The following is a 141,897-nucleotide window of genomic DNA, read 5'->3' as shown; positions in this document are numbered from 1 at the left end:
ATAGATACTTATTTGGCAGCAATGTACTGTTTTGAAAGGATACTGCCAAGCGTCACTTCATGATTGAAGAGAAGCAAAACACGTGAAAGGAAAGCGATGTTATCAATAGATTACAGTGTCATGATCTTTAATATAACAATTTGTCGATCCCCATAGAGAAAATAATGACAGATTCTTGTTTAGCTGTATCATTCACAGTAACACACCTGTACTACACCGGTGCTGTACAAGGACAAGATAACGGTTCAATTGTTTCACATAGCACAACCACATTTCCCCCGGGGTCAGTAAAGTATTTCTGATTCTGATGCTTTACCTCATGTAAGCAGAACCTCGTTTCGAAAACCTTCATCTTCATGAGATCCCGCAGACCCTCTGGGAAGATTAACGGAGAAGAGGAAGAACGTGAAACATCGTTAGGAGTCCGGATCGAAGCAAAGGATCAGAATTCTAAAGTTTTTCTCACCTCCTGAATGAATAGGGGTGTGATTCAAAATGAAGTGGACAATCCTTATCCTGCAAAAAGCACAAGTATCAAATGCTGAAGAAAATTCAGCTTGCAGCAAATGACAGTGAACACTTCACTAACTCAGTCAGATTTAATGGAGCCTTTGAACATGTGTCAACTAGCTATGATAAAGAACAGCCTTTAAATTTAAAGTTCATATACACAGACGTACACAAGACGCTGTCTCCATGTATTGCCTAAATGTGCCGGCTTCCGGGATAATTTGTACAGGAACAAGTACATTTGTGACGATTGGATCGTGAGAAATACATAAACTATAATGGAGTCTCCAAATAGCACCCGTCATTGTTTGAATTGACCCAAAATAGTGACAGTTTGGTTTACCTGGTGCTGAGAGGCACGTTCTGATCCGAGCTCCAGTTACAGGCATCCGACACTTTGAGCAGATACCTGTACTTCTCAAACACCTCTTTTGGTGCTTGAATGCCATAGAAGACAAGATCATCGTCTATGATTTTCTAGCAAGAACCAAAGAAAAAGAAAAGAAGCCAAGATGATGAATGATGAAAATTGCAAGAGCGAAAGAGACACATTTTTTCTCAAGACTCACTGTGATTCTCATGTTCTTTTTTTTCAGTTCTTCAATGTATTCGGTTTGCTTCTTGAACGCCGCTCTCTCCTGCTTTTCCATAGTTTTGGCGACCAGGACGTAGTCATACGACAGTGGAGTGTGCTGAGAGACAAACAGGACAGGCCAAAGTCAGACTTTCACACATTTTACTGATCGATCTTCATCTACAAATCCAGAGCTGGTTGGCATAGTCCCACAGTGGACACATGAAATCATCTTACCACAGGAGGAAATGAAGTCTGTTCACTGCCATTCTCTCTCACCACTCCTATTAATTCCAGTAGTTCAATACTGGGCTGAACGACAAAATGAAACAATAATGTTAAAAACATAAACTGTACAAGGAGAAATCCCCCACACAATGCTCGAAAATGTATACATCATGACCAAAGGCTTTAGTTTCAAGTTGAAATAGAAAAGCTCGATTGGAATATGTATAAAATGATTATCATAAAAACAAAAATCATTAGGTTTCCCTGTTTTGTAATCGCACGCCCGTGAAAATGTGGTTAAAGGTCATCATCCACAAAAGAATCCCGTCCAACTATAACATGGGGGTGTGTCGATGAATGCCACAGTGCTGACAGAAAAAAACCCAAACCCCAACAACCGGTGGTGATCCTGACTCACTGTGTGGAGCGACTGCTGGCGGGGAGGTTTCATCTGAGCCTGAGTGAACAATGAGGCGTGCTATTCATTTACAGAAGAGTCCACACATTGTTACCTGTGTGGGCCCAAACAGTGAAGGTGTGGCAGGCGTGGAAGTACAGTCTGAGGATATTAACACTGAGGGAGGCTCACACATGCAACTCAGTCCCTACAGTTCTGGGATGGGGGGGGCTGGTCCCCTGGGACGGGCTGGGCCCCTGGGACGGGGGGGCTGGGCCCCTGGGACAGGCTGGTCCCCTGGGACGGGGGGGCTGGGCCCCTGGGACAGGCTGGTCCCCTGGGACGGGAATCGGACAAGTGATGTGGCAACTTGATCAAATCAGCTCTTAAGGAGGAGGCCGGCCAAGGAGAAGCTCCCTATACACATACATACACATATCCATTTGAGACGTGTATGGTGCAGGTACGAATGATGGGATCACTTACCTGCCTCTTGTGGCCGGGCATGATGAGCAGTGTGCTGGATGCAGACGCGATTTGTCGGGATTGGGGAACACACACAAAAAGAGAGGACGGAGCGCTCCGGTCCTCTGAAGTCACAGATCGCAGGGCCGCGCAGCCATCTCCCCGAGGTGCCCGACTACAGACCCGACGTGACGGCTCCGGGTGACTTCCGTACTTCCTCTGTAGAACGAGCGTGTTGTCGTCTCACGAGCCGAGGAATGTGAAAGCGACTCTACCTGTTGCTGGTGTCACATCGTGAGTCCCCCCCCCCCCCCGCCCCCCCCCCGCCTCCGGTCACTCGCCGTCAGAGATGCGGTCAAATATTCACAGTGAGTCTCTTGTGTCTCCGCAGCCGCAGATAGAAGGAGGCAACCTCGATGTGTCAGGTGCAATGGAATGGCATGTCGGAGGAAAAAAAACCACGGGAAGAAAAAAACCTGTCTCCTCCTCACTTGATGAACAATGGCACTTATCCACCACTAGATGGAGGCAAGCACACTGACTTCAAATCACTGCTCTGCGACTGCGCCGTCCCACACATGACCACAGCAACAATATTAATATTTAGTTCGTTTCTATAGCGCTCTTCTCACAACATTGCTTCACAACATACATAGGACTAAAACAGCACAGAATAAGACAACACCTAAATAAGAAAGACAACATAAGATGACTCAAAAATTCAGGCATTAAATGTCCTGTAGAAAAATGTTTTGAAGTAATTATTATTACTATTATTTATAGTGCTGGTGAAGTCTAATCTCCTCAGGCAAGGAGTTCCAGGGCCCCTGGGCCCAGATTGTAAAAAACCCGGTCACCCTTAGTTACCGGCCTTGACTTGGGAACCACCAGCACGGGTCGGCTGTCTTACGAGGTTACAGGGCTCGGAGCATAGGGAGTTATTGGCTCTGTGATATAACTGATGGCCAGACCAAGCCGTCTCAAAGCAATCGATCCTAAATCTAGGTGGCAGCCAATGAAAGGAGGGAAGATTTTGGGGCGATATGGGCTCAACGTCCAGTGTTGGTAACAAGGCCAGCAGCAGCATTCTGCACAAGCTGAAGCCGAGACACTGAGGATTCCTCTAATACGTGTAAACTTTGCATTGAAGTAGTTGACATTTGTTTTTTGTTTTTAAACTAAAAACAAGTCATGAGTGATTCAATTATGTTTTTATAAAAACACCTTGAGGTCTTATGAAAAGGTTGAGCACGTTCATTATTCACAGCAGGCTGGACATTAATGTCCACAAAGTGATTTTATAATTTCCCTTACAGCACTAAAAATACAAGCTTAGATAAGCACACATTGGTTTCTGATTTGTCAAATTTAACAGTCTGTCATTTGTCATTTTATAGTTTTTTCATAAAGACCCTCATGGAAACACAAGTCCTTTTAATTACATATTCAATGTGATATTCACATAATGATGAGAACAGAACGATTTCCAATGCACTTTTAAGGAGAGATTATGACAAATGTAACTCTGCGACCATGAATCTCCATGCATTTCAGTGGGGATTGTGTCTTTGGAGTCCCCCACAGGACAAGTCAAATCCAGAGCGATGGTTGATACATGTGTAGATACTGATGCCTGTGTCGTTACCACAGCAACCCATGCAGATAGGTTGTCTGGACACACAAATCCAATCGGATCACTTGCAAATAACAGCGCACAGAGTCTGTCCTAACGATCTGATTTGAGAAACAAAACTGATTTGCCACATTGTGAATGGTCCCTGAGGACTTCAGTTCAAAGGGCTGTTTGAGGGTAAAAGCTTTGTTTAAGAGTTCAGATTAGAATCAGGTTTAAGTTAGGGTAAGGTTTAAAATTTTAATAAAAATTTAAAAAATGTCTTGACAGTTTTCAAAGCAAACTTTTGTGTGAGATGTTCGCTCAACATGCTAAATTTTGCCAAACCAATATGAAAATAAATCATATCATATTAGGTTTAGCCTTGCAGCTATTAAGTTATCATCGCTTTAGATGCAAATAACCTAAAGTGACACAAGATATCTAAATTGATACTAAATTTCTTGAATTAGTTAACTCAGTGTTACATTACATTATTTCAGTTCTTCTAACAATTTCCTTTTTTAAACCAATAAACAAGTTCACTAACAATGATGTAGGTTACTCGTATAAAAATCTACGAGATTGACCAATTAATTAATCACATTTTTTCGAAATATTATTGCTTCTGCTCCACTCCATTCTGAGTAAACTTGCAGTAAGAGATGTCTCTGTAGGCCTACTTTATAGTTTTATAAACTTATGATTTAATTCTTACATTAACATGTGAACCCCATTGCACAGTCAAAGCAGACCTATTTCTGTTACTCATCCCTGCTCTTTGACATTAAAGAAAGAAAAACTAACACGTCAAACGGGTGGCCCTCCGTGCCCTGTTATTAAACATGACATTTACCATTAGTCTTGGAAACCTTGGAAAGGGGTGCACACCCAGGAAGACCCACATGTCGAGGAGAAGAGGCGATATGAGACTGAAGAAAAAAAGCGGTTGCGAAAATAAGCGCCTATATTTCTGTACTTGGCCACACCCCACAGAGGAGGACAACATAATTACACCATGTGCAGGACTGTGTAGACCACATGAAGGGCGACAGAGGGGGCCGCCACTGTGGCTAAATTTGACCTTAGTGGAAGCACAGTGTTGAGTATAGGTGGCTGGGAGGAGCAGAGGAAAGCTGCTGATAGACCCTTTCCTGGACTCCCTGTCAGGGAGAAACAGAGATGTGACAGATGTGTACACAAAGGAAAAGAAAAAGCTTAATAACAAGTTGCCTTCAACAAAACACAATACCCGTGTTACAACAGAGATCGCTGTTACAGCAGAGTCCACAGTCTAAAGTCAAAAAGTTGAACGTGTGTTTTTTTTTCAAAAGAAATTTACCGAGAGAATTCTAAATCACAAAATGGCCGGTAAAGGTTGGGAAAGGATGTTTCTCTTAAACTATAACAAACATTTCTCAGGTGGGAGACTGCATATGTTTCTTTTGGACTCCATGAAACAAAGTTCTGGAAAGGCACGAGTTAATATAGGCTGATGTGGTTGGTTGTAAAGGAGTTTCCTGGAAGCTCTCACTTGGGACATTTTTCCAAAGGAATAGAATTCATACATTAGCTAACGGCTTATAGAAGGGATCATATAGTGACAGAGCATCTGGGCTGAAAAAACCAAACCCTTGGTGGTCAATCCTTGCTTAATCTGATCTCTTTTGTATATTAACATTCAATGGCTCTGATCACTGATTTTACACATGGTGGTTATGTGTCACTGGGTTGTAGTCCTTCAGTCTGTGTTTACATTCCACCCATCTGGTTCACCAACCATCTGCAGCCATTTTCAGGAGATCTGGGAACAGCTCAGCGTTCTGTAAAATGCTTCATCATTTCAGAGGTTCGGTTGTCGCTCTTGAGCGTCTAAATGCTTGTGAATGACGTGGCTGGGATGGCGGTGGGGAGGTTTGACATTAAACTGAATTACTTTTCTGTTTTAATTTTGAAAATAAAATAAAAGTCTGAAGATTAAACGGGGGTCAGGGGTTAGGGTATGGAACAATGCCAATTTAAATTTAAAAATATGCAACTCTCTTTTTTGGTTTCAAGAAAATGGTTTGTAAGGCTATTTTTGAGGGGTTATAAATGAAAAATTCATTTCTTTGTTTCTTCACTTCAAGTCAAGTCAATTTAAGTCAAGTCTAGTCAAGTCAAGTCAACCTTATTGTCAATTCCTGCAATATTGTTCCAGATTTACAGAGGAATTGGAAAACCATTTATTTCGGACAAAACAAAAAAACAAAACAGAAAATAAGATAAGTAATATATACAATAAATAAATTCTAAATAGTGCAAAAGTAAGAGTAAGGCAAATCCACACAGGATAGAAAAGCTAAAGAAATTGAAAATGTGCAAAGAAAGGAAATACTGTACAGAATGTGTAATATACAGGAAACGAAATAAATTGAATAAATTGAAAATGTGCAATAGAAAGGATATGGAGTGCTGATTAAATGTAATACATGTAGAGGGCAGTGTTCCTCAGAGTCTATGTAAAGTGACCGGTGCAGTTCCTGATGGGGAACTTATTTTCTTTTTCTTTGAGCTGGGTAGATTTAATGGATAAGAAAATAGGATAGGGATATATAAGCTTTTGCTGCAGCCTAAGCCTTTTCAGTCATATATGTTTATAATTATTGTTTTTACGATGATGACTGAATAAACAAACAAACAAACAAACGAACAAGAGGGCGGGGGGGGGGGTCCTCTTGCCTGGGGCCCCCCAAATCCTTTGAAACGCTCCTGCCTGAGGTGTCGGGACAGTTTTCTCCTTCAGCCCTCAGACCATTGGTCCGCGGTGCGGGGCCACGCCCCTCCGCGCTGACACGGTGCGGCAGCAGCCAGCGGGCGGTGGGTGGAGGAGGAGGTCAGTCTGGAGAGGAGCCTGATGAACTGGAGCCGAGGAGGAGGACGACTGTGAACCGTGGGTCTGAGCTCAGGCGGTGTGTGGATGAAGACAAGTCGACTCGGCTTGTTCACACGAGAGACTCACCATGCGTCGAATAACGGGGAAAGCGGGAGGAGACAGTCTGATTGAAATGAGCCCCACGGAGTCTCTCAACGGTGAGTGGCTGAACGGCTCACAACTTCGAAATGTTGCTCTGAAATATAGATGTGATATGATTGATGTGTTGAGCTACCGGTGAATCAAGTAGCCTATATAAGCCTTCACTCAGGGTTGGCATTATCAAATGGCCATGAGAAGAACTTTATATTTAACTATATATTTAAAATATATATATAATTGCTCATTTGGAATACTCTCTAAACATTATGACATGATGTGAAACCTAACAACCATGACAGCAAACCCTAAACATAACCCTCAATCAAAAACTGAGATAAATAGGGGATTTTGAATTTGATTTATGTTGCTGATATGATTTGGCCTTCTTTTACAGTGCCAGCAACACTGAGCTGTACCAACTTCACCTTTACACTTTGAGTTTATAATTCATTTTGGGAACATTTTCTCAACTATTTAGTACAAAAACCTTTTTTTATAATCTTTCCACTCTGCACATTTCCTCTGTAACCATTCTGGCTTTTCTTTTCGGGGAGGCAGTGGTGACTAACAGCCAGCGAGCCCCCTGACAGCTGGCCTGCTCACTGGAAACACACTGTCACTGCAGGCAGCCATCATGCACCAGCACAAAACATAAACCCCTCTCCGCTCCTGCGGCTGAATTTGAATTTTAAACAAACCGCTGAGACACAGGTCTGAGGTTTTAGCCATGTATGGTGCTGCTGAACGGAGGGCGAATAGTCCCCGGTGCTCTCTTGTCAGGGTGAATCGATATAAAAGTGTAGGGTTTCATCTGCAGCATAGAGAGAATCATATTATAGTAGTGTAGCTAGAGACTGAACTGCGTGTGATCTCCTTACAGGATCAGGAACTGTAGTTACTTCTACCTCGGTGTTGTGTGTTTAATGCTTAGTTGAAGCATTGGTTTTCCACTCATCACACTTTCTTTGTCTGTTTGTATTTCGGTTCGGTTTGCTTGTTTTTCAGCAGGATTATGCAAGAACTTACTGTATGGATTTACTTGAAACTTGGTGGAAGGATGAAACATGGGCCTAGAAAGAATCCATTAAAGTTTGGTGCAGATCCAGGAATTTTTTTTTAGCACTTTCTTCAACGATGCAAAATATGGCGTTCGTTGTTTAAAAAAAACATTTTCTAAGGGAATAATGCATCTTGATGAAAAAAATCTGTCATATTGAGGGGACTGATAGCTATGAGTGTGAGCAATTTAGAGTGGCTCCATTGAATCTACTGTAAGGGGACGGCTGGGCCTCGGCGGTGGTATGCGTTCTACTGCTCCATTGAATATAGAGGTATACAGATTATATGATGGTGACCAGCTTCCCTGAGCCATTAGAACTGCATGTGCAATATTCCTATTGTACACTTCATATTCATTCAAAGCAAATATTTCAAGACGTACTCAAAAGGTCCCACCAATACTGTTATATATCTTCAGACTTCAACTACTACCAGACAATGAACAAAATACACCAAAAACAAAACATGTATATAAAATGAGCCTTAAGTCTAAGCATTAGGACAACTGAAGGTCTCACATTCTGCTTACATACTTCTCATGCTTTGTTTCAATACAGATTCAAATTATATTAAAGATACAGTAAGTGCAGATTTGCTTTTATTAGCGGTTGGTATCATCACACAGATTCAGACCAAGTTGAATTATGGTCTTTCAATGTGAACTGGTCCGTTAAAGCAGGTGAATGTGTTTATTTGTGCACCTGAAACTCTACAACTCGAAACATGAAAGGTGACTGATTGCTTCCTGTGTTTATATTCAAAATGCTTGCGGAGTGGCCACTGAATTTCATGTCAATTTGACAGCAGAAACATAGAAAAAAATGTATGGGTACAAAATCTAACACAGCTATACGAATACTAAAGAGCAGTAGTAGCTTTGACGTCATATCTTTTCTTTCAGTAAATTGACCGTATTTGTTTTCGTTATTTTCATCATATCATTGCCGTTTATTACCAGTACAGCTGAATAGTAAAATAATTTTCTTTGTAAATGAGGTTTGCTCTCTTGAGTCTGTTGGGTTGCTGTGGTAATAAAAAAAAGGAGACAGCAGCCGCCTTGTGGCATTTCCACTGTGATCAGCTGCTCTCTCTCTGGAACAAAGCCTTAACTGTTGAGGCAACTTAGTTAGGTGGGGAAACAACTCCTGGCATAGTTCAGTGGCTAATACTGGGTGTGCTCCAATACCGTGTCCAACTGTGCAAAGATATACTTGACTGTTTAAGAGGCATTCTCATATCCTCTGAAAGAAACATGGGGAACAATTTGGAGCAGTCCAAAACAAAGTCAGCCTCATAACTGGTTTTTAAGGAAGATGAAACAAGAAGTTGCTGTGAAAACCCCATAAAAGTCTGGCATAAAAGGGCAGATACATGTTCCATCTTTATATCTGAATCTGCAGTTAACTTTACCTTGTTCTACTTCCTGTCAATGATTCAACAGTGTCACACGTTTCACATCCTGCCACAACTCAAAAAATTTTGGTAAAAAGCAAGTTTGATATGCATATTCTAAAATAGAGCCTGACTGATACATTATATTGGCCGGTCGATTTCATCAGGCGTCGGTGTCGGTGTGGTGAATGTAAAAAATAGGAATAGATTAAAAGAATTGAATTAAAATTGCTCATTTTAATGTCAATAAAACTTTTAATTATTACATGCATTGGCCCCAAAAATTCCAATTATGACCATAGTTGCATTTCAACTGTGAGACATTATCAAGAGCTTAGTCATCTAAGTAAAGTTTAAGTTAAAGGAAAAACAGAGGTTTAGGGTTAAATCAAAATCAAATGTCTGTAGGAAAATATAGTGGCATCACAGGTTGTGCTATATTCGACTACTGGACTTCAGCATTTATGATAAATATATTTCACTTTTGTTTGAAGCTATACTGTGTTGACTTGGTCTGTAATAACATAGAGCCAGAAAAGGTTTACATATTACAAGGTCTGAATCCTTGTTTCAGGTCTGCTTAAGCACATTCTCTGTTTCGAGTCCAGACTAAATATAACCCCAGAGAGACCATCAATTAGGGCCGGAGCATTTCTATTTAAAAAACACAGACACAGGCTGAAACCAGCCTTTTGCTTTCTTTCTTTCTTTCCAGTGATAATGGTGCCAACAGCATTTGATTGTCTTGCTTTTGTATCTGTGCTAGCATTTGCCTATGCAAATCTTTTTCTCACAATCTACACAGGAAGGTTGCAAATGATTTGGACAGGCGTAGAAACGTCAAACTTTATCGTGGTTAAACCCATGTTTTTCGTCACACTGGCAGCTTTCACTTTCAAACACGCTGAAGGCGGCTCACTGGACTGCTCAGTCTCATTTCCTGTGGCGGTCGAATCGCAGCACAGCAACATGGCCGGGCGTATTTCTCTCATAGTGATCTTGTTAAGTCAGGCCTGTGGGAGCACTGACACAAAACACTGTACAAATATAGACCACAACATTGGCTGTCAGTGCCCATCTCCCAACTCAGGCAGCTGTTCATACTCCTGAAACCTACTTTGCCGGTTTGAGATTCACCATGCTATTTTGCTATTCTTATTTTACAGTAGTAGGATAATTCAATCATAAATTATGATTTTAATTTTGTATGTTCTTTATGTTACTGTCTTGCAGATGATATCAATGGCTACCACCAGCACGCCTCATCCAGCACAGGGTCCCTCCAGCAGGGACAGTCAGCGGTAAACGACAAACTCACCACATGCTTCCATTCACTCAGCACCTTCACGCAGACGTTTCTCTGAGGCACCGTCTTCTGCCACGGTGCCCGCGAGGGAGTTTCACTGCAGCCTGTGCCTCAGAATAGGCTGCATATCTTTAGATGATTTGAACATATATCAGCTACTAAATATGCGAGGACATGCCCTTCCTATACAGTATGTTAATTTTAGCTTTCCAAGACAGAGGCACAGAGTATTTCTGCTTTGCTGTATCGTATCTCCACTTCCATCTTACTTCCTCTGAGCAGGAAGTTAAAATGCTTTATTTATATTCTTCTTCCTGTCTTTCAAGTTGAATAAGCACACTTGTTTCTTTTTGAAAACCCACCCACCAAAGCAAGACGGGTTAGCGTGTTGATCTTAGTAGGGCCCACAATTAAAGCGAAGTCTCTTGAGTAAATGTCACAAGAGAGCCAGAGATAACCCTTATGCTCCTGTCTATTCTCCCCCTTTCCCACTTCACTTAAAGTCGTCTCTAACGCCAGATGTGTGTGTAGAGAACTGTGAGTCTCTCAACACCAGCCAAGCCTCCCTGGCTCCCTCTGACCACAGCGACAGTCCACAGCTCGAGGCTCCGACCTCAGAGCGAATCAGTTCTTTGACCGGGGTAAGACGCCAGTCAAAGAAAACAGATGCATGCTGCTGTGTCAGTGTCTGTGTTGTTGTCATCTCACATCCACCCTGAGCTCAAACCTGTAACTGAGCAAGGTAGTGACCAAGCCTGACTTTTACCATTTCCTGGTGTTGTGAAAGTGTTTGAGCGTAATCTGTAAGGATGTCTAAACATAGTGCAAGTGTGACATGTCTGACACTTTTAATCCATTTCATTTTGATCACCCCTGTAATTTATTCTGCTGTTGAACTTGTCCCGTTGTTAGGCTTTCCCTCACTGTCCGCTCGGTTCCTCCACAGCTCTCGAGAAAGCGGGCTCTATTCCTGAAGTATCGTTCCAGGGTATGGCATGGTAAAACAGGCTTGTGATGTGATGCAACTTTGTGCATATGTCTGTCTGCCATGCTTTATTCCTGTTTGTTCAGTGTTGAGTTTCTGCAGCAGAATTTTTTTCTTCAGAAAATAAGGCTTGGACATTAGAGCTGAAATCAATACTCATATCTTGGTAGAGAGCGTACAGTGGCTTCTGGGCAGCATGTTGTTTTCTGCAGAGAGTAATGGAAAAAATGCCGGCATGAGCTATATGTTGATGCATCCTGAGAGTTCATTAAAAAGGAAAAGGTCTTTCCACTTGCATTGATCTCACCTGTGATAATCGCCTGCTTCACTGAAGAGAAAGCAACAGACTGGTTGTGTTACCGTGTAATTAGAACACTCACACGTGTACACACACACACACACACACACACACACACACACACACACACACACACACACACACTGTATACCATATTTGTCATTTGCCTAGCAGTGTTTGTGTGCATTTATGTGTGTTTGCGTGTACGCGCACAGTATACAGTCTATACTGTAATCATGACCCTGCCCTGAGCTTATGACAGGACTGAACTTTGCAGTGGCTCACCACATACTGTACTGTAGCCTTCTCTTTTTGTCATCTATAACATGGTCTTACTCAAACAGTGCGTAACCCAGTTCAATGAAAAGTGGAATCATTACCCTTTAATGGTGGCTAATCTTTATAAAAAACCAACAACCTGCAATCAGTAAACTTCCAGTAATCTGGCTCCCTGAACTAAAGGCTACGACTGAGCTCAGTGGAAGATCACATCAAGGAGTTTTCGAGGCGAGGCGGCTGCACATCTATAAATTGTCTCTTTGATCAAGCTGACTGTTGAGTTCGCCTCTTAAAAGACATGGGAGTATACGTCTTTTCCTTACGGGTCACAAACTCTCAGTTGCAAGTAGCTTTTCAACAAGTTCTTCATGTGTACTTTAGAGAATTGCTTGAGCCAGATATGTATTTTTTTGTCTATTTTCCATTCAAGCTCTGCAGTAATGCACATCTTCCCTCTGTTTCAAACAATTGTGAGGATTGCAATGATTTATTGCAATTCAGTAAAGACCTATCGGGGTGATGCAGTCATCTATCATTTGGAGGAAAAAAAGACCATTTATTTTAGTTATTGCTGAAACAATATAGTACAACGCTGTAGAGGGAAGCATGCAATCTTGCCAGTAAATTTTAAGCACTGACAACACTGCAAATACTGTCGGGTGCATTTGAGACATAAGAGGATTTTGACTTAAACTAGACAATAGAGATGTTCTCAGAAGAAAACATGTTTAAGTAGTACATTATCAATTTAGCGACACTTTATCATCAACATCAAAAAACATCAAAATCAAATCAAAAGTTAGCAGTTTAATCCAAAACTCTGTGTCGAAATTCTTCACCTTTTCAAAAAGAAAATACCTTGAAAGATATATTTTACCAGAACCCCCTCCCTGCGACTGAAAGCATTCTTATGTTTCACCATGTTTACCCTCCTTATTTAAAATTAGACTTACATGTCTAAACACCCAGTAGTTATGGGTTGGTTGGTAAATGTATACCAGCTTTACTGAGCAGAGGCAGGTCCCAGCTGATGCACTGATTCCATATGGCTGATCTGTAATTACGGCAAATTAGAGAGTTTCTGCAGCAACGTCCCAGTTAAAGAAAACACCCAACCTGCCATGGTCAACATGGTCCAATCGTGACTGGGAGGTAATGCAGACCAGACCAGTTGTTTGAACATATGCATCATTTGGGATAAGAGAACCGTAAAGGTCGAACACGTGGACACGAGAGCTCGATGAGTTAGTAGGAACCAGGCTGGTAGATTCAGCTACACTGCTGCTGTGTGACCTGGCTGAGACATTTTACATGCAGTTTTCATTGATGCCACATTTTGCACTTTGTGCGCCATAGTGGCAACGTCTCCAGTGTAATTGATTCATTTCAAACAGTCAAGTCAGACTAGGGAGATTATGCCGGTCACTGGTTTTCTGTAGTTGGTGCTCGTCTTATCAGCGAATGTTTCCTATCACGGTCATTTGGCTTTTCAGCTTTCTGTGGTCATTTGATATCTGGAATATTAGACAACCTGTCTCAGGCAGTGTTGCTTTAATGCTCACGATGGTCAACGTTGTACAGTAGATATCGTCAGCCCCTCTCTGATGTTGCCCTCTTATTACATTAGCCAGCTTATGCAGCAGCAGCTGGCTGCAGCTGTGCTACCGCCACACTGATGTCATCTCTGCGAGTCTCCCCTGTACTCCCTCCTCCTGTCTCTCTCCCCCCTTCTTTTGTGAATGTCTGAGCAAGTGAGGGCTTGTGGTGGGAGGTGAGTGGACTGGCTGCAGCTCCTCTGGTCGGGGGATCAGTGGAGTGAGAGTGAAAGAAGCAGTGCCATCGAGGCTGGACTGTGATCCCCGGAGAACGGCAATTTTGGTCAGGCGGGCGGGCCCGTTCTCTGATGCATCATTACCATAAAGGGAATGGATAATGGAGGTAAAGTGCTCTTCCTTTCCCCCCTACCCCTCAGAGCATTTGGACTGACGAACAGGACAAACTGTCAGTACTGCAGCACAGTAGCTGTAGATGTGGCCGAGGGATGTAGTATTCTTGAGTTCACTGAAATTTCAGCAGTCCTGTGTAGGTATGGTTGATGTAGTGTTGTGATGACAGTTCTGCATGGCACATGGTTATTTTAAGCTTTCTGAGCAGCTGAAGCAGCACTAACAGCAGACAGTCATGCCTTCCTTTCCTGCCGTAAAGCATTTCTCTGCACTTCAGTTCTCCCTGGTGGCTGTTACCGTCAGCTGATACACGAGGTTGGAATTTCCTGAGTCACCAATCCAAGTGGTCTCATTTCTACGGATCCCAGGATTTGCAGGGGGGAAAAAAAAGATACTAGGCAAATCAAGTACAGTACATGTTGGCATGTTAAGCCTCATATGGCTACTGGTTGTCCCTGTCGTGTAGCGCATGGGGCTCATGAATTATTCCCTGATGTGAAAAAACAAAGCTTTAACAGGATTCTGGACATCTTTGTGGATTTCATCACAACATCATTTTTGTTAAAAGCTTATTGTGATCTTGTTCAGTAAATCCTATCAAGGGGACCGGAGCAACATGAAACATCTTAGTCATAGCAGATGCCCTGGCACACTTTGTGTTTGGAGTGAATCCCACCAGGGCGTTGAATCTTGAGCAACTGCACCTGGTGGTAGTTTCTTGAATACGTTTCACCTCTCATCCAAGAGGCTTCTTCAGTTCTAACTAGAGCTCGACCGATATATCGGCTGATATGAGGCTTTCAAGTACATATCGGTGTCAGCGCTTGTGTTTACCGATATGAAATATTTTTAAATTGTGGAGAATCCCAGGTATTAAACCTCTGTGAAGTGTGGGCAGTGTTTGTTCATGCTCCAGAAACTACAACCAAGTCCAGTCGCTCCTGATTCAACACTCTCGTGGACAACCATGAACTGGATGAATGAGATGAGAAGCTCCACCGACGTGCGGAGTGAAAACTATATAGGACAAACAGTGGAGCGTGATGTGGTGTGGAGGCCTTGTTCTTGGGGTTTTGCTGTGAACTACTCTCATGTTGTTTGGCTCTTTGGTCTGCTGTGGTAAATGCATCCAGGACCCCGTTGAGCTGCTACTGCACCAGGTTACACTCTAAATGTTGTCATCTTTCTTCCATCTGGGGTTTTTTAACAGATCGACAAACAACAGTACAGTAAAGACTCTGTGTTCTTTCGTGATGGGCTGCGCAGGATCGACTTTGTCCTGTCCTACGTCGATGACAAGGATGGTGAGAGAAAACAGGTGAGAAACAACTTTCCCCCCGTGCAATAGCCGAAAGGACAAACATGGTGCATATAATAATGTTTTTTTTAATTTTTGTATGCTTTTCAGTTTTGTTATTGTTGTATTTCACACAAATCAATTAATCAATCAACTTAAATTTAATTTGTATAGCCCATATTCACAGATCACAATTTGCCTCAGAGGACTTAACAATCTGTACATGTCGCAACATCCCCTGTCCTTAACCCCAACAGGGATAAAAGCCAGGAAGAATGACAGTGAATATTATTAATTGTGGTACAAAACTAAATATCTTAAAATATATCATCAATCATCTATCACACAAAAGAATTGCTAATGTCATATCCACATGTTGAATTAAACGCTAGGAACTTGCTCTTACAGGATATCCTCAGAGCTCACAGTGTGTGCCAGTGGCATACCCTGAATACCACAAGACAGATAACGCGAGATAAACTGTTTTCCGCAGCTTGTATCCGTGATCCTGGCAAGGAATATTTTGGAGGTCACTGCTGCATTTACATAGAGTCACAGGCCCATTTTCTTCGGTAAATCTTCTTGAAGTATTTCCATGTCGTGTTTGGTCACATGGTGTGTTGGCTGTGGCGAGTCTCTCAGCCATGGAGTGCTGAAAGACTTTTTGAGTTTGACACTGAGCTGTGAGCCTTCACACGTGGATGTGACAGGCTCTTGGGTATGAGGCAGTTTGTCACAGCCTCGTCAGTTAGTCAACACGTAGACCTCTGGCCTGGTCAGGAAGAACTCGCTCAGTTTTTCCACTGTAAGAGGAAAGGCAAATAGGAGGCCACTTCCTGTGTATTATCCATGCGGCAGTAAATCTTTTACAAGTAGGCTTTCACTCGGTCAATTTTTACTGTGATGATATGATATGGACAATTCCCCTTTATGAAAATATTAAACTTAACTCTTCAGTGGCAAATGGTAACTCATAGTAATACTGTAACTTTCACTTCCTGTTTGCGCTGCTGACTTGACTGATGCTATTGAATCAACTGACACTTTGGTTTTCACCCAATTGCCAGACGTTCACTCTTCGCATTTGAAGATGTGTTCAGTCTTCAAAACATTTTGAAATATTTACTTAATGAATGTAAATCGAAATACTTCATCAGTGTTTCACTCTGATTTCAATTGTATGTTGATATTTTAAATGAGCACATTTCTTCTCAGTATTGCATTGTGTTATGTGAGCATGGTTCATAATCTAAATGCTAAATATGCTACGCACTGTTAATGTGTACTTAAATACATTGAAAATGAACAGTCATTATTCTACAAAGGCAGAATTAAATTTCATCACCTAATGAATGTATGTATTACTCTATCTTTTTTTTTTCAAGGAGAGGAGGAAAGTGTACGAGGCCAATTTAGCAAATGTTGGTTTGGAGCTGGAGACAGAAGATAAATCAGTAAGAGCCGCTGGATTTTCCTGTTCATTCTGTCTAATCATGTAGAAATAAATGCAGTGGCCTGTCAACTGGGTGTAGATATCATGTCAAAAATACATTTGTGTTTAAACTTTCTTTGTGCTATTTAGTCATTGAACTCTTGTTCTCGTATTACTGAATCTGTGAATCAGAATCAGAATCGTGTTAAGTAGGTTCTCACATACAAGGAATTTGCTTTGGTGATCGGCGCATAACGAACATAGTATATAGAACAATAAGGAGCACTGTAAGTAGATGAAGAGCAATAACTGAAGCAAACTGTACAGTAAAAAAATGTAATGTAGCAGATGCCATTTACTCATTTTACTGTGACATCTATTTAATTAGGAGTCAGATGATGGAAAGACCTATTTTGTGAAGATCCATGCTCCGTGGGAAGTGTTGGCCACCTACGCAGACGTACTGAAGATCAAAGTTCCATTCAAGGTCAATGACATCCCAGAAAACAGAGAGATGCCCATGAACTGGCTGTCCACCCCCTTTCGTCTGCCGGAGCAGATCATGCAGCCTGAGCCAGACTTCTTCACAGCTCCTTTCGACAAGAGCAAGTCCGACTTCTTCCTTATCGACAACAAGGAGACATTCTTTCCCCCCTCCACTCGCAACAGGATAGTAAGGATGCTTTGACCGTGGCTCTCTTATCTTGTTTGTGACCTTGAAAATATAACATTCCCCCGACATCTGTAACTGGATTTGCTACAAATACTCCAGTAGTCTGTAGTTTGTTTTTGCAGGCCTGAAATAACATTTTGGAAAATGTTTATTAAGGTGACTAACTTTAGCAGGTCATGTTAATTGTGAATAATTGAAGGGCCATTATCTTAAAACAGTTGTGAACACAGAGGCAACCTCATTGTTTATTACATTTTTTATATTCTGTTTCTCTCTTCTGCTCAGGTCTACTATATTCTGTCCCGCTGTTCGTATTTAGGGGAGGAATGTGGAGATAAAGACAAGAAGGGAATCAAGAGGTTACTCAACAATGGCACCTACACCACTGCCTTTCCCCTGCATGACGTGAGTCGTATTTTTAGTGGACTTTTGGCACTTTGTTGTTGGAAAAAGACAAGTCATCGTTGATTTCCAACTGTAATATCCTATTGGAGGAAGGGTTGGATGTTGCAATGAAAGGATGAATGATGCAACACTATGCTCCTCTGCACATGCAGTGTAGATACTGGACAAGGTCGAAGGATTTGAACTGCGAAAGTGAGAGATACAATCTCTACAAGCACTGGGCCAGATTCCTCTTCTTCTTCAAGGAGCAGCCCCTGAACCTCATAAGGCAAGATCTGAAAACAACGCCATCATATCTGATATGTATAAAATCAACAATCGTCTGGAATGAGCAGAATAATTCCCAGTATGAATTGTTATTATTATTATTTTTTTGCCCTTCAACAGGAAGTACTATGGGGAGAAGATAGGTATTTATTTTGCGTGGCTGGGTTTCTACACCGAGATGTTGCTCTTTGCTGCAATAGTAGGGACAATTTGTTTCGTCTACGGAGTCCTCACCTACGATGATAATGAGTGGAGGTGAGATTCACAAAGAATACCATCCTGTTTTGAAATTGTATCAGTGGATGTTAGTTATTGTTCCTTTTAATGAAAACAACTCCTCATTTCCCAACAGTAAAGAAATATGTGGGGAAATTGGAGGCAAAATTGTCATGTGCCCGCTGTGTGACAAGAAATGTGGCTACTGGAAACTCAACACAACATGCAACTCCTCATGGGTGAGAAACCTTCAACTAACTGAGTTGTTTTCGTTCATGATTCATGTGCTACCCACATACAGTATGACATTTACAGGATAACAGAAACTAAATGTCAAGCAAAAACTGTTCCCACTATCCCACTATTTGTCAAACGTGCTCTCCTTTCAGCAATCGCACTTATTTGACAACGTGGGAACAGTGTTTTTTGCCATATTCATGGGGATTTGGGGTGAGTAAAAATGTCTCCTCTTTGCCTTTTGTATTTTCTTACCCAGTGCACCACCTAGTGGGAGCTGTTGAACTATGTGTAGTTATTTATAATAACTTTTGCTCGCACTATTTAAAGTTCATCCAATTACAAAAGAAAACACTGGTTTTCACTTCTCACATTTAGCTTTGGTTTAATTTGCTGAGGTCTTAAGACTTGAACTCTGCAACATGACTTTCAACACATGCAAACATGTTCATAGAGATTGAAAGAGTCTAATGAAACGCGGCCATTATTTCTTGATGATACATCTGATTTCTCTTCAGTGACGCTGTTCCTGGAGTTCTGGAAGCGGCGGCAAGCTCGTCTCGAGTATGAGTGGGATCTGGTCGACTTTGAGGAGGAGCAACAGCAGCTGCAGCTTCGGCCAGAGTATGAGACCAAGTGCACCAACCGCAAGCTCAACCGCATCACTCAGGTGTTTGTGTGCTCATGAAATACTAATAAACAATATAATACGGTTCTATGTAGCTCTGTGCAGCTTCCACAAGGCTTTCCACAGGACAGATATACTGTCCGTTAGGACTTTGAATGATTATCTGTTGTATCTATTGAGCACAGGTTATTCACACTGGGTTGGTTGCAGTCATTCATTGGGCCAGTGCCTGTACTAGGTAGCAGGTTCGAGTAGAGACATTTTAATTGAGAACAATAGCGCTCAAATGAATTGTTAATGAATGGTTTGTGAAAGTGGCAAACTCAGACTTGAAATGAATAGCAACAGGGTGCTATAATTTGCTGTGACCACATTCCACCCGTCTTTAGGAAGCAGAGTTGGTTCTTAACAGGACTGCTACAGATCTATTGGGGAAATTGTTTCTGTGCTGGGCCACCGTGATCCTCTGGGTAAGGGTGGCACTTAATGTGGAATGCCAGTGTTGGTAAGGGAGAGGTCTTGGTGTGATGTAGTTTTGTGTGGATAACAGACATTTCTGGAAAGACTTGGAGGCGCGGATTTCCTTCTCTACTGCATAACTGATTGTCTGGTAGATCAGCGTCTTGAAAGAGGTTTTTCGCAAAAGCATGACTTCAGCAGGAGTCTGCAAGATAAAAGAACTGGACATGCAAAGAACTCTGATTTGGGCGTCCTATCTCTTTCTCTCATCTGTGGGTAGTAGTAATATAAAGGAACCTGGCCTAGGGCTGTCTTTTCAGGATATAACAAATGGTTACTGACTGCTGTGTCCATGCTTTGCTTGGTCATGATGTAGGAAATGGAGCCATACTTACCCGTAACAAGCAAGTGTGCACGCTTATGTCTTTCTGGAGCCACTGTCGTTTTATGGGTGAGCATAGTATCTTTGGTACACTTTATCAATTAAAGATGGCTTTCTTCTTCTTTCTGTTCTTGCACCCTGTGTCATTTGCCTTTCACACCAGACTGTTCCTTATCACAACAGTGAACAGTATCATGTGACCAGAGCCAGTATGTGTAAAGCTTCTAAGAAACTTTCTTAATTCAAGTCACACTTAAAAAGGTTTATGAATTGCACTTACCTTTAATCATAACATTGATGTTAAAATGGTGTCATTCTTACGACTCATGTTTAAGACCATAGTTTTATACATACTAGCCCACAATTTGTTACTTTTGTTTATGCATGTTTGTGAGCACTGATAGAATGTAAATAAGCTAATGGGGAGATTATGGGATCTGTCTTTTCATGGGGCATGTGTGTGCATCCCAAGCTTCTAACATTTATGTTGGCTGTAACTCACCTTGTGTTTTTGGTGTGGCATTCTCACTGTACCTTTGTCTTGTGACTTGCTGTGTGATGCAGTTGTCTTTCATGTTGCCACTGTCGTCTCTGTCCTGAAGATCTCATTGATCATTGCCTGCATCATTGGGGTGATAGCGTACCGCCTGGCAGTGTACGCGGCCTTCGCCAGCATCATGAAGGACAGTCCCACCACCAATCTGCAGGTGGTTGGCCCCTACATCACGCCACAGCTGGCCACCTCCGTCACTGCCTCCTGCATCAACTTTGTCATCATCATGATCCTCAACCTCATGTATGAGCGAGTGGCTGTCTGGATCACTGATATGGGTGAGGGCCCGAGTGAGAGAACATACCCAAAACGGTTACACCAGTGCATATCATCACAGTCCTGGTAAAAGTGTTCTTTTTCTGTTTGATGTATTTAAAATTCATGTTTTATTACCTTTTACTGTGCAACAGAAATCCCAAAGACACACCTGGAGTATGAGAACAAATTGACGGTGAAGATGTTCCTCTTCCAGTTCGTCAACTACTACTCCTCCTGCTTCTACGTGGCTTTCTTCAAGGGCAAGTTTGTCGGCTATCCTGGGAATTATGCTTATATGTTTGGCAAGTGGAGCAAGCTGAGGAATGAAGAGGTACCAGATCTGAAAACTACATAATATTGAGTAAGGGTAGCGTTGGAAATTCAGCCTGAGCTCGAATCTGAGATCATCTTTCCCATCCTTCTCCTCTCTCAACCTGTCTGAATTCAGTGTGACCCTGGTGGCTGTCTGATTGAGTTGACCACCCAACTGGTGATAGTGATGACTGGTAAACAGGTTTGGGGCAACATCCAAGAGGCTCTGGTCCCGTGAGTACTCCACAATCATCTTAGCCATCAGTCTTTGTTAACAGTAAGAGGCAACAGACAACTTCCATGCCCCTAGTGGCAGATGGTGTTGTTTTTCTATCATCATCATAACATAACATTATAATGGCAAGTTAAGCCAAAAAGATGTCTAAAATACATCTGTATTATGACTAAAAGAGGTTGTGGTATGTTGTCAACCCCTGCGTCCTTCAGGTGGCTGATGAACTGGTGGGGCAGCAGGAAGGCACGAAAACATCCAGAGAGTCTTTACAGCCGCTGGGAGCAGGACCATGACCTGCAGGGCTTTGGACAGCTGGGCCTTTTCTATGAATACCTGGAAATGGGTAAACATCCATCACAAAATGGATCCATTAGATACAGGGAGAGATTCAGAGACATATAATTGAAAGTTGTGCTGCAGGCAAGAGTTGGATTGAGCTGAGCCCAAATCACTCGCAGGACCAGGTTGAGTTGAATTCGGGTCAGGACCAGGCCTAGAGCTGAACCAAGAAAAGAATCAGTGGTTGTCTAAAATCTAAAATGTTATCTTTATGTAAATGATATATCTTTAAATTATAAAAATTCAATAGATAGATAGATATAGGCAGATAGATGCAGTGTCCCCTGAGACCCTGCAGATGGTGCTCTTTCCATCTTACCGTCTCTCACTAACCTCTCTCTTCTCTGTGTCCCAGTGATCCAGTTTGGTTTCATCACACTGTTTGTTGCCTCCTTCCCCCTCGCACCCCTGCTGGCACTTATCAACAACATCATTGAGGTCAGAGTGGATGCCTGGAAGCTCACCACGCAGTTCAGACGTCCCGTGGCAGCCAAAGCCCACAGCATCGGAGCCTGGGAGGAAATCCTCAGCGGGATTGCCGTCCTGTCTGTTGTCACCAATGTACGTGCTGGGCTACTTCTTTACGCAGTGTCTCTGCACGTTATCTACCAATTTTACCTGTAGTTATTCCTCTGACCATTCTTTCCCTGCTTTCCAGGCGTTCATTGTGGCCTTCACCTCTGATATGATCCCTCGGCTCGTGTACATGTATGCCTACCACCCAGAGGGTGACATGAATATGAAAGGCTACATAAACAACAGCCTGTCTGTGTTCAACATATCTGAGATTCCACTGGCCAACAGCCCCGAGGAAGGGGAGAACCCTGCTTGGTTCAACAGCTCCATCACTACCTGCAGGTCGGATTGATTATGAATCTGGTCACTGTGTTGTGTTAATAAGACTCATGAGGGTCTATCATACTGACATGAATGGTAACATATATCCATTTTGTTTTTACTTAAACACTGACGCATAATGCCTGTCTGCATTGTGTCCTGCTGTTTAATCAGTATTCAACGGAATCTGAAGAAATACACACTTTCAATTAAGTACCTACACACTTTGAAATGACGAGTCCACGTGATATATGCATAGTGTGTGTGTATATATACAAAAAAATATTACATCATTCTCTTTTGCTGCGTGACTGAAGAATGACATTAATCAATCTTGAATCTTGAATCAAATAAGTATGAAAATCTGCAGGAAACTCAAAGCTCCGTTGGTCTTTCTTCCTAGATATCGTGACTACCGCTACCCATCTGGCCATGAGAAGCAATACTCCCACACCATGCAGTTTTGGCATATTTTGGCTGCCAAGCTTGCTTTCATCATTATCATGGAGGTAAAACCAGGCCTCAGAGCTTCCACCAACACTTGCTGATCACTGAACTCAGCCTCAGATTCTCACCGTGGGCTGCAAATGTTTGTTGCATAGTAACCCCTCTCCTCCTTCATGTTTTTTTCTATTTATAATACAAATCCTGAGTCTACACAGGATTTCTTCCACTTAGTTTTGAAGTATTTCTTAACATTATGCTCTGTTCTTCCACAGCATGTTGTCTTCTTGGTCAAGTTCTTTGTAGCCTGGATGATCCCGGATGTTCCCTCTGACGTGAGGGCTCGAGTAAAGAGAGAGCGCTACCTGGTCCAGGAGTATCTCCATAACTACGAAGTGGAGAAGCTGAAGATCCAGCTCAGCCAAAATAGCAACAGTGACTGTAATTGTGCGCCTATGATTTATCCCTCTTTACCTACACATGAGGTGCTGTCAGAGTGTCTCTAGCAAAGCGCGCTGCTGGTCAATCAGCCGGACGCGATGGGATGACATGGTGACGTAGATTATGTTCCTGACCGTCACTTTGCTGCAGTGCCTGCGTTGTTTGTGCAGTACACACAGACACGTTTTATGAAAGAGCTAGAGGTTTCCTTAATTCACAGCCATCCTGCTGATTGTAGAAGTGCACACAGGTGAAAGACCAAGTCTCCATGCATGCTGAAACATAATGCAATTGAATATGAATGCTGTCTTGTATTTATGACTTTACACTCTACGTTATAATTATAGTGATCAGGATAATTCAAATATTATACTGTGTCTAAACCAGATAACTTAGTGTGGTTTTAATGCTATTTATTTCATGACCACCATTGTAACCAAAGACTGGATGCCTTAAGATGTCACAAACTTACCACTGATATAATTTAGCTGCCATTAGAACAACAATATTATTTGGAAACTGAGATCTAGACAATTTTTCAGGTTTAAAAATGTGTTTGTTTGTATGTACGGTGATATGAAGGGTCCCAGTGTCGTGTATTGTAAGCTTATGTTTAATTTTTTATTTTTTTTATTAGTTTCTACTGTAACAAATGTGAGTGTTGTTTATTTGACATTATTGTGGTCACTACACAGATGTAATACAAATTACCAAATTATTTTCCTCACCCCACTGGCTTTTAAGCGGCCTGGTTATTTTTGCTTCGATCTCATAACAGCCCAGTGGTTGCTGCGGGACAAAACCTGACACGTGAAGTAGTTTTTTTATGAAGAAAGATAAAGCTGCTGTTATTACTGTGAGTAAGGGCCGATTTTGTCCTGCAATGGCCAGTTGTTGAGCAGCAGCAGCCGCAGCAGCTGTTGACTGTTGACAGTGAGCCATGTCCCTGGAGATGGAAAGCAAAAAGCCCTGAGAGGTTGAAGAGATCCCTTTTTAATGTGTTTCTGTTTACCAACACATTGGAGCTAATGAAAGCCTGCCCCACCTACTCAACTATGTTTGCTTCATTACACAAAGCACATCAGCCGTCGCCTAATCCTGTGCTACTGGTTTCCTCCGCTGTGTCTGTTTTTGTTTTTGCACAAAGCACTTAATGAAACCTCACTACCGAGAGACATAAACATGTTAATCTATTTGCTGTCCTCCTGACATGTGGTCATAATCAGTGTTTTAATTCAGCAATGTGCGATAGTCTTTGCTCGTTGAGTTCCTTGTTCTGATTTTGAGGTTTATAATGAGGGTAAATGCCAACAAAGAAAGAGAGAGAGATGAAGCCTTTTATTTTGAAATTAAATACTGGATATATTTAATGTTTATTAGGCTGCATATACATAAGTATGGAGACAACTGAAGTATTTTGAATTTAAAGTAGAATGGCTTACTGGCTGTCCTTCAAACTCAGGCAACCAAATCCAATGTTAGTTTGAGATATATTTACATGTGACCACTGAAGCTGAGAGCAATGTTGGAGAGTTCTTATTGGCCTTTTTCATGCCATGCGCCTTGCTAAGCTATGCCTGTTGATGCCTTAATAAATCAAATAACTTTGTTCTCTGTTTTATTTCTTTGAATTAACCTTTTACTTCTTCTTATGCCTGCCTCGTTTTGCCTTGATAATAGTTTATTTCATACTGTTATAATAAAAGAAAAGGGTGAACCAGTTTACTGTATGCTCAAAGTTATGATTTTGTATTTTCATTTATTTAGTTATGTATTTTTTGTAATTGTCCTATTTACGATTGTGTTATGTAACAGAGACAATTCTCCAAAATAAAGTACCTGTTGATCTTAAATGGTTTATTGATGTTTGGATCCTAAATACCGTAGACCTTGCAAAGGACATGGAACTTGCTGTTCAACTAACTAACAGATGGCATGAAAAACACTGATAACTCCTCTGTTTGTTCACACTGGTGGGTGTGCTTGACACCAAAATATGTCGGCATGATTGTTTCGTTTGGCTCAGCACCGAGCCACTGTGACAAAGACATGGACAACACTGAGGTTCAGGTAGGCTGTAACGGGTCAGAGTGCTTTTAAACATGTTTTCAGGCAAAAATAGATTTATTAAACAACAAAAAACTCTTTCTGTGGCAAATTGAGGATTGTGAGCTTGTAGTAATGTGAACAGTATAGTATGTAGAGGGCAGCTACATGTTTTTAATTTGTGTAGCAAAGCTCAATCAATTAGTTTATGATTGAATGAGGCTTAAGGTTAAGAAAACGATACAAAAATATGTACATGTGTCACGACATGAGCTGAACCCCTGTGTCCATGGATGTCCAGCCTCCAGAGGAAGCCTTCTGTGACCTGGACACACATCGGGGTTTCACGGTGGTCCAGCTCAGTGTGATGCCGTCCTTCTTCCTGGCGGTGCTGCTCCTCGGGCTCCCCCTCAACCTGCTCTCCCTCTGGGTCTTCTTCCACCGCCTGCGGCGCTGGACGCGCAGCACCGTGTTCCTCTTCAACCTGACCCTGGCGGACACCTCCTGGCTGCTGGCCCTGCCTCTCCTCGTCCACTACCACCTGGGCCGGCTGCACTGGAGGATGGGGCTGCCGCTGTGCACAGCGGTCAGGATGCTCTACCACAACTACTTCTACCTCAGCATCTTCTTCGTCACCTGCGTCAGTGTGGACCGGTACCTGGCCATCGTGCACCCGCTGCGCTCCCTGGTGCTGCTGGGCCGGAGGAAGACTTGCCTGCTGTGCGTGGCCGTCTGGGCGGCCGCCCTGGCCCTCAGCATACCGGTGGCCAGGATGACTCTAATCCAGACTTGCCCCGAGAGCAACCGCACTGTGTGCACCCTGTACATCCTGCTGAGTGACACGAGGGAGAGCCTCCCCTACTCCTTAGTCTGTTCTCTGCTCGGCTTTCTCTTCCCGCTGCTGTTCATCTGTTACTGCGGCCTGCGCAGTGTCCGAGAGCTGCGCCGCCGGCCCGTCCGGCCCGACCCTCACAACAGGCAGCGGCGGCTCCGCCGGGTGCTGAGCGCAGCGCTGGTCCTCTTCGCCTTGTTCTACTTGCCCTACCACTTGAGCCGCAACGCGGCCATCGTGATGCGGGCGGTCTACCCCGACGACCCCGCCTCCTGGCGAGCCCCGGACCTCGCCTTTGCCCTGGAGATGTGCTTCTGCAGCATCATCACGTGCGTCAACCCTCTGTTCAGCTGCTTCATAGGCCGCCAGTTCAGAGGAGAGATCCAGGGCACGTTGACCGTCGTGTTCTCCCAGTGTCCGGGCACACAGGTGGCCTCTCTGATGTCCAAGAGGACCCGGATGACGGTGAGGCGAAGGCACAACATGTCTACCGTCACACCTGTGTGCGCACTGCCCGCACCTGGATCCCAATGAACTGTGGAAATGTGCATAAATGATCTACCTTGTGAAATACGTTTGCATCATGATATTATGTAGGGCTATATAAGGGCTTTGTGTGTTCTTAGTTCAATCACAAGGTTTTTTTTTTTGTTATAGTGGAATCAAATTTAACATTGTAAATAGGCCAAATGATGTCCAGTCGGCACCTAACGTGGTTCCAACCAAAACACGCCCACTGTCGTATGAAGAACCCCCAGCTGAACAGCTGCACAGACGTTGCTCGGGACCGTTGCTACGTTACACAAATCATCTGGGCGATGATTCCTCTAAAGTGGGAATAATACAAGCTTCCAGTTTGGTTTATCTCCGGCACACATCGGCTTGGCATTGAGGCCATTAGGTTTGGCCAGCAACGTTGAATGAGAGTCGTGAAAACGGAAGTCCAAAATGTTTGCACGTCACGTGTCTCATGTAGACTTTCGATAGTTCCCGGAAGTTCTTGGCGCGCAATTCGAATCCATTATTCAGAGCGGCAGAAACGCGATTTTCGGTAATTAGTAGGCTATAAATGTATCGATTTACAATGAAGCAGAACGACATGCCTGTGTAGTTACTCTGTGTAGCTAGTCAATACGTTTTCTTAAATCATATATAAATCATAAATCATAATCCACTAACATAATTTAATGCGCATTTAGATTTGATTCAGATGTGCTGATAATATACAATCGGATTATTTAAACGTCTTACCCTTCATAAGTGCAACACAGACGGTCCATTGATCCATGCTGCTGCTGCTCACTTCTGGGAACTATTGAGAGACTCCATGATCCGCCATTGCTGAAAAAAACCCCAGGTCCTTTGGAGTGAACGGAGATGTCGCTACTCTCTCTCTCAAGGGCTCTGGGTTTGGCCTTTTACTTAGGCAATGCACACATCACTGCCTCAACGTGGTTGACTAGGTACATTACACGTTGGTTTCTTTTGTTCACAGTTCATCAAATTGAGTGCAAATAAAGTTTTTTTCTAAATGTGTCCCTGAAATGTTTAAATGTTTGCAGTATATATCTGGAGAATGAAGAGCTAAACATTACAAAGGTATAGCCTACCTGTGAAAGGACTTAATCAAAAAAGTAACATACAACCCAACAGACACTCATCGTTGACATTGATATTCAAAGGCCAACCGCATCAACCCCTGACGTTAATTACACTGGTTACAACAGCACCATCAACAGGACCTTATTATAGCTACATCAACCATAGACAAATCCATTGAATAGCCACAGAAGAGCCCAGTACCTCAGCAACATCAGAAAAACCAATCTCCACCAGAGTCCCCGAACACTCAGCAGCCACAGAAAAGCTGAGCACTGTCACATTACCCACAGAAACAGCTTAAGCTTGTAATGGTGACAGAAAAATGACACCATTTGGTGTTTGGCTTTCACCATGTTGTTCTTTTGGCCACCGGGAAGCAGTTTCGTCGAAAAAAATGACCAGTGGATTTATGGCACAAAGGAACTACATGGCATGGCAGATGGTGGAACAGCTGAACTGAGAAAGGAGAAAAAGAATCCTGTTGATGAAAAGACAAAAGAAAAAACCAAACGGAAATGAAATCTCACAGACATTCATTATAATGACACACCAAAGAACAATGATGAAGATTTTTCCCTCGTTCTTTGAAGCCTTGGCTATCAGGGAAAAACAATTCAATACATTCTTACTAATGCAAATCAAAAGTTATGTTCATATTTCTACAAATAATTCCTTTGATTTTTCAACCCAAAAAGTCACTTGTGCCATTCTGCAAAGCAGTTCCCGTCTGCAGTGACACAGAGGCTTGTCAGTGGTAGTAGTAGGAGTAAACAGGAGGAGTGAGAGGTCCTGTTTTCCGTGTAAAATCTGTTTTTTTCGACCTGTCGACAACAAAGCCTCTGATTGGTCAACGTGGATTTCAAATGGACGGCTAGAAGTCCGCTAACAACAACAGTAGCCTTTTACGTCTTGGAAAACGGGATTAAAATGATCTACGAACTGCTGGAGTTGGAGCATTTGGTAGGACCAAAGTTAAAAACTCCTCATAAATCATATTCCTCACTGTTTCTGGATCACACTCAACACCTATAATCCTAACATCTGATATCTGCCATATCAGAACATCTCATCTCATCTCATCTTCAACCGCTTATCCGTGGTCGGGTCGCGGGGGCAGCAGCTTCAGTAGGGGGCCCCAAACTTCCCTTTCCCGGGCCACATTAACCAGGTCTGACTGGGGGATCCCGAGGCGTTCCCAGGCCAGTGTGGAGATATAATCTCTCCACCTAGTCCTGGGTCTACCCCGAGGTCTCTTCCCAGCTGGACGTGCCTGGAACACCTCCCAGGGGAGGCGCCCAGGGGGCATCCTTACCAGATGCCCGAACCACCTTAACTGGCTCCTTTCTACGCAAAGGAGCAGCGGCTCTACTCCGAGCTCCTCACGGATGACTGAGCTTCTCACCCTATCTCTAAGGGAGACCCCAGCCACCTTTCTAAGGAAACCCATTTCGGCCGCTTGTACTCGCGATCTCGTTTTTTCGGTCACGACCCATCCTTCATGACCATAGGTGAGGGTAGGAACAAAGATTGACCGGTAGATCGAGAGCTTTGCCTTCCGGCTCAGCTCCCTTTTTGTCACAACGGTGCGGCAAAGCGAGTGCAATACCGCCCCCGCTGCTCCAATTCTACGGCCAATCTCACGCTCCATTGTCCCCTCACTCGCAAACAAGACCCCGAGGTACTTAAACTCCTTTACTTGAGGTAAGGGCTCATTCCCTACCCAGAGTAGACAATCCACCGGTTTCCTGCTGAGAACCATGGCCTCAGATTTTGAGGTGCTGATTCTCATCCCAACCGCTCCACACTCGGCTGCGAACTGATCCAGTGAGTGCTGAAGATCACAGACCGATGGTGCCATCAGGACCACATCATCTGCAAAAAGCAGTGATGAGATCCCCAGGCCACCGAGCTGCAACCCCACCCCACCACGACTACGCCTCGATATCCTGTCCATGAATATCACAAACAGGATTGGTGACAAAGCGCACCCCTGGCGGAGACCAACCCCCACCGGGAACGAATCCGACTTACTGCCGAGAACCCGGACACAGCTATTGCTTTGAGTATACAGGGATTGGATGGCCCCAAGAAGTGACCCCCTCACCCCATACTCCCTCAGCACCTCCCACAGTATCTCCCGGGGGACCCGGTCATACGCCTTCTCCAAATCCACAAAGCACATGTAGACTGGATGGGCATACTCCCAGGCCCCCTCCAGGATCCTTGCAAGGGTAAAGAGCTGGTCCGTTGTTCCACGTCCAGGACGGAATCCACATTGTTCCTCTTCAATCTGAGGTTCGACTATTGGCCGAACCCTCCTTTCCAGCACCTTGGAGTAGACTTTACCCGGGAGGCTGAGAAGTGTGATACCCCTGTAATTGGCACACACTCTCTGGTCCCCCTTTTTGAACAGGGGAACCACCACCCCGGTCTGCCACTCGTTTGGCACTGTACCCGACGTCCACGCAATGTTGCAGAGACGTGTCAACCAAGACAGCCCCTCCACACCCAAAGCTTTCAACATTTCTGGGCGGATCTCATCAACCCCTGGGGCTTTGCCACTGTGAAGTTGTTTGACTACCACAGTGACCTCCGCCAGGGAAATTGACGATGATCCTCCATCAGCCTCCAGCTCTGCCTCTACCATAGAGGGCGTGTTAGTCGGATTCAGGAGTTCCTCAAAATGCTCCTTCCACCGCCCGATTACCTCCTCAGTTGAGGTCAACAGTGTCCCATCCTTACTGTACACAGCTTGGATGGTTCCCCGTTTCCCCCTCCTGAGATGTCGCATGGTTTTCCAGAAGCATCTTGGTGCCGACCTAAAGTCCTTCTCCATGACTTCTCCGAACTTCTCCCACATCCGCTGTTTTGCCTTTAATATCAGAACATGTGAAGAGTAAATATTAAAACCACTATGAAGCCTGCATATACACTTTAAATGAAATACTCTTAAAATGTTCAATGTTCAATTAATGTAGAAAATTACTGCTGCAAATGGCTGCATTACATTTCTGGTATTAAAGCCAGTTGTGTAATGTTGTCCTCTGACAAACGATCTTGTTTAAAGTATAATTTCAGCCAGTCAAGTGTTGGATGTTAAACAGTATTATGTCATCATGTATTACAAGATCTTGATTAGTCCAAACTGCATTGAGGTAATTAGGCAAGAGTGATGCTCTTCCTGAATCCACACTGACAAGCTGTATGAAATGACTGAACACTTTCCTCATCATGCAGCTGTCCTCCTTTGGGAGTGGTCAGAAGCCGTGTTTGCACTTGGAGGAGCTACCACTGAATTCTAGGACTTGCAGGATACCTTCATATGTGTCTCCAGGATATTGCCAAAGATAAGCGAAATGGGCAAACAGCTTTTGGAAAAGATGATGGGGGGAAGACATGGGAAGTGAAAGATCAACTCACCAGCTGGAGCAATTAATAACATTCTAAACTGGGTAACTGGTTTAGGTTTCTGTGTCTCTGAAATACTTTCATGTGTTAAATGGGAATTTAACACATGGTCATCGAGGCACAACAAAAACTGACTTTGTCAGGTCTCATATACTGTATTGCCAAAGTGAGACTGCCTGTATAGAGGATGGCTGCAATAACAGATGTAGGCCTGGTACAGTCCATTACACATCCTGTGCTTTTAATGACCGGGGTGCAGTTAAGACAGTGCAAGTACTCTCTTACTACATTAAAACAAATATCAGCGCAATATTAAAGTCAAAATACATATTTAACTAACCCAACTAACAAAACAAACAAGTTCAACTTTATTAACCTAATCTTGTTTACTGATGTGAATAAAACATCTTGGGACAAAGATTTATATTTATATTTTATGTTGTCCTGTGTATATTTCGAACTCTTTTCTAATCACCTTATTTTACATCTAAAGGTTTAGATAATATCTGGGATCAGATGTACACAGAATTTATCAAACAAAACATTATGAAATGTGTTCGCTTTTTCTTGTCTTTTTTTCATGTTGAAATAATGAGAAATTTCCTTTTCCAGTGTTGTAATTTCAAAGGGTAACTTTAATTTACAATATTTAAGTTTACATTCCTAAAACACAGTTGGTGGGGGAAAAAATGGAACTAATGGATTACAATTAAGTTTCTTGTCTGGCAAGCATTTAATTAATTAATCCATAATCCCACATTTTTGTGTCATGATATACTACTGCCATGTTCATTTTATTCATCTTACATATAACACATTTTATTACATTATTAATACCATAGATTAGTCACAGCTATAAAAATAAAACTATAAAGTCTGATGTATATAAGTGCTACTGAGAATTTTGGCTCAGTGTATGAGGATAGATTCATTATGAGAAAATGGTCTTCAAAGACATGCATTGTATTTGAAATCTACAGACAAAAAAATTGTAGTAAAATAAACACCTGAATGAATATTTTGTATATTTTCTTTCCACTAATCTCGAAATTAAAGAACCCAAAAATTGACCAGTGCACCGAAATTATATATATATATATATTGTGTGTGGTGGATCTGCCTTGATAACATCCATGTTTGCCTGTAACAGCCTTCTCTACCTGCCTTTCGCTGGTGCTTGACGGTTATCAGGAATGTAAATCAGCTGCCTGCTCATGGGTGCCCTTGCTTATCGGCATCAGATACAAACAAAACACATCCTTCTAAAAACACTGCGCTAGTGGTTAAAAATCATTACAGGTTCTCTCTGGTGTGCTCCATGGTAGTTTCAAAAACATTGATGGACCCTGTAGCATTACGTGGCGTATATAGTAATCTGACACCGACTTCAATGATAATCCTGAAAATCAATATTGTTACAAAAGACATGCAAACGCATTTAGACTGAAACTGCTTTCACTTTGAAATTCATGAGGTTATATCTTTGATTTGAGCCAGTATTGCTAATCACATTCCAGCTCATTGATGTGCAACTTTGCCTACAAGGGGCAAATACTGGCAAAAAAAATATGAAAGGGACCACATTGGCTACCCAGGAAAAAATACAGTACAGTTAAATCTGTACTGTTAAACTATTTATTTCTATCAATATACAATATACAGCATAGTGATATTTGACCTGGCCCTCACTATAATTTGAAAAATTTTTGCTTTACATTTGTACATTATTTCAGTCTGATCAGCTTGCCCATCAAATGTGTAGCAGATGCCACATAGAGAAATACAGGCTTTGTTTCAAACACTGCGGTAGCATGCAGAGTCATTACTGGGTGATTCTGTGTTAACGCCACTCTCTCTCATCTCTAATTTCTGTTCAATTTTATAACTCTAATCCAAATGCCTAGGTTTATTTATTTAGTCCCATCAAAGTATCTATTTGTTATGGTTTTATTCATCTAGTCAATGTTTACATTGTTATAGTCATCTTCACCATCATTATTATAATAATCTTATCTAATCATTACATTCTCATCATTGCTACCTTAATGAAATTGACTTATTGGAAAATCCACCCAAGTGTATTATAAAGTATAAAACAGAGGATCACAGTGTCAAGAAAACTTATTTTTATCGGTGCCTATTTCTTGATTGACGTGCAAACATATTTGTTCATTTATATGGGACTTGTGAAAGGCGTTGGACATCCATTCAGCAAATGTTTGTCATGTATTGGCAATAACTTTTCAGTTCCTTTTAAGACAGAGGGTGTGAGCTAAGCATTGTGCAATATCTATATAAAGGGCTGCTGAGCACAGTCTGGCTGCTACCTGCTTTGGTGACAGCGAAAACCCACAGCGGCAACCATGAGGTGGAGCTGTGTGTGGTTGTGTGTCCTTACTTTGTCTGTTGTTGTCACTGATGTACAAGCCAGGTTTGGTAAGTCTCTTTTTCAGGAATTTGTGAATGGATTATTAGACTTGGTTTATACATACTGTACAAATGAACATTAAGTAAAGCCTTTCTACACTTTTATGTTTTTCTCAGTTCGCAACCACGTCAGCAGCATCTGCAGCACATGGGGCAGAGAGCACTTCAAGACGTTCGATGGTGACGTGTACCAGTTCCCCGCAATGTGTGAATACAATCTGGCCTCGGACTGCCACGAGTCCTACCAGGAGTTCTCTGTGCACATGAGGCGGAGAGAGCAAGATGGAAACCCTACAGTCAGTTATGTGGTGGTCACTATCAACGACCTCTCATTCATCCTCAGCAAGAGTCTGGTCACTGTGAATGACCTGCCGTGAGTATATTAAAAAAAAGAAGCTATGTAGCCTCTGAAAGAAGCGATACTTGTCTTTTCTGATGTTTGATAATAGACAAACACAATCACTTTTTTCCCCCAGTATCAAAATGCCATACTACAACGCAGGGGTACAAGTGGAAAGAAATGCTGTTTACATCAAACTCCACTCCAAAGTCGGCATAACAGTCATGTGGAACGGTGACGATGCAGTCATGGTAAAAGAAAAATATAAAACACTATTCTCACACACATACACGTCTGCTCAAAACAGTATCATGCAGAGAACATTAGAGCTCTTTTGGTATCATACAGCAGGTAAAGGTAGATTCACACAGCTCTCCTTCAAGTCTCTGTTATGATTCATACAGAATAAGTGGAACTGTGTTTATTAATGCTTTTCTTTTGTTAATGGGAACACAATGACAGTCAATTTTCAATTTAGTCACTTTGTGAAGTGATTTTTTTGAAATCACTGTTTGTTTGTGTGTGTTTCAGTATTTTATCAAGGTATACAATGTACCAAAATTGTTTTAAAAAGTTGTCATTACTTCTCGCTGTGCTGTTGTGGTGTAGGTGGAACTGGATCGTGAATATGCCAATCGAACTTGTGGACTTTGTGGAGACTTCAATGGTGTTTCAGTCTTGAATGAGTTCATTCATGATGGTATAAATAATATGGTTATTAACTCTATATTTTTATTAACTTCATCGGACTAATTTAGGTAACTTCTGTAAGTGACACAAATTATATAATTATATGCAGGTCGCAAAATCAGCCCAATTGAGTTTGGCAACAAACAAAAAGTCCATCGGCCAGACGAAGATTGTGAGGATCCCTATGAAGAGGACTACGAATCACTGGACGCTGGGAATGTGCCGGATTCATGCATGGAGTTTGTGAGTTTATTATCCACCTCATTTTATCAATAGTGATATGAAGTAACATGCGGTATTTTCAACACAGAATCTCCGCTTCTATCCCTTCTTCCCTTTTAGCAAACCACCTGCGACCAAATGTTCCGTTCAAAGTCCTGGAACTCCTGTGCCAAACTGATTGACCCTGAACCTTACATCCAGGCCTGTGTGCTGGACCTATGCGGCTGCACCAACAATACAAGCGACTTCTGTGTCTGCAGCACACTGTCAGAGTTCTCTCGTCAGTGTTCCCATGCAGGCGGGCAGCCTCCCAACTGGAGGAAACCTCAGTTCTGTGGTAATGTTTGGTGACTTGTCTCCTCTGCTTTTATTTGTGTTACTGTTTGGTGTGGAGAAAGTGTCAAACTACCTGCTCAGTGAAAAGCAACTCATTAAAATGGTTCTTTGAAAACTGTCACTCATTGATCACATTTGCTCTATAGAGAATGATCTGTATTCTATTCTTTTACAGATCTTTAAAAATGTAATTTCAGATATGTCTATATCTAAGTTAGATGTCCTTAAAATAAAACTTTAGGAGTGCTACTTAAGTGTTACACTAATATAACAAATAATTTGAAACATTAATTTAATGTGTCCATTATATATTCACAGCTAAACAGTGCCCGTTCAACATGGTTTATGAAGAGAGTGGTTCCCCATGCATGGATACCTGCACACATCGTGACACAAGTTCACTGTGTGAGGATCACAAAATGGATGGCTGCTTCTGTCCTCATGGTTAGTGCTCTTCACATGGTTCTTACTAAATATCCAGTTTAACTTCAACTGTTTCATTTATACTTATGCTTTAATTTAACTGTCTGCTTCAGGAACCGTGTTAGATGATATCTCCAAGAGAGGGTGCATTGTTCAATCTGAATGTCAGTGCAAACATGTCAAAGTCTATAACTCTGGTGATGTTTACCGACAGGACCGAGCTGAATGGTATGTTGAATATTTCATAGTGTGAAGTATTTTGCGGTGTGTTTGTGTCTTTAGTTATCTGAAATGAGTTGGGTTCTTTCAGTACATGTTTGGAGGGTAGATGGGCTTGTAAGAGCCTCAATACGCCTGCTACGTGTTCAATTGAAGAGGGTTCACATGTAACGACCTTTGATGGGAAAAGCTTCACCTTCCATGGAGATTGTTATTACACCCTCGCCAAGGTGGAAAGCAAGGTGACTGGCTGCTTTGTACAATTAAATGCCAGAAAAAAATATAATAAATGGATGTATGATGATGATAATAATAATAACAACAACAACAACAACAATTTTTTGTTTATTTAATTGCATTTCCACTGTTGTTTTCAGGATGCTGCCAGTCCAAAGTTCACCCTCCTGGTCCAGCTGGCGCCATGTGCAAACCAAGAGTTTGACACTTGTCTTAAAACCCTTAAGATCCTACTGAACAATGACAGAAACAATGTGAGTTAGAGCCTTTCAGTTCAAAAGACTGTCGTCATTTATTAGTTCACACTGATATCAGCAAAACACTGTAATGATCAATTCTGTTTTTTTTATCAGGTATTAACATTCACTTCAGATGGCAAAGTACAGCAGAACACCCAGACCATCAGTTTGCCATACCAGGCACAAGGTGGGTCAGCCAATATGAAACTCTCATTAAAACAATATTATTATCGTCTTTCATCGATGCAGTAACATTGGCAAATTGGTTTACTGTTTTCTGTTTTTTTTATTCAAAGGCAACATCCACATATTCCATGCGTCATCCTTTCACATCTTGCTCCAGACCAGTTTTGGGCTGCAAATTCAAGTCCAACATGTGCCTGTCATGCAAGTATACGTCAGCCTGGAGCAGAGCTACAGAGCAAAGACACGTGGTAAGTTTGACATCAGTTTTCTTAAAATTAAGCATTGTCATCATCAAAACATGGTGGCGCTGCTGGCGCAGACTGCATCACTTTCCATTTTTATCAACTCCTTGATCATAACAGAATATAATGATATTCACCACTGCATAATAAAACATGTTCTATGTATAGATTTGCAAATGGACAATGAATCCTAATTGTTTATTTGTGGCTACTAGTGGCCGATATGTCATCGACCCTTTACCTATTTTTTGCAATCAACATTTACTTAATAATGATAAGTTAAAGCATAACACTTGTGTGGGTTAACGCTTAGATTGACTTATTTAATGATTACAGAAAACCACCTACCAATTTCATATTATTGCTGCTGATATTTCTGATTTGATTTCTAAATGATTGGGTTTCATCAGGTTTATGTGGGAACTACAACATGGTCCTGTCTGATGATATGAAGACACCTCAGGGGATAGTGGAGGGAACAGCAGTCCCTTTTAGTAACTCCTGGAAGGCAAACCTCATGTGTCGAGACAGAGCGGAAAGACTTGATGACCCCTGTTCCCTCAGTGTGGAGAATGGTAAAAAAGTAGTAGTTATTTTATTTCATTTTATTTAAAGTGTGTGTTATTTAGATTGATTTGCAGCTTCCAGCTTCAGACTTTAAATGACATTAAATGAAACACATTAAGGTTAAGAGTTGCTGTTCCCTCATTCTCAGAGAGGTACGCCAAACACTGGTGCACCTTGTTGCTGAGCTCAAATAATACCTTCGCACAGTGTCGTTCAGTGGTGGATCCTGAGATGTACTACAAGGTACAGCAACATCTTTCGGTTTGTCTTTTACTGAATTAAATTTTGATGGGACTGTAGTTCTCTAAAATAGTTTTGTTTTATCCTCCGAAGAGATGCATTTATGCAAGCTGTAACTGTGAGAAGAGTGAAGCCTGCCTGTGTGCCGTCTTCTCCTCTTATGCACGGGCTTGTGCGTCAAAGGGAGTGTTCTTGACAAACTGGAGAGATAATGTGTGCGGTAAGAATTCCTTTCATTATGTTGAGGTAAAGAGAGGTGATGCTTTCCGGAGTTTAATCAACACTATTCCTTTCATTAGCTGGTCATAAACTAACCATCTTCTCATTGTACACGAAACAGAGAAATACACAAGGAGCTGTCCAGCTTCTCAGACCTTCTCTTACAAACACCAGCGGTGCCAGTTGACCTGCAGATCTCTGGGTTCAAAGCAGCAGAGCTGCACCTCTGACTTCCTGCCCATGGATGGCTGCTCCTGCTCTGAGGGTCTGTACCTAAATGAAAAAGGCATCTGCGTCTCCATGGCAAAGTGTCCCTGCTACCATAACGACATGTACATTAAGCCAGGAAAGTCCATCAACATCAAGGATGAGCATTGGTGAGTTACTGTAGTTGTTTAAATTTTGTTGACATTTGACTTCAAATCAATTATAGCTTACTTTACAATTATACTAGTTGATATAATTGTAAATTGTATTATAAGGTTCATACAGACTGAATGGTCCATTTTTAAGTGTCCTTGTGTTGCATCTTCTATTTTGTGTGTTTTTCTAGTGTTTGTACTAATGGAATACTCCATTGTCATTCTTGGAGAGTCCGCACATCAAGTATGTCTTTTTTTTTTCCCTCACCTTAGCTTCGACACACGTTTGTTTGATGTGCATATTTTAAATCAGTGTCCTTATCTGTTACAGCGTGCCCTTCTCCAAAAGAATTCTTCAACTGCTCTGCTCAGGCCACAGGAGAGCTTGGAAATCAGTGTGCTCGGACTTGTTTAAATCTGGACAACGATGATTGTGTGAGTTGCCTATGCTATTGTATTGAAGTTAACCTCAAAGTTTCAAATAAAATGTTTAATATTAATTTCCTGAATTTAATGCTGGAAAGTATTTTACACTTTAGTTTTCTCTTCTTATATCACTGTGGTGTTTATGTTTTTCCAGGACCTCACAGATTGCGAATCTGGCTGTCGGTGTCCCAAGGGCCTCATCGAAGATGGCAAAGATTCTTGTGTGAAAGAAAATGAATGTCCATGTCAGCATAATGGCCGTCTATACGCCCCAGGAGCACAAATTACTAACCAGTGTAACAACTGGTATGACCTTGTTTTTATTAGACATATATTATATAATTTTAAACAAATATGAAGTTATTTGTCTGTGTTTCACATGAATGCAGTATTATAACGCTGTATTATATTTAACCATTTGTCATACCTCTAGTACCTGCAAAGGTGGAACTTGGGAGTGCACAGAGATAAAATGTCAAGGAACTTGCATTATTTATGGGAGCGGTCACTACAGTACATTTGATCAGCAGACATATGAATTTCAAGGAGATTGTGCCTACATTGCTGTCAAGGTAAACAATGCTTCTAAACATCTTACAAATGACTGTGTTCAAAATCACTCCCTTGTTGATTCATTAGTACTCACTGTGTAGTGTCCACTGCAGAGGGATCTACAATTTATTTAAACTCCAGACACTAACCCATGATATACCCTATAAAATGCAGTGCAATGTAGTGTGGTATTGTTAGCTGAAGGTACTGTTTATACCTCAGATGCTATTCCACGGTGTATATTTTTGAAAGCACAACACAGCGGACACATACAGTATACACAATTCAGATAAAAAGGTTGACAGTAAATGTTGTGCACAATATAGCAAACTGAGTGATTTTGGACCGAGGCAACATGCTTAACTCATTCTACAATGTCAGCCCTTGTCTCAGAAATTCATAGTATTTTTACCACCATTCACTTTAAGATGACTATCATAAAGACTAATCTGGATGAAAACTGCAGATGATTATATGATCTTGCTCTCCTGAGGATTTTTTTTTTTTCTTTTACCACCTAACCTTCCATTAACAAACTAAGTGGTCAAGTAACAGTTTGATTTAACCAGAGGTGTCTGCATGAAACAACATATTTCAGAATGTTTAATGAATCTCTCTCTTTTAAGAACAACTGTGGCAATAAAACAGTAGAGAACAACTTTGGAGTTACCACAGAAAATGTGAAATGTGGATCCACAGGCACCACATGCTCCAAATCTGTCAGGATCCAACTTGGGGTAAGATAACACCTGTTCTGTTATCTGGTCTTGACATTTTAATACAATTCCATATGAAACTGCAATTTTTGCATGACAATAAAGCAACAGAAGTCTCCTTAACATTACAGCGAATCGAAGTCAAACTTGCAAAGGGTAAATATGAAGTGGAGGACCTAGGACATGGCCCTGAGATTTTGTACCAAATAAGAACGGTTGGCTTGTATCTGGTGGTAGAATCTGCCATTGGTCTGGCAGTGATTTGGGATCGCAAAACAACTGTTCGCATCATGCTGGAACCACAGCATAGCGTGAGTCACAGTAATTGTTTTAGTGATAATGACTGAAAACTGATGTCATCAACTAAAATTGAGTACTTTCTTTTCTCATCAGTAGTATTGCTATTTTTGTAGATCCTCCTCTTTAAAAAAATGCTTGTTAGTGTTAGAGTATTAAGACTCTTCATATGCAATATTGTCACTGACTCATTGTGTCTGTACAGGGAGATGTATGTGGCCTGTGTGGAGATTTTGATGGTGACGGCCAGAATGATTTCACCACCCAGGGTCAGCTGGTAGTGAGCAATCCTATAGAATTTTCAAACAGCTGGAAAGTGTCCAGCAGCTGTCCAGATGTGGAATCAAACGTTGACCCTTGTAAAGTATCACCCAGTCGACATCACTGGGCAAAAATGATGTGTAGCATTATTACTGGAGAAAAGTTCAAAGACTGCCACAATAAGGTAATAACAGAGTTGTTTCTAATTTATCATTATCTAAAGTTCCATTGATGGAAATATTAAATGTATTCATTTTCAATTACTGAGCAGGTAGACTCCCTTCCATTTTATGACAACTGTGTGAGAGACGCATGTGCCTGTGACACTGGAGGAGACTGTGAGTGTTTGTGCACAGCTGTTGCAGCCTATGCTCAAGCTTGTAATGAGGCTGATGTCTGTGTTGCGTGGAGGACTCCAGATATCTGTCGTAAGTAAAGTACTTATCGCCCTGGCAGTTAGAGAGTTGTCATTTTGGTAAAACTAATTGCAATGCTCAGGCCTAAAAGACATATGCTGTGAGGATACACTATTTGGTTGACTTCAGGTTTGAGTTCTATTCAAGTTAGTGACACTTATTGTAGTTATTTGATTAACATTATATCTATTTACTCTGAATAATAACATACCCTGTAACTTTTCTTCCTAGCTGTCTTTTGTGATTATTACAACAGTCCAGGTGAATGCAAGTGGCATTACAACCCTTGTCACACACCCTGCTACAAGACCTGTTTGAATCCAGAGGGAATTTGTTATAACCCTTTACCAAATCTGGAAGGTAAGATCACAGCTCACAGTGTCACCTTAACTATACGTACTGGTTAAATGTTTTTTTTTATTTCATATGACAAAATAACAAGTAATTCAGAAATCATCTGGCCACTTTCATTGTCCAAGATTTCTTTTTAAAAACCAATGTAAATCCAAAGCTTACATGTGATACTTAATTTTGTGATCTCTACAGGCTGTTACCCTGTATGCCCGGAAGATAAGCCCATATTTGATGAGGAAAACCAAATATGTGTGGAGGAATGTAAAGGTTGCTTTTACAATGGGACAAAATATGAAGAAAATGACATTATTTACAATGTGACTGACAACTACGGAATGTGCTACTATGCAATCTGCAAAAACACAACAGTGATATTTGGAAATTATACCTGCTCTCCCACAACTCCTACCACAACCCTGCCAACCGAACCTCCTACTACAACTGCAGGGCCGACCACGACCACGAAATCTACAACTCTGCCAACCGAACCTCCTACCACAACTGCAGGGCCAAACATGACCACAAAAGCTACAACCCTGCCAACCGAACCTCCTACCACCACTACAGGGCCGACCACGACCACAAAATCTACAACCCTGCCAACCGAACCTCCTACCACCACTGCAGGACCGACCACGACCACAAAATCTACAACCCTGCCAACCGAATCTCCTACCACCACTGCAGGACCGACCACGACCACAAAATCTACAACCCTGCCAACCGAACCTCCTACCACCACTGCAAGGCCGACCACGACCACAAAATCTACAACCCTGCCAACCCCACCTCCTACCACCACTGCAGCGCCGACCACGACCAGAAAATCGACAACCCTGCCAACCGAACCTCCTACCACCACTGCAGGACCGACCACGACCACAAAATCTACAACCCTGCCAACCGAACCTCCTACCACCACTGCAGGGCCGACCACGACCACAAAAGCTACAACCCTGCCAACCGAACGTCCTACCTCCACTGCAGGGCCGACCACGACCAGAAAATCTACAACCCTGCCAACCCAACCTCCTACCACAACTGCAGGGCCGACCACGACCACAAAATCTACAACCCTGCCAACCGAACCTCCTACTACAACTGCAGGGCCAACTATGACTACACAATCTACAACCCTGCCAACCAAACCTCCTACTACAACTGCAGGGCCAACCACAACTACAAAATCTACAACCAAACCTCCTACTACAACTGAAGAGCAATCAACCACGAAATCTACAACACCACAAACAACGTTGACCTCTGCCAGTACTACATGTAATCCAATGTGTGAGTGGTCAGAATGGTATGATGTGCATGATGCAACAGTGGATAATAGCGACTGGGAAACATATAAGAATATCACAGACAGTGGTCTTACAATATGCAAAACACCCAAAGAAATTGAATGCAGAGCAACACTATATCCTGAAATAGACTTTGATCAATTTGTAGAGGAAACTGGCCAAGTTGTCACTTGTAATGTGGGAATTGGTTTGATATGTAGAAAAGAGGACCAGCGGAGGAGAAAGTGCTTAAACTATGAGATCAGAGTATGTTGTGAGGTTGACTCATGTCCAACTACATCACATTCAACTCCATCAACTACACCTCGTACTACAAAAGGGACAACGACAACAACTACAACAAAACCAACAGAACCTCCTACTACCACGTCAGGGCCAACCACAACCACACCAACCAAACCTCCTACAACAACCAAAGAGCCAAACACTCAATCGACAACCCTGCCAACCGAACCTCCTACTACAACTGCAGGGCCGACCACGACCACGAAATCTACAACTCTGCCAACCGAACCTCCTACCACCACTGCAGGGCCGACCACGACCACAAAATCTACAACCCTGCCAACCGAACCTCCTACCACAACTGCAGGGCCTACCACGATCACAAAATCTACAACCCTGCCAACCAAACCTCCTACTACAACTGGAGGGCCGACCACGACCACAAAATCGACAACCCTGCCAACCCAACCTCCTACCACCACTGCAGGGACAACCACAACCGAAAAATCGACAACCCTGCCGACCGAACCTCCTACCACAACTGCAGGGCCGACTACAACGGAAAAAACTACAACCCTGCCAACCGAACCTCCTACCACAACTGCAGGGCCGACCACGACCACAAAATCGACAACCCTGCCGACCGAACCTCCTACCACAACTGCAGGGCCGACCACAACAGAAAAAACTACAACCCTGCCAACCGAACCTCCTACCACCACTGCAGGGCCGACCACAACAGAAAAATCCACAACCACGCCAAGTAAACCTCCTACTAAAACTGCAGGGCCGACCACGACCACAAAATCTACAACCCTGCCAACCGAACCTCCTACCACAACTGCAGGGCCTACCACGATCACAAAATCTACAACCCTGCCAACCAAACCTCCGACTACAACTGCAGGGCCAACCATAACAGAAAAATCCACAACCACGCCAACTAAGCCTCCTACTACAACGGCAGGGCCGACCACGACCACAAAATCTACAACCCTGCCAACCGAACCTCCTACGACAACTGCAGGGCCTACCACGATCACAAAATCTACAACCCTGCCAACCAAACCTCCGACTACAACTGCAGGGCCAACCACAACAGAAAAATCCACAACCACGCCAAGTAAACCTCCTACTGCAACTGCAGGGCCGACCACAACCACAAAATCTACAACCCTGTCGACCGAACCTCCTACCACCACTGCAGGGCCGACCACGACCACAAAATCAACCACCCTGCCGACCGAACCTCCTACTACAACTGCAGGGCCGACCACGACGACAAAATCTACAACCCTGCCAACCGAACCTCCTACCACCACTGCAGGGACAACCACAACCGAAAAATCCACAACCACGCCAAGTAAACCTCCTACTACAACTGCAGGGCCGACCACGACCCCAAAATCGACAACCCTGCCAACCGAACCTCCGACTACAACTGCAGGGCCAACCACAACAGAAAAATCCACAACCACGCCAAGTAAACCTCCTACTACAACTGCAGGGCCGACCACGACCACAAAATCTACAACCCTGCCAACCGAACCTCCTACCACCACTGCAGGGCCGACCACGACCACAAAATCTACAACCCGGCAAACCGAACCTCCTACTACCACTGCAGGGCCGACCACAACCACAAAATCTACAACCCCGCCAACCAAACCTCCGACTACAACTGCAGGGCCAACCACAACAGAAAAATCCACAACCACGCCAAGTAAACCTCCTACTACAACTGCAGGGCCGACCACGACCACAAAATCTACAACCCTGCCGACCAAACCTCCTACCACCACTGCAGGGCCGACCACGACCACAAAATCGACAACCCTGCCGACCGAACCTCCTACCACAACTGCAGGGCCGACCACAACAGAAAAATCTACAACCCTGCCGACCGAACCTCCTACCACAACTGCAGGGCCAACCACGACCACAAAATCTACAACCCTGCCAACCAAACCTCCTACCACCACTGCAGGGCCGACCACAACAGAAAAATCCACAACCACGCCAAGTAAACCTCCTACTACAACTGCAGGGCCGACCACGACGACAAAATCTACAACCCTGCCAACCGAACCTCCTACCACCACTGCAGGGCCGACCACGACCACAAAATCGACAACCCTGCCGACCGAACCTCCTACCACCACTGCAGGGCCGACCACGACCACAAAATCGACAACCCTGCCGACGGAACCTCCTACCACCACTGCAGGGCCAACCACGACCACAAAATATACAACCCTGCCAACCCCACCACCTACCACCACTGCAGGGCCGACCACAACAGAAAAATCTACAACCCTGCCGACCGAACCTCCTACCACAACTGCAGGGCCAACCACAACCACAAAATCTACAACCCTGCCGACCGAACCTCCTACCACAACTGCAGGGCCAACCACGACCACAAAATCTACAACCCTGCCAACCGAACCTCCTACCACCACTGCAGGGCCGACCACAACAGAAAAATCCACAACCACGCCAAGTAAACCTCCTACTACAACTGCAGGGCCGACCACGACGACAAAATCTACAACCCTGCCAACCGAACCTCTTACCACAACTGCAGGGCCGACCACGACCACAAAATCGACAACCCTGCCGACCGAACCTCCTACCACCACTGCAGGGCCGACCACGACCACAAAATCGACCACCCTGCCGACCGAACCTCCTACCACAACTGCAGGGCCGACCACAACAGAAAAATCTACAACCCTGCCGACCGAACGTCCTACCACAACTGCAGGGCCAACCACAACCACAAAATCTACAACCCTGCCGACCGAACCTCCTACCACCACTGCAGGGCCGACCACAACAGAAAAATCCACAACCACGCCAAGTAAACCTCCTACTACAACTGCAGGGCCGACCACGACCACAAAATCTACAACCCTGCCAACCGAACCTCCGACTACAACTGCAGGGCCAACCACAACAGAAAAATCCACAACCACGCCAAGTAAACCTCCTACTACAACTGCAGGGCCGACCACGACCACAAAATCTACAACCCTGCCAACCGAACCTCCTACCACCACTGCAGGGCCGACCACGACCACAAAATCTACAACCCGGCAAACCGAACCTCCTACTACAACTGCAGGGCCGACCACAACCACAAAATCTACAACCCCGCCAACCAAACCTCCGACTACAACTGCAGGGCCAACCACAACAGAAAAATCCACAACCACGCCAAGTAAACCTCCTACTACAACTGCAGGGCCGACCACGACGACAAAATCTACAACCCTGCCAACCGAACCTCTTACCACAACTGCAGGGCCGACCACGACCACAAAATCGACAACCCTGCCGACCGAACCTCCTACCACCACTGCAGGGCCGACCACGACCACAAAATCGACCACCCTGCCGACCGAACCTCCTACCACAACTGCAGGGCCGACCACAACAGAAAAATCTACAACCCTGCCGACCGAACGTCCTACCACAACTGCAGGGCCAACCACAACCACAAAATCTACAACCCTGCCGACCGAACCTCCTACCACCACTGCAGGGCCGACCACAACAGAAAAATCCACAACCACGCCGAGTAAACCTCCTACTACAACTGCAGGGCCGACCACGACCACAAAATCTACAACCCTGCCAACCGAACCTCCGACTACAACTGCAGGGCCAACCACAACAGAAAAATCCACAACCACGCCAAGTAAACCTCCTACTACAACTGCAGGGCCGACCACGACCACAAAATCTACAACCCTGCCAACCGAACCTCCTACCACCACTGCAGGGCCGACCACGACCACAAAATCTACAACCCGGCAAACCGAACCTCCTACTACAACTGCAGGGCCGACCACAACCACAAAATCTACAACCCCGCCAACCAAACCTCCGACTACAACTGCAGGGCCAACCACAACAGAAAAATCCACAACCACGCCAAGTAAACCTCCTACTACAACTGCAGGGCCGACCACGACCACAAAATCTACAACCCTGCCGACCAAACCTCCTACCACCACTGCAGGGCCGACCACGACCACAAAATCGACAACCCTGCCGACCGAACCTCCTACCACAACTGCAGGGCCGACCACAACAGAAAAATCTACAACCCTGCCGACCGAACCTCCTACCACAACTGCAGGGCCAACCACGACCACAAAATCTACAACCCTGCCAACCGAACCTCCTACCACCACTGCAGGGCCGACCATGACCACAAAATATACAACCCTGCCAACCCCACCTCCTACCACCACTGCAGGGCCGACCACGACCACAAAATCTACAACCCTGCCAACCGAACCTCCTACCACCACTGCAGGGCCGACCACAACAGAAAAATCCACAACCACGCCAAGTAAACCTCCTACTACAACTGCAGGGCTGACCACGACGACAAAATCTACAACCCTGCCGACCGAACCTCCTACCACCACTGCAGGGCCGACCACGACCACAAAGTCGACAACCCTGCCGACCGAACCTCCTACCAGAACTGCAGGGCCGACCACAACAGAAAAATCGACAACCCTGCCGACCGAACCTCCTACCACAACTGCAGGGCCAACCACGACCACAAAATCTACAACCCTGCCAACCGAACCTCCTACCACCACTGCAGGGCCGACCACGACCACAAAATCTACAACCCTGCCAACCCCACCTCCTACCACCACTGCAGGGCCGACCACAACGGAAAAAACTACAACCCTGCCAACCGAACCTCCTACCACAACTGCAGGGCCGACCACGACCACAAAATCGACAACCCTGCCGACCGAACCTCCTACCACAACTGCAGGGCCGACCACAACAGAAAAAACTACAACCCTGCCAACCGAACCTCCTACCACCACTGCAGGGCCGACCACAACAGAAAAATCCACAACCACGCCAAGTAAACCTCCTACTACAACTGCAGGGCCGACCACGACCACAAAATCTACAACCCTGCCAACCGAACCTCCTACCACAACTGCAGGGCCGACCACGACCACAAAATCTACAACCCTGCCAACCAAACGTCCGACTACAACTGCAGGGCCAACCACAACAGAAAAATCCACCACCACGCCAACTAAGCCTCCTACTACAATGGCAGGGCCGACCACGACCACAAAATCGACAACCCTGCCAACCGAACCTCCTACGACAACTGCAGGGCCTACCACGATCACAAAATCTACAACCCTGCCAACCAAACCTCCGACTACAACTCCAGGGCCAACCACAACAGAAAAATCCACAACCACGCCAAGTAAACCTCCTACTACAACTGCAGGGCCGACCACAACCACAAAATCTACAACCCTGCCGACCGAACCTCCTACCACCACTGCAGGGCCGACCACGACCACAAAATCGACCACCCTGCCGACCGAACCTCCTACCACAACTGCAGGGCCGACCACAACAGAAAAATCTACAACCCTGCCAACCCCACCTCCTACCACCACTGCAGGGCCGACCACGACCACAAAATCTACAACCCTGCCAACCGAACCTCCTACCACCACTGCAGGGCCGACCACAACAGAAAAATCCACAACCACGCCAAGTAAACCTCCTACTACAACTGCAGGGCTGACCACGACGACAAAATCTACAACCCTGCCAACCGAACCTCCTACCACCACTGCAGGGCCGACCACGACCACAAAATCGACGACCCTGCCGACCGAACCTCCTACCACCACTGCAGGGCCGACCACGACCACAAAATCGACAACCCTGCCGACCGAACCTCCTACCACCACTGCAGGGCCGACCACGACCACAAAGTCGACAACCCTGCCGACCGAACCTCCTACCAGAACTGCAGGGCCAACCACAACAGAAAAATCGACAACCCTGCCGACCGAACCTCCTACCACAACTGCAGGGCCAACCACGACCACAAAATCTACAACCCTGCCAACCGAACCTCCTACCACCACTGCAGGGCCGACCACGACCACAAAATCTACAACCCTGCCAACCCCACCTCCTACCACCACTGCAGGGCCGACCACAACGGAAAAAACTACAACCCTGCCAACCGAACCTCCTACCACAACTGCAGGGCCCACCACGACCACAAAATCGACAACCCTGCCGACCGAACCTCCTACCACAACTGCAGGGCCGACCACAACAGAAAAAACTACAACCCTGCCAACCGAACCTCCTACCACCACTGCAGGGCCGACCACAACAGAAAAATCCACAACCACGCCAAGTAAACCTCCCACTACAACGGCAGGGCCGACCACGACCACAAAATCTACAACCCTGCCAACCGAACCTCCTACGACAACTGCAGGGCCTACCACGATCACAAAATCTACAACCCTGCCAACCAAACCTCCGACTACAACTGCAGGGCCAACCACAACAGAAAAATCCACAACCACGCCAAGTAAACCTCCTACTACAACTGCAGGGCCGACCACAACCACAAAATCTACAACCCTGCCGACCGAACCTCCTACCACCACTGCAGGGCCGACCACGACCACAAAATCGACCACCCTGCCGACCGAACCTCCTACCACAACTGCAGGGCCGACCACAACAGAAAAATCTACAACCCTGCCGACCGAACCTCCTACCACAACTGCAGGGCCAACCACAACCACAAAATCTACAACCCTGCCGACCGAACCTCCTACCACAACTGCAGGGCCAACCACGACCACAAAATCTACAACCCTGCCAACCGAACCTCCTACCACCACTGCAGGGCCGACCACAACAGAAAAATACACAACCACGCCAAGTAAACCTCCTACTACAACTGCAGGGCCGACCACGACGACAAAATCTACAACCCTGCCAACCGAACCTCCTACCACCACTGCAGGGCCGACCACGACCACAAAATCGACAACCCTGCCGACCGAACCTCCTACCACCACTGCAGGGCCGACCACGACCACAAAATCGACAACCCTGCCGACCGAACCTCCTACCACAACTGCAGGGCCGACCACAACAGAAAAATCTACAACCCTGCCGACCGAACCTCCTACCACAACTGCAGGGCCAACCACGACCACAAAATCTACAACCCTGCCAACCGAACCTCCTACCACCACTGCAGGGCCGACCACAACAGAAAAATCCACAACCACGCCAAGTAAACCTCCTACTACAACTGCAGGGCCGACCACGACGACAAAATCTACAACCCTGCCAACCGAACCTCCTACCACCACTGCAGGGCCGACCACAACCACAAAATCGACAACCCTGCCGACCGAACCTCCTACCACCACTGCAGGGCCGACCACGACCACAAAATCGACAACCCTGCCGACGGAACCTCCTACCACCACTGCAGGGCCAACCACGACCACAAAATCGACAACCCTGCCGACCGAACCTCCTACCACAACTGCAGGGCCGACCACAACAGAAAAATCTACAACCCTGCCGACTGAACCTCCTACCACAGCTGCGGGGCCAACCACGACCACAAAATCTACAACCCTGCCAACCAAACCTCATACCACCACTGCAGGGCCGACCACAACTGAAAAATCCACAACCACGCCAAGTAAACCTCCTTCTACAACTGCAGGGCCGACCACAACCACAAAATCTACAACCACACCAAGTATACCTACTACTACAACTGCAGGGCCGACCACGACCACAAAATCGACAACCCTGCCGACCGAACCTCCTACCACAACTGCAGGGCCGACCACAACAGAAAAATCTACAACCCTGCCGACCGAACCTCCTACCACCACTGCAAGGACAACCACAACCGAAAAATCCACAACCACACCAAGTAAACCTACTACTACAACTGCAGGGCCGACCACGACCACAAAATCTACAACCCTGCCAACCGAACCTCCTACTACAACTGCAGGGCCGACCACGATCACAAAATCTACAACCTTGCCAACCCAACCTCCTACTACAACTGCAGGGCCTACCACGATCACAAAATCTACAACCCTGCCAACCAAACCTCCAACTACAACTGCAGAGCCAACCACAACAGAAAAATCCACAACCACACCAAGTAAACCTCCTACTACAACTGCAGGGCCGACCACGACCACAAAATCTACAACCCTGCTGACCGAACCGCCTACCACAACTGCAGGGCCGACCACGACCACAAAATCGACAACCCTGCCGACCGAACCTCCTACCACCACTGCAGGGCCGACCACAACCACAAAATCTACAACTCTGCAAACCAAACCTCCTACTACCACTGCAGGGCCAACCACAACCACAAAACCTACAACCAAACCTCCTACTACAAGTACAGGGCCGACCACAACCCCACTCACCAAATCTCCGACTACAACTGAGGGGCCAACTACTGTTTCCACAACACCTTTTGAATCAGCAGTCACTAGTCCTACAATCCTAACCTCAACATTACATCCCTCAACGGCCCCATTGGTCCCTGAACATACTACACCAACAACATTAACCACATTAAGTTCCACTACTGAATGCTTTTGCATCTTTAATGGCAACCATTATAAACCAGGTAAGTAAAGAAATACCAATTATATTTACATTATAATACATGACAGAATTTCCTTCATCATTGTTTAATATATTATTAATCTTTATTCACACCATTAGGGGAGGTAATATTTGACATGAAACACCTTGGATCAGGTGTATGTCTCACAATGATATGTTCTGACATTTGTGAGATTCAAAACAAGACCGAAATTTGCACCACGCCTATGCCTACTCCTACCCCTACACCTACACCCTATAGACCTACCTGCCCTGAATGGGATGTCGCAGTAAGAACCTTCGTATTCTATTTCTAGTCATACAGTATAATGTGTTTGTATACTTTGAATATTTTTAATAATACAGCACATTGTAAAAATAAAACAAGCTCTCCTACATTTTTAAGAAAATATTTCAAAAATATTGCTTGTTTGACCCAATTCTTTTTCTCTACATTAGCAAAATGAGACCTTCTTTCTGTGCAACTGCACCATGGCCAAATGTATTGAAAACAACACAATTGAAATCGTCCCATATGAATGTCCACCCCTTGAGATCATCACTTGTACCAATGGAAAGAAACCAGTTCTTGTTTACGATGAGTACCACTGCTGCCAACATTATGTTTGTGACTGTAAGTCTTTGTGTGGTTTAAGTATGACCTATTATTGTTTTTATTGACTCTAAATAATTTTTAGATTTTAAACTTTGTCTTGTTTCTATTTAGGTGTATGTGAAGGCTGGGGAGATCCTCATTACATCACATTTGATGGATTATTCTACAGTTACCAAGGAAACTGTACTTATGTTTTGATGGAGGAGATTTTACCAAAACATAACCTGAAGATTTATATTGACAATGTCTTTTGTGACCCAACTGAAGATGTTTCTTGTCCGCGATCGTTAATTATAACATATAATTCACAAGCTGTCGCACTCATAAACCATAACCTCATAGGAAAAGCGCAGTTGGAGGTAAAACAATATATGCCAATGTCTGCGTTTTATTTCATGTCCTGAAAATCTTACCAGGCTACCCTCAAGTAGATTATTATTGTCAATGAATTTGCAATGATGTTTATTGTCATAGAATAATACATTTTTTCTTGCAATATAATGGATTTTTCCCTCCCCTCTAGGCTCTGAAAAATGGAAAACGTCTAAAACTACCATATTCACAAGATGGTGTTAAGATCATAGATTCTGGTATTAATTTGGTTTTGGAGATCCCTCGTTTCAACGTGGTCATTATGTTTGGAATAACCGGCTTCACCGTTACACTTCCATATCAATACTTTGGCAAAAATACACAGGGCCATTGTGGTAAGAGCACCTCACTCTCCAGTAGCCATTTTAGTAAGTCATTAGTATGAGGTCTGAGATTGTAATTGTAACTTGTTTGTAACTCTAATGTCAGGTACATGCACCAACAACACATCTGATGACTGCATGTTGCCTGGCGGCCAGCTGATTGAAAGTTGTGCCGTAATGGCTGACTATTGGCCTGCAAAAGACATTTACCAACCCAGCTGTGAGAAACCAGCTCTACTACCCACCGAAAAACCGGAAATTATAAACCCTGAACCATGCAATCCAGATAGCATATGCAACATGCTTAAAAGCAGGTAGACATTCAATGATGCATTGTAGTTGTTCACATACATCCCCATAACTTTGGCATATTGCGATCAATATTCAATTTTAATTTGTGTTCTTGTTTGTTTTTCTTTCACAGTGTCTTTGCAGAATGCCATCCCTATGTCTCCCCTGACAATTTCTACCGAGGTTGTGTTTTTGATAGCTGTCATGTTTCCAATCCAGCAGTAGATTGCACAAGTTTGCAAACCTATGCTTCTGCCTGTGCCCAGGCAGGCATTTGCCTTCAGTGGAGGAACCACACCACACTGTGTAGTAAGCACACCCTCATTATTTTACTATAAATGTTGGGATCAATGGAATCACAATAAGTAACTTGATCAATTTTGTTGCATTCAACACAGACTAAACAGGCAACTGTGCTATACTGAACATTTTAGTAGTGAGAGTCAACATGCAGTGTGTACTCTAAAAATAACCAATTGAGTTATTTTATTCACCAACAGAGAGTGATTGCCCATCAAACAAAGTTTACAAACCTTGTGGTCCTGTACAACAGCCAACTTGTGAAGACAAGTAAGTTTTGACAAAATGGTTTGTAGTCTTTTTATGGTTTACTGTGCGCAGATGCATTTCCTGAGAGTAAAATCATAATGTGACATGGCAATCAGTAAAATTAAATTTATTATTATTATTATTATTTTTTATTAGCTGCAGTAGACAACAGTGTGTTGAATCAACTGTGTTTTTTCAAACTGAAAGAAATAATGTAACCTACCCATTCCTCTTTGATTATCCAATATTATAGTTCTAATGAAGAAATTATGAACATCACTACTGAGGGCTGCTTTTGTCCAGATGGAATGAAGCGCTTCAACAAGGAATCTGGCGTATGTGTTGAAAAGTGTGGTAAGTGTGATGCATTTTGAAGTTTGCTTTTAGCAATGAAAAGTGTTCTATGAATGAAATTTATTATTATTATTATTATTATTATTATTTCTTCAAGTCTTATTGATGAGTGAATAAATTGTATCAATCATGAAGTCCTACAAGATTACTCATTTTCCAACAGGGTGTCTTGATCCTGAGGGCATTCCTCGTGAGGTGAGCCTTGTCTTCTTTTTCACTCTCAGTTTAAATCCAAACGTGTTTTTATTTGCAAGAGACAAATAAATCACTGCTGTGGTGCATTCTTTCAGGTTAATGAGAAGTTTGACTACAGATGCCAAAACTGCATCTGTGAAGAGTCCACCAGGACTGTGAATTGCGAGCCCAAGGTGTGTCCAGAACCACCTAAAGCAAACTGCACTGGTCCAGGGTTTGTCCTTGTCAGCCAAACAAATCCCTCAGACAGTTGTTGTCTTGCCTACACTTGCCGTAAGACATTTAGCATCAGTGCACATTTTTCTTCCAGAGTGTTCACAATGTTATAAATATATAATGGCTCTTGAGGATTGGCTCTTAACTATTGACTATCGTTGTTTTATCATCTCCACAGAATGTCAAAGCAGCAATTGCCCAGTTAAAAACTTCAACTGTCTAGTTGGATATATGCCATTTGTCTTTGTCCCTGAGGGAGAATGCTGTCTGGAACATAAATGTGGTGAGCTCATTATTACGATTTGAATTGGTATAAAACCAAATGACCGCAGGAACACTTTCCAATTACAATTTTCCATTGTCTTTCTATTTTCTAGACCCTAAAAAAGTTTGTGTCCACAATCAGACTGAATACCACGTAAGTAAGAAATTGGAATGTGAGGATGATGTGTCTGATAATTTCTCAAAATATCACTTTTACCTTTTAAAGAATTGCATTGCTCTTTATTATTTCTCGAGTATGAACACATGTCCTCTTTATTTGCAAGCTTGGCTCTCCAATGCCTGCAAAGCCAGGATCATGTGAAAAATGCGCCTGTAGCAATGTGATGGAACCCCGTTCTGGTCTATTCCTAAAAAAGTGTGAGGTTCAGCAATGTCAAGAAAAATGTGACGTGGTAAGAGAAATGTTTCTCCAGATCCAGTGTAAACTTGTAACCACAGGACTCGACAACTAAACTCTGCTCTTTCTCTCAGGGATATGAATATGTGGAATTGGCTTCAGATGAATGTTGTGGAAAGTGTGTTCAGACACACTGTGCCCTCAGTGTCAATGGAACCGAGCAACTGTTGGAGGTCAGTTGGATCACTTTTGTTCTGCTGTGACTCTGCCTGAGGAAGTTTAGTAGCCTAAAGTACCGCAGTGTTTTGATGAATGTCTGCGTCCATCTCACTGCTCTCCAGCAAGGAGAAACCTGGTCACCACCTGAGGACAAGTGTGAGCATTTCACCTGTGTTAAGAGGGGTGAGATTTTAACAGCCATCAGCTCACATATTCTGTGCCCGCCTTTTGAGCAGAGCAACTGCCAACCTGTAAGTATCACTTTCAACTAATGAATTAGAATTGACTGTGTCTGCAAGCACATAATAAAAACAAAAGAAATGTTGTTGATGCAGTGTATCTTCCTCCTTAGGAGACAATCCAGACTGCGGCCAATGGCTGTTGTAAAATATGTAAGTTGGACTGTTTCTTGATTTTTTGGGGGGGATAGAATGTGTTTATTTGAAAACAAGTTCATTGTGTGTCTTTTTTGAAAAGGTGTCGAGAGGGAGAAAGCCTGCAAGTTAATATCCATGAAAACCCTTGTTAGTTACAAGGGCTGTCAGTCTTACAATCTGATCGACATACCATACTGTGAAGGATCCTGCAACACTGTCGCCAGGTAAGTCTGAGGACGGGGATAACTCGCTCACGAGCCCACTTAAGTTTGGAAAGTTAAAAATGTTCAGGTGAAGTTTGTGGCGATTTTTAGTTTAGTGCTCCCTCCTCTTTCTTTCTGCAGGTACTCTGAAGCAGCAGCTTCTATGCAGCACAAATGCTCCTGCTGTAAGGAGATGCGCTACACCATTCGCAGTATTGACTTGCACTGCCTGAATGGAGACGTGGTTCCCTACAACTACATACATGTGGAGGAGTGTGCCTGTGACAATACGGACTGCACCAAAGCTGCTGGGAAATCTCCTCGCAGGAGGCGAAGCTTCACACTAGTGTAATAAAAAAAATGTTTTGGGGTGGGATGTAAAAAGTTACTCCCATATTGTTCTAACAATCATCAAACATCTTACAAAGTTATTGTCCCTGTCGTAAGACTATTCATCAATTGATTGAATAAAAAAAATGCAGCTTCATTCTCTTGTTTCTTCTCTTGTTTTGTTCTCGTACTGGCATTAATAACATTACAGTTGGTTGTTTCTGAGTTAATCTAATTTTCAAGATATAATGTAATGTTGCTATCATGCTATTGTAACTGCACATACACTAATTTGAGGTTTGTACGTGTGTGTTTGTGTGGGTGGGTGTGGGGGGGGGGGGTGATGATTGTCAGAAGGAAAACTATTTTGAAAAAAGGTGAGTTAATGTGATTATAATGTCATTTTTAAGGAAATTAAAGTGTCTTCAGGTGGTGGGTGTTGATTGGGGTATAAAGTAAATCATGCTATTTTCCCCAAGTCCATCAGATTGTGTGACACTGCTCTCATACATCATCTCACATCTGATGTCCCTGAAGAAATGAGTGGAACAAAGGAATTTGTCTGGCAAAACCTATTCAGTCTCTGTCTGGTAACTAGTTGATATTCATCGCTTTGCTTTAAGCACAACCGCAATAGACCAATCCCTTTGAATTTCAAGGACTGCCGTTGTATATAGTGGACCAGAAAAATATTATTACATTGAAGGTATCGTGTGCAGTCACTGATTTCATGGTATCTCAGGAACATGGACCAACGGACTGGATTTGGGTCAAAAGTTCAAGCTCGCCATCAAAAAAGGTCGAAACATTCTTAAGGATTAATTATTATTGTAATTCTTATTGAGTTCACGTGAGGCTGAAGTGCACCGACACTTCAGTAGGACTAAAAACATTCATGTTTTCATTCAGGTGATTTTAATTTTTTTTCCATGCAATCTAAACACAAAGCACTGACAGTGTACTAGTGTGTTAACATTATACTGTTATGTCTTTATCGTGGGTAGAAATCTGCAAAAGCTTTCTGCCAGGAGGGCTTCAAGACGCCAGAAGTACACACAGGAAGTGATGTGGTATCACAACATGGGTCTGTGTCATTACCACCAAACTTGAGCCACTTTGCCAGGCCACACTGAAGTCTGTACAAAAAGCAGTGCATATCGGCAACTAGGTGGCGCTTTTACACAAAGATGAAAGATCATGCCAAACCTATATTCTTCACACTCACCTCGTTTGATGTCCTGTTTGAATACATTGTTGCATGTTGCATCTAAAGGATCCGAACAATTGTGTCATCCTTTACCCCAAGACCCTCCCCAAGTTTTGGGGTAAAGGATTTATGCCAGGCGGTGTTGACCATGCTGAATGTACAATGGAATTTTATTTTTGTTGTACAGAACATCCTATATAAATAAGAATTAATTATGTTATTGCACATGTTATATACGTTGTTATTTGGGCTATTATCGGTAATATTGTGATTGAAAAAGAAATGCAGCCATTGAAAGAATTTTAAGAATGTCAAGGCACAAGGTTTATATCAATAACATTGTGAAGAACAATTTCACCACAAAACATTTGTATAATGTTTCAAATCCCACTGTCCTAATATGAAATATGAACATCCTTGGCACAGTAAAACCTGCCACTGGACAAAACGCTTTTAGAAGGATCTGACAAAATGTCCTGACAATGGCGTCGCTAAACATTTGGAGAATATTTTGGAGAAAGTTCGTCTTACCTTCTGAAAAGGCCGACACCAATTGAAGAAGAGACAGGAGACGCCTTGCAGGGCGATCGAATTAGAGGAGCGCAGCGGGGGGGGCGGGGCCGTGCGGAGGGGGCGGGGCCGTGCGCCGGAGCCGGCTGACAGGTAGATGAGCGCTGTCCGCGGTGCTGAAGCCGGAGATCCCCGCCTCAGATGAGATCCGAGCTCCGCCAGCATCCGATTCCTTTTTTTCAAAAAACACAACATATATTTTTTTTACTTTTTTACTTCCAGCTCGAGGGTTTTTTCTCTCTGATCGCTGACTGGATCTTAAGATGGCACTGCATGGATTTACACTGCGCAAGGCAAAAGCGGACTTCTTGGACTGCTGTTTAGTGACTGTGGAACCAGCCCTTTCACACTGAACGTGCTGCTCTTCTTTCTCCATTTTTCCCCCTCCGGCTCGTCTTTTTCAGGACCTTTTTTTCCTTCCTGTTTCATAGGAAAGAGGCTTGTTACTTGGATCAATATCGTCAGACTATGCTCATTGTTGCTGCTCAATTTGTTGTAGTGTTGTAGAATTCTTTTACGATTATTTGGATATGGAGCCGGCCAAGGAGAAAGCTCTGCCTACCTCCAAAGAGGGACTCAAACAAATCGCAGGAAAGGCCCTGGGGAATCTGCACAGGTAAGGAGGAAGGGATGCGCACATTCTGCACGTCTTGTAATCACACAGCTCGATCTGCCGCAGATGAATTTGAACAGAGAAAAGATCCAGATGTTCAGAGCACACGCATCACATGCAGTGTGCTCGAACGTGTATCATTCCCGAATTACATTTGTCCTTTTTTTCCTTTTTTAAATCAAGAGGCGAACCTCGTCTTTGTGAGATGGATCACGATTCAGGCTTCCTGAGTCGTGTGGCCCGAATATTTAAGCCGCCGATATTTCCCTGGAGGACGAGCCCCTCCACCAGCAGCTGTGGGTGTTTTTTAATAATTAATGTAACAGAACGAGTCGTGACACAAGGTCGGAGGATATCTATCAGCCCGTGTGGCCACCTGTTCTGATTCAAGATCGATCCACTTCACATCAGTTGTCTTCGTTTTTTCTTCACAGTGTCACAGGGACATTAATAAATGAAACATGAGAAGGGACCGCAAAACAAACACATCTTTCATCCCAGTGAGTGAGGCTGGGTGTAAAGATAGATTTTTTTTTCCCATTCTTATTGGGCGTACACATGAAATGACCAGTGGTTGAATATTAAATTGAAAACACCAAACATTTCATACACACATTTTAGATGGCGATTTTCTGCAGGTACACGTTTTCGATGTGTTTCTTGGTCCTGAGGTGTCTTCCAGTCGTTGAACGTGATTCCACGCTGCAACACAGAAACGTGACCATGAAGCTGACCGGGAAAAAAAAAACAAAAACCTGTCGGTTTCATCGAAGCTGTGACAGGCCTGGGAATTTACCGGGTGAGGCCTCCGCTCATAGCTTTTTAAATCAACCTCAAATTGATGTGGTAAAATCCCGAGTGTGAGCCAAAGCAAGAAAAAATAAAAGAGTCAACGCCACAGTCACGAGAGAAAATTAAAAAAAAAATTAAAAAGAGCAAAATCAACATCTCTAAACAACGACGGCGGTGATGTTGCTGCAATGCGGTATGAAGGTCATTTTCTCCTCGTTTGCCAGACAGCCTTTTGTTTTACAGAAACGTGGGCAATTTCAACAGAGAACGAAGGAGAACAAAGAAAAAAATCTGTTTGACTGGAAACAAAACGGTGCAGGCTTTTAAGGGTCTGTGTCAAATTAAAAGACCCGAATATCCCCAGACATTGATAAGGCCACAGAGTGGAGATGGGAGCAAATTTTTCTATGAAGCAGAAGCTGAAAATAGCCCTAAGGATGTGGGCTATGTGAATAAATACATAATAAAGAGGAGACACGTTTTTACAGAAAACTTACGAAATCTATATGAGGTTATGTTTTTGTTTTTTCCCACTGACGGTTCTTTAAAAGCAGCTCAACATGCCGTGATGTTTAACTGCAATTAATCCGATTCTCGACAATTACAATTTCACCAAAAAGAAGAAGAAAAAAAAAACCAATAATCTTATTATCGGCTTGTGGTGGCAGGAGGCTGGAAAAGCGGCAGCAGACAGGTGAGGCCATCGAGCTGACGGAGGATGGGAGACCCCGGGAGGACCAGGAGCGGAAGACGCCCCTGTGCGACTGCACGTGCTTCGGGCTCCCGCGCAGATACATCATCGCGATGCTGAGCGGGCTCGGCTTCTGCATCTCCTTCGGCATCCGATGCAACTTGGGCGTGGCCATCGTCAGCATGGTCAATAACAGCACGATCCATCAGGACGGCAAGATCATCATAACAGAGGTGCCTCTAACAGCACATACACACACACACACACACACGTGGGACTGGGGGGGCCTGAGCCAATAGACTGACCGATATGGTTTCATTGCTTAAAAACTGAACTGAGAATATATTTAATTGTAAAAGGTATCTGACGTGATGGGCCAATAGTGGGCAGAAGTTAAAAAAATTAAAAAAATAAAAAAAAAAAATAAAAATGTTAAAATGAATAATTGTCCTGAAAAACTGTTTTTATTTCTTTCGTGTTTTATTTCATCGATCAGCTCATTCAAGTGCAGCTGCAAATTATGCACCATCAAAATAAACGGCAGTCCACAAATGGGGACACATACATCAGTATATATTTCAATATGTATTTCATCTCCTTTAAAATTGTACCAGAGACAATTGTCGATGTAAATGCTGCTTTTTGTGTGTGTGTGTGTGTGTATGTGTGTGTGTCTGAAAGAAAGCGAAATTCAACTGGGACCCAGAGATTGTGGGCATGATTCACGGATCCTTCTTCTGGGGCTACATCGTCACCCAGATTCCAGGAGGGTATATCTCCTCACGATTGGCCGCAAACAGGTAAAAGCATCGACCTGCTAACAAAAAAAATTCTTGTTGTGATCTATAAAAATGGAAGTGCGAGTTTCATATTTGTGCTGCAGTCGGTCGGGCCTGGAGAGAGGAGTCTGACCTCACAGCAGATGAAGCGGGGACTGGGCCGATGCCCGCCGGCCGTGCCTCCTCATGTTAATGAGCTCCCACGGGACGACCGTGTCTAATCCTTTATGTTCACAGGCATGGCAACCCACACCAGCCAAGGGCCGTGTTCTAACGATTGTCCTTATGATTTCGATATAGCCACAGCGCATCTACAGCGCACTACTTCAATATCAACTGATTAGTCGGCTGCAGTTGGACAAAAGGAAGAGAGAGGAAATCTGTCCGTTCGAAATTGGAGAAGAAAAACAAATTGTTAAAAAAGAAATTCACTTGTGAGTGTGACGGTGGTACACAAGATGAAATAGTACAGGGTCACATTATAAATGCCTGTGTGTTAAACTCATAGGATTGCCGTTAAGAGATTTTACATGAAGCAAACGGAGCCTAAATAAGATGCAAGAAGAAGAGCTTCCTCGTGCCAAGTCAGCTGAGCCCACTGACGCCTTCTGCTGCAAACACCTCCCGTCCTCACTCCCCTGGAAACTGAAGAACTGCCTCTTGTGCATCCAATTAGCACTGATTTATCTTCCCCATCACTGTTCAGTATGCTTGTATGTAGTCAAGAGTTACACCACATCCATCCTGCCATTTCATATTTAATCTTGTCAAGGCACTTGAAGTCGATATTTTTCTTGTTGAATAAGGCAACGGCCTTGTCTCAGTAAGATTCTGACAAATAACCACAATGCACTGTCTATCCAGAGTGTTTGGGGCTGCCATCGTGTTGACATCCATCCTGAACATGTTCATCCCCTCCGCTGCTCGGACGCACTATGGATGTGTCATCTTTGTGAGGATATTACAAGGGTTGGTGGAGGTACAGTACTTCTGCACACTTTGCACATCAGATCTTGACCTTTAAAAGACTGGAAGAAAAAAAATCATCATGCCACATTATCAAGCCGAGAGCTGAACTCAACCCCAAATGAAATTGTCCTAACATTCAATATTTAACCACGTTCTACAGAGAACGACAGTTCATTCTGAACACGCTGGCTTTCTATTCTGAATTTGCACGGGAAACCGGAGACCCATAATTCATTGCACTGTATACAATTGTCAGATTAGTCCACAGACATCAAACAACGGTGAACTTCGTGAAACCCTGAATAGCAGGGACATTGTATGTTGGTTTGCCTGGACAAAACCACTCCATGTTCGCATAGAAACACATGGAACAAAAGGCATAAAAAACACTTCATACAGGGCGGCTCCCACAGCTCAAGAGAAGGAACGTGGATTCAGAGAGAGGCGGTATTATCCGAGCGAAGGTCATCCTCTTTTGTGATTTTGTTAGGCTGCATTCTGTCTCTTCAATAGCAGATCGTGACCATGTAGAGAGAGAGAGAGAGAGAGAGAGAGAGAGAGAGGGAGCGCGTTGCCTGTGCTCAGCAACGGTCGACTTATTACTGCAAATTAAACATTAGCATTTCATGGTGTCTCCGACTGCAAGCCTTAGCAATTTGTGTCTATCAGTTGTTGATTGTATGCCACTTAGTGTGTAATGAAGATTTAATGGGAGCAGCTCAGTTTTTTTTCTTCTTCCATGAAGCAGGTAGTCAGCTTGAATTTGCACTGGCTCACACCTAACCCATTAGTCTCGATTAGAAAGGTCAGCTACACCGAATATCCGCTCGTCTGTTATTAACTACAATTTGTCTTGTGTGTCGCTGGCAAATGAGGACAGGCCATGTCAATCAGGCAGAATATCTTCACATTATGTAAATTCTATTGAATGAAAGTGGAAAAGTAGATGTGAATTGTATCGAGGAATTTAGATAATCAAATAGCATGTGCAATGACAGGACAATCGTCAGCGATAAAGCTGAGAAATGAAAAATGTGTCACAGTTGGTGAAAAAACACTGTTGATGTGTTGTTCAGATGGAGTGATCAGATCATAGTCTGACTGTCATCTGTCACCGTGCAGGGAGTGACTTATCCAGCCTGCCATGGGATCTGGAGCAAATGGGCCCCACCGCTGGAAAGAAGTCGTCTGGCAACCATTTCCTTCTGTGGTAAAAAAAAATCTACACACACATAATCATCTATCTCTGAAAATGTAAGATCGGCTTATGAGTGTCATATAGAATTTATCATCACATTACTTACGTACACTGAAACCAGTTTAGAAGGACAAAATATTTCTCCTAAAATCTGAACTGAACACATTTGGCACCAAACACTGGGACCAAACTGCTCTCTGAATAAGCAGCCAGGATCAAATTCAGCGTGGTCATGATATTTTGTCTTGTTCAGGATCCTATGCTGGCGCAGTCATAGCCATGCCTCTGGCCGGGATCATGGTCCAGTACACAGGGTGGTCCTCTGTCTTCTATGTGTACGGTGAGTGTCTCCTACTTGAATTGATTTTACTGTAAAACCTCAAAGAGACTTTAACAACCTAGAAACTTTAGGATATCTGAGCAACATGCGGCTGCACAGTACAAGTTTGTAATGACTGACGTGTTTGATACTTGACATCATCATTCCTGTGATCGGTTCAGGATGCTTTGGGATTGTTTGGTACATGTTCTGGGTCTTGGTGTCCTATGAGAGCCCGGCAGAGCACCCGACCATCACCGATGAAGAACGGCGTTACATCGAGGAGAGCATCGGTGAAAGTGCCCAGCTTATGGGTGCAATGGAAGTGAGTGTTCCAAATCCGTATCCATGTATTTGCAACGTCGAGCCAATGACATCCAGCTGATCAGCTGATTGTCTTGTTTGCTTTAACAGAAATACAAAACCCCCTGGAGGAAGTTTTTCACCTCCATGCCAGTCTATGCAATCATCGTGGCCAACTTCTGCAGGAGCTGGACATTTTATCTGCTCCTCATCAGCCAGCCTGCATATTTTGAAGAGGTGTTTGGTTTTGAAATCAGCAAGGTAAACAAATCCCTAATGATGTCTGGTGTCAGCACTAGAAATATCTTATGTATGAAATATCTTCTGTGTTTCTGTTTTGTTACTGGTGCTATTGAAACCCTGTCTCCTAGAAATTATATTTTTAAGGAACTATACTGCCACAGTGAAAGGACATTTGATGGTGAAAATTCTATTACCATATAGATATGTTTTTAAAAATACATTGACGGACATCATTAAAACTTTGGAGATATCAGAGGAGAAGATAGAAGTTTGTACACTGAAGCTCCTACTGGCTCACAGCTTTAACAAGCGGCAGCATTAGCATAATAGATAAATAGCTGTCGAGTTGTAATTTATCCAATTGGGGCAGTTGCTTTTAGAAAGTGCTGTGGTTTGGGGATTTTATCGTCCCTCATGAGTGAACGTGTGTGTTTGAATGTGCAGAATCTGGTTGATCTCAAAATGTCATAATCTTTGCCCTTCCACGAGAGTGTGGAGCATAAATCAAGACGGGTTGGCAGCTGTAATTCAGCTTCAGGATGAGCCTGTTGGCACACTTTGATTACTTCGGTTGAATTATTGCTCGTGTGATACAGGAGTCAGAGGTAGAAGCACAGACAAAGATTTGTTCTGAGACTGAGAGATCACTTGCTGTGTTTGATGGTTTCTCAGGTTGGAATGCTGTCTGCTCTCCCCCACTTGGTCATGACCATCATCGTGCCCCTTGGCGGCCAGTTAGCGGACTATCTGAGGACCCACAACATCATGTCCACCACTACGGTCCGCAAAATCATGAATTGTGGGGGTGAGGCTCTGACCATTAGGTCTTTGTTATCATGATGTAGTTGAAATATTCGTCATCAGTGCATGAGTTAATTCTTTGTCCTCTTGTTTTCAGGGTTTGGTATGGAGGCCACTCTCTTATTAGTGGTTGGTTATTCTCACAGTAAGGGGGTAGCCATCTCATTCTTGGTTCTGGCCGTGGGTTTTAGTGGTTTTGCAATATCAGGTGAGTCTTGTAACAGTGTGTTAGAGCGCAAATTCTGTCTGTGTTCAAGTAAACACCAAACACAGAATTCTCACTCTTTTCGCTCTAGGTTTCAATGTCAACCATTTAGACATCGCTCCTCGCTATGCCAGCATCCTCATGGGCATATCCAATGGTGTGGGTACCCTGTCTGGGATGGTCTGCCCTCTGATAGTGGGCACAATGACAAAAAACAAGGTGAGTCATTTCTATTCCACGTGAAAACATGGTTTAACATTTTTAACATTACTCATTAACATTGAATATTTCTCACAAGGCACGCCCAACGGCTAGTCTGGTACACCACCAACAAAGCCAGGCAAAGCGAGAGTGGAGGCTAACACTTAGAACATGCACTGGAAGCTGTTGACCAATCACAACAAAGTGGGGCAAACTGGCCAATCAGAGAGCAGATTGGGCTTCATTGGGAGGGGGAGGGGGGGAGCTAAAACCAAGCTAAAACGAAGCGTTTCAGTGAGGAACTGGAAAGAGGAGCAGCAGGAATGTACGAAGAAACGTGTGATTTTTGACCATTAACACATGTAAAGCGATTAGATTTAATTGACAGTGAGAGGGCAACATAAGCAAACAGCCTCACAACTGTCATCAGACTTTCATTCGGATTCATCACCTCTTTCTGCCCATATCAAACCAGTGAGAGGAGTGAAAAAGACAAAAACACAATTACTCTGATTGAGAAAACAGTTTTTTAGGAAAGTGACTCATCCTGGCTTCAACTCTTTTCTGTCCCTAGACCCGGGAGGAGTGGCAGTATGTGTTCCTCATTGCTTCCCTTGTGCATTACGGGGGTGTGGTGTTTTATGGGATCTTTGCATCTGGGGAGAAACAGCCATGGGCTGACCCTGAAGAAACCAGTGATGAGAAGTGCGGCTTTATTGATGAGGATGAGCTGGCAGAGGAGACAGGAGATATCACACAGGGTTACGGCGCAATGGGTGGTCCGGCCAAAAGCTACGGGGCCACCTCACAGCTCAACGGAGGTTGGGTGCAGGACTGGGATAAGACGGAAGAATATGTACAGGAACCGGCAGGGAAGGTGTATGCTGAGCGTGGCTACTCTTAGGCCAGACAGCTCTGGTGAGTCTGCCTACAGAACCAGACTCGCGATCACAGATTGCACAAATAAGCGTTATTTTAGATATTTAAATTCATTCCGTGTATTCAAGTAAAATGGTTCCTTCTAGTGTCAAGAAACCAATGTAGAGAAATAATTAATTGCAATGCAGAACAATCCTCATTAGATTCTCATGTTGTACCTACTGTAGAGCTTCATTATACAGATAGGAGTAGAGAAAAGAACTGCAGGCCTATGTTGTACGTCTTAGGCACCCAAACCTCATCGAATCTACTTGAACAACGTGATGACACTGCAGTTGACCATCATAGAGGGTCTTTCTCTGAAATACCACTCTGATTGCACTGAAACAATAAGTATTCTAAAAACCAGATTCTATTCTGTTTCTCAAATGTGTTTTATGTACTGTATATACCTGTATACTGTTTCTGTGAGACTATTGTGGATTTTTGGGTCGTTGATCTATGTTAACATTAATATAAAAAGGCCATATTTTTCATGGACAGTACCTTTTCAGGGAGATGTCTGCTTGCAAAAAAGGTCTTCTCGAGCAAAGCCTATAATATATTATAAGACAAAAATAGAGTGAGTGGAGTTGAACTGTAGAGTTTTAGTGTGTTTGTTGCATGAATTTGCTCATCAATGTTTCAGATGCAGAGGCCACAGAGTCACTGATAGTCCTCATTCCGCCTACTGCATTGTTCTTAAGTGTCTTCTGCCATTATAAATGATGAAATGAACTTTCATTATCAGGTTCTGGTCGAGATGTGAGACCAGTCAAAAAAGTTTTGATGGCGATTGCTCAGAAGACATTGTTTATTGATGTTTGGTGTGCACTGCAATAAATTCTGTGTACCAGCCGCCACCCATCACATTCTGTTTTGTAATGTAACGCTGGCTTGCTGTATCTAACTGTAATTGTTTTGAAGTCATGTGATGATCAACACTAAGGTGTGTGTTTTAACTAATTACTAGTGTCTGGAGAATCCAGCTATAGCGCTCATGATGTGGGACATGTTGTTGCATTTTGACAGCGAGGAATGCAGTACTGCACATGAACAACCAGGTTTTGTGATCTCTTGGTGTTTCTTGGTTGTTCTCATTGTCACCAGAAGTACTTTATTGACACTTTGATATTGTCACGTTTGAGTGGACCGCATTAATTTAATAGATGGCTCTTCCAGCTGACTTTATTTGCCATTTGAACACTTTTCTTTGTGTGCTGTGTGGATTCTGCAAGGATGTTTAAAATATATGAATATTTAAGAATGTTTAAGATGACCAAAAGATGCTATTACGGCTCTGTGCCTGAAGTTTATGTAAACAGAAACATGTGATTTTATGGCTTCTAATATTGTGTTCAATGAAGAGGTAAGTTGATGTCAAAAAGTGTTATAAAAATACTCATATCATTTTATATATATAAAAAAACCCAACAACCATTGTTTCATCTTGTGTGCTGATATGTTAAAATGTACTACATGAGGAAGTCTTTTCTTCAGCTATTTTTTTTGAATGTTAGAGGTCCTTAGAGACTGGAAGCAAACTACCTAACCAGTTACTCACCTTCTCCAATCAGTGTCCTGCATCTCCTATTCTCCATGTTTCTCATTAGTAAATCAATGGCAGAGGTCTCTGGAGTCCAGAAGAGGGTATTGGATATTGGAGCTTGGTAATTGGTAGAAGGAGAGAGGTACACAAGTGTTAACGCTTTTACTGGGGCTTAAATCCCTACAAACCAGGATCATTGTCTGCCTTCCCATACAGTCCTGACTTTAATATGTCATGTTAAATCTGCCACTGAGGTGCCATGAAGGTGCAGAAAAAAAGAGTAATGAACCTATTAAAATCTCTTAGTGGCATCTCACAACTCTGACATGTACAGGAGAAAGAAATGTCAGAGGCTTAACTGCAAAAGAAACACAGCTTGTAAAGTGTGTAATGTGTTGTTTTATACTACACCCAGTTTTCCCTGAGTGTGACCTTCTCTGTTTTTCATACCTGAGGTCAACAGCCTAATATATGGTGCGATCCTGCATTAATTCTAATCACATGAAAAATCAATAATGTTTAACTCCAGAGTGCATCAGAGTTTTAAATGCTGCCTTCATAGTTATCACTGTATCTGTTAGTTATTAGTATTTCATGTTCACTAGAAGAAGACTGAAAACTGAATCAAAACATATCATATAAGACATTAAAAGATCATTTGACGGACTCCAAGTTTTAATGAAATACCTGGAGTAACTTTTCATGACAGTAAAAAAAGATTTGATTTTTAAATGATCAATAATGATTGCATGACTGATAACAAAAAATATTAGAACTTATAATGGAAAGAAAGACTTAAAACAAAAGTATATGGGCATACCTGCCAATGTTTCTTGATAACAAGGTCAATAACATGAGACTGTGACAAGGGAAAACAAAAAAGTATTCACGTGTCATGTGAACAATAATTAAACACAAATGTGACTTCTTAGAAGCTAAATTAATGGATTTCTTAGACTCCTGTGATAATAAACTGAATACCTTTAGGTTTTTGCACTATTTTTTGGACAAAACAAGCAGTTTGAATATTTCAGCTTGGGTCTATCCAGATTATCTTCTTAATAGACGTTTTGTAGACCAAAAGGTTGAGGATCAGATTGATCGATAATAAATGATGATAATCATTAGTTGGCGCTCTAGTTAGCACACAATCATGCTAGGCTCAAGATATGACAGAGAGCACTGATTGTTGTCAATTTACTAAACTCCAAACATACGAAGAAACTGTACAAATCACTATGTCCAGCACGCTGCTCTGGAAGGCGAGAAAAGTGCAGCCCATTAGTGAGCTGGTAAATTATTTAGGAAAACATGGCGTCCATCCATTCACATGCATCACTCTGAATCTCTCCCTGGAGCAGAAGAGGCTCAATGGGGTTTAAGACTCTGGATAAATCAAATTGTCTTCTTCCTCCTCCCGCTGACAGTATGTGCAGGATGCCTTTGCAACTACCACCTCTATGGTGGCCCTGAGAGCTCAACACACTCAGCATAAAGAGGGGAAAATGTCAATGCCCGTAGTGGTTCCAGGTGGTACTATTTTGTTGGTCAGTGTCGTAAAAACGCAACAGTAGCAAGACGCCGGTGAGGATGCAGGCACTTTTCCTCAGAGCTCAGGAGGAGGTTGTCAGCACCACTTTGGAGATAATGGAGGAGAAGATGAAATATGTTCACTGATGCTCCTACTTGGTTTTCTGGCTCCTAGCGTTAACTAGCGGCAGCATTAACATCATGGCTAACTCAATGCGAGCAACCTAGCGACCGACAAAGCAGAAAATAACCTTAAAAAAAGAGGAACAACGTGGTGAAAGCAAGACTCGCCCGAGTTTGGCCGCAGGATCCTTAAGTGCTTATTTGTGCTTATTCGTGTCATTCTCACGAATAACGCATTTTGTCTACTCGCGTCTTTGCATTGACTTTATGTAATCTACTCATGTCAACACAACCACACACAGAAACGCACTGCAAGTAGTGAACACAAAAAGAGTGATGAACCTTGTTGAGCCATGCTTGTCTTTCAATCTTTCACTATTGAAGTGGAACACTATTGGAGTACCTGAACTCGGGTGTTGGAAAATGAGCGGGAATGTAGGTAACCACAACTGGGTGAATCAATTTTATGTGTTCCTTGGACACAATTCTGTTCTTACTTTAAGAGCACATCTTTGGTTGTGTTTTATTTGCTGTATGTGATGTCAATCCAGTGATGGTGTTTTTCTTAACTCACCTGGGTTTTGTCTAGCTGCAGTGTGTTGATCTCTCAGGGCCCCTGTACAGCTCACCTGGGAAGAAATGATAGACTGGTGTGAAGATTGTGGGGTGGGGTTTTCAGGTGTTTAACACATGATGGACAGGGCTGTGGGAGCGTCTTCTACAGTGCTGACTGATGCTTCGATCACAGGACGCAGCCACACGTCTGAAACACTTCCAATTGCAGCAGTGGCAGCAATTACAATAAATCTAAGTTTCTCCTCCGATTATCTGAGCTGAGAAGGGAAACCATTACCTCTCACCGCTGCCTGCTCCACGCTGAGCATGTTAATTTGACAGAAAACACAATTGTGTCACCAGCCACGTGGAACATGTTTTCTCATGCCTAACCAGGCGGGGCGGTCATGGCTGTTGCACTGGTGATGGCCTGTCCTGTTCGGGTGCACACTGATTGGACAAAACCTGCTGTCAACATTTCCTTATAGGTGGAAATTCTCCCAGCATTCACCTGCCTGTTAACCGCAACCCTGTTTTTGAAGCCTTAGTCATTGTGGTACTGTTGGTGTCGTTTGCCTGGTTGCTTCATCGTGAGCGAGAGAGTCAGTGAAAGGAGATTGAGTAGTTGTCAGTCGGTGGGGCAGGTGCAGTTTGGCTCCTGGGGGACTGTAATGGGATGAGGCCCAGCCAGAATGAGTGTTTGATGACAGGGTTGCACTCGTCCCCTGGGACTCTGCCTGCATGCAATTATCCTCCTGATCCCTGCTTTTCCTCCCTCGCCCTCGACCCAGAGTGTACACAAGCAATCTCTCCACAACGCTGCCTGAATATCCTTTAATTTACAATCTAGAAAACAACTCCATCAGCATGCTAAAAGATCTATTTATAAGCCCAAAATTCTAAGCAGCATTGAAGTAATTACTCTTTTAGGACACCACACTACCTCGGGGCAATTGGATTAACACACACCTCCCTCTCCTGCCCTGCTAATTGCTTTATTAATGGAGAGCTTGCTCCCCCAAATCAGCTTGTCTCACATGGAATAACATGTTATATGTCTCTACACTCCACCCACTTCAACACATTGAAGATAATACTTTAGACAGGATTTTTACATTTGTAACTGTTTTCTGAATCGCCTTTACTACTACTACTTTTTGCAGCGCTTTTGCTCCACATGAACGCAGAACAGAAATAGCTTGTGTTGTGCAAAAGGCAGCAACAAGAGCTTAGTTTTATCTGTGCTTAGCATCCACGTGTTAGTATCAAACTAAATTTCATACCAACCACATATAAAAATTTGTGCCCACCGGGGTTCCTAATGAGGCGAGGAACCCTGGTGCATTTTCAGAGATGCCTCCTCTGGAGTGAGAGTTGCATCTTCCCTGATCAGAAGAAGGAGATTGCTACATCCAATTGTTTTCCCTCCACACAGAACTGGATTTCCTACAGTTGCAATCGAGGTGATCTATCACAGGTCCTTCCAGTTCCCCTCCCCCACATCACATTATGTTGACAGCTTCATACCCTCCTCTCACCAACATGCTCATATACTATCACACCCAGACAAAGGATGAGAGGCTGATAAGATTTCATGATACTCTTGAAATCTTGATAGAATAAGCAGATACCCTTCTGCACATCTTCTTTTTTTATATATGAAATTGACATTTCCAGGATCACAAAATATTTTCTTTCAGGGCTGCATCTAAATATTATTTTAATAATTGAATAACTTGCTGGTTATTATCTCAATTAATGTAAATTTGGTCTAAAAAAATAAAAATAAATGATCAGTTTCCTATAAACCAAGATGTCTTGTTTTGTTCATCCAAAGTCCAAAACCCTGACATTTTTAATTTAATAAAATGTTAAGATGAGGGAAAGCAGCACATTTTCCCAATAAAGAATCTTGGATTTTTTTTAACTAAAAATACAAGCTTCAATTATCAACCATCACTAATCGTTCCAGCTCTACTTTCTTTTACCAACATTCAGTTGCTGTCTCATGAGCCCCTCCTCATGTGAAGGCTTGTCAGGCAGAGGAAGAAGTGAATATCTTCCATCTCTTTTTCACAAGCTACACCCACACATTATATTACGCCAACAAAAAAAAGAAGGAAATTCACACATTACAGACGTCTTTCCCTTACGGCTTCTCTGCAACGCACCAAATCAAATTACATTTCCTGTGTCTCGTGCATGTCTGGCCATGGTGGCTGCTGATCATCAGCCCCCTCTGAGCGGGACACAGGTGTGTGGAGGGGCCCACCCGCCTCCTGTGATCCGTCACCGAGGCCAGACGAGGGCCAGGCTTGATCGGCTTAGGCACGTGCCGAGGGAGGGCTCCACCGCCCCCTCCACGCTCCTCCACCCCGCCCCTCTGAGGGCTCCCTTTTCACACCACCAGATGGGGGCTGGATCTGAGTTTTAATGAATGCTATCCTTCAGGACCCTTTAAAGGCTGCAGAACAACAGTCGCCCTCAGCACATCCCGCTGCAGCTTGTTTGCCAGCGTATTGCACTGGATGGAACAAATGAACAAGCGAGGGATGAGGAGAGAGGAGGAAATACAAGATGGTTCCCATCCAAATGCATTTCTATCAGAAAAAAAGAAAATGATTCAGAAGAATAACGTGTTGTCTATGTTTTGTAATGTAGCCTTTAATTAAGTGTGAGCGATTTCACACGTTTAAATGGGCTGGTTCCATAGATGTTGATAAGGGGCGTTGTCGACCTCCTGCTGGTTGAAGTGACACAATAACAAAACATGTAATTTTACCTGGGGGTTAAGAGCAGAGGGCCAGGCGGGTTTTAGTTCTTTATCAGCGCTCCACACTTGGGGGTATTAATCATTAGAAAAAAATCGCTAAAAACACATTTTCAGTAAACACAGGTAAAAGAAGAAGCTAAATCGCGTTATTGCTCTTGTTCTATATTGCTTTTCATTTGGTGTCAGACATCTGGATCATGGCTGCTCATCGCTCTGCCGGTGCAAGGCTGTGAAAAAAGACCTAAAAATAAAATTAAAAAAATAGCTGTCAGTGTTTAAACCCAAATGCTTAATGATAATGTGCTGCTTGGTATACCACATGTAGATTTTCATGAGTCTGATGATGTATGAATATAGCTTAATTGTCTTTGTATAACAGCACTGAATTATTTTCTTCTCACATTCTTCTGGCTCAAATCCAATCATGGTGGAAAAAAAATTGTTATTGAATGAATTTGCAGGCGAGAATTTGCTGCATATGTTCTTGCACTGGTTGGAAATAAATTGGTTGTGTACATGCTGCCCTTTACTCAGTGACCCTTGTCTGTCTCTACGTGAACTGTTTTCATTGTGTGTTAAATGAGCTGTGGCCGTGTTGGTGTTTCCCTCCACACACCAGCGGCCGGGGCTCTAATCCGCTGTCTGCCACGGTTACGTCACACACCAGCTATTGTGGAGGGTGTGATTGAAGACGCCTGATTTGACTAATTGATCCCTCGCCACAGAGGTGCTCCGAAACATGGGCCAGGGCTGAGATGTGCGAATTGGCAGTCATGTCACATGACTGGCATTAGGCCAATCAAAATTATTAGATTCAGACCGAGCGGAAGCGAAAGTAACAGATGGTGTGTGAGAAACTGAAAATGATTTTAAGGTGTAAATTGGATGACACAATGTCTTTGGTTCCTTATTGACAGTTTTATATCCTTTAAAACATTTTATCAAACTAATCGGTCTCCACACGTCTGCACCATATAGTCTTGTACACATGGGGAGAGCAACAAACAGAATGATTTTAAAACACATCCACAATTGATAGCAAGGTGGAATTTCTGATGCCAAATGTAGCCTTGACTCTCCAGAGACCAATAAATAAAGTGCAAACTAGTCACTGCCTGACAATTACTCTCAATTTTATTCAGTCAGGCCACGTGCTGCTGCTGATTACAAGGCAGCATGGGATGCTACCATCTGTACAAACACTCAAATTTAACAAATCTCCAATTGTATTGACTAAAAGACTTGATTATAAAATTTCATAAAAGAATTTCCACTGAGAAATAATGCAATGTACTTTGAGGCCCACAAGATTTTTTTCCCCATACTGTATTTTTTTGCTAATATGTTGTGTTTATGTTTCTGTTAGTCTGTTTAAAATTATATTTCAACAAGTTTAAAAAAGCCGCCGATAGAATTTACCTTGAACAGAAACTGCCTGTGAAAAACCCCCCCAGGTCATATAACATGGTGATCGATACCATTTGATATATTCAGTAGAGATGCTGATGACATCAGAGAGTAAGTACTGTTACCAAAATTTCTGCAGCCTTCTGTTGGAATATAAACATTATTTTTTTCAAAAAATATTTTTTCAATCCAAAAACAAGACTCTTTGCCTTAGACATTGTAACTCAAACTGACAAAATTATAGAGATGCGCCAGTATCTGCGAAGCCTCCAATACTGCCTCAAATGACTGATTGGGGATCGGCAAGAACGCAAATCTATGTACCGGTACGATACTGCGTCTTTAAAGTGGTTACACTGAGAGAATATAGCTGCAACTGGTTTTGACTCTGAAGCACTCCAAGACAATAGTTGCGCTGTACTGACATGGCAAGTATTGTTTACAGAGTGGCAAAGAGGTGATTTCCAGTAGTGTAACATAAGCCAGAGGTAGCAAAAATGTCAGCATGATGACAATATTGTACCAAATTGCTGTTTTATACTGTTACTGTCAAAGACAAAGAATTTTTTATAATCTAAAGTAGCATGTTAGGTTTTTAAATTGTTATTTATCCCTAGATTTATATAGTTTTATACCGTTACTGTACTATACTTGTGATCTTTTTCAGCTAGGACAGTAAAACTAGATAATAAAAGAAATTCTATGGCATTCATTCTCTGGATGTATCTGTTTTTCCAAAGGTTTTAACCGGAGCCAGGTCAAACAACAATGAGAGCAATCATCACTTCCATACATGGTTAATAGCATACAGATGTTAAAATATGTGATATAAGTTGTTATTTTTCTTAATGCACAGATGTCAGTTCGGTACTCAAAGTCCACGTACTGGAATTGGGAAGGAAAAAGTGGCTTTCGGAACATCACGACAAAATTATGATGGCAACGGTCTGATCAGAAATAAAGAACAAGCAAGTTTTTGATAGCAGCTTCCAATAATCAGTGCTATTGACACTGAGGTTTAATACCCGGCCCTAATAAAACACCACACCAGGACATAAATAAACATCTACATTTAGGCCATTTTTTTCTACAGCTGTAAAGAGACGACAGACAGTTATGTGTTTAATGCTGAGAGGAGGTCCCCCCACACACTCAGACCTCTGACGTCAAAGTCTCCATCAGAAAGCTTCAAAGCGTTGAGCTCTCTTTCCACATCGTCCCTCTGAGGAGGACACTTCTCAAACAAGGCCAGGAAGTGCTCAGTCAGTTTCTGAAAGGTCACCATGCACGTTTTTGTGCTGGTTTGAACCCATTCACCCTCGTGTACGCTGTACTCCATGTCAGAGGCCCACGTTTTCAAAACACCGCAGTACGCCTCTCTGAATTTCCGGTGTTCTTTGGCCAGGCCCGCGAGAAGTGAGGCAGACAGTGCAGAGCACGTGAGTTTTAGCACGCCGGGGGTTTTCTGCAGCCAGTCCTGCAGAACATCCTGCGCGGCCCCTTCTGCTGCCGAGTTTTTCGCCGTCAGCAGAGCTGCAGCGATGACCAGACAGAAATGTTCTGATGCTCCATCACATCCCTGCAGGAGAGAGTCTAGAAAGTGCTCCGCCCGGCGGGCTTCCCTGCCTCGGCCCATCAAAGCCCCCAGCCTCTCCATCAGCATCGCCCCCTGCACCTCAGCATCAGCACCAACAGCCGACGAGTCGGCGAGGGGACTCAGGACTTTACACGCAGACTTGCACTGGATGATGTGGCTGCAGAGGCCGGTGACGTCCACATACTCACTGTGCTCGGTGTCTGCGGGACTCCCGCTGCCAAACAGTATTCTCATGATGGAGACGGGCAGCTCGGGGTTGTTCAAAAGCCCAACGAGCAACAGGTGCTGGCACCGGGAGAGGTCGCAGAAGGAGACGTCGGTGTAGCCGGGGAGGGCAGCGCGCAAACTTTGATTCGTGAGCTGGAGCTGCTTCTCCATGGCTGTCCTCACCGCGGGGTCACTGTGGAACCTGCGGAAGAGGTGTTCGCCATACCTGGCCCAGTGAAACGCTCTGGACAGGGCGTGTCCGTCCCACTGCTCCAGCGCGCCGCTCCGCGCCGACACCGCCAGCAGCTCCGCAGTGCTCGACACGTTTTTCAGCAGCGTCTCCATGTGGCGCTTCTCCGCCTCCGGGGGCTCAGCCGCTGGACACTGGAGCCGCTGTGGAGAGCAGACGAGCTGAACTCGGACCATGCCCCGGCCGCCGACACACGGACGCAACTGACTCGGCTAACACACCGGAGCTAACGGCGGCGAAGTTAGTTCTTGTTAGCTAACGTTAACCGGAAACAAAACCCGGCGACCAGCTCGTGTGACACACAGAAGTGAATGTGACTCTACTACAAATAGCAATTTAGTCGAGAAAAACAAATGAGACATTCTTCACATAAACTCACTTGATATATTCTGGTTTTTCTCTTGTCCGTCTGTCTTTGCCGCTTCGCCAGTGCGCATGCGTTCAAAGCTTTTTCGATCGACGGATTCCTTCAAAATAAAAGCCGACGGGTAATTAATTGCAGAACTGAGGTATGAAGCCAAAACCAAGTACCTTATGTTCTAATCAGTTTCATATGTAGTTTATTTCCTTTATCGGAATTAAGTCATATACATTATATCGGCAATAATATTGGTTGTTTTTTTAATCTAACTTCCAGGATTGTTAAAAAACATCCATTTGTGTTTTTCTGTTAACAGAGAACTTCAATATTTGTGTATGTATGTGCGAATGTCTACTACTTACATTATAAAAGATAAATTCGGTGCTCACAGCACCTAGAAATGTACCAGATTTGGCGCAGTCGTGTCTGCCAGTCGGATCAGATTACATGTGCAGACATTGTGACTTCAATAATCAATGTGAATTTCCCGGGATGACCTGCTGATGTCAATCCAGAACTGTGTTATTGACACAGCACAATATACGAAGAAGAGGGGAGGGAGACACTACAAACTCCCCTCCCATCAACAGCAGCAACAACGTGCTGTGTGTGTGCACGCGCGCGCGTGTGCGCGTGTGTGTGTGCGGTCAGACGCCTGTGCAAACGCGCAGTCAGAGAGACCTCCCCAGTCCACACTGGTTCGGTGTTTGGAGCTAACCTGTGGGTCGACGCGCCGCTGTGCAAAGCATGAGAAGTTGGATCCCGCAGTTCAGAGGACGAGTGAGAGGAAGGTGCGCACCAGCGAGCTGATCCCTCAGGGTGAGCACACACACACACACACACACACATACACATACACGCACACACACATATATGAAGCTTTTTTTATGGCGTCTTTCTTATAGCATATACTGCCAAATGAATGCCAGACTTTGGAATGCCTTCATGCATTTGCTGCTTTAGGTTTGGGGGAGTAACTTTTAGTAAGATTAACATTTAACATCAAGAGGGAATCTTTAACAGCCCTTTGCTTTTGTACCAATAGGGTGTTCAGAATAATTCCCTCTCCTGTTGAGGCTCAGTGAATTCATACTTAATGATTGAAAGCTGTCATTTCTTTTATTTCTTCTTCTCTCAAAATGAATCCAAGGTATCAGATTCTGGTGTATTTTCTTCACTTGCAGCTGACAGCCATTTCATTTGGTTTTAATTAGTGTTTGCTATAGGCTGGATTTCAGTCATAACTCATCAGGCATCCTCCCTTGATCCTATTTCCAGAGTGGTGAACTGTCTGTTGTGGCTTTTCTTTTTTTTTTATTAGTGGCAGTTATAAAGGAGGAGACAGCTTTAAAAACTTGCAGCGGCTGTAAATGTATTGCTGAGTGTTTTCAGAGGCCAATTGCAAAGTTATCACAGTGAGTCTGTATACCTGTGGTCCTGACGTGCTGTCAGACTGAAATGCTGCTTGTTGATGGGGCAAATGCTTAGAGCACAGGGATCTTTACTTTGTGGCCTGAGGCAGCCTGTTAGATTTGGAAATGATTAAATCTAGACTCAATCAGAATCACAGCTAAGTATTTATGAGACGATGTGGAGCAGCGATAAACAAAAGAGCACGGCTATTTGGAATGTGTGATATGAGAATATGGTATGTAAAATGTGATATGCCGATTAATTCCTTCTCTCACACACACACACACACCTCGCTTACTTTATTGTCGGTTTTGACATTTTTGTCTGTGAGATCATACAGGAGAATGTGCTCACTTTGTTGACATGTAAAACTGCAGATACCTGAATGCAACACTCAATCACAGCACACAGTAGAAATACGCTAAGTCCTCATGTTTAAATGGACAAATCCGCCTCCAGATCAGTTTACTGTCATGCAGGAGAAAGACATGAAGGTCTGCGAGGATTAAGGGGACAGAGCCACTCTTGTTTTTTTTTGTAATTGATGTGAATCAGCAGCGAGAATTCCCATCCATATGCCTTTCCTGGAGCAATCTGCAGCCAACTGTGGCACGTTATGCCTGCTCTGCGGAAGTCATGAGGCCTCTCTGACAGAGAAAATATATATCTGAATGTGCTTGAGTGAGAACGGGTATCTGTCTCTGATTCCTGACTCTAAAGTCATATTCTGAGCCTGATTCTGAAAACAACAGAAATAGATGAAGCTGCAAGTTCAGCAGATGGTAAGTGCAACATAAATCATATATAGGAGAGTGGTGGCGCTGGCTGTGGTTTTGGGCTGAAGTTGAAGAGGTCAGGCTACAGTGTGGTGATAGGAACCAAGTATGTTTAATAACAGCTGGTTGTTTCTTCTGAGACTCTGCACTTGGGAAAAATATAGGGGAATCCCAGCAGGATGTGCATTCTTGGTCCAGAAGAATACAATCTTTTTTAACCAAGACCAACGTTTACATGAAGATAAATGATCAAGTCCCTTGAGTCAGATGAGCCGAAAATACGAATGTTGTAAAATCTTTATCATAACAATGAATGGAAATCTGGCTAATGTATTTAAATTGGGTTGTTTTTTTGCCTCAGACTAGGAGAGTTGTCTCAAGCCAAAGGAGTACTTCAGCTTATCTGAAAAACAAAATAACAATTAAAAAATAAACATGTTTTTCATCCGACAGTGACTATATGTTTACAATATACAGTGTAATATAAAACTAGTAGTCAAAACATAAAAAATATCATCTTCATGGTGCAAGAAAATCAAATTATTTTTGCAATATATCCCATCAGCAAATACGTCAAACACACCATGTATTATCGTATTGATCCGCGATACCAGTGAATTGGCTCTGTATGAATGGGTCTTGTGCTTGGAGACATGAGAATTTGTCCCATCTCCCTTGTTCTGTCTGTCAGCCTGCACCACAGAAGGCATGGGAATGTAGCACCTGTGTGGGAGTGCTGAGCTCCAGAGATTAGTGTTTGTACACAACCAGGAGCTCTTGTCTTCAGGAAGATAAGACGACCTTGGTCGGACATCAAGGTCCTCCTGTACAGTGTTGCACCACTGTGTGATTTGGTTACAGCCAGCTCCAGAGGGACCTTGAAATGTTACACAGCTTTAAAGGTCAGATTCCTCACATTGTGTTACACTCCCTCGGTATTCACAGGGAATTTTCAGACATCACACTATGAACTAATTGTTCGTGACAGCTTTGGTTCCTTGTTTGAATCAGCTCTTCTTGTAATTTACATCAAATATCCTGTTGCCATTTGCCTGCCATGGGGAATTTAAGATGTTCATACATCTGTCCAGGCTGGAGCTAAATTTTTTTAAGGATAAAATCATCAGTAGCTATTTAAAAAAAACATTTTTTTTTATGTTTGCCCTCTTTATGTTATTTTCCTAAATTCTTTTTAATAAAACTCATTGATCACACACAGCAGACTTTGAAAAATCCTCAGTATCTGCAGCCAGTCCTGCAGATACTGACCCTTGAATTTGTCACTTCTCTATGCATCACAAGTCGTAACATATCAGATTTTACTTTGGAGACACAGGAATAAAAGCACACATGCTTTTACACCATAAAAAACAAACAGATGACCTGTTGATGTGTGTCGGCTCAGGTCTTACATGTGCTGCCCAGTTGTTTTTGTTGTTGTTGTTTTTTCCATCTCAGCAGCAAATCCATTTATGGAGTGACATTGGATTTTCACATGAAAGCTCTCACAGGGAACACTTGGCATGCTGCAGCATGATATTGGAAAAGACTTTGAGAAATGTGTCAGTTACTCAATGACTTCATTTTACAGGCAGTAGGTAGCTGTTAAATATTGCTCTTAATATTAATGTCAATTGCAGGCCTGCTGCAGTGTTGAATGTATTGGATTTGGACTATATGAGAGTGTGTCTCATAGATGGCTGAGTTCTGTGAAGGAGCTCTTTGTTTGTGTCCGGTATTTATTGAATAAGAGTCCATCTTATATGAGTCTGGCTCGTATAAAAGGTTTCTCTTGTCCAGTGCAGATGCGGACAGGAACTGTGCTGTCAGGGTCCGTGCGAACGTTTCATATCATCAGGTGGACTGTAAACCACACCGTGATTTGGCCAAGAGGACAAAAGCACTCACTCCCTTCAATTATATTAATTTGCTCCACTTCTACTGCTTGTGAAGCCAATGGGGAAGTCCCTGAAACCTGTATTCTCTCAAATGACTGGTTGCAAAAGGAAGTTTATTTCTCACTTTTTATAACGTCAATAAACTAAGTAAGTAGATGTTCCTGAGGAGTTTATGTTAAGTCTTTTTCAAAACAGCATGATGATCATTTCGTAAATTATCGTCCCATTTTGAGTCAAATAGAAGACAAGCACTGTATGTATTGGGGCATGGATATGGCTTGATTGACAGCTAGTACTGTCCACTGGTTGCAGGTGGACGTGCAGTGGATGAGCTCTCAGTCAGGCCCACCCCATCACCTCCAAATATGGTTACTTCTGGTTTAAAAAAAACCAAGATGGCGCTGGTCAAAATACTAAACGTGAGGCTCGAAAACGGCAGTTCACAAACCGACTTGTGACATCACGGTGGGTTTCCACTAGGGGTGGACACAAGGTTGTCAAATCCTGTAAAGCAATTTAAACCAACATGACAACAAGATCTGCCCCCACCAAAAAAAAAATCCATGGAGTTGAAGCAACTCCTCCGAGTCCCAGCCACTGTACACTGTTACGCCAATATAGATTTACATGAACTCACATTGAAAGTTTGAACTGTGCAACTGTCTGAGCAGACTCCGTGTGCCTCGTCTTCCTCTTCTCCTTCCTCAGGCTGTCCGTAGGGAACCATGTGCAGCTCCCTGAGCCCCAAACAGCCCTGTGGCCCCGGCCTCACAGACATGCAGCAGTACCACCAGTGGCTGGCCAGTCGACATGAAGCCAGCCTGCTGCCTATGAAGGACGACCTGGCCCTATGGCTCACTAACATTCTTGGTAAGCAACGCTCACTCTAGCACATAATAGCCAACGTGGTGTTATTATATTTCTGACAGGTCGTTATCAGTGGTAGTTTATATGGCTTTTTTTCAAGGCATTGTCAAATTACTCATATTTAGCTAATCACCACAGCCGTAACTTGTCTACAGCTTGTTGAAATGTTAACTTTGATCTGTTGATATTTGTTATAGTTACAAACAGTCAGTGTCAGCTGAAGAAATTCACGTACAAATCAAATAGTTCAGTTCATATTTTGCACTGTACGTCCTTGTGGCAGCAAAATTTGTAGTCGATTGTTAACTTTGCTGTTATAGCTTGGCTTTGAAAAACCCTGCATATTTCAATCTCTTTTACAGTAATTGAACTGGTATTGCAGATGCAAACACCTCTGCAGGGCCCTTGAATCAATCTGAACCTCATTACAAACTATTTTTAAAGCAGCAGAATGTGTGAACCTGTTTCCATGTTCGCACACTCTCCCATGGATTTGTCTAATTGAATAATGGGGGTCATTAACAGCTCTTGTATACTGCACAGCCAGTGGTGGAGACTTAACAGAAGAGGGAGCATCAGTAGGAAAGCTTTGTGCAACGTTGTTATTATATAATATATCAGCCTGTGTAGTGTAATTTTTCCTGTTGTGTAGTCACAAGACATGAAGCAGTCTTTGGTTCTGATCTGAATTTAGGTACTTAACTTAAAACAACTCTAAGGATGATATGATTTGATTGAAACTGCTCTTAAAGATGCCATGTGTCAGGTTTAACTGTGGCATCACAGACCTGTCAACAAAAATTCATGAAATCCCTCAAGCAGAGTACGTTATAATGTGACAGATAAGTCATTGCTCATTGAATTTCCAAAAGGTAAACTGTGTATTAACCAATATCTTGTCCGCCTTTTAAGATTTGTCAAAGATCAAAGAAGAACGCACTTGACTACCACATTTTTTTGTTTTTCTCTAAAATTAGCTTTTTGAACCATATGTGCTTTCTTTTAAAATTGTTTACCTAAAGGATTGAGAGTTATTAGACATTCTGCAGACTGTATACGCTCCAGCAGACATTTGTCAAACTGACTCAAAGCCAATTAACTTCCCGGGACAGGCTCCTGCCTATTTGGGAAACAACTTAAAACAACTTCATTATCTTCCCTGTTGTCTCTGGCAGTCAGAGTGTTTGCACTGGAACCAGCTGAGCTGGAAACCTCAGGTTTTGCTGTGATGAGGAATCAATAATATAAAGGTGCCAGATGTACAAACATCCGTTTGTTACCACTAACTACAGTATTGGACCAGTTAGTTGGTTTATGCCATATTCAGTAAGATCAGTACCTCAACATTCTAGGAAAAACTTTCAATATGCAGATCAGGATTTACAGTTTCAGGTAGGAGGAGTGGCATAAGAGTGGTATAAAGGATGATAAGAACTGATTGAGTGGGAGGTAGATGCTAAGATACTGATGAGTCATACTGCTGATGCAAAGTGACGTTGAAGAAACTGTGCAATTTATAGAGCTGAGTACATGGGTTTGAATATTTCCTTGAGAGCCCTCTGGAATATATTTTCCTCAAACAGGGGAGCGAGTATGCGCATATATACGACGGGAACTCACTGAGTATTTCTCAAGATTTCAATCTCTTTTTTTCTGGGCTCATTTACAACATTTGGAACTCATTAAATGTTGAACCCCCAGACCCCCTCCTCCTATAAGAAACAGAAAAATCTCTCTCCAGTTTCTTTCCACAGACACCCCCCTGCCACCACCTCCTATTTCACAATGATCTAAGTAAGAAAGAATGGTCCTCTGGAAGTCAGTCAACTGGACACCACATGTTGATCACCAATCTATTTCTGCAACTGCGCAGGATAATAAAGCATTACTTTGTACGATCAGATGCTAGGTCTTCATATGTAGTTGTCATTGCCACCTCATGGTGTTTTCACAGAAATTCCCCCCAGATTCCCCCGAATCATGTTGTAAAAATTTAACACTTCTGCAGAGCTGCCTAAACCCAGCAGCGCAAGCCAAGCTCAATCACCCAAGCAGTTTGTGAGAGTCATCGACATTGCATCAGGTTCAGCTTCAATTGGGACTGGAGATTAGATTTTATTCCTTATACAGTATTTTAACTTGAGACATTTAATGATGAATTCACGGTGCTGGACTCTGCTTTCTTTATGTTTTCCCTGCTCAGGTCTGGAAATCACCGCCGAGAGCTTCATGGATCGCTTAGACAATGGCTTCCTGTTGTGCCAGCTGGCTGAGACACTACAGGAGAAGTTCAGGCAAAGTAATGGAGACCTACCCGCCCTTGGCAACACCAAGGTATTAAGACACCTGAGGATAACAGTAGTCTGGCATGATAATAGATACAGTGAAAACGGCTGAAAGTGTTCCTAGACTAACTCTCAGCTTGAGTGATTTGACAGAAAATTGTTCTGAGGCAAGGAAACATCAGTCAGGTTGTATTGAAAGGATGGATCAGACTGACTGACAGTCTCTTTAGTCTCAGCCTTTTTTAAACAACTCTCCTTCCTGATTATAAAAAAAAGTGTGAAATCCAGACGGAGCAATACAGTTTTTGTGAATGATTGTTAACTCAAATCCTTGTTTAGATTTTTAGATCAACTGTTTTATTTTTATTGGGACCAGATGGCTTGAAGGCAACAGTATTACAGTTTAATGGACCATCACTGAGACAGCTATTTCAGTCAGTCTCCCTCAACAAGAGCAAAAGAAGCCACTGTGCACTCATCTCAATGAAATGTCAATATCATAACCTCTGAAAAGCATTTGTTTTTTAACCCTGTGTGGCACATTGGTTTTTTTTGGGGCTTAGTAGCATCCATTGAATCCCTACTTTGCAAAGACATTCCCAAATTTCAGAAAGTAGTGCACAAAGGTGGGATGGGGGATGGGGTGGGCCGGCAGCGGAGAGAAAAAAAAGTAAGCCTGGCAAGGACACATTAACTGATGGGGCCCCACATCCCCTGTGAGAATTGGCAGAACTACTACGTTTAATGTTGATTTCTTTGAGTGAGAGTTTATTGAAGTGGGAAGATTAAAGGATAAATTTTCAACTGGTTATCTGCAAATTAACACAAGCAATCAGTGAAATTTTTGCTGGGTCAGTGCTCACGAAAAGAAAAAAAGGGGGCAAATCTTCAGACTATCAGATTTCCGGCTTCAAGACAAGTTCAAGGTCTGCAGTATTACTGACCAATCAAAGGAATGATTGCAAAAATATAAGTCTATGCATCCTGTTGAGAGTTTTTGCACTGAGGAACTTTGTAAAACTTGTGTGTTATAGAACTTATAGCCTCCAGGACAAAAAGGGCTTCATGAGAGTTTATTAAAAAAGAGTCTCTGTTGATAAATATGACAAAGTCATTGCAGACATGACGTCTGTTGCGTTTTTTTTCCAACATTTCTATAGATACTTTATCTGCTTACTTTACACACTGACCTGATGTCTGGTGCTCGGTGGGATTGATGAAGTCATGTTGCTGTTCAGACAGAGCAAAAGAAGAGAAGGAGTCTTTTTTTTTTGGGCTGTTCAGTGAGAGTTGTTGATGTTTGCACTGAGGCATGACTGCGCTGATGACATCGGGTCTCCTGATCTCAGTGTGAGTGAAGCAGCACAGATGTGAGGAAATACTTGAGGTCAATGACCGTGGGACGACAGAGGAGCTACTGAAATAGAGGAGCCTATTGATCGCGGAGGCCAACAGAGAACAGAGGAGTCCTGCGAAAGAACCTGGGGCTTTAAAAAATAGTGAGGGTGATCATTGTTTTTTTTTGTTGGTTTTTTTGCATGCATGCTTTTGCTTTTAATGCCCAACACACTGAAGCCCATCTTACGACACGTCACAACTTGGGTCAAATGATTGTTCCTTTATCGACTCATCGTGGCCCTTGCTGGCTGTAGCTGTCGGCTTTTGCTTTGCACCACTTTAAAGAGAACTTCCATCTGTGTTCAAGTCCCATTATGAGTTGATGTGTTGTGTGGAGTGCAACTAAGTGCTCCCAGCAGAGAGCAACAGTGCATCGCGCTTTGTAGATGCTGTCTCTCACACATCTCTCTCACATCATCCCACGTGTTTACATCAATCAAGATCAACTACAGATGAACGAAGTTGATATATCTTTCCTGTCATATTACTGCCATGTGCTTGAATACAACCCTCTCATCAGCTGTTCCAATTATTACCATATTCTATTATTATTATTATTATTATAAGAGCTTCATAACACTCATTTGCCGAACTACATGGGAAGATTGAAACCACTCTCCAATCTTAAGCTACAGTTAAGCTGGAAACAAAGGAAAAGCTAACCCAGCTCTGTCCAGTGGTTTTGAAATCCCCCTAATATGTAATAATAAAATGTTGAACATTCTGTGTGCAGGTACAGCTGGGAAGTAAGAGGTGTTGAGAAAGTCTTCCTCTATGAAAATGATGTGATTTTCAAGCCAAGCGCTTCCTTATCCTTATTATTAGTTCCTATCCTTTTATAATGTCTTCCAAAGGTTCTGTGCCACTATAAGACATGCAGGGGTGCTGATAATTCAGTGAGGCACCCCAGAAATAATAACATGTCATTATGATTGTTAGTGATCATTTCTCCAGGAATGCAAAGAAATTCAACAACAGAAAGGATCCCAGAAAAAAAATCAAAAGGAGAGCCTGGAAAGAAAAGAAAAATACCCTCAAAAGCCTGCATATTTCCAACATGAGCTCATTGCACCTTTCTCATAGCACAGACGCACATATCCTGTATAAAACCACAGGAAGGAGCATAAATCTCTCCAAACAGACCGTGTGGGGGCCGAAACCCGTAAGCTTGTCATTTGATCCCAAATCACAGGAGGCCTGGTAAAGTGGAACTGCCATCTCCCATATTGATCTGTTTGAAAAAATGGTCCTTGATCCTGATCTGAAACCAGAGCCACAGCAGATGGACAAGAAATCAGTGTCGATAAAGAGTTTGTGGATCTGTGTTTTGATGGAAACTCGGGGGGTTGGGCTGGACCAGTCACCCGGGTGGACTTGTTTTCTCTTTGTCAAACACAAAGTTATACTCTCCATCTTAGGTTCCTGTTTGACTTTCGTACATAAGGACATCTACTAACCGTCTAATGTCTGTGGCAGAGTATTCCCTCTCGGAGGATACCATGTCGGCAGAGTGCTCCCTCTGGCTCTTTCTTCGCACGGGACAACACAGCGAATTTCTTGGCCTGGTGTCGTGAGGTTGGAGTTGGAGAAACATGTTTGTTTGAGTCAGAGGATTTAGGTGAGTCGGTTTTTTTCCCCCCTGCCATAAACATCACAATGCTAGACAATCAGTACGTAGGACGAACAGGAATCACAAACAGACTTTAGTTCTCACTCAACACTGTCTGTCTTTGGCTGTCACTGGCACTGCCAGGGTATTGGACTCAGATTACTACCTCCTGTGAAAGACCCCATTGTGAAGGTGGAGTATCACACGGACTGAACTGGTTCCCTCTCCTCCCTTCTGTGACTCAGACGACTCACATCTCCTGGCTCTGCTTCAGCTCCTTCCGCTCAGTTGACATCCACACAAAGCCCACAAGGGCAGCAGTCTGCTGGGAGCTCTACCTGGTGATAAGGACATGTGGGTCTTGAATATGGTGGTCTTGCACAAAATGTCTTGAGTAAAACGAAGGCAGCACAGACAGAAGGGTGTGAGTTAGTGGGAAAGTAGGCCAACGCTATGCAAATGTTTTCCTCGGCTTATGGGCCACTTTGCTCTCTTCCTCGTTCATGCTCTCAGTATGTAATGTTATCTATGTCTCTCCATTGCAAGGATTTCTTGCACGTTATGTCACTGAAAAATGTTTGCAGCTGAGTCTGGACTGAGAAATCACACTAACAGTATGTGACCCTGCCCGAAAATGAAACACATAGAATATTCAATTTCTGACTAATGGCTGTTCTGCCATCATTAGGCAATTCAAACTATGTAAATAATTTCTGAAGGCCACGTTACTCACACAGTAAGCTCCCAACACTGCTCTTGCAAATGCAGTGGACGTGTAATTTTGATTAAAAAAAAGGAAATGTTGTGAAAACACTGATAGCTGATGTCAGTCTTCTCTCTCTCTCTCTCTCTCTCTCTCTCTCTCTCTCTCTCTCTCTCTCTCTCTCTCTCTCTCTCTTTCTCTCTCTCTCTCTCTCACTCTCTTCCTTCCTTTCTTTGTCTGGATGGATTTTATCAATTCAGCAGTAGATGTGACAACACCAGGTTTGCTATCATGCAGTGGATATTCTGTCTATAATGCATGGTGTGGTGTGTCACATGTGTCATACATCCTGTATCCACTCTCACTGTCTGGTATAATAGTCAGTGATGTTCAGATATTAATCTCAAGCCTATGTGTTCATCTTATGTTGGAGCAACACTTATTTACAGTACATTGGATATGTAATAAACATGAGGAACTAAATGCATGAAGTTTATGAGCTTCTTATACCATTGTCTTTTCCATCATGCACCGCTCATTCTCATTCACTGCCTTGTTACAGATACCATACAATGTGTTAATAATGATAAATACCTAATGCTGAAAATTATCTGTTATTGTAGTTCTTCACAAGCAGCCACGAGAGGTGTGCCTCTGCCTTTTAGAGTTGGGACGGATTGCATCACGGTATGGTCGTGCTGTATCATACTTTCTCTTTATTTATTTCAGTTTGCCTGTGAATATTTCCTCAATATTCTGTGTTGGGTTATTTTGTAAATATTGTATTCTGCACTTATGGAATAACATCGCCCTTCATTTTTTCCTTGGTCCAGGTACAATGTGGAACCTCCTGGCCTTATAAAGCTGGAGAAAGAGATTGAACAAGAAGAGAAGGCGCCTCTGCCTCCTCAATCAGCCCTATCTCCAGTTCAGCCCCTCCCTCCATCTCCTGCTTCATCTCCTTCCCCATCTCCTTCCCCATCCCCGACTCCTCCCAAAGTGACTTCCAGCAAGAAAAGTACAGGAAAGCTGTTGGATGATGCTGTAAGTCAGCGTAGCTTTCGGGTTTTGTTTCTGTTTTTAATCTTGGAGAAGAAACATCTGTGATAAGTTCATCTTTTTATTTGTTACAGGTAAGAAATATCGCGGATGATCCCCCCTGCAGGTGTCCAAATAAATTCTGTGTGGAAAGACAGTCACAAGGTCGATACCGTGTTGGAGAGAAGATGCTCTTTATCCGAGTGAGTCATTTTGTAACATCACACAAATATGGCCTCATGTTTAGATGTTTTCAGGATCAGCTGTTAGGAAATGACTTGTTATTTGACCCGATAATGCTAAAGTTTTCAAATCCTTTACCTCATTAAACATAAAAACGTTTATACAATCACAAAATAAGTTGCAGCGAGAGCCAAACAACCAAAAGTCTAGAGCATCCTGATATCATACATCTTCATCACTATGACAACAACATATTTCAGGAGCTAAATAACTGCTCATCTGTGCAAACCAAATCTCCAATATTGAGTTGAAAATGTGTTACTGAAATAACAATGAAAACAGTGAACAACCTGAGGAATTGTGTTTTGACTACTTGGATTTTATGCTCATAAGTGGTAACTGAGTGAATTTGCTCATCTACTGTACTTACATTTAATTTTGAGTTCCTCAGTTTTATGCTACTCGTACTTGACAACATTTCAGAGGCAAGTGCTCTTTACTCCACTTCGTTTATTTAACTGTAATAGTTACTCATGATACTCAATTTAACTTTTCAAATGTATAGATGAATAATTAAATATATAGTTTAATATATAAGTAAAATATTATTGACAGGAGTCTTCATGTACTGTTTGGTAGGATATAGAAGGATATAGAACTATGCACCACATTGTTACCGCATCAAAGATGTATGATGCTAATGTTTTGCCCAACAACAAATCCAGCATAAAATACTTAAGTATATAAGTATAAATATTAATATACATTTTAACAAAAATGATCACTATCTATTCTGCTAATAGATTCTAAAGCACAAAATAGAGACACAGAAAAGCTTAAATTTGAGTGTGTATTTTTGCGAATCCGATTTCGTTCATTCCAATAGTTTTCTAATCCGTTTAGGGCTGACGACAATAAGATCTCACACTGGAGGGCAAACTCCTCTCCATTCACACAGCATATGGCAGTAAGTTGACACGTGGGGCCAGCTTTGCAATGAATCATCCATTGTGTCTGAAGAACCCGTCAATGCTGTGAGGTCTCATTTACCGGTGATGGTATTCCGACAATGTCCATCTTCAGCCAGACATAATGTGGCTGACTGGCTATGAAAGGAAAATATAAGCCACACACTTCCATATGATCTGATCAAGATGAAGTTATTACTTGGGAACATTTTTTTGCAAAGCTTTATCACCCAATACTGGCCGCCGCAATTACATCTCAATAATCGTACTGAATCTATGAGCCCAGGAAATGTTATTCGACTTTGGAGTGGAGGGATATAAAGGGTATTGGAGAGAGATAAATGGCGGCTAACACAGATTAGAGAAGTAGCATTGGTCCCCTTGGGATCTTGGTTACTTGGCAACCCACAACCAGGATTCACACCTCAAAGAATGTGATTCATGCCAATGGTATGTTTAGGATGCACCAGAGAGTTTACTCTTGGAGGTCCTCTGCTGTCAGCACATCATATTGCAACTAGTAATGTTAAATAAAACTATTGTAAGGTTTGTATGAATAAGGGTGTTTTAATGTAATAGTGAGAATATTAATTATCTGATTTGCAACATCATTATTTGTGTCGTTATGCATTTTCAGTATCTGCGTGCCTCAGTCTTAATTGTGTCCCTGAGCAACTGGGGACAAATTGTGAGAAGCTCACAGTGCTGGTTAAGTGAAAGTTGTTGTAAATAATACTTATAATCAAAAAGGACAAACCTCAGGAACAGCAACAGAGGAAGGATTCCTCTTCTAGGACAGTGATGGTCGGAGTTAATTCTCGAGATGAGGGCGGATGATTGTCCTAATGAGGAAGATTGAATTCAGACACGTGAAACAGATGAATCACAGATCAAACACTGTTCGTTACAGCGCCGGATCAATGCCGCCTCTTCATGCTACGAGGAGGATCGACCGTGAGCAGAGCAACACAGGAGTTTATACACCACACCATGGACTAACACAACTTTAGGTTTGACTAGTTTATTATTAGGACATGAACACCACGGATGTTAAATTCTCCCAGCATAGTCAGGTGACCCTGACCTGTACACTTAAATCTTATTGCTTAAAGAAAGGAAATGTCATCTATGACGTATGTGAACCTAAACATGCCCAAACTGGGATCATGCTATTCATAGTCAATGCCAAATCTTAATAACATGTGTGTGCACAGAATTACAAAAGAGTATTTGTATTAGCACGTGTTATCATGTGTATTAGTCACGGTTACAGTATGTGAGATACAAAATTTGATCAAGCCAAAACAAAGTGCTCCGCCTCTATCCCTCTGTCTCTCAGCCTGAACTCTTCACGGAGGAGATTCTTTCATTAAAATTCCTAAGATAGTTTTACCCCCCGGTAACTGTTTCCACTGAAAAGGCACGATGAATACACAAAGGCCAGTCACTGACCTTCTCGGCTGCTGGAATAAATGAGGTGGTTGTAGCTTCAGCAAGGGAGCAGAGGGACGTCGCAGTGTTTCTGAGAAGTGCTGTCCCAGCCCAGCCCCGGGCCTCTGCCCTGCTCTGGGTTACTGAGGAGAGACTCGGCTCCGGCAAGGGTCTCGCCAACACTGCAGCGTGATAGAAAGCGCTCGGCGTCACACAGGTCCATTAAATCCACAAAGTCATAAAGCCTGAAGGCCTGGTGCTGGTGATTGGAAGCAGTGCCCCGCCACTGCCCTCTAGATTGATTCTTTTAAGAGGCTTATAAATGTTGCATGTTGTGGTGCTGGAGGGCGAGAAGCCTCATATCTGGCCAGACTGAGGTGACAGTCTCATGAGGTAGTTTACCCTTTTTATCAAATGATTTAGTTTGGTATTTGTCCTACTCATGATTCCACTGGTTGTGCCGTTAAAGACTAACACAGCATCTTAGAGTGCTTTGTGTATAATATATAATGACCTGTTTACTGTGCTTCTGAGAAAGTCATGCGGTAAACAAGCTTGTTTTAGTAGAGGTGTAATGATGTCTTAATGAAGTAGCAGGGTGATAAGGCTCCACAGTGAGGCAGGCATGTTTTATGTGTGCGTCCTCTGGGGAATGCAAGTGTGTGAGCGTCCAGTATACCAGAGCCTTTCATTTCTTCCTCTCTTTATTATAATGGCTAATGTTGCCATGGCAGCCAACCTTGAGAATGTGCCCTCGTGCGGCAGGAGGCGTTATTTGTAAGGTGGCAGATTTTAATGATGAAAGAAAATACTGCTTTTAATTCCTTGGTTAAGCTGAGCATACAGTTTTTAGGTTTGGTCTGTTTTGATGATGAAATGGCCGATGGAATTTTTTCTATCCATGCCGGTGGTACGCCTGTCGTCATGACAATGTCTGTCCACTTCTTTGGTCCCGCTGAAATATCTCACAATCTACTGGTTTGACTATCATGACATTTTGTGGAGGTCAATTTCAATGTGTTCAATGCTTTTGTTTATGACCAAATACCTGCGAACGGAGTGCCATTCAATGCTTTTGCTGTTATTGTTAGGTGGTTATTACACTTAAATGATTGCATGCAGTCATACTGGCACATGGTAAACAATATACCTGCTTAGCATTAGCATCTCGGTCATGTTTATTATGCAACGAACAGGGAGATGTCTCTATCGGTCTGGTGCTTCTCAGAAGCCTGCTCAACAAGGCATTAGGCTGATTGGAGATGGAGAAAGCTTCCATTCAGTGACATCAACCAGTTCAAAGCAGCCGCATCGGTCAGCAGGCTCGGACTTCAAAGCCCACACTTTAACGGTTCATTCAACTCCAACCCACTGTGTCAATCAGGGAAATTAAATTGGTAGAGGGGAGAGCTCAGCAGCCCACCTAAAGCTCCCCTTAGACACACGCCGACATCAGAAGAGACACCATAATCCTATTTGTCTCTGCAGATGCTGCACAACAAGCACGTGATGGTGCGCGTCGGTGGAGGCTGGGAGACCTTCGAGAGCTACCTGCTGAAACACGACCCGTGCCGCATGCTCCAGATTTCCCGAGTGGAGGGCAAGACGTCCCCTTTCAGCAGCAAGTCCCCCAACATCAAGGACCTGACCCCTGACAGCTACCTGGTGGTGGCAGCACACTACCGCAGCAAAAAGTGAAGACGCGAGACGGACAAGTGCCAATGACCGAAGGACACGGAAGACGACTTCTTTCTGTTGTCTCCTCCACACTAAATGGACATGGTTGTCCAACATGTGCCTGGTTTTTATAGATCATGGAAAGCTCACTCGTGTAATAGTGATGCCTGGTTTTCTCGGTTAAAAAGAAATCAACCAGATGGATGTTTGTGATCAGGTAAGGCCTGCAGTCAAACAAGGCCATATTTGAATTACAATATGATGAGTTAACTGGGTACAAGTGAAGCTGTACAATTATGTTGAGAGTTGTTGTTTTTTTTCCATTGTATTATAAGCAATATACAGTATCGCTTTTTGTAGGTAGAATATTTTTTATTTTTAGTGCCAATGCTCTTTCAATGCAGCCATCCGTGCCTATAGTACCTGTCTGCATTTGTACATCTGAGGTTTCAGGACCTTGAGGAAGCCAGTGTTCCTGGGCAACCTGGAGGGAATTCCTTCATTTGTGTGTATGTTATAGCAGACAGGAAGAAGACATTTTCTACCAAGGCATTGTATTTCATTTTTTTTCTTTTTCTCTTTTAAAAAAAAATTGTCATTTGGCATGTATTGCTGTCCTAAATGCCTTACAGTACACTGAATAGATGAAAGGTTCCAGTGGACACCACACCACGCTTCAAATTGAACTGGCATTAGCAGAGCAACTCTTACAATCCAAAGCTGTGCAATGAACCACATATTTACATGCCAGTCAAATGCATAGTATTAAACTTATCACATCTCAACTACAAACCAAACATTGGTCCTAAAATGTAATGGCTTTTACTTGTTTACATGTGTATAACTATTTTATGCAAAGCATTTATATACTTATACTTATAATTTCTTAGTAATTATTCATTGTTAGGATAGCTCCTGTTTTATGTCATTTTTGTTGTAAGAACATAGACAATCACCTGCACAAGTTGCAGTATGTCATTGAACAGAACCTCAATGGTAATAAAACAGCACATATACTCATTTGAGGTGCTGCAGTTTTGATTTGTTATATGCTATTGACCCCTAGAGGCAGTGGAACAGTGGAGTCTCTTTTCCTAGGTTTAGATTATTGCAATTAATTCACCATTCAGTTCAGTGTGTTCATTTCTCTAACTTCCTTCTTGGAAAATAAATGTGGGGTTGTTAAAGAGAGGTCAGCGGCTATGTAACTCACAGGCTTTTATGTGCGGTCCAGTCCCGGTTCTGCTTTTAGATGTAAAACTTTAATAAATTCTCAAAACTTGAATCTCTTAAATTTTAAATATCCTTTTCTTTGATGATATTCAAAACATTACTGGGACTGCTTTTTATCGTTACCACAGATTAAGACACCAAAAGCATGACATATGACTTAAAAGTGTCGCATGTGCTTTAGTCCTGTTTTATATACATAACATGAAAGAACTGAAGGCTCATACATTATACAACTAAGAGTAAATATTTATCAGCACGCAGAAGTCTCAAATGCAGTATCAGAATGTTATCTGAACTTGGATCATCGCTCTGTTAACTGTAATTCCACACATGACGTTTACACAAGAGTAGCAGAAATGTGATTTATTGTAGCAAATACCATTGGCTTTCCTGTTCTACAAAACGGAGAGAGCACCAGAAGCATTTAGGATCAAGTGAATGTTTTAAGAAATGTTAAGCAAAGTCAGAGTAAAAAACAAAACAATATACACAATTCACTTGTTCTTTCCTTCAGTTTCATCTTGAATGTAAGCAAGCATATTCGCCGTTTACCTAATATTGTCAAGCTGTGTGCAAGTAGATATCTAACTAAGGCTTCTGTTTGTCATATGGCAATTCATAAACAAATTTCGGATCTTTAAAGAAAGCAGGTGACAGATCTGTGTTTTGCATTCAATCTAATTCAATAAAACAAACTGAAATTGTGCAGAGAAAAAACAAAAAAAGGCTCCATTAAAAAACAAGCTCTATTAAAGAGGGATCCCAATAGGTCATGTTCACAATAGGTCATTAGAGTATTTACTATTTTTCACTTGAGAATGTGTTGTTTTACATTTTTCATTCTGTTGCTGCTGCACCTTTTGTATGAGAGGTATGTAGTTTGTGCTTACTGACTGAATCAGACCTGGTTGTCAAACTGATTTTCAGCACTATGTTGAAGACACACCTAGCATTGCCTTCTGCACCGAATGACTCAGTCAGACGCATAACTCAGAGACCAGCAGAGTGAATTACAAGTTCAGTAATTACCAACAAGTTGCGGCCCTGTTTGCACCAGCGTTTGTGTTACCGACACATAGAGCCTCGAGCAAGGTGAAATGAGTGGTAAATGGATGCTTGTTGCTGTACACTAAAGCCATAATAAGCACACTTAAGTTTCTTTGTAAACATAAACATTTGTGTCCAACTTGTGAAATGTGTCATTTGCATAATGGATTTTTAGAGAAGTTGTACAAAAAGTAATGTGGCCATTAACAGACATACAGTGAATACTGATCCGTGACTATGAAAACCAACAGGAGAAGTGCGGTGATGAAGCTCATGTTATAGGTGAGTCGAGGACAGCTCGTCTTGACACGACAACAGTCACCGAAGATACATGGTTTTAGAATTATATTAATGAGGAAGACTGTCTAATCAACTGCCAAATAAGACTAATGCAATAGTATGTTTTTACTATTACTGTGTATCATCCATGGTTTGTCCAAAGGTCCAAGCTGGCCTTGGTGAATTGGCAACAAGGGGGCCTGTGCTGCTGTCATCTCTTCACCTCAGATTGCTTCGCACGACTCTTGACAACTGTGGCCGTTAGTCTCGTAACCATTGAAAAATGGACAGCAGTTCGGACGTCTCCCAAGTCATCTCGCCGCGACACTCCATGTTGTTTTGGACTTCAGATTCAAGAGTTCAGATTCTACCATCGGCGTGTTCATCCTACCTGCCACTACCGGAAAAACAGAGGAGATAACAACAACCATGAGTTTTCAACACACATGCATATAGATATATCAAAGTATATACTTTGATCGTACCTTACTACCTTGATATAGCTTACTTGGTTTAGGGTAAATAACATTAAGATATACCAGTAACTATTTCCAATAATTCCAGCACCAGGGGTCACCACTAAGATGCACAATGATACTCCTGTTGTTCAAAAAAATTACTTAGCTTGAAGATAAACACAAAACTTACCTTTAACCCACCGCCTCCAGACACAGAGGTGGTCATCGCCTGCTTCTCAGTCTCTTCCTGTTTTTTCCTTTTCCTCTCGACCGCTTCTGGATTTTTAACACCCCTGTATGTTGTCTGAAAAACACAGTGGACAATGGGGCCCGAGGTCTAAAAGGTGACAGCTCTATTAATAAACGTGTTTGTCTCTTGTTTTGATGTTAGAATGGCATACAAGCAGTCTTAAAAAATAAAAACATGCATGTGGTTTGAAAGCATTGGTTCATACATTGTATTATCGCAAGCTTTTCAGAAGGCACAAAGCAAAGGGGGCATTCAACTGCCAAATAAGGCAATTCAGCTAAAGCTTGGATAGTGCAGTACTGCTGATGTGACTGTGGATTAGGGCTCGGGATTTAATCTGTGGTAGTTTACAGAGTGAACTGAAAGGATAAAGAAGAGTGAGTTAGAGCAGAGAGACGTGGCAGTTATAATCGATAGCCAATCCAAAAGACTTTAAACTGGCCAAGAAGAGGATTCATTCTGATCCATGTCTACTTACCTTGTAACAACTTTTGTATGGGTCTTACGGGTTTGCAAGAAGCTTTTCTGTACAATAGAAAATGACTCACCACACTGTCAAGTGCATCTACCTCGAGTTGGGTTTGTGTATTTAACAGAAGGTCACACTCGCTAACCAGATCATTAGGTACATTCAGTTAAAACTAACGCAGTCGGAAACAACAAGCATGCAACGAATGCTAACTGCAAAGGTCACGATGATGAATCGGTATTACATGAGAGTTACATTTTAGTCGGATGAAATGTGTTTTGCTTGGAGGCAGACTACACGTTAGAAACACATCTCCCTTTAACAACCAAAACAGTACAGTTCAAACACGTCACAGGCTGCAGCCGTTAATAACTCCTGCAGCATCTGGTTGTACTCGAGTGCGTTCGTCTGAACAACATGGACGTGGGTCGAGTCATCCACTCACCTCCTTCTGTCTCTTCTCAGCGGCCTCAGCCAACTGTCGTCTCCTCGTGTCCTGTTCGCACACACACACACACACACACACACACACACACACAGAGAGAGACAACTTCAGCTGACAACACTGTCCGTGTCGGGCCTAGAGAGCCCTTCTCACCCCGCCAGAGAGGCTGCACACGGCCGCACCTCCTGCACGGTACCGAGTAGGGCCCACGGTCGTCGATCAGAGTTTTGAAAACATGTTTTGATTCGGGGGAATGCGAAGTGAGACGTCAGAGCCGGCGACACCGCGGGCGGCGGGGGCTTGTAGTCGGTCAACTCACGGGATCTGGAGTGACGACGACGTCGTCCGCGGCTCCGCCGAGGCACGGCAGGCACATCCCCATGCTGGGCTTTTTTCCCCCACGGCAGCAAAAAAAAAAGAAAAAAAAGAAAATGACGGCGGTGAAAAGGCAGAGTTCGCGCAGCTACCCGAGCAGGCGGCCCGCCCGTGTCAACGCGCCGGGCTCACACTGAGGGCAACGGAAGAAGCGCGCTCCACTCCTGTCTGCGGCGGTTGGCTCGTCGAGCATCACGTTGCCGTTAGCTAACGGTAGCTTCTGTCAGCTAACGCTAACGCTAGCTAACGGTAGCTTCTGTCAGCTAACGCTAACACTAGCTAACGGTAGCTTCTGTCAGCTAACGCTAACGCTAGCTAACGGTAGCTTCTGTCAGCTAACGCTAACGTTAGCTAACGGTAGCTTCTGTCAGCTAACGCTAACGCTAGCTAACGGTAGCTTCTGTCAGCTAACGCTAACGTTAGCGCTCTAGCTAGTCGCCGGCCGGCGCTACTCCACCAGCCCGCTCTCCGTCGCCTGCCGCCTGATGGGCACTCTCTCCCCGCACCTCTTGTTCAACCGTCTCGGCATTTGGAAATCAGCTGTTTGAAAGTCAGATGTCTGAGTCCAATGGTTTTTGTTTTTCTTTTGTTTTTTTCCCCTCACTGTTTTGGCCAGAGGTTCTACGGGCTGTCTGACGAACCTGCCCGGGTATGTTCAACAGCCGTACATTAATAAACACAGTCAACGATTTCTATTCGCTTTGTCCGGACACACATGTCACACAACTGTCGTGTCAGCGACCAGGACGCACACCGCTTATCACTGATTTACAAAGTTAATGGATGTCTTTAGTTGTCTAACTCACTTTATTGTGGTGAAACTAGTTTGTCGAACATCTGGTCTATGTTAGGTGATTTGAACGTAGCTCAGTGTGACACAGTCCATGGGCGGATACACGTCTGATAGTTGGCTCAACAGCGCCACCTTCTGTCCCGGTACGGGATAATACAAATATTATAATAATAAATACAATCTGTTTGTAGAGAACTGTTCAAGCAAATGACCACAAAGTACTTTCTAGTGTCAAAAGACAAAAACATTAAAAAAAACAATAAAAACATTAAAAGCTCAATATTAAGCATATGCAACATGAAAAGATTACTAGAGGTGTAAACAATGACACACACACACACAAAGATACACACACACACACACACACACACACACACACACAAATATAAAAGATATAAATTCTCATTTAAAGCAAAAAATAAACCAACAGCTCCAAAGACCTCCAATCCTCATCTTTGTTTTCTTAACTTTTTTATTTTGTAATTTATATTAATTCCCCTGAAATGTAGACCTGTCATACACAATTACACATAACACATCTAAACTCATTGAAGTGATGTCTCTGTATATATTATTTTACATGAGAGCAAGGGCTGCCCTGGAGGACTTTATGATAGTGTTAATGATTCTCATGATTTGTCAAATTGTTTATGAATGTTTTAATGGTATTGCTGCTTGCGCTGACATGCCGGTAGGTCTATGATATGTAATTTACGTTGCTGTTTTTCCTTGACTTAAAATGTCATCCACAGCCTATTTGTTGAATTGTAATATATTGAAAATCATAATGAAACAATATATTGTTTTCCAGTAGCACTTAATAAATAGACAGGGAATCAGAATATTACAGGTTTAACAAATGTTTGGTGCATTAAGTCTTATAAATAACTCTACAGCCCACTGAGCTATGGGACATGCTGGAAGAAACAGAATATTGACTACGACTAAATATATTTATTTTTAATTAATCTCAATTAGAGTTAATTAATATGTCACCAGTGGAATACACCTATACATGCTAACATATTACCCTGGTGAAACTTTCAGGTCTAACTTACCTTCAGGACAGTTGATCTCTTTTTTGTCAGTGGTGTAGTCTAATGAGGAAGCCCCCATGTGAGTGATGCTCCAATTCCGTTCAATCAATATTCTACAGTCAATAATCTGGGAGTTTAATGTTGTAGCCTGTAGCCCAACAGCACTTTAAACTCCGCCCATCCATCTTGGCTGCACCGCCCGGGCTGCTACTTCACAGCTCAAGGGTACTTCACTGTGGGACTGACAGGTTCATGAGGCTTCTCTCCCTTTGTAGTTGTACAAGTTGTCAACCAGAACATTATTAATGGGGAATTTATACTGAAGGCACGAGTACATGCCATGGAAGTCAAGGTGTCACAGGCTCTTGGCATCTCCTCAGGTAGGTTTGACTCATTTATGAAGGAGGAACACTGAGATGACCAAACTTAACCTATCTATAAAATTAACAGGGTGTAGTAGCTGCTTGAATACTGAATGTCATATCTCATTTATCTTTGTGTTTTGTTCTTTGTTATTCAGTGATCGTAAATTAAATGTATTTAGAAAATGTCATGTCGATGACGTCAGTGTAAAACAGTGTGTTTGTCTACTTGTTAAAAGCTGCTCATTTAGGATTGTTTTAGTCTTGAACTGAGCTGTGGACTGAATGGACGAACAGGGATGTTAGTGAAGGTTCATTACCCAATGATAGTTTTCTAAGTAGAGCATTCGTGGGTGTTTCCCTCATGTCATTTTCCCCTGAATGAGAAATACATTATGTTGTCATGCCTGTGTAATAAATAGAATAATGATTCTGTGGAACACTTTGTGTCTTCCTGGCGTATGATATTAATTTAATGAGTGACATGTTTGCACAGCACTCAGGAAAGCTCAGTGTGGTCTTGTGCTGGAACATCTCTGTGGTCAGCGGCCGCCTGAAGAAACGAGAGCGTGACTGTGACGGAAATCCAGCAAACATGTCCAGCGTCGTTCAGTTTAATGAGCCATTTAATGCATGAGTGCGGCGTCTTTTATTAGTTGTTCTAAATCATCATTGCCCCAGGCAAAAATGAAAAAGGCAAAACTCTTGGTTACGTCCTGATTTCGAATAGGGACAGTGTGTTGAGCCATGTAGATAGTGTTCAGTGGTGTGCAGAGACTCTGAGGGGGGCAGCGGGGCAAACTGGGACGTGGTGACTCTGCTGGAAGCTGGTTGGAGTGTTTGCCACACTATAAGTTATCAAGAGTTTGAATTTGCTTTCGATCCGTCAGTGTGTACCACCGCCCGGCATACTACAGTTGTGTGTTAAACAAATCACCTTAGGAAAAAAAAGAAAAGAAAATAGGATGTGTACTTAAAAGCTACCATAAGTTTCACTTTTTTTGTCAATACTGAGATTTGGAATTTGGGGGTTTGGAAGATTTAACAGGTGCAGGAGAATCGGCATCACTTTGCTGTAAGTCAAGGTCCTGTTCTGGAGTCATGTTTTTTGGGTTTTTTTTGCGAGTTATTTTACAGCCATGCTCATCGTTTACAAGTTCATTTTTACCAGCCAAATATTTTATCTACACACTTTGGCAACATGGGAGGAGGCAGGAGTGTTATGACTTTATGGAAACCTTTCAGTGACCTTAGGTGATCGTTGCTGCATAATGTGACCTGTCTAAGAAACATAAGGCACATTGGCCAGGTGGGAATAAGCATCATGTAATGGAAATACTGCTGTGTAAATGCCCTCGTCACTCAATATGTATAACCTCTTTGTCTAATTGGTATTAGGATTATAAACACTGATGCTCCTTTTACTCAATTAGCAAGTTGCTGGAGAACTTACGTTGGCTGCACTCAATCTAAATTACATTTGTCCAACCAACTGCTGACATTCCCGTGTCACAAAGTGTTTGTGCTCATACACTAATTACATCATGCAATGCCCTCAGCTTATCAATGGGCCCAAAACTTGTTTATGACATTCAATACAAAGTATTAGCCTACTTAAGTCATAGTATTTGCCAGACTGCAAGTCTGGCTGTAGTGCTGATACATTTACATGGTTAATGGAGTCACACTTTCCTCAACATCTCATCATTACTGGAGAGTGGAATTTAGTGACCTGTGGCTTTGAAATGTATTTGTTTAAATAAATAATCAATGTGCCAGGAAGTTCACACAGAAGTACCTGCTCATCAATCGATCTACCTAATGTCTCTGTACTTTCAAAGTCGTCTGGAATCACCCAAACATATAGTATTCCTGTATTTTCCGCTGTATCACACCACCCTTGATTCTTGCAGGCCTGGGGTACAAGGCCCTCTGGTAGTAGTAGCCGATAAGGTACAACCTTTATGTGCACATTTGATATTTAGCATTTCAATAACATACTGCATACGCAGCAGCATGCCTGGCAGCTATGAGTTGTTTTCTTGTCGACTCCATCGAGAAGAGGTTGCTGAAGGGAGATGCCACGGTTGAACCTGTGGAGCGTGATTTCTGAGATGTGAAGTACCTCTGAATGTTGGTGAGTCATGTTGTTTGGACTCTGTGTGTGCGCCCTGCGGCTCTTCCTGTTAGTCTCAGTGAAGCTGGATGTACACATGACGGAGGGAGCACATGTCAGCACGCACTGAATGAAAACCATCCGACTGTAGATGTTACATTTCCACTGTAAACAAATTCAAATGCATGATTGTAAAATAGCTTAACCTTTGCAGACGTCTATTTAGGATGCAGAACGGCAGCCTATACATTATGTAATAAAGGCAATCAGTGGCTTAGAAGCTATATGCAGTAAACATGAAATTATAATGAGCATTCAGCCATCGTTGTTAATCTTACTGTGCTGATTATCCCCCCTCTAAACATCCATATTCTCAGAGGAGCTGACATTTAGCATAAAACACTTTGTTATATGCTATATGGTCATTTGCCTTGGATAGAAATCAGTTCAATAATTAACAGTTCAACAGTTTTTAATATAGTTCTGAATGTGCACAATAATTCATATCCTGAATGAGTGCCTGAAAGCGGCAACATGTGTCATGTATAATATTTAATGTCTAAAATATATATGTGTATATGTGTATATATATATATATATATATATATATATATATATATATATATATATATATATATATATATATATATATATATATATATATATATAGAGAGAGAGAGAGTCAGTCTTCTATACCAATTTTCATCATTATCCATCCATCCATCATCTTTACCACTTATCCTTGGAGGGTCCTGGGGGGGTGAAGTCGATCCCGGCTGAGAGGCTAGAGGCAGGCTACATCCTGGACAGGTCGCCAGCGTATCGCAGGGACCGACATACAGAGACAAACAACCATTCACTGTCACATTCACACCTACATCAATTTAGAGTCTCCAATTAACCTAAACTGAATGTCTTTGGACTTTGGGAGGAAGCTGGACAACCTGGAGAAAACTCACGCAGACACTGAGAGAACATGCAAAGTCCATGTTCACATTGAAGGGCCTTGTCAGCGGGCAGGTTTGGAATCCAGAACCTTCTCACTGCGAGGCAACAGTTTTAATCCCTCTACCACCATGAGAGTGGAAGCACTATACTTTTGCCAAAAAAGAAAATACAATCTGATGGAAAGCAAACTCTATGGTAACAAAGCTGCAAGTTAGGCAAACGTTTATTCCCTAAAACAATCTGCGTCTCAAATGTTTAACTGAATGCAGTAAGTCTCTATATCTCGTCGCTCAATACGTGACATTAATAGACATTTCTGACAGTTTATCTGTTTCACTGGTTAATTCTCAGTCTAACCTGATCACAGGAGTTACACAGTTGATTTTGGAAAGCCAGTGGCCTTATTGTTCCCCATTAGTGTCAAGTATCAGGGTAAAAGGAATAAAGATGTGTTAAAAATGTATGAGTGCCGTAACATGAGAGGGATAAGTAGAGAGCTGCACTGCTGTGATCCACTACAAATTTAATTGATCTGAACACACACGCCATTGCATTTTCCTAATGATGACTCAAGCAACTGTTATTATGGTTCAATTATGTGACCTTTGAGATATAAGCACAACACTTTAATAACATACTGTGATCACCACTTTGTCTCATGCTGATGTGTGTCTCTCTGTGTGTGTTTTGCAGGATCATGTCATCAGGACAACTGTGTGTTTGCGCCCCTGCTGGACAGTCAGGCCTCCAGCTCCTCGGGAGGCGACAGGCACGCTCCTGTCAACCCCGCCATCGGCAGCTCAGCGTCCTGGAGCTCCTCACTCGCCAACAGTTTCCCCTCCGGAGGCACAGAGACAGACACCGACCAACTCTCTGGTGAGTTTGCCAACAGCACTTGTGATTCAAGTTGAAGCACTGCTCCTGTCTGCTGGGCGTTCCGCTGCACAAGAAATGTCTCACACTTTGGATGGTTTGCTGATTCTGCCGTTTTGTGATTCAATCAGCTTGCCAACCACTGAGCGCTTTGTGCCTTGGCCGTTGGATATCAGGTCAACACAGTGATGCTTTGCTGTGCTGATCACGCTGGGAAGAGGGAAAGTTCACACACTCAGTGGAATAGTTTGTTCTGAACTTTGACGACAGCTTCCTCAGCAGTTCTCTTGGCTGCTAAGCCGTCAGGAGTGATTTAGTTGAATGTCTTGATGTTGCATGCCTTTGTCATCCAGGAGCCCCCTGAGTGAGCGGAGAGTGCTTTGAGTCTCAGAAAATCTGAAGCTACACCTTCAAATTGTTTTTGAAAGCGACTAAGTGTCTCTCTCTACTCTTGCTTTCAACATTTTCCTTGGCTGGAATATTCCATTGCTCATTTCATTGGCCATTACCATTTTAATTTAACTAGTCATTGCTCTGTGGTATGTAATTTTGACTGCTGAAAAAAATATGAAAAATTGAATTTGCTTCTTTGAATCTAATTTTTTTTTGCTGCAGCACAGATTTGTGGGATTTCACATCTTTTAACTATGGAAGTTATTGTTTGGCTTTTGATTAAAAGATGACATGACAGTTAATCATTTAGTTTGAGACTGTAGGAGCGTCATTCAGTACGACACTCTAGTCAGAAGTGGTTCATGATTGTTTATTTGCATGCATATCTTGAGGTGAATAAGGCGAAAACCCTTTGTGGTTCTTGTGGAACTCAATACTGACTGCTCAACTGCATTTTCACCACAAGGTGGCAGCATTTTATTTATCTAAAACCCTGCTCCCTCTGCAGCGCTGTCATCTGACCTACATCTCTACACTAACAGGCAGGAACGGAGGGGAACATATTTTAAAAGGCACAGACCCTATAAAAGGCTGCTTACCTTTTTATTTATTTATTGGCACAATGGAACTAATACAGTTGCCAGTGACATGTTATAGGGGCTGGCACACACAGACCTGCCAGCACAGTGCTCAATAAATATCACAACAGTGGGAGGAGGAGAGGCTTGCTGGGCTTCAAGAAAGCAGATGGTATTTGCAGCTTTAGGACAGATGCCAGGAGACTCCACAGAATACCAGCACAGACAGGCACTGGTACACAAGAGTACAACCAGACCAAACTGCAGCCTGTGTTATTGAGATAACTGATCTGAGGTCTGCTGGTCTGCTGCCAAATGTGGCTGACATTGAGATAAGAGCAGTGACCTTGCAGTTAAACCACGATAAGCTCTCTGTGCTGGTGTGCAATTAAAGACCTAGATAAATTGATACAAAACAATGTGCTATCGTTGTCATCACATGAGTTGACTGTGTGATTTATAATGTACCCGCTGAAATATCTTATTTTCAAACGGGACTATACTGAGTATGTCCCGTTTGAAAATATATACTATACTGAAGTCTGTATTCTTACTACATCATATCTATTCTAACTTACAGGACTTTGAAAGCACATTTCCATTTATTTTTTTGATTTTAGCCCCGATAAATCTGGCAGGAGAAATAATCCATCAGTTTTATTATTAGACTATTAAACTATACTGCAAGTCATTTTGCCACCCTGCTCAGTCTTCCTGACTGATGATAGACTCTCTACACCAAGGGATCCCCTGCCCCTGCATCAGCAGTGTGTCTGCACAGCCGATCTGTGAGCTACAGTATTGATTATTCCGAGTTTTTCTGTCTTCCATGGCAACCTCCAAAACAGTCAAATGGTCCATATTTGTTTGGCCTTACTGGGTAAGTTTCAGTCTTTACTCCAGGGCAGCAAATGCCCTGATATAAATGTCCCAAATGTGGCGTTTGTCTCGATGCCTTAAATCTATTTGGCCCCTATGACATATTACACATTTTAAAAAGTAAAATTATGATATTATTATTTAAATACTAACACTATCTACATGATATTATTATAATAAATATTATTTCATCTTTTTTTTTCCTTAATCAGCACCGACTGCCTAGTATCGTGTTGTATTGAGCCCAGCAGCTTAACTCCATGTCTTCGTGCCTAATAGCTCATCATACGAGAGAGAAAGAGAGAGAAGAGAATGATTGATGGCAAAATCAATACATGTCCTTGTCGGTCCGTCGAGATCTGCTGCCCCTGGTCATTTCCCGCAGCTTATGTTTTTTTGAGTCAGTAAATCAGGACGAAGGGGGACGTATCCATCCCAGGACCTCCCCTACCGCCCGTCACCATGACAACAGCCGTGGATGGTGCTGGTCGGGGAGCCGAGGGGGGGCATGCGGAGCTCAGACAGGTGTTGCTGGGGTCTGCGCATCGCCCGTGAGATCGTTCGGCGGCATGGGGGCTGAGAGAACACCGACGCAATCGCAACATAGTTCCCCGTGTGTTCGGCAATTTGGCTCTTCGAAGTACGGGATCTAAGGATCGCAGCAGACCCACTGATCGCCGCCATGGTGCACCACTCGGGCTCCATCCAGTCCTTCAAGCAGCACAAAGGTTGGTCGCTGTACTGTGACAATTTCGCGTCCGGAAACGATGTTGTTTTCCAGCCGGGAGTGATGCGGGGTCACTTTGCTCCCTAGTTTGGTAGTTTGTGGTGTGAGACGCTCCTCGGACGTATCGGACTCTTCACTCTTCGCCCTAAGTGTGACGCAGAGTTGGAGGTCTCGCAGCCTCCTCCTCCTCCTCCGGGGATGAAGCCGCGTTTCTGAACCTCGTGCACTTTGATATTTGTGTCCACCACTTCATGGAGCATCGACTGTTTTAAGACATTAGGCTGTAGGCTGCAGGGAAACCGTATCTCACAGCAGATATATGCAACACATCACTTGTGGCTACATTTATATGGGGTTGTTCAAATAAGAAAAAAAAGTAGAAACACCACGCTACTTAAACACTGTTTATTACCATACAGTTCATGGCTGCAAAAGCTGCGCAGGCTGAGAAAAGAAAGGCCTTTACAGATCTCGGAAAGGTTCGTTAGTAATGTCTGAATTGGCAGTGATTTGAAATGCGCCCGCAGCCCTGTCCATATGACATTCAAATATCCACAGCAACATGAAATACTTTGAGGAAAGACAAGCGTTACTGTACAACTCTGTCAAAAAAGCTTTGTGTTGTGCCATACGCCTGTCAGGAGTAGCTGTCCTCAGGCTGCGTGCTTATGAAAGTCATTAAAAAAAGGATTTAAAACTGTTAGAAGTTCCTGTCATGCTGTCAAATGGAAAATACATCTCCACTCAGCAAGTAATTTGAAAAGCAACATGAGACATCAGACATCAGACATCAGACATCCCGCTATTTGGCATCGTTGCATTCAGGACTGGCAATAACTTAACACAGATCATGTAACAAGGTGAACAGTGAAAGGACGGTAATTGGTCTCCTCTCATTGGAGTAAATGTCGTCAAATCCATAACTAAATATCCATCAATTCATTAATCAGTGTCTTCCATTTCAGATAGATTTCACTGATGCACCAGAGTATTGATTTTAGACCCTCGGCATAAGGCTCGTTGGGGAACATTAGCAGTTCTTTTGCACTTGTTGTTAATTATACATGTGTCTGCTGTTTAAATTTAGAAAGATGGTGAAGAAAGGTCTTGTTTTCATGCTGACAGGGGCTCATGAACGAGGGGAAGTCACCTCGTTGTGTTCATGCACCTGAGGAAGATGAAAGGGTCTATCCCTCCGCTTCTGATGAGAGGATGCTGAGCTTGTCTGGCTCAAAATGTGATGACTGAGGGAAGCCCCGCTGAAGAGGGTGTGAGCTTGTTTGCTCCAGCTCCCTTGACTGGGTTTCAGTGTAAAAGCAAACAGAAATGAAGAATTATAAATGATATTTACATTGACAAGAGATGTTATTTTTCTTAAATCACCATGATCCACGTGCACGTTATGGCTTGCAACCGCACAAATCTATCTGGGGTTCATGGTTTGTTTGTACGATTTCCGATCATCTATTTTTTTATCATTTGAAAATCTGTTCCACGCAGCAGTTATTTCTTTCTGTATTGCTATTTCAGCGCTGAGCAATATTCAGAAATTAAACTGCACCTCCTCTAACACTATTATTAACACTGTATGAGATCATGACAAGGCTTGATGAGCATAAAATGCTTGTTCACTATTTGAAGCTGAATGGAGCTTTATGTTTGAGTTACAAAGCTTTTGATAACTGGAGAAAAATAACTAATGATTAGTGTGTACAGAACTAATAACCAACTTCCCCTTGTAGAGTCTAAAGAATTTGTGTTGTGTGTCAAGCAATATCCCGGCCTTACTCATGGAAATAGATTATGGATAAGTGATTTATTTATTATTTGAACAGAAATTGTGTTTGTGAATATATATAAATGTGTGTATGTGTGTGTGTGTGTGTTGGCTGCTAAAGGCTACTGTCCTCTCTCACACTACTTACACTTTTTAACTTTGCATGTGTGCATATTTAGCTAATGTGTGTCCATCTTGTGTGTTCACGTGTAAACCTTTGGTTGCACAGTCCTCAGCAGGCCACCTGTCCCCTTATGCAAGCCAGCAGGCAGATGGTTTTATAGATGCAGACATTGATATCAGGACAGATTTGGGGAGAGCACATATAAAGCGTCATCTGGGATTTAAACAGGCCACTGTAGAACAGTTTTATGTAAGACGAGTGGACAACAGATGCCAGGTAAACTAACAGTTTACAAAATGAAAAAAACAAAGAGGCTGTTTTGTCCTGAATGTGTGTGATTAGTTTGGTAGTTAGGAGCTTTGACACTTTCACAGTCTTTATATAGTCAGTGGCTGTTTTGTTGCTAAGTTATAAGAACATTGCAGGCAGAAGTTCTGCTGGAGCCCAAAGTTATTCTACAGTTTAATCACGTCTACAAAACACACCGGTTATGTCGACAATGGAGGTTTTATGCAACGAAAATGTTCTTCTGTGAACTTAATGCTCGATATTGTTTTCTGATGACAGAGTAGTTAATTGTTTACTGAAGACAATGCAGTTCCTAGGAATTCCCAGATGAGGTGTGTACCATGCACGGACACAGCAGATCGAGGCTTTGCAGAAAAAAACCCCTGTGACGTAGTAGAACTCACAAGCAATCAGGGGACATAAGAAGATAGCGCGGCATTAAAGGAGTTGGGAAATACAGAGATTGGGAGACAAGGAAGATGTTTAATCTGCTCAAATGATGCAACCCAGAGGTTGTGCCAGGGGGGAATAACAGGCTGCTGATCGGTTTAAACCACGGGTAAAAAGTGCCATCTGCTCAGAGGTGTGTTCACGGTCAGGCTGACGGGCTCAGCTGCACGTGGCCGCCAGACGACAACAGACGGTGTCTGTGCAGCAAATGATTACTGACATTGCTGCACAACTATTAGGAAAATTGTTTTCATCAAGATATATCTGTATTTTTGAACAAATACAACTCTCTCAGTCAATCCAAAATTCCCAACTCATGTGTTTATTCTCACAGAGTAAGTGAGAAACAAATATATTCTACAAAATTACAATGAAATAAAAAAGAATGTCTTTTCAAAATTATTACTTTCATTAATACTTTCACTGATGCAACACAGCCTCCCAAATGCTGTTCAGATGTGTACATCATCTTCCCGTATCGTAAATCTCACATTTGGTGTGGAAAGGGGCCGGCTTGTTCCTCGGCCTTCTTTGAGGTTTTGCTGGCTAGCCAAGCAGTGGAGTGCATGGATGCATGTGATGGGGCATGTCCCTGCATAATATCATGGCCTTCTTGAAAGCTGCAGGCTTCTTAGTGTAGCACTGCTCGAAGAAAGTGTCTTCCATAAACAGGCAGTAGGTTTGTGAGTTGACTCTCCGTCCATCTTCAACCACAAAAGCTCCAACATATGACAGCCGCCCTTCCCCGTCCTGCACCTTGCTGACGCCTGGCTTGAAGTGGTGACCTGTGTCCATTAGTTATCCAGCCACAGAACTTTTTCATCTGGTCCATCAAGAGTCACTCTCATTTCATCTGTGCATTAAGCCTTTGACAAACTCTGTCTACTGGTATTTTTTATTTTTTACCCCAATTTGGACACTTCAACTTGTGGATCTTATTCAGTGCTGGTTGTGTTTCAGCCTTTTTTACCTTTGGCCATGTCTCTGAGCACTTGAAACCCTCCAGATCGGTTACAGTTTGGAATATGGATCATAATGGGTTGTTGGTAGCTTCACTTTATATTCTTCTCAAGTGTTTTGAATTGCGTTTTTTGCATCCCTGTTGACCATTCTTAAGGAGACATACGATTTTCCTGTGGCCATGCCTCAAGAGGGATGCATCTGTCTAAAGTGCAGTGAACAATTTTTGACTTTGTTGGCCCATTTTACCAAAAGTAATCATTGTCTAATGATTGTGTACACCTTAATTTAAGGTATTGATTACTTAAGCCCTTTTTCATTCCACAAATTCCCATTTGTTTTAGGTCCAGTGAGTGTTGCGGTTTGTGAGAAGTGAACTCTGCCCTCATTAGCTAACATACAGTTTACTGTGTGTCATTTAGTCAATAGCTTGTGTAACTAGGACAATAATCTATAGAATAGATCAGATATGAATAGCTAACCATAATATGAAATGAATGAGCATATGTTACTCCTACTCATTTGTATTTCCATTGATTATACCGCTTATCCACGGTCGCGGAGGGGCTGGAGCCAGTCCCAGCTGGGGGGGGTCGTCAGCCCATCACAGGCCCAACATACACACCCACAGTCACACCTATAGTTAAATAAAAGTCTCCAGTTAACCTAGCCCTAATTTGCATGTCTGGACTGTGAGAGGAAGCCAGAGAAAGCCCACACAGAACATGCAACCTCCACACAGAAAGGCCTCGGCTGAATGGAGATTCAGGTGACCACTGTATTTGAGTGGCTGAATAAGTTCTCTGAAAATCGCATGGGAGATTTCACATTTGTTTTTCCACCAACACATCCTGGATTATTGACAAAAAACAAACACTATATGTCGTAGGTTTTAGTTTTATTATTTTAATTTTAATATCAAATTATTGAATGGCCTGAGTTTTGTGTGTGGATGAAAGCGGGACTCACATGCAGACCTGCAGACAGCAGGAAGGTGCAGAGAAGATATTTCATGTAAATAAACAGGTTTAAAGTTGCAGACAGACGTACAGGCAGGCACATAAGCCAAAAATACAACTCAAGACACAGAAACCGAACAGAAAGATGAAGAGACTCAGGGGAACGAAACAGCAGCCTGAGGTCACACGAGGAGCTGAACAGCCAAACTGAGGCAGAGAGAACTGGGAGCACAGGGATACAGAAGGGAGAGGGGATAATAAGGCATTAAACGGCAAACACTCACAGATAAAAAGGGAAGTAATTACAGTCCAAAGAATTCTAAAGAATCACTTAAGAGGATCATGATATTTAGTAGTTTTTGTTTGTGGAAAAGTGAGACAATCAATGTGGAAAAAATTGCTCAGTCCATATATCAGCCATGTTTTTTTTGTTTGGTGTGCAAAAGTCATAAATCTTCAAATTTTAATATTATCTACTAATATTAATTTGTTGAGTGACCCATCCTCGTACAATATTTTAGGGAAATAAATGTTTTTTTTTCTTCCTGCTGTAAAGAGAAAATCAAAAGAAACTCGTCCAGCTGAAAACCTGCAGTCACGGTATTAGGTGGTGCAGCAGTTACAAAATTGCTGCGATACTGTGATGATTATCAGCTGTGGCATTAAAATATCTTCTCAAATAGCTGAAGTGGTTTTGAGAACAGTGTAATGATACTGAATATATTCGATTTTGTCAGATGAACACAGCAAACGCACAAATGAGTGAAGCATGTGTGTACTGCATACCTGGATAATCTTCATTAGTTGCCCTTGTCTTTGGTAAACAAGAAATCAAATCGCTGGGGCGCCTTGAGCGCTAAACATGTAACATGAGATATGAGGTGAATATTCAGTGGCTGATAACGATACTATTCTAAATCCTCCCTGTGAACTCATCTCTGTATACAGTATGTGTTCTTTGATATGGTGCCAGGCAGAGGAGGAGACACTTTAATTGCTTGGAGGACGTTTCTGTCGGAGAGGCTGCCGGCCTCGCCTCAAACCTGCTTCCACGTTATGATTTTTAAAAACGCGCCACCTCAATGCTTTTCATGAGCTAGTGCTTCTTTTGTTTTCTTCTTTAACGTCTTTGCTGCCATTTTAAGGCAGGGATCCCCTGAAATGCACTCTGTAATATAAATCAATGGTGATGTGTGTTGTGCTTGAAAAAGGTCTTGATGGAGAATGTTCCTCAGTTAAAAGCTGTGACGCTGAAAGTGCTATTGGCTGAGAATGGATGAATAATTGAAGGTATAGAATGAGGAAACATTGAGGCATGATGGGAAACAACCCACTGACCTGAATTCTCTGTTTGGTACTTTGTGCAACATCCTTGCAGATAATGTAATAGTGTATGCTTCAGTTTCTGCTCAGGTCTCACAGTGATCAATGGTTTATGGGGAAAAAAATGCAACTGAGAGCAAAAGTTTCTTTTACGCATTTTGGATATTTCTGTTTCGATATCATTGCATTGTTTTGCTTCCTCTGCTTTTTATTGACCATGAAATTCTGCATGTTTTTTTGAAATGTATATGTTTGTTCTTCCAGCCGGCTCATAGAAGATTGGCTGCAGAGGCAAACAGAGGAGCAGTGTTGTGACACTGCCAGTGATATGCTTAATTTTTACATCATAAATTATCAAAAGGAGCAAAGGGAACTGATAGACACAACGTGTGTACAGTCACAGTGCCTTATACTGTGTATATACGATATCATGTCCACAGACACATGCAGAGACAGAAAAAAAAAATCCCTTTAATCTCCCATCCTAAGACCATCATGGACAAACTGCACAGGAGAGATCCAAATCCGAGATCACGACCTTTCCTGAAGCTCGTCCAGCTTCCCCCCCCCCCCCCCCCACCTCCCGGCTTTGCCTGAGTGGGTGTTTGTTAGAGTACGCACAGGACTGTCGTCAAGTGGTTAGTCACGCTGACGCAGAGACAGTTCAGGGATGTTGATTTTTCCCCACATCACCTCAAATTGAGCGTCCAGTCCCTTTATTTGTCACCTCGATCCTGCTCACACACACACACACACACACACACACACACACACACACACTCAGTTACAGCCCACAGACTCTCGTGCACGCTCAGTCCACGCTCAGTCCACGCACACACAGGATTAACTTCCTCCTGATAAACCAGTTTTAGCCAGCGCACAGTGAGATTAAACGCAGGATTTCACAGTAGTGGAACTATTTATATATTTATATAGACTTACACAATGCACTGCTTCGGAGTGTACTGCTCTTGACAGTGTTTCAGAGTTTAAATGAAGCCAGCGCTTTGGAGCAGGGCAGTGATTGGAAGATAACCATCATCCACCGAGGCTGAGAGATTTGACCAGTGAGGTTTTTTATTTCCTTTCCACACAGGCTCTGAAATGTCCACCAAGACAATTTCACACGACACCAACTCTGTCCAATTTGTGGGTCTATTTTAAACTATGAGCGTTCCTTGGGACCACCGAGCCTCACCCCTACAGGCCTATTAGCTCACTGTGCTCTGGCGTATCATCTCAGGCATATTGATCCGTGTCAATTTCTGTTGGGGTTATCTCGATCACCTGGAGTCCAATAAATATACCTTTTTTGACAATGCGGGTGAGCAGTAATCATTTTCTGTCTATCATAATGGACAGACAGGGTCTTCTAACTGGATAGTTACAGTATATTAAGTAAAGCTTTTAACAATTCACAGAGACGGTGGGATTATGGCTCAGTAAGCTTCTGGCCTCTTGGGTGGGAACTCACAGCAAACTCTGATTTACCATCCAGTCATAAAAAAAAATGTTGTTGTTGCATTTTGCTGCTGCTGAGTGAAACACCTTCTTGTACAATGGACCATAAACTCTCCAATTTCTAAAATGTCGTTGCTGATGTAATTGGCACAATATGACTTATTTTCAAAATAACAGCTTAACAACCTGGAGCTCAGTATTGATTAAAAATATTGAATTTAACAAAACTGATTGAAAGAGGAAAGGAATGAAGAGGAGGTGAATACTTAACTGTAAACAGTGGAGATGATTAAAGCACTGGGAAATCAAGCTTTGTTATCAGCCTGAAGACTAATCAGTTTTCCGACATGGACAAATAGATTTGTTTAAAGTTTACTTGTCATATTTCGTGCTGCGCAATCACACTTTTATATTAAAAATAATTATTTCAAACTATCTTTAAAAAAAAAATCTGTCTCTTGAGAGTGAAATCTAGCTTCAAGCTTATTTTTGCTTCAATGCTCATGAAGATTTCTACTAGTATCATAGTATCAATTATTTATCATTTAGCTTTTAGCTGGAACTCGCAACTGTCATTGATTGCATATCTGTGGCAGTGCACACACGAACACACACACAAAATACGATGTATGATTTGTGGCTCCCCTGGGTCCACAAGCTCACATCTTTAACTGGCTCCATTCTCACCCAACAGGACTGGGAAATCCCTCTGAGATCAATGACACGAGAACGAGTTATTGTGCAGCGTGCAGCAGTGTGTCCCTCAGGTTGCAGGGTGAATTACCAATGCATCTGAACATTTCAGGACGGTCACTGTGAGATTTCCTCACTGGAGGTTAAAATAAGTTACATTGTCATTTTAAAGAGAGAGAGAGCGCGCCTTCATTTCATGATTATATATTTGTCGGGAGCTGTGGCGCAGAAACTGCTGCCTGCTGTGAAGGTCAAGTGTCCCGCTTCCATCGCAGGACATTCATTATTGTTATTAACCTCGCAGTTTGTCTTTACATCTCATCATTGCAGTATTGTGTTAAAGCCATTCTTCATCAATCTTGTCAGCCACTGCTTTTATAGCTGCATTGACCTTAAAAATAACCTCTATTTGTTTTATTTCTAAGGGCAGTGGTGCAGTGGTTTGAACAGTCACCTCACCGCACAGAGTGTTCTTAGTTTGAAGCCTCGTTCAGCTCGGGCCTTTATGAGGAGTTCCCTGGTTTGGTCAACTGGTTTTGGTGCATCAAAATTCCATGCAAGTGTAAATGGCTGGGGTAACTAATGGATGAGTGGATGGTATAAATAAAACAACGCCATGTTAATGAGAAAGCTACTGTATGTAGCTGCACAACTTAGTGTTATTCCACATCTTTGCTGAATTGTCTGCAGGACTATGAAGCGTACAGTGTGTAGGTAGTTACGTTTTGTGGATTCACCATCATGTTGCTTGTCTTGAGGTACTGAGCTGTGTAATTTGATGGAGGAGTACTGGTGGTTTTAATGCACCCCTCTATGAAGGACAGACAATATCACCACAGCCCGTAAAAGGATGGACCCGCTGATGACTGAAGTGATTCTTCCCTCCCCCCCCTTTTCCCACCAAATTCAGTTAGTAGTAGTAGATCAGTAGCTTGTGTTATTACCTCAACCTCCCTCTCGTCTTCAATGTCTATAGCACGGTTGACTTCTGTTAGATAAACCGTCAAATGTGTGTGCTCAGGAAATGAGTTCTCCAAGAAGAATCTTTGTTGTTGCTGCTTGGTTTCTTTGAGAGCTTCATCAAAGAGCAGAGCCTAACCCAGTACATCCTTTATTGCAAGTGTCTTTGTCAAAACTATCTTTTTATTTATCAGTGTAAGCATTCATATAAACCTTCATGTAAATATATTGACGTATTAAAAAAGTATCCACTCCACCACTGTCTCTCTCGTCCTCAGGCATGCACACCAGCATCAGCGAGATCCTGAAGGAGAAGAGCCTGAAGCCGTCTCGCCGCAGCCTGCCCTGCCTGGCCCAGAGTCAGACTCATCCGATCAACCTCAACCACTTCCTGTCTGTGCCTCTGAGCCCGGAGCCCAAACCAGAAGTCGAAGTCCTGAGTCAGGGCATCAGCACTTCCTGCAGCCTCCTCCCCCCACAGACAGGTCAGTCGGTCCCCCGAACACATTAGTGGATGCAAGTGCTTCAGTCCTGGGAGTGCGGCACCACCGGTGTATGTTGTTTTCAAAGTAAAGTTTAGTTGCAGGTATCTTCAGGGTTACAAAGGTACAAAGACTTTCTGGGTAATGAGTGAGGTCAATTACTTATCAAAGCAAATTTGCCAGAGGAGGATCATTTTAGATTTAAGGCCAGTTAGCAGAATTTCAACCACCTGTTTACTGTTTGCGTCCTCTTGGTTAGTTCTCTCTTGTGAATTCTCTTCTTCTAGTTTGATCATCAAAGATCATTTGTCCAGACTTTCTTTCCCAATGTTATTTGGGCTTTTTAAAGCAGTCTTGCTGCAAGTTTTGAATATCACTAAACTTGACATGACCCAGCTTTGTATGCAACATTCATGTGGTCAAATTCTCTCTCACTATGTATTCAAGTTGTTTTTCCAGCAAATCTACATCATGTCTGCGATGCAAACTATTTGTGTTACTTTGTGACATTTTCCCTGTTCAGTTGTGTTCCTTTTTGTGCATCTTATGTCACGCTCAACTGGAACAGAGTCGACTGCCTCCACAGAGTTTTATAATGTTGGTGACATCTAAGGCATGTGCATAAAAGGGATTTCACGGATTGTGTTCCTGCTGGAGGAGATTTAGAAAACAGTCAAACAGTCTGGTGCACTTTCAGAGGGAGTGACAGTGTGGGGCAAATGCTGTTGCAAGGAACACGGTAAAGTCACTGTAGGGATTAGTAAAATGAAAATGGCTGTTGAAGAGGAAAATTATTTTTGTTTTCTTCAAGTATATGAAGAGGCCATTAACAGCGAGGGTTCTATTGTTGTCACGGAACAAAGACTAGCGCGAGCACCACTTCAGCATGATGGCATTTTCCTGACCTTGAAATGCCCTTTTGTTCGACCCTCTGGTATTTCCGTGCTGAGTGCAGTGGGCAAAAGTGGGAGGAGAGCTGGGAGTTTCATGCAGATGAAGCAGCACAAGGTGAGACATTGCTATTTTGGTGAAAACAGGCTCTTTTGACGTTGTGCTGAGAATAGACATCTGAGGAACAGGTTTTTTTTTTCTCTTGGGACAGAGGAGGGTGGATAGAGACGGAGAGAGGGTGAACAAGCGTGATGTACCACATCTTGATGCTTTGCTATCATTGTATTTATTGATTAACATTTTGGTCATCGTCATCTTGGTTTTTTGAAATAAGTGATTCATCATATTTGGAGGAGTTGGGGGGTGGGTCCGACTGAAAGCTCGTCCACCCACATCTGCAATGATGCTCCTATTGGACGGTACTAACTGTCAATCACATGCTGTCCCTGTCCCAATGCATACAGTGCTTCATCTTTTATTTCACTCTAAATGGGACCAGAATCTACAAAATGAACATCATGCATCATGAAACTAGAGATTGAGACCATAAACTCCAGACTTCCCTTTCCGGACCCGGTGACTACATCCTGTTTTACATACAGTCTATGGTAGTTGACCTGACATGATCATCAAAAGACCCTTCATTCTATAGCCTGATTAATGAAGTAATGCTTCACCTTGAACTAAAGACATTGATAGATTAACACCCCACTGGTCTCCTGACGGTCTACTGTTCATTAACTCCTTTAAATGTCTAACACAAATATAGTAAAGAGGGTAAACAACCTCATACCTACACATGTGAGGCCTCTGTGCAGTTGATCAGCACCACTTTGTTGCAGTCTAACCTTAAATATGCTATTCTATGTTATTTCCTTTTTTGTTTTGTTTTTTTCCTCTTGAGATGTATTGTTCTTGCATGTTTGAGTTATATCTGTGAAAAACTACATGATCCAGAGCAAACTTTTCTTCTTCCAAACTCCTCTGTCATTGTTCAGCACAGTTAACGCTTCAATCTCCAAATCCAATCAGGGTTTTTTTTCTCCAAGAAATTAAAAAATATTAAAAGGAATCCTTGTTTGAATCTGCCCTGTTTTCCTTTCCCCACAATGTGGGTTCAATAAAACTTTATTTTGTTAAGTGTGATGAGTTCTTTCAACATTGGTGCAGGGATCTGTGTAGCTCTCAAGCTGGCGCACACGTTAAAATTACTTGTTTTTTTATTTAGCTCAGATCTCATTTCAATGTTGGCAATCGGATTAAGGAAAATATTGACTGGGCAACAGCAGAGACTTAATGTAGAGAGGATACTTTGTTTGGTCCCTAACTCGTTTGTCTTATTGATTGTGCTTTGTCTGTTTGCAGCAGAGGATGGCAAGGATCATTATACAGAGGAGTCCGAGGTGACTACGTGTGAAACGAGGGCAGATGAGTCATTTCTGCTACGAAAGCCTTCCACTCGTGTTAAATTAGAGGCTCGCACAGATTCACTTAAGGTACCACACCTCCAGTAATCCACAATTACTGCAATGAATGTTCATCGTGTTGCACTTTTGATATTTTATTACAGAAGCTTCAAGCATCAGCAATTCTGTGTTTGACACGTCTGCATCTAAAATTCAGAGGTAAATCATTGTCACTACAGGGAAAGAATCCTGCTGACTCCTCTGGGCTCTTTTTCCGAGATGGGAAAAAACGTATTGACTACATCCTGGTTTACAAGAAGTCCAGTCCACAGGTGGAGAAAAGGTGCACGTTTGAGAAGAATTTGCGTGCTGAGGGCCTGATGCTGGAGAAAGAGGTACAAATATATGTCAAACCGAAGTGGAAATAGAAAAAAGAATGCAAATCTCATTTTGAAAGATATCAGGAGGACAAACATCAGTTTAAGAATTGTTTATGATAAAACATACCCCTATCTCTCAACGTATTTCTCAATTTACTTTTTTTTTCTTTTTAACTTTAAAGCCCTCTTTGACAAACAACGACATCATGTTTGTGAAGGTCCATGCTCCTTGGGATACGCTTTGCAAATATGCAGAGCAGATGAACATCCGAATGCCTTTCAGGTAACTGAAGTTAGAGAAAAAGATCGAACCTTGAACTCTGCTTCATCCAGTCTCTCTAACTATCCTTTTTTTTTTTTCAAGGAAAAAATGTTACTTTAAGGACTGGAAGAGTAAGACCTTGAGCAGGTAGGTAGATTTAAGGTAAATGATTATTTTACTCTGTTGCTGCCTGCAGAGAGATAGCAGAAAGATGCTTCAGTGTCTCTTCATGAACGGCGCAGCTGCAAGGCTTTAGTAGACATGTGAGCTTTGGATGGTGTTTTAAGAATGAAGCCATGAGTCACATCAGTGAATAACAATGACAGAGACGGTGTGAGTCAAATTATCATTGCCAATGGAAACCCACACAGTGACTTTTAAAAAGTCCAGAATTAATGAAGTATCTGTCTACAGACTGTCTTAACATACAATATTTACAAAGTCCTGGATTAGAATTTTAAAGTACAAAATCAGGTAGCAGTAATTGGAATCATTGAAACCAAGTCTTTTCCACCTTTTCATTAAGCACCACATCCAGTTCTGACAGAGCTTTTCTATTAAATACTTATACTTCTATAATTTTTCAGCGAAATAAATGGAGCTGCATCGGCTTATTTGCATACTATTTTTAGAGATGCACTTGCACACTGATGTGTTGTCCAAGCTCTGCACAGGACTCCACATCTCACTAGAAAGCAGAAAGACAGAAAGAAACAGCCCACAAAATCACTGAAAGAAGTGCACAGCAGCATCTTTGTTTCAAAGACTAAAACCTTTGGTTAACAAATACTGCGTGTGCATTTTAATTTAGTAAAGTTTGCCAACAATCTTATGGTTTAAAGGTTCTAAAACCTATTGTAATACTTTTTTCAAGCAAGACATTACTGACGGATCCACTAAAACAAGACATTATGACAATGTCTGTATTTTTTATGTTCATACATTTCTGCACATTGTCATTCAGTAAAGTAAAGACAGGTCACTACAATGATGTTTGAACCAAAGATGGCAGAAGTTTATGTATAAGCTTTGAATATGTGATGGAAGAGTGATAATTCTATTCTCGAAGGTCTGCTGGTCTTTAATCCATTAAAATGCAAACATGGTGACTGTTGTTGCTTCCACCGTAGTTCAGGATCAGTGTGACCTGACAGATTAAAGTTGTGGTTTAGTGTTTTATGATATTTTACGATAGATATACCATTTCTCCCTTTCCTCTAGTGTGTTATATAGTTCCTTTTTTGTTTGGATGTAAAAGGTCTGCAAAGTTAAAAAGCCCAATGTCCTCTGGAAAGTTAGCTCCTCTTCCTGACAGGAAACGCTGCTCCTGGACTTCCTGAAATGACACATCAGTAGTCTGTCTGAGGCTTCCTTAAGTGCCTTATGCACATCAAGCACTTTCGTGACATCTGAAGTTCCGAAGTGCACAAGGCACGTCTAGTGGCTAGTGTGGCAAAGCCAGGTAAAGCAAGAGCGGAGGCCAACACTTCCTACATGCAAGAAACGGATGTGTTTACTGTACATTAGAGCACGTAAACCTTCTCAAGTATAACTCAAATCCAAATGATGAACCGGAATATGTGCATAATGTCTCATTTAATAGTTGTGTTTGCTGGACACACACACACACAAACAAACACCTACACCTACGCACAGAGCGGAGACGAAATCACACAGACAACAGTCGCTCGCCCACCTGTCCAACTGAGAACAAAGCACCACTTTTAAATATTATATGCCAGTGATATTGGTCTCTGTCTTATTGTGAAGAATGAAGCCCATTATGATTTTCCTCTGAGCTCCTCCAGTCTTCCACTGTGCTGTTCCCCGAGTAAATAGGCGTCATGTGTTTACTAATGGCCTCTAACTAACTAGTGTCCCTGTAAAGCTGAACAAATGGGCCTCGTGCTGGTGGCGACAGCTTGCTGGTTTGATATCATTACTTTCTGTCCCGTACCTGCCCCCTTCACAATAACATTCGTAAAACGTGTGAGAATTCCCATTTATATCCATTCAATCCATATCAGGGCAGCGGCCTCACACGACCTCTCCATCAAATCTGGAGGAGCAGCGAGTGAAAACCAAGCCAATTGATTTTCCGCCACACTAGCAGCATGGCTCCTGACTTGGAAGTTACAGTTTGTGGGTTGGTACAACACTTTGGTCCAGACCGAAGTATCTTGGATGGATAGCCAGGATATTTTATGCAGACCTTCATGGCACTCAGATAATGATTTGTAATGACTTTGGAGATCCCTTAAGTTTTCATGTAGCACCATCATCAGATCAGTTCATCCGATATGTTGGTTTATATCCATACGGGACTATTAATTACCACCATTAGCTTATTTGCAAATTTCATTGTGGTAACACCCTGTGATGTGCACATGCTGAACATTTTCCCCGTAAAGACATTTTAATTTTTCATTTTCATTGTGAGCATGCAGGCCTGCTGCCATTATAGTTTAACCCTAAGCCCTGTTGTGCCTTAATACAACCCCACAGAGCTGCTAACACGACTGCTGCAGATTCTTCTTTCTATTTATGAAATGAATCTGACAAATGAGCTACAATTTGTGAATCAACTCATGCCTTCAGTCTTCACCTGGTCCTTTAATCATGACTCAAAAATACAATCATCCTTTTAGTTGGATTCAACAAGTGTTACAAGATCAGTAACTATGGCTCATGAGTCATAAGCAAAAGGAAAGTGAAAAATGTGTTCATCATGTCTGTGTAAACACGTCTTTAGTGAGGAGGAGGGGGTGCAAGGTTGTCAGGGTTGCGTTCAGAAGAAAAGGTTAGGAGCCACTGTACCACATCAAAGAAAACAATCTTCTTCTGTGCCGTTAATCCCGTTTCTCCGTGCAGCCGGTTTCATCGGAGATGTTGTCAGATGAAAAGCTGGCTTCCCAGAAATCCCATGAAGCTGGACAAAGAGGCCTTGCCTGACCTGGAGGAAACTGACTGCTACACAGCCCCCTTCAGCAGAGCACGCATGCATCAGTAAGTGGGACATGTGTGTTCAGTCGTACATGCCTGCCACCGCTCAAACTCACTCGTGATCAAAGTGTCGCATAATAGCAGTGTCTGTTGTGTCAATCTGACATTTATCCTGCTCTGTGTCTCTTGCTCCTCCCTCATCCTTCACATTCATTTATGTCCTGAGCTTGAGATGTAGAATTTGAAGTCTTGTATATTTGAAGGCTTCCAGCATGAACTCAGAAGCCAGAAGGACAAGAACAAGTTGAGCATAAATTAAATATCAAACATACAGCAGCAGATGTCCTTATATTTCTCCTCCATTCCCTTCTATTTAAAATTTTTTTTTTTTTACAAAGCTTCTGTTTGATGAAAGACGTTGTCTAGTCTCATTTGACAGGGAATTATTTCCACTTAAAGATGCTGGAACGAACATAAACTTTAGGGCACATATTGAGTTTTAATGATCCCATCATTGCTGGCTCAGCCTTCATTAAGGTCCTCGACTGAAGGAAATTGATGTGTTATTCCTTGACTCAAAGAATGTGCTGATATTTTCTTCCCAGCTTCACAATCAGCAACAGACACACCTTCTTCTCCAATTCCACCAGAAGCAGGATAGTCCATCACGTCCTGCAGCGCACCAAGTACGAGGATGGAAAACCAAAGATGGGTAGGGCTCCATGCTTGTACATGTACCCATCATATTGACATATGTGTTTGTTTGATTACGATATTTGACAGGAACAATGTATATTAATAGCATTTCATTTAGGACAATGTATTTCGGAGACTGAGGCAGAGTCCATACATTTAAGGGAAAAAGGTTTTATTTTCCTTCCTGTTTGTTTTTTTTTTGCAGCTTTATTCATCAGCACATGTAGTATGAGACTTACGACTCAGTCCTTTAATTAGCCAATTAGTGGCAAAGGAACAAAAGACACCAGAAAAACCTAAAACAGTCTTTATTTCTATCTCTGCATTTTTCTACATTATGGTCTGTGATTTTATTGTCTCTACAAAAAACACCAGGCCCCTCAGACTTTTAACATTTTGTTGCTATAGTCTGACTTCAGAGAGTGGTAGTGGGGAATAAAATGCCTTTGTTTGTTGTTTTGCAGTGGGAAGATTAAAATGTGGGCTGTTGCTAAGCTGTTGTTATCGTCCCACTGATCCCTCCTCTCCTTCTGGCTGTATTTTTTTGTCTGTTTGTTATTTTGGTATTGGCAGTTGCTCCAAACCTACTATCTTGTCCGACTGCTGCCAACATGATTTGCTGATTAAAGTTTGGACTTGAACAGCTGGAGATCGATTTCACATTCATATTTCAATACTGTTGACCACTCTACTTTCCAACAAATTAGATCAGCTCTCGCATAAGAGTGGGAAATCATTTACAAATCCCCGCCTGCTCCTGTTCTCACTTATCTACAGGTGCAGTCAGGGGATGACAATGCACACACATGCGCTGTTGTCCCGTGAAAAGGAGATTTCAATCATTACTGCTTCATACAGCAACTTACCTGCAGCCGTGTTAGACAAATCAGTTAGTTTACTGTGATTCAGACAACATTTTCCAACCTGTGTCAATGGTGGCATGTGTTTATGGTTCAGAAAAAGTGTTTTGAAGTGCTCACAGCTGGTTAAAATCTAACCTTCGTAATTGTTTCAAGCCTCTAATGTGCTTGTCTAATGCAGTTTGTCAGTTACATAACGAGTCAATTGACTGTGGAAGAGTGGATTTAAATGAACCTCTCACTGGACCCCTCTCTCAGTAATGTCTGGTCCTGAATTTTTAATGGGTCATCCTTATGCTATTCTACCTCTCATCTGTGCTTCCTTTGACGTGACATGCTTCATTATTTATGCAGGTATCAACCGGTTATTGGGCAACAACACATTTGAGGCGGCATTTCCTCCTCATGAGGTAAGACCGCTTTTTATTTTTGCTGAGGAGACTCACATGTAAATGTAAAAATTCCTCCTGTAATGAAGATTTTATTACTCTTTGTCGCATCAGGGCGGTTACAAGAGCAGACATCCTATCAAGACGCATGGTCCTCAGAACCACAGGCATCTTCTGTACGAGCGCTGGGCCCGCTGGGGCATGTGGTACAAATACCAGCCTCTTGACCTCATCAGGTAACCAGCTCTTGAGCACAGCATGGTGAGCTGGGTTTGGACATTTACCCGAGCTCCAGTGTCCTGCCTTTGCTCATATTCAAGAAGTGTTGATGAAATAGAGCAAAAGTGACCCACTTGTTCATCCTGATGCATACGTGGCATGATTATTAGGGCACCCAGTTTCAGATGAGCAGGCTTGTTTATCATTCTCTGACATCTGAACTAATGGAGTTGTTTTGACGGTTGAGCATGAACCTACTTCACTCTCTTGTCTTTTAAATCGAATGATGCAGTGAAGTGACAAAGAATAGCTATATTAATATTTTTCATCTTCTTGCCAAGAGTTAGATGAAAAAAAATCAAAACCATTTTTTGTGTGCATCGAGCTCAGAGCTGGATCAGGTCAGTTATACTGACACTTACACTAAGTGTCATTTACATTTCAGCTTTTGTGACCCATCACCACTCTCTTCTTAGCCATCACCACTACGGCCTTTTCAAAGTTGCTCAGATCCTTAAGATGACTTATTTTTTTCTGCTTCCCTCAAGAACTAAATATTCACTTGCTGCATAATATATAGTGTATCTCGCCTTTTGACAGGTTCCATTGTAACAACAGAATCAATGTTGTTTACTCCACCTGGCTGTCAGTGGTTGATCGGTGTGTATCGTGATGAAGGGTTCAATCCATAGAAACCTAATGCATACAAGTCTTTATACCTTGAAACATAAATATTGGTGCGAATGTACACATGTAAACACACTGAGGGAAGATGTGTTGACACCTTTATTTTCATAATAGAATATTACTTACACACTTATGTGTTTTCTGATACAGGTAATTGCTGCTGAGCTGCTTCTCATAAGTAGATATGAAATGAAGTGTCTTGCTGCAGGGCACCGTAACAGCTGTGGTTTAGGAAGCAGACACAATCATTGATTAATTTCCCACCACTGCATTACACTGTGTGACCTCTGACCTCAGCAGCCCTCCCTATCCATTAGGGCCACCGCAACCACCTCGCAATAAACTCTCTACACCCACAATTGCAACCTAAATGAACATGGCCAGGTTTAATTTACAGTCAGAACAGTTTGTTATTGGGTTTTGACCACTGCGTCTCTCTCCCAGGCGTTACTTTGGTGAGAAAATCGGCCTTTACTTTGCATGGTTGGGCTGGTACACCGGCATGTTGATCCCAGCAGCCCTGGTTGGCGTTTTTGTCTTCCTCTATGGTCTCTTCACTATGGACTCGAGTCAAGTCAGGTCAGTTCACTCAACTTGATTCAAGGTACTGCACACACTCTGTTGCCATAGAATCCATTACAATGAAAACGTATATTGTTTTGATTGTTGCTTTCTTTTCCTGAGGCTTAGTCCATTGTCTCAACAGTAAAGAGATATGTGAAGCCAACACTACCATCATGTGTCCTATGTGTGAGGAGACCTGTGACCCATGGACGCTGAGTGACAGCTGCGTCTACGCAAAGGTCAGTGCCATTCTGATGCTCATCACTGTATTTCAGCAGGCTAAAGATCCTCAAACTCTTCCAGCTTCTCTGATTTTCCTCAGAGACGAGCAACTGCCAACAACACAGGAAACAAACTGATAAACGTCACTTTGGAGATAAGACAGAAGACAGAATCATGTTCACTTAATACGCAAAGTGATAGTTGCTATATGAAATTTACTTGAAAATGAAAAAAACTAAACACCAGGTCTATCAATAAGTAGGCATGTTTTGTTATTTACTGGTTTATACCAGGTTTTGAGCCCTCTCAAGTCCCAGAGCTCCCCTGATCGAGTGAGTGCCTGTCCAAGGCTCCCTTTCTGTTTGACCTCAGTTTGTGTCACTCTCCATCTTCTCCTTCTTTCCTTGGTAGAGTTTCCACAGTAACCGCCATTTCTACTACCTGGGGAAAGATACCAATAGCTACAGATGAGAAAAAAAGCACTGTCCTCTTTCTGTTTTGGTTGCACTATGGTAGATGCACTTCCTATCTCATTTGAGGATGAGAAAGTTTAAAGTAAACTGTAGATTGTCACAAAACAGTTGAAACTGAAATTCATAATTTAGTTTAATGGGAAGCGTTCAGGAAGCGTTCCTTGATTTTTCAGAGCAGCCCTCCATGTGCTTGTGTTTCCAGGTGACCCATCTGTTTGACAACGGTGGAACTGTGTTCTTTGCTATCTTCATGGCTATTTGGGGTAGGTTTGTCAATTTTCCAGTTTTTTGTTTTGTTTATAAAGATCTCTTGTTGCATTACACTGACTGTGCTCTCTGCTTGATACAAACCCTTCTGGAATTCATATCTATTTATATAATAGTGTGTCAGTGCTCATGCTTCCACTCTCCACTCAACTCCTCCAAACACATTAAGCTTTTCAACTGAGAATTCGATATATAAACACTCTGCAGTGAAGAATACAGGATCATCGTCAGTCTCTAATACATTTGTCAGCCAATAAATCATGGTGAAGTCTCTCCGACGGAAGGTCTGCGCTTACACTTCCAGTGCAGTCCCGATGTAATTAGTCGGATAATTAAACATTGCTCCAGAGGGAGATGGGTTTCATCCAGTGGCCAGGGATGCAGAACTGCAATTTTGATATTTGCTATAGGTACAATATCTTTGAAATGTTGAGCGCGAGCGCTGGTGCAGCGTCTGGGCGAGATCCATCCAAACAATCACCTGAGCCAAGAGGGAACACTTAGCACATTGTGTTCTTTGTTTTGGATAAATGAGGGCCCAGAAGAGCTGCACAGCCAAGGGGGGACCAGCCAGCCCTGCTGACACGAGCGCTGTAGCTTGAAAGCTTTCGGCAATGTGGACCAAAGTAGCAGTACTGCAGTGCTGAGTGAGAGCACTCTAGAGAGTGTGTGTGTGTGTGTGTGTGTGTGTGTGTGTGTGTGTGTGTGTGTGTGTGTGTGTGTGTGTGTGTGTGTGTGTGTGTGTGTGTGTGTGTGTGTGTGTGTGTGTGTGTGTGTGTGTGTGTGGGCGCGCGTGCCTGCGTGCAAGACAGATGAAAAAATAGTTTGCCCAAGGGACCAGATGTAAGCATCTGAAAAGGCTGCTTTTCTTTCTTTCTTTTAAACTTTAAACAAAAGTGGGTCAAGTTATATTAAACTTCAATATTTTTTACAGCAGTGAAAGTTGTTCTGATTGAAGATTCACATTATGTTGCTTTTTCAGGCCACAATTCCTTTTCTGTGTCCCAAATTCAACTTGATCTCTGGATTCATTCTTGTTTCGCTTTAAAACATCAAAAACAGCACAGGTTGGGCTGCATGTATGGATTAGTTAAGAGATCAATCGGCCATTTGCCAAAGGCCCTAGGTGACCTGATGGAATTGCTTGTTTTGTCTGACCTTTCCTAGAAAGATTAAGATATTCATTGTACAATGTAATATGATCTAAAAAACAAACAAACAGCTAAGTCTCCTAATTGAGTTGCTAAGGAATGCATATTTTAAGTCGATCGACTAATTCATTAATTGACACAGCTTGATGTCGTCAGCTCTAAACACATTTAATATGTTCAGATGTATAAAACATTCATAACGGACAAATAAGAGCTGTGTTGAAGCTGCACAGTACAGATCAAATGTCAGTTTCCGTCCCTGTGCTACAGTATCACACATGTATTAAATGTATGTATAATGGAAACTGACAAATGAGCTGAATCAGTAGTTTAGTGTTACACTGTGTTGTCCATCATACATCATACATGACTGAACTGCTCAATGCCATTGACTACGAGGCACCTTTGTCACTGTCTTTGCTCTTCTTCCCCATATACTGACCCAAATAAATATTGATTCTGCAGTATGCTGCCTTTATAAAAGCCTTGTTCTCTAGTGTTATGTATCTGTAATAAACCAGAATATATGAACTGTTTTGACAGAAAAAAAAGATTACGAACATCATATCCGGTGTTGTGTGCAGCTCGAGTTTGACACAAAGGAGACAATGCCTCCAGTCGGAGTTCTGCCCACAGACGCTTTACTTTTGAAGTCTCTCAAGATTCCGCCTGACAAAGGCACGATATGTGGGTGAAATGTTGTACAAGTGAAGACTATTTGCTGTTGCCACTTTTCCTTTACTTCACCACATGACAAAGTAGCTTGCAAACTTATGGCTTAAATAATTTTCTGTAATGGCCCATGCATGTCACTGCAGCCTGTGTTTTGCTCAGGATATCTGGTCTTTGCCTCTGCAGTGTCTCCAAAGTGTCATTCCATGATTATTGATCATATTGTGCGTTACATATCAAAGTTAACCGAGGGTGGGATTGATTCCTTATCCCCTCAACAGCCACAGTATTCCTGGAGTTCTGGAAAAGGAGGAGGGCAGAGCTGACTTATGACTGGGATCTCATTGATTGGGAGGAGGAAGAGGTGCGTCAGCAATATCCCCAAATGGATCCGATATCATTTGATTACCTCACAATTATAACGTTCATGCCTTGCATCTTCTGAATTTGCTGCAGCTAACATGGTATGGAAGTGAGAGTTATTGCTGCAATAGGGCAGATACAGCCACAGTCCAATAGCTCATACTGGAATATGTGTCGTTAATCAGGAGGAGCTGAGGCCTCAGTTTGAAGCCAAGTACTCCAGGGTGGAGAGAGTCAACCCCATCTCTGGCAAGCCTGAGCCTTTCCAGCCCTTCTCAGACAAACTCAGCCGACTCATGGTGTCTGTGTCCGGAATATTTTTCATGGTAAACCCTTTGATCTTTGAATAATCTGCCCTTTTGGGATTCAGGCTCAAAATGAGCTCACTGTTACTTTGTGTGCCACTTTTGAAGCAGCGTGTTGTTGCCAGTAGTGGTGTAACATCTCCTCCTGCTGGACAAAGAATGTACTCAGAGGAATAAAGCCATTCTGATTTCCTCATTTCTGACATTTACCGATAGATATTTATCTATGGTACATGGGTGGAATAGTTAATTTTGTCTAAATCAATAGGTTTTCCCTTTTTCCTCGGCACAATTCTTCATTATAATACAAGATGAAACCTCTTCACCCCAAACTAATGTGTCAATCTTTTTTGAAGCAGAGCACTTCATAGAGTTTTATCATCCCCTCTTCTCTTCTTCTTTCTCTCCCTCATCTCTGCTTAGATTTCCCTCGTTCTCACAGCCGTGTTTGCCGTGGTGGTTTTCCGTCTCATTGTGATGGAGAAGTTCGCCTCCTTCAACTGGAAGTTTGTGAAGAAGAACTGGCAGTTCGCCACCTCTGGCACCGGTGTCTGCATCAACTTCATGATCATCATGTCGCTCAACGTGGTGGGTGTCTGGGACAAGCATCATCTGGTGTGTTTTGACATGTTCTGCCCAGCAAATATTTTATGAATCATTTATTTAGAGGTTTGTTCCAGGAAATTTCACATCCACTTCCAGAAAACTTTCTTTTTTTTAACTAAGGTTCCAGTTTGCTTCTCTTTCTCATGATCCTTACCCCTCTCAACCCTTTCACTGTTGATGCTAATGAGTGCTATCATCTTGTCAGGTGTATGAAAAGGTGGCCTATCTGCTGACTAATTTAGGTGAGCTATGTCCACATGCTGCATGCATTTATACCGTCATTATCTCACACGTCCCAGATGGTTGGCAGGCATTTATTCTCTCCTCTCCAACCCCAACTGCCCCATTTCCATCTCTTTAGAGCACCCGCGGACCGAGTCTGAGTGGGAGAACAGCTTTGCTCTGAAGATGTTCCTGTTCCAGTTTGTAAATTTGAACAGCTCCACATTTTACATCGCTTTCTTTCTTGGAAGGTAGGTTCAGCTTCCGTGAAACTGCAGTTCCTGTTTACAGTGAATTCAATGAGTGATTGTGCAGAGATGTTTTGTTTCAAACTCCCATGTCCCAACATCTGCCAAGAGTCCCTCCCTTTCCCTCCCCACTGTATAGTTATTTTTTGACCTCGTTTCAGCATTTACAAAACACTGCCCTGTCTAGAGATGTGACAAAGCTGTGGTTTATCGGACATAATAAGCAACTTGAAGTGTCTTTTTTTTTCTGTTGTGTTGAGTTTTCTCTGATTGAATTTTGCAGCTAATGTTGCTCATCTCAATCTGTTCAGGTTTGCTGGCAGGCCGGGAAAATACAATAAACTCTTTAATCGATGGAGACTGGAGGAGGTGAGCGCAATTAGCAATCACCATAAGTGGGTGATTATTTTGTTTCAGCAGTTACTGGGCAGATTATTGCCTTCATTCTGTGTGAGGGTATTTTTAGAACTTTCGAATTGTTCATCTTTCTAATGATCCGTATGTGTATTGCTATGTGAACCATTAATCTCCCACATTATAACTGGGAGGTTCAATTCTAATGATCTGAAAAAATGGGATCAGGCATTTTTTTTTATTATTATTATTAAAATGTATTTTCTCAGTGTCACCCAAGCGGCTGTTTGATTGATCTGTGCCTGCAAATGGGAGTCATCATGTTCTTCAAACAAATCTGGAACAACTTCATGGAGCTTGGTTATCCGTAAGTAACATGTTATTATATTCATGTGCTACTTTCTCTATGAGCCATTAGAAACGCCATATTTAATCCCTAATGCTGTAGATTGATGATGAGTGAATAGCATTTTACACATCGTATATAATTTCTGCACAGTTTTTGTCCTTTTGCTCATTAGCATATGAAAAAGCCTTTCTCCTGCAGAAACACATCAAATCCTCTTGTCTGGGACTTAAAGGGTTCCTACAGCGCTCACTGCATTGTTGGAAATAATTGCTTTGAGTTGACAGTTAGCTGCTTGCTACGTTCTCAGTTTGCTGCAGAACTGGTGGTCTCGTAGGAAGATAAAGAAAGGAGGTGGAGGAGGAGGGCCAAATGTAGAGAACAAAGCCCAGCTTCCACAGTGGGACAAAGACTGGAATCTGCAGCCGATGAACGCCCATGGACTGGTGGACGAATACCTTGAAATGGGTAAAGCATTACTGTCAAAGTTTCACATGTCATATTTGACTGTCTGAAAAAGGAAGGAATCCATATAAATTGTAGCTGTTACTCAGTCATTAACACTGTTTTTGTCAGTGTTAAGACAGAAGTTCATCCAAACGGTTCCTTCCTCTGCAGTTCTCCAGTTTGGCTTCACCACCATCTTTGTAGCAGCCTTCCCGCTGGCTCCTCTCCTGGCTCTGCTCAACAACATCATTGAGATTCGTCTTGACGCCTACAAGTTTGTCACTCAGTGGAGAAGGCCCATGCCTGCCCGAGCCACTGACATAGGTCGGTGTGATCTCTGACTGCCCTCACACTTCACCCCCACTGTGTCTCTCACACAGAGTCTGTTTTTTTTGTGTTTTTTTTTCTAACAGGAAACCACTGCAGGAACCAAATATTTTCCACCCTATGGAGATAGATATCCTGTGTCTGCACTGCCATATGCTGCACACCCCCCTCCCCATATGATTACAAACACCGCCCTCCAGCTGCCATATAATACACGACCAAATGCTTTGTGTGGCGTGTCACCCTTTAATTAAAGGAAGCATTTAGAAATTCCTCAGTGGCAATGAATACATCATGTGTCAGTCACACAGAGTCAAAGAGCAAAGCTCCTTTGTTGGTTTAAGCTGACATTTACCAATCATACAAAAATAATGCAGAAAAGGCAAAGAGAAGATTTTTTTTGCCTTAACAGACTATATTTTGAGTATTACAGTTCACAAAATGTGCATGTTTACAGCAAACAACTCATTGAACCATCTTTGGAGGCTAAATCTAAATTACAAGGGTATGAAATGGATAATATTTTCCTTTTCATTGTACATTAAAGTGCACCTAATGCCAATAAAAGACTGAGTTACATACAAATCACAACAAACTGTTGATCATTTCCTTAACTGTCTTTCTTTATGCTGGAAACTATTAGATAATGTTTATTGTCCTCTGATTTGGCTGTCAGGTATCTGGCATGGGATTCTCGAAGGTATCGGCGTGCTGGCAGTCATCACCAACGCCTTTGTCATTGCCATCACCTCCGACTACATCCCCCGCTTTGTTTACGCCTTCAAATATGGCCCATGCATGGACAAGGGACATAACCACGAGGATGAGTAAGCATTCAAAATAATGCGTGAGTATAACCGGCAAAGTGGCGTCTACTAGGTTCTGAAAGCTTCTCCTCTTTGCTCTCAGGTGTTTGCGAGGCTACATGAACAGCAGCTTGTCTGTGTTTGACATGGGCACGAACAGCAACCAGTCAAGGTACTGCAGGTACAGAGACTACAGAGCACCGCCCTGGAGCTCAGTTCCATATGAATTCACCCTGCAGTTCTGGCATGTCCTGGCTGCCAGGCTGGCCTTCATCATCGTCTTTGAGGTCTGTCACAACTCCCCTTCTCTTTTTTGTGTACTTACCAGCAAAGTAAGCAGCTAAAACTAAGTCCCCTCAGGTCAGTGTGGCTGCAGAATTTTTTTGTAGATACATATTTGATTTAATCTTGCTCCTACAGTAGTTTGAGGAATTTAATTCAAAAGCCACAGAGTAAAACCTGAACTACATTGTGGTCCAGCTACAAAAATGTTTCTTCTTCTTTTCTTCAAATGTCCTCTGACAATGTTGTTCAATTCATTAATTTCTACGCAAGAAAAACCAGCACGCCTATAAAACATTATCAGGCATATCTGATTCTTCATTTCGGTCCACGCATTGTTTACCTTGGCATGCTCATTGAATTATGCAACAAATACTGGCAACTAAAGATTGTGGAAGGTAACTCATAAATAATTAATGCTTCCCTCAGCACCTGGTGTTTGGGATCAAGTCCTTCATTGCATACCTCATTCCGGACATGCCGAAGGATCTCTGCGACCGCATGAGGAGGGAAAAGTACCTGATGCAGGAGATGATGTACGAAGCAGAACTAGAGCACCTGCAGAAGGAGAGAAAAAAGAACGGACGGCGGTATCACCATGAGTGGCCTTAGCTTTACCCCAATGTCTCCACTACACGCCTCACAGCTCACAGGCACAACCTCCCCTGCCCCTATTTATGTATTTTAGCTTGGAGAGCTTCTCTCAGCTGATTCTGTACACCAAAGACACCCTCTTCAGTGACCAGCCTGTTTGGCTTCAGCCCAAACTCCGACCTTGACCCCGCCCTCACCATCTGTTCCGTGAGCTTCTCTTGGTTTCTGCTTCTTACCCTCTTTGCCCCGCCCCGATTCTTAACCTGGCTGCATCCAGCAGGTCGCCCTTGGGTCTGTGCTGTGAAATGGCTTTACTGAGGAAACCTCTGCAATTACAAAGTTTACTATGCAGATCAAGGGCTGCAGAACACCACTGTTTACTTTTGGCATCCATCCTGCAGTCTTCTCTGTGTGGCAGTTAGCACTTCGCTTTGGCCCTGCAGTCGGGTGCAGCCCACAGCATGGCCGTGCATTTCCACTACGAGTGGCAGCTGAGCCACCGGTTATGTGACAGAGCTGCTGTGGCACTTGGCGCTTTATTGTTGCAAAAGTGATTCTGGTATTGTGGCTCCCAAATGTATTGGACTGTTCTTGCAAATTGACTGTATATTGCCCTTGAAGCATGCTGATTAAAATTTGCTACCATTTCATAAACTGCAAAAAAAAACAAAAAAACAGCACTCCTCATTGAGGGTGTTAACATCCATTCAGTACATTTGACAAATAATTCTCTATGAAATCATATTAAGTGCATGATGGTTTTGTTTTGGACCTTTCTGACAGACTGTTGTGATGCCTGGTTCACATGTGTCTGTACTCGGTGTGTGCTGTGTATTAATCTTTGTCTGTGCAAGTGCTGAGCTTGACTGTCTTAAGTTGAGGAAATGTGAACTTCGTGCAATTTGATTGTGCCTACAGTTGTGCGCACCACAATTGTGTCACCAAAATCACGGGTGCCTGTTTGTGCTGCACATGCTTTTTCAAGTGCAAGAAATACTCTCTCTCCTTGTTCTGTCGTCTGATCTTCCGTAAACTCTCTGAACTCTCCTGTCAGGATTAGATTTGGACGCGAGTCACACCGCAGTACCAACTCGGGTCTCAGCTAATGGCTCCGAAAAACATAGACAGTGTACGTTGTAACGTGACTCCCATCAGGAACAATGTATACGCTCAGACGCTCGAGCTACAAATCTGCTCTTCCGTTCTGCGCTGGCAGCCTGTTTTTCATTTGCTGTTGGAAGCCTTGAAGCGTGGTTGAAACTTGGATCACTGAGGCATACCTGTGGCTTGGATGTTCAGTTTGCAAAGAACATTCATCCACTGCTCCTCACTCAGAAAGTACACGTACATTCTTCACTTCTAGTGTTTTACTCAGCAGATGTGGTTACAGCTGATTCCTGGCCTATATCAATGTGAAAATTAGAAATTAGGTTCGGTTAAAAGCAGAATCATGACATTGCCTTTTATTGTGGTGAGTTCTGATGTCATGGATTAGAGCAATATTGCCCAACAAGAACTCACATCTATATCTATGAGGCTGAGTCAGAATCACAGAAATTCCTTGCTTCATTCATGTTGGGGTGGAAGGTTATGGATGCAAAGTGAAGTATAAATGAAGGAGTTTTTATTAGTAGTTGATGGAAACTTAATCTCAGTACAGGTCGTTTTGATAGTTTTGTGGTAAATAGGATGTTGGTAAAGATTGAGAGCTAACCACATTATGCCCAGTGAAAGTGAAAGGCACACCAATGTAACATCTGAAGGTGAAGGATATCACAACCCTTAATGCATCGTGCAACACTGAGAAACGTATTCCTCATTTTGCAAGAATTGTACATTATTTGCATTAATTTATTTTGATGTTCTTTGTATATACATTTCATCATGTACGCTGTAATGTTTTTTATACTATTTATTTTTCAGTCCACCCGTTTTCACCCTCAGATTGACAAATGTCCACATTTCTCAGGTGTCCTCTGAATGTTTGCAGATTATCTACATTTTATCATATTTTCTATGATGCAATCAAAGTTGTCCTGCTTTTTTAGACATATATTTTTGCACTGCATTGCATGACTATAATACACATTCACGATTAAAAGCATGTTTGATTTTCTTTTTGGATAATCCCAGTAGGTATATAAGAGCAGAACGAAAATCATGGAATATTGATATACAGTTAATTATAGAGACTTATGATGCAGGTCGTTGGATTTATAATACTTATGCTTTGAGGTCATAATGTTAAGTCCAGTCATGCATTATCATTTTATGCACAAGAGAGAGAGATTTGTTGAAAAATCTTATTCCAATATTTAGAAAACTAGTCAAGGTTTTCAGAATATCTTCCCTGCTATGTGAACATAGAAAATCTATGCATGCTGTTGTCCCTGAGTGCTCCATTTCTTTTGAACAGATGCAGATGTAAATGTACTGGCACATTTGTACCGTAGTGTATGCATGACCTAACACCTGCTTTGAGCAGGGCTAACTTCTGTAAAGTTGTTAACAGCATCTAAAACATATCACCTCCCTTTTTCAGTGTTGATCAATTCTGGAGGTCGGGGACGAGGTTTCTTGATGTGGCAGAATTTTATACTGTAAGAGTATTTTATAATTACTGATTAATTTAATCTGTCCTGGACTGAGTTTCAAGGACAGTCTGATAAAACAAAACTCAGACTCGTTATGTTTGTACACTCGATTGGAAATAAGAATTATGTTTACCTTCTAACAGCCGAAGTGTTTGAACCTAATGTGATAGGGGTGACGTTATGAATAATTACATGTCCTTGGATGTTTGGCTTGCCCTGCTACTAATCCTTTCTGGATGGATCTTTTTCCTGTTGTCTTCTCTCCTCTGAGAGCATTGGTTCAAGTTCTCACTTATACAAATGCTGCACAGTGGTGGAAAGGTGTTTCAGGCCTTCTAATGTTGGCAATAGCACAATATGGGTATTGTGTAATAAGTAATAATGGCATGAGCTTGCACATCTCTGAAAACATGGCGGTCTAGAGAGGATTAAGCTTCTGCTCTACTGTGTGCTTCCTAATAGGATGAGCAAACGAGGTGCTTGACGTGGAAGCACAGTGACATTGGAAAGATTTAACTGTACAATAGGATGGTACCAGTCATGACATGAAGTGTATCGGTAACATTGTTTACTTCGTTCCTGTTTACATGTAAAAACATATTGAAATGTATAAAAATAATATAACATAAAATAATTTGGATATCACTCTTTTCTGTAATAAATCATGGATTGTATCTTATAATTCAAATATGGTCTCTTTATTCATGTTTCTTTTAATAGTTCAACATGGCAGACAGGCCGACACTGGGCCTATAGCTGATATCATCCTCATGACCATTCAAGTATAACTAAATCTGCTTATGGAACAAATCAGAGCACAGCGGTGTGCAGAAATTGTTTTTCTTTTTTCCGCTCGCTATTATTACAAACCACAAATCTTCTTGCCACCGAGTCCTCGTGTAACATATTGTTAGATTATATTTCCATGACAGACCCGCTATTTGATTTTTCTAGGATTTTCCCACCACGTTATGACTGTTTGCTGCGACTGCTGCTCAGGCTTCACTTCTAACTGCTTTTCCATAAATGTACTGTCCGTCAGCATTAGCCTTAATTTTTCACAGTGAAATCTAAACATTCCAGAAGAAACGGGCAAAGAACTGGTTTGCTCTGAGCTGAAATGACAGATGCTTAATACTTTGATTATTTCCTGTGTTCTGTCTTTCTCTTGGACGCTCACGCCAAGATATTTCCTTTCACCTCTTTAACCGACAGACATTACTTACTGGTGTAAAAAAGCCGTGGTTTCACATTCTCGACACAGTTGGTTCCACAGAGAAAACAGCAGTGCAGAAATTGCCCTAATGCATTTCTGTCTCGTGGTGCTGCAGCTCTATTTCAATGATGGTCGGTGTTGAGTGGAAATGGAAAACTTTTTAGGCGGATATTAGAGAAAAATATTTGTTGGCAAAGTCCATTATTGAGAGAAGAGGGGGAAAAAACATCAGATAAGAACTACAGCCTCAAAGCATAAGCTGTCCCCTTCTCTCACGGTGGCGGAGGAAATGTTTAGATATGCTTTTGTAAAAGTGCTAGTACAACAAAATCTAATTACTTAATCAGAAGTGATCAAAATCCTTCTTAATGGGGCAGCAGACAACTTTTGTGCCCCTAGTGGTTCCAGGTGGTATTATTGTTTGGTAAGGCGTCCTGCTACTGTGTAAGCACAGACGTGGAAAATTGTTCTTTGGTGGAATTGCTAATAACCCATAGGAACATGACAAGGACCTGCAGGTAGATGCAGATTTTTTTGCAAAAGGATCACAGCAGAACTGCAGAGCAGTTTTACCATCCTCTCACAATCCTGTCATGGTCAGTCACTGCTTAGGCGGTAACGATACGCTGAATCATCGGACTGAATATAATATATTCCAAAAACGTACTATTAGGAAGCATCGTCTATTGAAATAGGATGGGAAACAGCTTTTTCCTGTATTTGCTCCCCCCAGAAAAAAATATGTTTTCTGCAGGACACCAAAGTTAAACCCGCGCATTTGTCTACCAATAAAACACAAGCGGCATTATTTGTGTGGAGCCGTTTTCCAAAGCAGACATTTGCAATCTAGCTCATACATCAGCGACTTTAACCGCTTTCCCTCTTGTGCAGACTGAAGTCATTAGTTCTTGGTCTCTATGAGCACCCCCATGTGACCGATGTTACTCATGCAGCTCAGATTTACAGTACAGGTTAGGAAGGTAATCAGCGGACCCACTGGGACTAGGCCATAAATCCAACAGTGCTGAGGTGTAAAGGGGACTGAGAACCAAGGACGACCAGCAGGGGACAAAGTCAACAGTGACGTCCACAAATCATCAGAGCGCACACAGATAGCCGGGTACAGGAAACTGTTTCCAGTATCGTAAAACGATGTTCCATCATGTGCATTCATTTGGATCTATTGTGCTTGTCTTCCACTGACGTCATTGGAGTTGTTAATTTTTATCCATGCTAATGATGTGGCTGAAGGGATCACTGAGGTAGTCTATTGGTCAGTCCGCTGACAAATATTTGACTGACTTTCATGACATTTTGTTCTGACATTCATTGTCCCCAGAGGTTTGAATCCTACTGACAAACACCACCGTGAGGTTGACATTAAATGACATTTTCCTCCAAATGTATTGTAATAATTTTGGTGATTGTTGGTGTTTGTGCCGACACCAAATACAGACATTGTTGAGAGAGCAACTAAGTCATTTCAAGCAATAAGTCTGTGTAAGTTTGAATACTTTTGTTGCACGGCAGCTGGTGAACATAGCAGTACTGCACAGCGGGTATGGTGGTAGAATGTAGGTGAAAGAGGGTTGAGATTCAGATATTACTCGAGTTACAGTAGTGACAGGCGAGCTGACAAGAGCCAGGTGTCCTGTAAAAGCAGCTGCCTCAAATTACTTTGCAGATCTGGATGGATGAAGGAACTGAACCCTGTACACAGGGTCACCGCAAAACCCGCTGTCAAACCTCCTGCAGCACCAGGAAATAACTGAGCCAGAGTCAATTTGATTCCTTCTACACAAACCAGACATAATATGCTCTGAAAAAGGATATTATCATCTTCTTAGTTGCTGCTATTATTGCCGCCGCTGTTGTATTGGTAGTAGTAATGTGACAAGTAGTACAGCAAGAGTATGCGTGCTGCTGGCTGCGCGACAGAATCCTGAGAAGTGAACGACTCGTGCTTGTCTCAACAAATGTGACTTTCTAATTTCCCAAACAACCGCTCTCCTGCGTGTGAAGCGGAGTCAGGGTTCAAGACTGGTGGAAGCTGCATGTCAGGATTATTTGCTGATTGACAACAAACTGTGGATGTGCTTGGGGTGGGGGTGGTTGGTGGGGGTTGGGGGTTTTGTGCCAAAGCTGAGGGCAGATGTTATTGGTCAGCAGCATTGTCCCATCTATCTCTCTTAGGGATATTCGGTCCATGTGTAACCTTCAGTGGGGTCATTTCCTTTGGATCCATTATTTGATGGTCACCCTTTCCACAAGGTGTTGAAGTCCTCCCACGCAGCCTGCAGGCCCTCGGCCCTCCTGCTCCCTCAGATCAGCACTGAGGCATGTGTCCATCAGTGTGTACACACACACACACACACACACACACACACACACACACACACACCAGTATTTTACAGTAGAAGTTCAACAAGAACATCCCTCACAACTTCTGTTTGTTGTTACATCTGTTAATACAGCTGCGTTCAGGCAGCGTTGCCCTGCAGTCCCCCGCTCTGCCTGGGCGAGCTGCTCAGTTTACTCTATCTGTGTTTATGCTGAGAGACACTATATTTATTCAGTTGTGTGACTTATGAAGAAAAAGAGCGAGCCCCACAGCCTGCGTGCCAGGAAGCCTCGAATTGTCTTTGCTTGTGTCCTTATTTCAGTAGCGTGTTCAGCAGCACAAGAGTTGTTTTCAAACAATGAAATCGTTTAGTTTTTTTCAAAAAAAGAGCGATAGTTGAAAATATGTTAACAGGCCAGGTTTCCCCTCGGGAGTTAGTGTAGACAGATTAAGTTATTGGACTTATTGTATTTTTCATAATTTTATGTTCAATGATGTGCTATTGTTATTATTATTATATTACATTATATTATATCATTAGTATTACTTATATTGCATTGTATCCCCCTACAGCTTTAGATACAGTTATGGAACATGAATGGATGAATTGATCAGAGGACAAAAACATCAGTTTTGTAGCCTTGTGTTTACAGCTCGCCACATGGTTCCAGTTTGTGTGAGTGGCTCCGACCTGCTCAGAGACGTATCCGAGACCACCTGGTGATGACGCAATTATCCAATACAGGATGTGCAGCAGAGGGGATCATCGCCCAGGGGACTCTCTGTGAGAGCAGTAATGTAATCACCCGACTGAAGTAATCACAGTGAGCTCTAACTGCTGCGCCATAAGAAACTCTCACACTCAAAATGCAATAGAAACTCATCCATGACTATCTTTCAAAATGTGTCCTGTGAAGTTGCATATCCTAACATTTTCCTCCTCCTCCTGTATCCTGGGCCGCATAAATTGTTTCCAATTTTTGGGGGGGCTTACAAGATTGGTTGGAAACTAAAACAATGTCATATTTTCTTTTGGCAGTGATGTTTCATTCAGGACTGCCAATAAATAACGATGCCATAAGTTGGCAAACCACCGATGAATCCAACAAAATACATTGGGATACAACTGATTTGTCTTGGGGGAAAAATTGACAAAATGATAATTGTACACATTTGAGTCAAACTGTACATTTGTTTTGTGAATCCGGCTTCAACATTATATATTTAAAAACATGTGTTCCTATACATATATACATATAGTGTATCTCTGCTCAGTAAATGTCATGGGGTCATGTGTGAAAAACTTGCTGGAAAGGGGAACCACACAGTGTTGGTGCTGCCCTGACACTGTGTGGTAGAGGGGGGGGCCACCAGGGGCCCTCTTCCCCCCAACAGGCGGCCTGTGCCTTTTAGAGACGGGGAGCTGTGTAACATGAGTCGGGATGAAAACTGTGCGCCGGATCCGGCCGCCAGTGCAGATGCAGGTCGTCCAAGAGAGAGAGGAGGTGCACGATGGTTCCCGTCTCTCTGCTGCTCATCATAGTCACATCTTGGCCCTTCGGCTCCGCAGTGTACACCGGGCCCCTCCAACCGGAGATCACCAATGGCACCTTCCATCACTTCTTCGTGCCGGACGGTGACTACGAGGAGACCGAGGACCCGGAGCAGTGCCAGATGCTCTTCAGGTTCTCAGACGTGTATCCGTGCGGCGCCTCCGAGGAGCGCGACTCCGTGGTGCGGGACGACTTCATCATCGCCAAGCTGCAGGCGGAGGACGCGGCGCGCCTGCTGGAGGGCATCGGCCGCGCCGTGGCGCACGACCTGGACGGCGAGGACAGCTACGGCAAGTTCCTCCGACGGGAGACGTCGCAGATCGGCGAGGCGTTCTCCAGCGTGGACAACTCTCTGCAGGAGCTGGAGGTGAAGTTCAAGCAAAGTCAGGAGACGGAGCTGAGAGAGGAGCAACAGCTGAACGGCTACGTGGTGAAGCAAGTGGGCGACATCAGGGACGCGCTGAGGGCAACCACGGACATCTCGCTGGGACTGAAGGACAAACACGAGCTGCTGTCGCTCATCATCCGCAGCCACGGCACCAGGCTGAGCCGCCTGAAGACCGAGTATCTGCACTTTGGCTCTTAGTGGGGCTGTGCGTGTGTGTGTGAGTGTGTGTGTGTCTCTGTGTGTGCGTGTGTGTGTGTCTCTGTGTGTGTGTGTGTGTGCGTGTGTGTGTGTGCGTGCGTGTGCGCGCGTGTGCGTGTGTGTCTCTGTGTGTGTGTGTGCGTCTGCTTATGTGTGTGTGTGTGTGTGTGTGTGTGCGTGCGTGCGTGTGTTTGTGTGCGTGTCTGTGTGTGTGTGTGTGTGTGTGTGTGTGTGTGCGTGTGTGTCTCTGTGTGTGAGTGTGTGTGTGTCTCTGTGTGTGTGCGTGTTTGTACTTGAGACACTCCAGTTCAACAAACAACTGGAAAGTTCATAGGGGCTTGTATCCTTCTTAAGTATTTGAAAAGCTCAGTCTGACCTTTTCCTGTCTGTCATAAAAAGGGAGCTTTAACATAAACATCCACACATTCCTCCAAGTCAGGAAGGAAAAAGAAAATGTGAACATGAATTATACTTCTGCGAGGAACCCCCTGTTGCCTCTTCAGTGGAGGAATTTTATTCAGCAGAATGAATGAAAATTAAAGTCCTCCAGTTGTTGGGGGGTTTTTTTGGCTGCTGGGTCAATAACACGGCCAACTTTCTGTCTGCTTGGTTTTAAAGTATGTTGTTTACAATTTTAAGGTTATTGATTGAATAAATACTGCATTTTTAATCACATATCACAAGTCTGTCTCTTATTCTTTCAGGTAAGACAAAATATTGTTCACAACATTTTAACAGATAAATTGAGAATTTTGCTTTTAATGTAAAATACATACGTTTTTCTATTGCGTGTTGGTTCTGAGACGTGCAACATTAATACGATGTTGTGTTGTAAAACCACCTCCGTCCTCTGAAGCTCGGGGGTTTACATAAACATAAAAACCTTTGAAATCTGAACTTCTGATTATCTGAAGTGGAAAGTGACCCTCCTCCCCTGTCATGTCTTTATGTCACCGTGTTTACTGTCGGCACTGCAAGTGGCAGCAGACGTGACTGTCCCTTCAAGTGGCTGTGGTTAATTGGCGTCTGAAGTCTGTCACTGCCTCCCACTATCATCTGGAAGTCATCTACTCAAGTATGAAATATGTTTGACCAGAGGCAGCCACTGTTGTTAGTGTGTTCCTTTGCCGATCGCTATCTGTTTAGTTTGCCAGTGTTGTTTCGGATGACGTTATTATTCTCATGATAGACATACAGCCTGTTTAAATCTCTATCAAAATGCTCTGGTTTTGTTGACTTACAAAATCAGCCCCATAGGGTCACACAGGCAAGAAACACAAACATTTGTAGTGCCTTGAATTTAATATTTTGTGTTGTTTTTCTGTCTTTAACTAACCATTTTTAAAAACGCCCTTGTTCTGACCAGCAATCCGCATCGACCACAAAGTAACTGCCATAAGTGTGCCAACTTTTTTACAGAGATAATGTCGCGGCATATGTGAGGGAGCCAGATGG

The 141,897-nt window shown here is 42.7% G+C and overlaps 10 protein-coding genes across 21 annotated transcripts in view; 7 read left to right on the top strand and 3 right to left on the bottom strand.

Moving 5' to 3' along the window:
• Positions 1–2,469, bottom strand: part of LOC118315249 (anoctamin-9) — a 12,003-nt gene extending 9,534 nt beyond the window's left edge. Inside the window, exons 1-6 of the mRNA XM_035642382.2 lie at positions 2,196–2,469; positions 1,322–1,396; positions 1,080–1,202; positions 854–987; positions 467–516; positions 317–375 (exon numbers count right to left, since the gene is read on the bottom strand). Of these exons, the coding sequence (XP_035498275.1) occupies positions 317–375; positions 467–516; positions 854–987; positions 1,080–1,202; positions 1,322–1,396; positions 2,196–2,216 (462 nt within the window). The 5' untranslated portion in view covers positions 2,217–2,469. The remainder of the gene's footprint in view (positions 1–316; positions 376–466; positions 517–853; positions 988–1,079; positions 1,203–1,321; positions 1,397–2,195) is intronic.
• Positions 2,470–6,641: 4,172 nt separating this feature from the next.
• On the top strand, positions 6,642–25,335 carry ano5a (anoctamin 5a). 3 transcript variants are annotated; one of them, XM_035642371.2, is made up of 22 exons: positions 6,642–6,858; positions 10,487–10,554; positions 11,063–11,200; positions 11,506–11,547; positions 15,278–15,385; positions 16,750–16,818; positions 17,185–17,469; positions 17,755–17,874; positions 18,027–18,142; positions 18,262–18,396; positions 18,494–18,596; positions 18,747–18,807; positions 19,113–19,264; positions 20,058–20,132; positions 20,666–20,894; positions 21,027–21,205; positions 21,323–21,420; positions 21,634–21,764; positions 22,116–22,321; positions 22,419–22,618; positions 23,001–23,106; positions 23,317–25,335. In XM_035642371.2, the coding sequence occupies exons 1-22, from the start codon at positions 6,789–6,791 to the stop codon at positions 23,545–23,547; spliced, it is 2,922 nt and encodes a 973-aa protein (XP_035498264.1). In that variant the 5' UTR covers positions 6,642–6,788; the 3' UTR covers positions 23,548–25,335. The 3 variants fall into 3 exon arrangements, with proteins under 3 accessions (XP_035498264.1, XP_035498265.1, XP_035498266.1); XM_035642372.2 differs by lacking the exons at positions 11,063–11,200; positions 11,506–11,547 and having other exon boundaries at positions 6,643–6,858; XM_035642373.2 differs by lacking the exons at positions 6,642–6,858; positions 10,487–10,554; positions 11,063–11,200; positions 11,506–11,547 and adding an exon at positions 12,001–14,059.
• Positions 25,336–25,817: 482 nt separating this feature from the next.
• LOC118315411 (P2Y purinoceptor 3-like) lies at positions 25,818–27,570 on the top strand. The gene has a single exon (XM_035642676.2). It carries the CDS (start codon positions 25,818–25,820, stop codon positions 26,892–26,894), a length of 1,077 nt encoding a protein of 358 aa, XP_035498569.1. The 3' UTR covers positions 26,895–27,570.
• Positions 27,571–33,660: 6,090 nt separating this feature from the next.
• Positions 33,661–56,181, top strand: LOC118315410 (mucin-2). The gene is made up of 48 exons (XM_047333350.1): positions 33,661–33,806; positions 33,915–34,170; positions 34,274–34,388; positions 34,747–34,837; positions 34,937–35,070; positions 35,170–35,386; positions 35,704–35,829; positions 35,922–36,036; positions 36,119–36,269; positions 36,405–36,518; positions 36,618–36,690; positions 36,800–36,937; positions 37,342–37,506; positions 37,647–37,741; positions 37,832–37,958; positions 38,079–38,334; positions 38,511–38,563; positions 38,651–38,754; positions 38,900–39,051; positions 39,179–39,317; positions 39,924–40,034; positions 40,145–40,324; positions 40,516–40,755; positions 40,843–40,999; positions 41,219–41,347; positions 41,534–41,868; positions 42,418–44,664; positions 47,821–48,225; positions 48,982–49,309; positions 50,141–51,379; positions 51,478–51,647; positions 51,817–51,991; positions 52,085–52,332; positions 52,497–52,680; positions 52,775–52,982; positions 53,093–53,268; positions 53,460–53,529; positions 53,762–53,862; positions 54,026–54,057; positions 54,153–54,330; positions 54,452–54,556; positions 54,651–54,691; positions 54,822–54,950; positions 55,030–55,128; positions 55,237–55,365; positions 55,467–55,506; positions 55,592–55,715; positions 55,836–56,181. Exons 1-48 carry the CDS (start codon positions 33,734–33,736, stop codon positions 56,044–56,046), a joined length of 10,485 nt encoding a protein of 3,494 aa, XP_047189306.1. The 5' UTR covers positions 33,661–33,733; the 3' UTR covers positions 56,047–56,181.
• Positions 56,182–57,874: 1,693 nt separating this feature from the next.
• Positions 57,875–67,273, top strand: slc17a6a (solute carrier family 17 member 6a). Of its 2 annotated transcripts, XM_035642396.2 has the most exons (13): positions 57,875–58,417; positions 59,875–60,130; positions 60,579–60,697; positions 61,541–61,655; positions 62,768–62,855; positions 63,097–63,183; positions 63,345–63,487; positions 63,577–63,726; positions 64,381–64,513; positions 64,607–64,717; positions 64,806–64,933; positions 65,490–65,813; positions 66,919–67,273. In XM_035642396.2, exons 1-13 carry the CDS (start codon positions 58,332–58,334, stop codon positions 66,955–66,957), a joined length of 1,779 nt encoding a protein of 592 aa, XP_035498289.1. In that variant the 5' UTR covers positions 57,875–58,331; the 3' UTR covers positions 66,958–67,273. The 2 variants fall into 2 exon arrangements, with proteins under 2 accessions (XP_035498289.1, XP_035498290.1); XM_035642397.2 differs by having other exon boundaries at positions 57,876–58,417; positions 65,490–67,273.
• A 6,206-nt stretch (positions 67,274–73,479) lies between these two features.
• fancf (FA complementation group F) lies at positions 73,480–76,310 on the bottom strand. 2 transcript variants are annotated; one of them, XM_035642423.2, is made up of 2 exons: positions 76,204–76,310; positions 73,480–75,967 (listed from the first exon to the last, which is right to left on the bottom strand). In XM_035642423.2, the coding sequence occupies exon 2, from the start codon at positions 75,917–75,919 to the stop codon at positions 74,885–74,887; it is 1,035 nt and encodes a 344-aa protein (XP_035498316.2). In that variant the 5' UTR covers positions 75,920–75,967; positions 76,204–76,310; the 3' UTR covers positions 73,480–74,884. The 2 variants fall into 2 exon arrangements, with proteins under 2 accessions (XP_035498316.2, XP_035498314.2); XM_035642421.2 differs by having other exon boundaries at positions 73,480–76,259.
• Positions 76,311–76,380: 70 nt separating this feature from the next.
• LOC118315268 (growth arrest-specific protein 2) lies at positions 76,381–93,451 on the top strand. Of its 2 annotated transcripts, XM_047333281.1 has the most exons (9): positions 76,381–77,004; positions 80,981–81,142; positions 83,343–83,473; positions 86,299–86,440; positions 87,395–87,415; positions 87,758–87,821; positions 87,968–88,178; positions 88,268–88,375; positions 92,243–93,451. In XM_047333281.1, the coding sequence occupies exons 2-9, from the start codon at positions 80,998–81,000 to the stop codon at positions 92,450–92,452; spliced, it is 1,032 nt and encodes a 343-aa protein (XP_047189237.1). In that variant the 5' UTR covers positions 76,381–77,004; positions 80,981–80,997; the 3' UTR covers positions 92,453–93,451. The 2 variants fall into 2 exon arrangements, with proteins under 2 accessions (XP_047189237.1, XP_035498318.1); XM_035642425.2 differs by lacking the exon at positions 87,395–87,415 and having other exon boundaries at positions 76,387–77,004.
• Positions 93,452–94,012: 561 nt separating this feature from the next.
• On the bottom strand, positions 94,013–97,638 carry LOC118315275 (small VCP interacting protein). Its single transcript, XM_035642439.2, has 5 exons — positions 97,494–97,638; positions 96,932–97,000; positions 96,613–96,663; positions 95,639–95,752; positions 94,013–95,387 (listed from the first exon to the last, which is right to left on the bottom strand). The coding sequence occupies exons 2-5, from the start codon at positions 96,992–96,994 to the stop codon at positions 95,373–95,375; spliced, it is 243 nt and encodes an 80-aa protein (XP_035498332.2). The 5' UTR covers positions 96,995–97,000; positions 97,494–97,638; the 3' UTR covers positions 94,013–95,372.
• A 7,712-nt stretch (positions 97,639–105,350) lies between these two features.
• On the top strand, positions 105,351–135,567 carry ano3 (anoctamin 3). Of its 4 annotated transcripts, none has more exons than XM_047333265.1 (25): positions 105,355–105,694; positions 114,967–115,173; positions 117,427–117,557; positions 117,707–117,862; positions 118,030–118,130; positions 118,212–118,256; positions 120,981–121,115; positions 121,703–121,764; positions 122,963–123,018; positions 123,112–123,233; positions 124,348–124,482; positions 124,610–124,706; positions 125,365–125,425; positions 127,534–127,616; positions 127,801–127,941; positions 128,344–128,508; positions 128,732–128,768; positions 128,888–128,999; positions 129,308–129,365; positions 129,620–129,717; positions 130,007–130,164; positions 130,315–130,467; positions 131,147–131,297; positions 131,380–131,563; positions 131,988–135,567. In XM_047333265.1, the coding sequence occupies exons 1-25, from the start codon at positions 105,649–105,651 to the stop codon at positions 132,168–132,170; spliced, it is 2,877 nt and encodes a 958-aa protein (XP_047189221.1). In that variant the 5' UTR covers positions 105,355–105,648; the 3' UTR covers positions 132,171–135,567. The 4 variants fall into 4 exon arrangements, with proteins under 4 accessions (XP_047189222.1, XP_047189221.1, XP_035498263.2 ...); XM_035642370.2 differs by having other exon boundaries at positions 105,356–105,694; positions 117,430–117,557; positions 121,658–121,764; XM_035642369.2 differs by having other exon boundaries at positions 105,357–105,694; positions 121,658–121,764.
• Positions 135,568–138,999: 3,432 nt separating this feature from the next.
• fibina (fin bud initiation factor a) lies at positions 139,000–140,564 on the top strand. Of its 4 annotated transcripts, none has more exons than XM_047333285.1 (2): positions 139,000–139,127; positions 139,874–140,563. In XM_047333285.1, coding segments are annotated over exons 1-2 (570 nt in total). In that variant the 5' UTR covers positions 139,000–139,126; the 3' UTR covers positions 140,443–140,563. The 4 variants fall into 4 exon arrangements, with proteins under 4 accessions (XP_047189241.1, XP_047189242.1, XP_047189239.1 ...); XM_047333286.1 differs by having other exon boundaries at positions 139,101–139,118; XM_047333283.1 differs by lacking the exon at positions 139,000–139,127 and adding an exon at positions 139,204–139,787 and having other exon boundaries at positions 139,874–140,564.
• Positions 140,565–141,897: the final 1,333 nt, after the last annotated feature.

Source organism: Scophthalmus maximus, chromosome 7 (assembly GCF_022379125.1).
Source record: "Scophthalmus maximus strain ysfricsl-2021 chromosome 7, ASM2237912v1, whole genome shotgun sequence".
In the NCBI taxonomy this organism is placed as follows: Eukaryota; Metazoa; Chordata; class Actinopteri; order Pleuronectiformes; family Scophthalmidae; genus Scophthalmus; species Scophthalmus maximus.
The sequence above is the reverse complement of the archived record's forward strand: the minus strand, read 5'-3'. Positions and strand labels throughout refer to the sequence as shown.

Bases quoted from the DNA above. Each gene is read 5' to 3' on its own strand.
- fancf (XM_035642421.2), bottom strand. From the start codon at position 76,000: ATGGTCCGAGTTCAGCTCGTCTGCTCTCCACAGCGGCTCCAGTGTCCA.
- ano5a (XM_035642371.2), top strand. From the start codon at position 6,789: ATGCGTCGAATAACGGGGAAAGCGGGAGGAGACAGTCTGATTGAAATG. The intron at 21,765-22,115 runs GTAAACATCCAT...TCTGTGTCCCAG, and splicing joins CTATGAATACCTGGAAATGG to TGATCCAGTTTGGTTTCATC. The intron at 22,322-22,418 runs GTACGTGCTGGG...CCTGCTTTCCAG, and splicing joins TCCTGTCTGTTGTCACCAAT to GCGTTCATTGTGGCCTTCAC.
- LOC118315268 (XM_047333281.1), top strand. From the start codon at position 80,998: ATGTGCAGCTCCCTGAGCCCCAAACAGCCCTGTGGCCCCGGCCTCACA. The intron at 87,822-87,967 runs GTATGGTCGTGC...TCCTTGGTCCAG, and splicing joins TTGGGACGGATTGCATCACG to GTACAATGTGGAACCTCCTG. The intron at 88,179-88,267 runs GTAAGTCAGCGT...TATTTGTTACAG, and splicing joins GAAAGCTGTTGGATGATGCT to GTAAGAAATATCGCGGATGA.
- slc17a6a (XM_035642396.2), top strand. From the start codon at position 58,332: ATGGAGCCGGCCAAGGAGAAAGCTCTGCCTACCTCCAAAGAGGGACTC. The intron at 62,856-63,096 runs GTAAAAAAAAAT...TGTCTTGTTCAG, and splicing joins GGCAACCATTTCCTTCTGTG to GATCCTATGCTGGCGCAGTC. The intron at 64,514-64,606 runs GTGAGGCTCTGA...TCTTGTTTTCAG, and splicing joins CAAAATCATGAATTGTGGGG to GGTTTGGTATGGAGGCCACT.
- fibina (XM_047333282.1), top strand. From the start codon at position 139,816: ATGGTTCCCGTCTCTCTGCTGCTCATCATAGTCACATCTTGGCCCTTC.
- ano3 (XM_035642369.2), top strand. From the start codon at position 105,649: ATGGTGCACCACTCGGGCTCCATCCAGTCCTTCAAGCAGCACAAAG. The intron at 121,765-122,962 runs GTAGGGCTCCAT...TTATTTATGCAG, and splicing joins GGATGGAAAACCAAAGATGG to GTATCAACCGGTTATTGGGC. The intron at 123,234-124,347 runs GTAACCAGCTCT...TCTCTCTCCCAG, and splicing joins CAGCCTCTTGACCTCATCAG to GCGTTACTTTGGTGAGAAAA.
- LOC118315410 (XM_047333350.1), top strand. From the start codon at position 33,734: ATGAGGTGGAGCTGTGTGTGGTTGTGTGTCCTTACTTTGTCTGTTGTT. The intron at 35,071-35,169 runs GTGAGTTTATTA...CTTCCCTTTTAG, and splicing joins CGGATTCATGCATGGAGTTT to CAAACCACCTGCGACCAAAT. The intron at 38,564-38,650 runs GTATGTCTTTTT...TATCTGTTACAG, and splicing joins TTGGAGAGTCCGCACATCAA to CGTGCCCTTCTCCAAAAGAA.
- LOC118315275 (XM_035642439.2), bottom strand. From the start codon at position 96,994: ATGGGGATGTGCCTGCCGTGCCTCGGCGGAGCCGCGGACGACGTCGTC. The intron at 96,664-96,931 runs GTGAGTTGACCG...GTGTGCGAACAG, and splicing joins TCGTCGTCACTCCAGATCCC to GACACGAGGAGACGACAGTT. The intron at 95,753-96,612 runs GTGAGTGGATGA...TGTGTTTTTCAG, and splicing joins CTGAGAAGAGACAGAAGGAG to ACAACATACAGGGGTGTTAA.
- LOC118315411 (XM_035642676.2), top strand. From the start codon at position 25,818: ATGGATGTCCAGCCTCCAGAGGAAGCCTTCTGTGACCTGGACACACAT.